General features: G+C 41.0%; 2 protein-coding genes, 1 long non-coding RNA gene and 1 pseudogene across 12 annotated transcripts in view; 2 read left to right on the plus strand and 2 right to left on the minus strand.

Moving 5' to 3' along the window:
- LOC138840888 (SLIT-ROBO Rho GTPase-activating protein 3) overlaps positions 1-17769 on the minus strand; it is a 188608-nt gene extending 170839 nt beyond the window's left edge. For 5 of the 6 annotated variants that reach the window (XM_070041282.1, XM_070041281.1, XM_070041280.1 and 2 more), the window contains exon 1: positions 16975-17769. In XM_070041282.1, the coding sequence (XP_069897383.1) occupies positions 16975-17041 (67 nt within the window). In that variant the 5' untranslated portion in view covers positions 17042-17769. The remainder of the gene's footprint in view (positions 1-16974) is intronic. The other variant, XM_070041283.1, reaches the window with a different exon arrangement.
- A 31622-nt stretch (positions 17770-49391) lies between these two features.
- LOC138840890 (uncharacterized) lies at positions 49392-98731 on the minus strand. The gene is made up of 4 exons (XR_011376259.1): positions 98589-98731; positions 82145-82241; positions 81888-82060; positions 49392-49458 (listed from the first exon to the last, which is right to left on the minus strand). It is a non-coding gene; the product is annotated as an uncharacterized lncRNA (long non-coding RNA).
- On the plus strand, positions 66324-66805 carry LOC138840882 (large ribosomal subunit protein eL21-like; annotated as a pseudogene).
- Positions 98732-98795: 64 nt separating the features above from the next.
- LOC138840889 (tRNA (guanine(6)-N2)-methyltransferase THUMP3-like) lies at positions 98796-121307 on the plus strand. Of its 5 annotated transcripts, none has more exons than XM_070041287.1 (10): positions 98796-98838; positions 100364-100650; positions 102054-102131; positions 104926-105405; positions 108633-108763; positions 111529-111598; positions 115160-115275; positions 118915-119025; positions 120094-120217; positions 120388-121307. In XM_070041287.1, the coding sequence occupies exons 2-10, from the start codon at positions 100396-100398 to the stop codon at positions 120529-120531; spliced, it is 1509 nt and encodes a 502-aa protein (XP_069897388.1). In that variant the 5' UTR covers positions 98796-98838; positions 100364-100395; the 3' UTR covers positions 120532-121307. The 5 variants fall into 5 exon arrangements, with proteins under 5 accessions (XP_069897388.1, XP_069897390.1, XP_069897387.1 ...); XM_070041289.1 differs by having other exon boundaries at positions 98833-98872; XM_070041286.1 differs by lacking the exon at positions 98796-98838 and adding an exon at positions 98879-99139.
- Positions 121308-144179: the final 22872 nt, after the last annotated feature.

The raw sequence follows: 144179 nt of genomic DNA on the forward strand, positions 1-144179 counted from the left end.
ATCTCAGCCTCCAGAGTAGCTAGGATTACAGGCGTGAGCCACCAGCCACCGGCTTCAAATCAATATTTTTATCTCATCCTTCTGAATAACTGAGATTAGAGGTGTGAGCCACCAAAACCTAGCTCATAAATGCATTTTCAACTTATGATTAACTTAAAATGAGGTTCCAAGCTTGCCCTCTCTGACTCAAAGAATGTGCTCACATCCTCATTCAAATATTCAACAAAAACATGGAACAGGACAGAACCAGGTAGGCCATGAGAGACTTTACCTAGGCTCATGATAGTTCATGCAAGAATTGGCATTTGTTTACAAACAATAATGAAGCTATATAATGGTGCTATCAGGCTGCTCTGTGCTTAGAAGCTGGTGAGGAAGAAGGAATGTGCAAGTTCCCTTGAACACACATCCTGAATATCAACACTGAGATTGGGCCCCCATTTACTAATTCCAGGTCTATCTCAGGGCTCCTTCTTCCCTTGCCCATTTAGATGATAATGATCAGGGCCTTAGAGGTTCCAGAGCAACACCCACCCACCCCCTCCCCAGTTGAACCTCTCAGATAATCCTTTCAATTTTCTCAAGCAACTGGAATTTTTATCACTTCTAGGGGAAATGAGGACTTTGTACTTACTGCCAAGGTCTGGGGTAGAGGCCAAAGAAGGCCTTTGTGTAAGAAGCCCAGAGAGGCTATTCCAGAACTCTGACCAACAAAAGTGGAACTGGTGATCCAGGGCTCTCCCATTTCTGTAAGGTATTTTTCTCCAGCTATCAGGATTTGCCTTTTCACAACCTTTTCATTCATCTCGTCCCCCGCTTGGAAACAGCTGTCACGCAGTTGACAGAAACGAAAAGGGAGAAAACTGGGCAGTTAAATTTTCTTTAATGAGGTTTTTTTTTGTTTTGTGTTGTTTTGTTTTTTTGTTGGTTTGGGGGCTTGAACTCTAGGCCCTGGGCGCTGTCTCTCAGCTCTTCAGCTCAAGGCTAGCCTCTAGCTCTTGAGCCACAGCACCTCTTCTGGTTTTCTGGTGGTTTACTGGATATAAAAGTCTCAAGGCCTTTCCTGTCCAGGCTGACTTTGAACCATGATCCTCAGATCTCAGCCTCCTGAGTAGTTAGGATTACAGGTGCCTGGCTTTAATGAGGTTCTTTATTTTCTTCTAATAGTTTCATTTCTATGGTAGATTTAAGTCAGTTGGTGTGTGTGTGTGTGTGTGTGTGTGTGTGTGTGTGTGAGTGTGTGTGTGTGTGTGTGAGTGTGTGTGTGTGTGTGTCTGTGTGTCTGTGTGTGTCTGTGTGTTTTAATTCCCTTAAATAGAAGTGAAAGGTAATGTTTTCTAGAAGACTATCTTAACTATCAAGCTAATTTTCTGTGTGTATTTTTCTGTCCTTGATAGCTATTCCAGAACAAGCTTTGAATGCCTCCTGTGTAGCACTCACTAAGCACAAGAATTTAGGAATTAGTAAAACAAGGCCTCTGCACTCAATGAGCTCACAGGGAGACAGACGCATAAACAAGCCCACTAAGAGCAACATGTCCAGAGCAGGAGCCAGACAAAAAATAGAAATAATGAGCCTTTCTACAGCATTATGAAGCTTGCTTACATACACCTCAGGTGATTCAGTTAGCAGTCGAGGACATGAAGACGGAGAATGGAGACACGACTTTTTCAAAAGAGGTAACAGACAGGGAGGAATCAGTTTTAGTGATCTGAATCTCACACTCAGCCACCACACTATGAGGTTTCATGATTTAAATCTTTTAAACTGAAATGGTGAGCTTGACTCTTCCACTCCTATATCTATTAGAATTCTATTTCAACAGTATAGAAAAACATCGTCCTTGCCACATGAGGGAATGATGCAGGAAAGTATTACAATTCACTTCAGCAGTCATTCTTACAATAAAGAATGAATGCCACAATAAGTTGAGCATGACTTAAATAACTCTTGATGGTGTCCCTTTCTTTCCCTTTACAGTGCAAGCTTGTCACAAAAATCCTGTCAATAAATCCCCTGCTTTGGTCTGAGGATAGAGCTCAGTGTTACAGTTCATGCTTAGAATTTATGAGGTTCTTAGATTTTATCCCCAGTATAAAGTAATTCATCAATTCCTTACTTATTGTCATATTTGAGGAATTTTTTCCTGTTTTTTGTTTTTTGTGGCAGTCCTGGAGCTTAAATTCAGGGCCTGGGGGCTGTCCTTGAGCTGTTTTGCTCAAGGATAGTGTTCTACCACTTGAGCCACAGTTCCACTTTGGAATTTTTGGTGGTTAACTGGAGATAAAAGTCTCAACCAGGCCAGTTTTTCAGCTGAGATTCTCAGATATTAGCCTCATAAGTAGCTAGGTGATAGGCGTGAGCCACTGGCTCCAGGTGAAATTTTCAATTTAAAAATTATACACAATTTTTATAGACTTCAATTTTGATTCACTTTTTTCAGACATCAATTAAAATTGGAAACTATAAAGATTAAAGCATCATCTTTCCACTGCTATCTATCACTAATATCTTATCCTCCCCTCCCTAGTTCCTATGTCTAGTCACCAGAGTAAATATCATTACCAATTATTTAGAAACATGGGACTTTTTTACACCCACCCAAATATATATATAGACACTCTTTAATTTACAAAATAGTTAATATTGATACGCGCGCACACACACATTTAAGGAGTTCTTTCCCCCTCACATTAATAAATGCTCTTCTATTTTCAATATATATACATACATATGTATAGATATAGATATAGATATAGATATAGATATAGATAGATATATCTATGCAGGACTGAGAGTATAGTAGATGACTTGCCTAACATATGCAAGACCCTGAGTTCCATCCCAAACACCAAAACCCCAAAAGACACAGTCAGGTTGAAGAGTTACTACAGTTGAGGGTCAATAATATATGAAACACAAGACATTTAAAAAACTCACATCTCCATGATCCACCATCAGAGACTCTGATCTGAAGTTCTGGAATACGATCCCAGAACCTCAACTTCTTACAAATTTCTCCCAGGTGATTCTGATGCAGGTGGTCTAGGAACTATTCTAAGGCAAGCAAAGCAAGCATCATGCCTGTCTACCACATACTAAAACTTTTGCCAGCAACCTATGCTGTCACTTCCATTCCTACTATTGCCTTTGAGTACTTTGCCACCTTACTTTCCTTTCCAAAGGATGTACTTACAAATGGGCTTCACCTGTAAGTTCACATTCATTGTCCAAAATGCTGAAGGCTGGTGCCTCAATTGCTGGTTTTCCTAACATCTTTGCTGTTTAATAAATGCCACTGTGTGCCAAATACTGGGCTGGAAATTCTGATATATCAGAATTTCATTAACTTACATATACACTCACTGTGAGGTGTCATTATCCCACTTTTCCAAATGAGGAAAACAGTGCTCAGAAAATCTAAATGACTTACCAACCAAGGTCATTCAGCTTATTGGCAGTGAACAATGATTCAAAGCCTGGTCAGTGAGATTCTGTCCAGAGCATGGCCTCTGAATCATTGTTGACTCCTCCCACATTCATTTCCTTGGCTCATCTATTGCTGAGCTTAATTCTATCCATCCAAGGTGGTTTTTGATCCTTTTTGGTTGATCTGTGCTTTAATTTCACCTTAAAAGCACCTATCCTGTGATTGTATTTACCATCCTGAGTAGAACTATTATAAAAATCCCTTTTCTGGGACAGTTTTAATCTTTGCTGCCTGGAGTTGTGATACCCTCTTAGAAACACTTGGATTCTTGACCCTTTAAATATTTTGATGACTTCTGACTCTCTTTTAAATGGAAAGATGGTACTGTGTGGATCCTAAAGAGCACTGGAAGCAATGGTGGAGAGATAGGCTTAGCTAAAATGATTCAGCTTTACAGATCAATATCAGAAAATCACCCAGAGCATTTTCAACCATTTAGATCCATTTACTATAGGTTCTCCACTGTATTCCACACCACCCCTTATATGAGTCAACACTTCAGTAATTACAGATTACAAGGTGTCCTCCCCACAGAATTTTAAACCTAAGAGGACAGAAAATGCAGCAGGAACTCAATAAATACTTACTAAACTAAATCTGAATGGATTCTCAGCATTTCTTTCATACTATCCCCAGTAGCAGTAGCATGACTCTGTTTCTGGCAGAGAGCAATCACTCTCTATCATTTTTTAGCAGAGTTTTGATGGTACTATTATGCCATTCATGAGCTACAACACAGGGATGGTCAGAATGGAGCCTGAACTAGTAGGACCAAGTTAGGACAAAGTTCCACATTAGCTGAGAGGTGAAGGACATATAAATTCAAAAGACTCAACAAAACAACAGCTCAGGAATCAAGATCACACCATGGCATATATTAAACAATAAAGATGTTAGCAGAACCAGCAATTAAGTCACCAACATTCAGAATTAATTATGAGTATGCAGGCCAGGGAGTAACTATTGGTTGTCTCATTTCCCCAAGGTGATATATCTTTGGGGAATCCAAAATATCCTGTCTGGAGCATCCAGTGATAAAAAATAAAGATATTGTATTGGCCAACTCTACTCAAAAGTATCCTACTGAGACAACAGAGAATATACATGCTATCCAGCCAGTTGGCATTCTTTGATACAAATTAAGTCATAGAAATAACACACACTCTTTCTCATCTCTGAAGATGGTGAAGGCACTATATCGTTACTCTCTCCCTTTCTATTTCCCTCTCCCCTGTTCCACATCCATTTATCCATCCATCCATTTTAAGGCATTATAAGTTATAGAAGACGTCCCTAGGGAGCTATTTTATCTGCTGAACCCCAATTCTGAATGAGAACTTTACCCTTTTCTACAAGAATCTAGGTCTTCCTGTTTGAAAAATGGTTGAAAAACTTACCAATGTGAACAGTAAGATATATTAAGCCTTTTTTTTTTTTTTTTTTTTTTTTTTGCTTATGTGGTGCTGAGGAATGGAACCCAGGGCCTCAGGCATGCAAGGCACACGCTCTACCACTGAGCCACCTTCCCAGCCCTTTTTTTTTTTTAACCAGTCCTGGGGCTTGAACTCAGGACCAGGGCCCTGTCCCTGAGCTTTTTTTGCTCAAGGCTAGGGCTCTACCACTTGAGCCTCAGAGCCACTTCCAGCTTTTTCTGTTTATGTGGTACTAAGGAATCAAACCCAGGGCTTCATGAATGCTAGGCAACTACTCTATCACTAAGCTACATTCCCAGCCCTGAACAATAATCATTGAAACTACCGTCACCAGTGATCAGAAGCAAGAAGATAGCAGGTTACCACCATTGAGAGCAGACAAACAATCCGACATCCAAAAGTATCAAGGAAAGAAAACGATAAAGGCAATTGCCTACTCAGAATGAATTCTTTACCTTGGATAAAATTCTCCTTTTAAAATTTCCTGCCAAAGGAATTACCGCCTGGGGACTGAGGGGGAAGTGAGACTGCAGGGGCTGAGAAGAGGGGAGGTCTAAACCGACAGTGACGGGACGGGTGTGGGAGTGGGGAAGTTCTTCATGAGTGAGCTCAGTTTTATTCTTTAAAAAAAGTTTATAACAAGGCTGCAAAGAAGTGGCCAACACAAGCCATCACCGTAACAGAACGTTTCCCAACAATCTAGTGCCCTAAAGGACACAACCCAAACGCACATGGGAGATGACACTGATTTTCTCACTTAGAAAAATGTGGTTCAGGGGCTGGGAAGGTGGCTCAGAGGTAGAACGCTTGCCTTGCATGCATGAGGCCCTGGATTCGACTCCTCAGCACCACATAAGCAAAAAAAGTGGCACTGTGGCTCAAGTGGTAGAGTGCTAGCTGACGGACAGCGCCCAGGCCCAGAGTTCAGGCCCCACAACTGGACCCAAAAAAGAAAAATGTGTAGCCGGGCGCTGGTGGCTCATGCCTGTAATCCTAGCTACTCAGGAGGCTGAGATCTGAGGATCGCGGTTCAAAGCCAGCCCGGGCAGGAGAGACTGTGAGACTCCTATCTCCAATAAACCACCAGAAAACCGGAAGTGGTGCTGTAGCTCAAGTGGTAGAGCGCTCGCCTTGAGCTGAAGAGCTGAGGGACAACGCCCAGGCCCAGAGTTCAAGCCCCACGACCGACAAAAAAAAAAAAAAAAAAAAAAAGAAAGAAAAATGTGGTCAGGTTAAGCCCATTTTAAGTCCATTTAAGCATATATGCTTATCAGGAATCATAGCAACTTTACTTTCATAACTTTGCACAAAAGATCAATAATCTAATTTTTGTCACACACAGATGAAAAACAGACTTGAAAATACATATGTAAAGTTTGGAAGAAAATACAAATGGATGCTTATAGTCATTAACTCGGGTAGTAAATTCCATATTCTTTCCCTCCCTCTTTATATGATTTTTTATAATGAGCATGTATTATATCCATAATCATAAAAGAAAGCCTAGAGTGATGGCAAATGCCTGTAATCCCAGCACTCAGGAGGTTGAAATAAAAAGATCATGAGTTTCAGGCTAGCCTGGGCTACACAGTACCACCGTGATTCTATAAAACTCTCATATTTGTTTAGTCACATTTCTAGCAGCACCATTCACAATAGCTAAAACACAGAAACATCCCCAGCATAAACAATGTCTACACCACAAAATAGTAAGTAATCAGACTTTAAAAAGAAGTAAATTTCTGACACCATCAAAGACTTCGTGATTCCTTTTATATGGGTACTTAAAAGCAGTGAAAAGTATGCAGATGGGAAGTAGAATGGGGATCACCTGGAGCTAGGAAGATAAAGAAAATGTGAAGTGATTCAACAGGTAGAGAGTTTGGGTTTTACAAGATGAAAAGACCAATTCACTCCACTGAGTAGCTCAGCATAGATATGATTGTTCCTTCTCTTGATTCTTCATCTTCCTGAGTTATCTCTCAGTCAAGAAAAGCTTGGATCTGCTTCAGGATGCAACCAAATAATATGTATGAGTTCTTGTGTATGGATTCTTGCTCATTTCAAGGATATCTACACTTAATCTTTAAATAAAAACTGTGACCACTTATTATATACCAACAAGTATTCTAGGTATAAAAAAAATGTAAGAGATAAGCCAAATTCTTGTTTTTGTTTGTTTTTGACAAGGTCTTACTATGGTATCCAATACTGGCCTGTAACTCTCAATCCTCTAGTCTCAGCCTTCTGAGTGATAAATTTCAGGTATGCCTAACCACCCCAGCCTTTCTCTTTCAGAGAAAAATATAAACACAGAAGGAAAAATATTATATTGTCATAAATATTCTGCAGAGAATTCAAGTCAGCTGCTCTAATAAAGAACTACTGCCTGACTACTTGGGTAGCTGAGGTGGCATTCAACCTGAAGGTCAAATATCAAAAAGGAGTCAGCCAAGTGACAATCCAGGAGAAAAAATTGCTTCCGAAAAAGGGAAAGCTAGCTCAGGGGACTGAGCTCTGAGGATCGCAGTTAAAAGCCAGTCCAGGCAGGAAAGTGTGTGAGACTTTTTATCTCCAATTAACCACCAGAAATAGCCAAAGTGGTGTTGTGGCTCAAGTGGTAGAGTCCTAGCCTTGAGCAAAAGGGACAGTGCCTAAACCCAGAGTTCAAGCCCCAGGACCAGCGAAAGAGAAAGAGGGGGAAAGAGAAGGGAAAGAGAAAGCTAAGTGCCAAGGGTCAAGGTGAAGGCAAGCTTGGAGAAGTTATGGAGGCAGAGATGTGTACAAGTGATGACAGAAGACAGTGGATGGGAAAGGGGAGAGATAAGCAGACCATAGCTTTGTAAATCCAGTGTAGAGTTTGGATCCTCTTCTCATACCATAAGATATCACAAAAGAGTTTTAAATAGCAGGGTGGCATGATCACATTGAAATCATAGGAATTGTTATTGGCTTCTGTGAGAAGAACAGACCAGAATATAAAAGACTCAGGAAGACCAGTTACAAGTATAACTCTCAGTCAGGGGCAATAAGGGAACCTTTGACAACAAATGCAGAAAATTTGGGCCCTCCCAACTGGAAGCTCAATTAGTAGGTGCTACACTACACAGCTAAGCTCCCACAAGAAAGAATTCCAACCCACAATATCCAAGACCACAATATTGGGTCTTCCTCAGAAACAGAGTTTGTTATTTGTTCTGATCCCAGCAAGGACACATAGTGGTCATGTCAGCATGGTAAAGATGGAGAAGAAACAAGATCCACCGCATACCGAAGTGATGAAGGTGTTCTTACATATTTTCTTCTATTCCATGGACACTTTTGAGCCCAGGACAGCATTCTGTGCTCACTGCCTTGGGGATAATATAGAGAAAGAGCTAACACTTGATTTAGGGCTTTCAAAAACCTTGTCCTTAGGGGAAAAAAATAAAGACTGTGGGCTATGGACAACAGCTTTAAAAGTCTGGTGACAAGCAGGGACCAGTGACCCATGGGTATAATCCTAGCTACAAAGGATACTAAGATATGAGGACAGCCCAGGCAGAAAAGCCTATGAGACTCTTATCTCCAATTAAACACCAAAAAGCTGGAAATGGAACTGTGGTTCAAGTGGCAGAATGCTAGCAAAAAAGTTAAGGTACAGCCCCCAGTCCCTGAGTTCAAGCCCCAGGACCAGCACAAAAAAATAAAAAATAAAAATAAATGAAAAGGGTCTGGTGATAAAAGCCAGGATAGTACCTTATTTCCCTAAGTCCTACACATGTCGACGCACATGAACACATACAAATATAAAGATGTCCTGTGCCAAAGGGGAAAATCAGTAAAGAGCCGATAAGTAGAAAAAAAAAAAAAAAAAAAAAGAAACCTACACCCGGCCCCAACCCATCCCCATAAGCCAAGGGAGGAAAGATGAGGGACCATCAAGAAGATTCCAGAATCAAAGAGCATCTGGGGAAGATGCAAAAAAAAAGCAAGAACACAGCAGAGAGAGGAGGGGAGGGGAGAAAAACTCCATCCCCTCCTCCTTTCTCTAGTAGCTACGAAGTAAAGGAATCTGTTTCAGGAATCAGACTAATCTTGCCTCCTCTTGACTTCTCTTATCTTGCTAGGCACCACAGCCTCCTCTTCCCTCTGAAGGTACTTACCACCCACCAGAGCATTACAGTCCAATAATGTCTGTTAATCACCCATAGAAGGCAGGCACCAGGCCACAGCATGATAACCAAGCTAACAAAGATCATGGAGACCTAGTCTATTGGTAAACTAAAAGCCAGAGCTCCTCTCTGAGCATCAGTTTCAGAAACAGATGGGGAAAATGGACAACAAGACATCTAAAATTTCTGGCATTATATTTCCAGGTTGGTGGAGGGGTGAGCCAGCAGGTAAGAGATCTAGCAGGCCCCTACAGAAGCTTGTGGGGTTGTTTCCAAGGACCACCTTCCCCAAACCAACTACCTGGGGGGACATGAAGAGATCTGATGGGACATAGGTAGCATGAAGCAGAGACTAGGAGAAGACAAAGTAGAGGGGAGTAGAAGTGTTGGTAAGGGCGACCTGTCAAAAAACAAAATCTTTTCCAGACCAGTCCCAGGTTATAATGCCACGTGGCTTTGGCATGCTTCTTGAATCTCCCATCAGCAGAAGTTGGGAAGACTCTGGTTTAAACCTAGCTCTAAATTGTCATGTCAAAAACGAGCTTTACAGTGTCGGTGGGGGGAGGAAGGGGGGAAGGATTGGTGGGGGGAGGGGGGAGGCTGGGAAGGGATGTGAAGGGTAAACAAAGGAGGAGGCTGCAATGCTTGGTAAGAAATGTATGCATTATCCTGCCCATGTAATTGTAACCCCTCTGTACAGTATGTTCACAAATAAAATAAAATAAAAACCTGGCTCTAGATCTGTTTGCTGGGCAATCCAATGTAATTCGTTTTATTTTTCTGAGCATTAGCTTTTTTATCTACACAATCAGAATAATAAAGACTCACAAAGTTAGATCACAAAATGAGATATTCGATATATGACTGAGACACAGAAGCTAAAGAAAAATGAATTACCTCCCATTGCTAAATAAAGCTATCTAGCCTGAAGCATGTCTTGTAATAGTCATTGGATGAATGAATAAGAGAGATTTCTGGAAAGAAAAGATCACCCTTAATATACAAATGCCTGGTAAGAACTCAAAAAGCAACAAATACAGACCCTTAGATACACAGATTTCCACAGACTGGGAGGGACATAGAGTAAAGTGCTCACCAGACCACACCCCACTGGGACATGACAGACACCACTCATCAAAGACTGTTGGCTTCAACACATTAGGCTTTACCACCTCAACCCTATAAAAACAAACCTGGGTAACAAAGACAAACAAGGAAATTCAACAAGCCATAGAGAGTATTTCTTTGCCCAGTAAAGCTACTCCTTTCAATTGAACAGGAAGTATGGATGGTATTACAGACTGAAGAGTTGTAACCTCAAGATGCATATGTGGAAGCCTTCAACCCCTAATGTGATGGGATTTAGAGGTGAATAGATTTAGGAAGAGCCAGGCATTTCAGGATGGGATCGGTACCCTGACAAGAGGGAAAGAGACATATCTCTCTAGGAGCAAACCCAGAGAGCTCCCAGCAGAAAGGCAGCTATCTCCAAGGCTGGAACTGGGCCTTTACTAGGAACAAAATTTGCTGGCACCTTGATGGTGAACTTCTTAATCTCTAGAATTAGAAGAAGTAAATACAAGCCACACAGACTGTGGTATTTTATAATAGTAGCCAACTAAGACAAAAGTTACAGGAAATAATTTAGAGGTTGGAGGCATGGCTCAGTTAGTAGAACACAAACCAATGAGCAAAAGTGTCAGGTACCTTGGACTGGGAAGGTGGTTCAGTGGTAGAGCACTTGCCTTGCATGCCTGAGGCCCTGGGTTCGATTCCTCAGCACCACATAAGCAAAAAGAAAAAAGCTGGAAGTGGCACTGTGGCTCAAGTGGTAGAGCGCTAGCCCTGAGCTGAAGAGCTGAGGCCCAGAGTTCAGGCCCCACAGCTGGACCCAAAAAAAAAAAGTGTCAGGTACCATGTTTGGTCCCTATCTTGGCCCAAAAACAGAAAAAAAAAAGGAAAATAATAGCTACAAAATATAACATTAGCACTTCTTTTTATTTTTCTTTGTGTTTTCTTTTTTCCTTTTTTTTTTTTTCTTTTTGGACAGTCCTGGGACTTATACTCAGGGCCTGGGTACTGTCTCTAAGCTTCTTTTGCTCAAGGCTAGCACTCTACCACTTGAGCCACAGTAGTTTTTTCTGTGTATGTGGTATGAGGAATTGAACCTAGGGCTTCAAGCATGAGACAAGCATTCTACCACTGAGCCATATTCCCAGCCCTAGCATTTCTTAGTAACTTGAGGCTTCTCTCTCAACCAAACACAAGAGTTCTCATATGTAACTCTGTCTTCCAGGGTTCATGTCCAAAGGCCTTCACATCAAGCTGTAGTGAGGGATAAAAAGACGCAGGAGGATGGATCTGTCCTGCCTAGCAGAATCAGAAAGGCATCACAGAGGATGGATCATCCAAAAAAGCACTGAAGGATGATCAGGAATTGGGCAGGGAGGGGCTAGAGGCACAAATAGGGGAAAACGTAGGCATGGGAAAGGGAATAGAGCATTCAGAGCAAAGAGTCAGGTCTGGTCTAGATACAAGACCATAGGTCTAGAAGCAAAAACAATACAAGGTAGAATACTAAAGTTGCCTGAAACTCCACCACCAAACTCTATGTAGAGTCCAACTTATAGGCCAGAAGTTGAGAATTAATGCCCCAACAAACTGAATCAGTCCCATCCCATGTCTAAGCAGCATAGTATTTGTAGAAGTTTGGGCCCGCATTTTAAAAAATCAGGAGACTTACACCAGATGATAGTGGCTTACTATAATCCTAGCTCCTCAGGAGGCTGAGATCTGAGGATCATGGTTTGAGCATAGCTTGGGCAGGGATGTCCATAAGATTCTTATAGCTAACTAACCAATAGAAAGTTTTAAGTAGAGGTGTGGCTTAAGTGGTACAGCACCAGCCTTGACACCAATCCCTAAGTTATTTAACACATATATATGTGTTGTGTTTATGTATACATGAATGTGTATGTATACACACATGTGTGTGTATATATATATACATCTATTATATATTGTGTGCATGTACCTGTGTGTGTTTGCATTAGGAAACTTAAATTAAAATTTTAAATTCCCTTAACACAATGAAACAACTGACCATTCTAGGCTCATATTCCTGCCTCACAAAGATAAGTCGGAACAGAGTGGAGGCTTCCCCTCCTGATAAATTACTCAGCTGACCACAGTCCCTGTCACTCCCACTATTCCTCACTCTGGCCTGTTTTCCGGCTTTAATCCTGCTGAAAGCCAGGGCCATTCCTAAGAAGGTTCTTCCGTTCCTGTGTGTATGCACAATTAAAGACAAAGCTCAAGTTGGGCATGGTAGTACTTGCCTGTAATCCCAGCCCTTAGGAGATGGAGACCAAAAAGATCTTAAGTTTGAGGCCTGCCTGGACTACATAGTTATTTCCAAGCCAGCCCGAGCTAGATAGCCAGACCCTGTCTTAAAAAAAAGGAAAGAAAAAAAAGCCAAAAACCAGAACAGGAAAGAACAAAATAGACTAAACTCATTTTGGTGCTCAGAATGAGTTTTCTATGTTTTGGCCTTTTTTATTTTCTTCTCATATTTTATTACAATATTCCAAAGACATTCTCAGAAGGCAATGGATATGTCATATACTTTGTGTCTCCCACAACACTCAGTACAAAACAAAGTACAAAGTAGATAACCAATGATTGCTAAAAGAATGCATAAACAAAGAATGCATACATATAACTCTGTAATACTTTAATACCTGCTCTTCTTACCCCCAAATCTAGATTTTTGCTATTAAAAAGATGGCCTTAAATGAATATGAACATAAAATAAATAATAAGGCCCTCCAGTCCACCATCACTGCACTTCTATTGCAATTTTCTGTGAGGTTGAAATGGAAGTAGTAACTCTGAATAAATGCAAAGCAGACCACTGTGTCTGGCAGCAAGATCAATTAGAGCCCAGGAAACTGCAAATGCCTGAAAATAAGAGCACCAAACACTATCAGTGATCTTTGAGGGAATTGTGGGGAGTGGGACAGATGCCAAAAATCTCAAGATATGCAAATATTGTTCTGATTTTTCCAAAGAGAAAAGAAGTTATAGCCTGCCAGCTCCAGACTAGAGAATGTGATGTCACTCTCAGGCAAGGCTCCTGAACAGATTTGGATAGGAACAGTACAAGCACCTAGGAGAGGAAGCAATGTTCATTTGGAGCCAGGACAGCGTCACCAAGAGCAAGTCAGATTAAATCCATTTCACTTCCTTCTTTCTGATGAGACTCTTAGACTAGCAAATTAGAGGAAATATAGCAGACAGAATATACATAGTACATGCAAAGAGAAGCAAAAGGGCTAATTCAACCCGAGGGCTATATTAACAGAAGTATTACAGACAGTATAAAGATGGCGATAGTTGTTTTCTTTCTTTGAGTGCATCTAGAAAATCACATTTAGAACTTAGTGCCTAACTTGTAGACAGGTATTGATACTGATATTGATTTACTAGGTATTGATTTACTGGATATTGATAGGAAAATGTCCTTTTGGCAAACTCTTAAAAAAAAAACAACATAAAGCTTTCACCCAGACAACTAGTATCTTTTATTGTTGTTGTTGTTTTAAACTGAATGATGTAGTTGAACCTATATTCCAGTGGATAATGACTGGCCCACTATCATCATCACCACCCTTTCTTCTATGGCTCTCAGAAAATAGCCAACTGTCAACATGGTCAACTTCACTCATTCATTCTTTCTTCCAGGCACCCAAGACGTAATGAAGGTGGTGAGTGGCAGTGAGCCATCTTATGTAAATGACATTAATGGCAGTGGCTGTACTTAAGAGGCTCCAAAAAGTCAATGAGTAGTCACAGGGAAAAGGCACCTGTCTTGTTCTAAGTCCCAAGGGGAAGGAACTATATAACCAATAGGCAGAGATCTATGCAACCTGTGAGCTAGAGCTGTCCAAAGATAGTACACATAAGCATGGGACATACTAAGTTCTTTATCACTGGAAATACATAAGTGTATGGTTTACTATGACATTACAAGTATATAATCAAAGTGATCCAAGTTTCTCATGAGTCAAGAGAAGTCTAAATATATAAACAAAATATACTGTTTAAAAACATTCTCCTTTGTTAAATCAATAATGCTTCAGAAAGAAGAGGGAATAAGTCAGCATCATTTCTGAAAATCACACATTCCCTTTGCAAAATTCACAGAGTGTAAAATCTGCCTAATACAGTAGGTTCTTATGCACCAAGCCAGTCAAATGATACCATGGAGAAAGGTAACTACATCTGGCATTCCTTTTGGTCACTGGTCAAACATTCCTCAGAGGCAAGGGACAAAGGCAATGGAATGAAAGTGAGAGGGGAACAATGGAGCCTGGAGGAGAACTGGCCAGTCTCCCCCACAAGACTGCCATCTGCTCCTGACATCAATCCATCAAGGGGCAGCTTCTGGCAAACAATGCAGCAGGGAGCACCAGGCCTGGGAGAAGCCCGGCCTTGTGACCTTGGGCAAGTCACTGAACAGTGCTGAGCCTCTATTTCCCATCTCTGACACTGAGCTTGTACCAACTCTCCTGGTCCCTGTTTGGGAATAAGCTGTAGAAACAGATTAGCCTGGACACATTAATAATGATGGTAGTGATTAACAAATATATAGAGAGATATATAATATATATTTTTAAATATATATGTATTTATTTATAATTGGTGAGGCTAGGGCTGGAACCCAGGGCCTTGCACACCAGGAAAGTGTTCTATTGATGAGTTACACCCCAGGCCAACAAATAGAATTATGAAGGGAAAGATTTCAATGGGCTTCAGTTAATGCAGCAATATTATTCAGTGTCAATTCTAAAGGAATATAATTACACTCCTTCAACCAGAGTACAGAGGAATTCAAAATGTAGCACACAAGATCATTTGGACAACTTTACAGATGAAATTCATTACCTAGCACTTGGTGATTGGTTGGTAAAATAAAGGTGAAAGGTAAAAAAGAATCAGCCAAACAAATCAATGCCTAACTGGTCCTCATTGACCGGCCTAGTAGTAGCCATTTTTTAAAAATGAGATAAGCACATTTGCTACAAGACAATGTGCTTATACCCAAACTATCCAAAATTCAACATCACCTTCTCTATCATATAATTTTTCACATGGACCTTGATCTTCAGAAAAAAAAAAAAAAAGGAACAGCTAAGTTAGTCTTACAAAACATGAACTCCCTAAAAAGTATGTACTACTTTTGGGTTAAATGTCTGTATATTCAAAAGATGGAAATGGGCTTTTGTACCAAGCAGACAGGTAAATTTGAATCTCTGACCACTTGTTCTAAATTGTCATCAAGATTCAATCTTCCTAAATCACAGTTTTTGACATTGAACTGAAAATTAAGGAGGCGGTGACCTAGGAAGAGGAGACTCTACTTCTTTTACTCTGGACTCTGCTCAGAGGTGGTTAGCATGCTAGGTTTGACCAAGAGTAAAAGAAAAAGGACTTGGAAAGGCAGTGGTAAACACAAAGCCCTCCCCTGGTGACTGCCCCCTCCCCTCCAAAGCTGCTGCAGCATCTGAGGTTAGGACAGCAGTTGAGGTTGTAGCCTCCAGAGTCTACACTCCCAAGGCGCCCTGACTTCCCAGAACATGGAATCTTCAGCCACAACAGCTCTAGAAGTAGGTGTGGCAACCACAGGTCTCACGAGACCCCCAAATCAACTTGTTCAACAGACCCTATGAAAGCTCCAAGACAGGCCTCCACATCCATGGAAGGTGTGTTTTGTCTTTGCTCTGTCTGTAAGAGACCGCAACACTGCTGTCCAGTGTCGCAGCACAGAGAACCATGACCAGAAAGAACACAGATGCCAAGCACCACATGCCCCGCTTCTCTTAGGGTGCAGCCTCCGGGAAGAAGGAACACGGTGCACAAAGATTGGAGTTTTTTTTTTTTCTTGTCAAAGCTGAGCTTAAAACTCCTGAGAATGGAAGAAGCCCAGATCTGGCCTGGGCTTAGCTATGTAGTGTGTCCCTTTCCCCATTACTTCCAGCTAGCGTGGATTTAGGGAGCGGCTTCTGAAAGAAGTGTGCATTTGATGGCACCAAAGCTGGAAGCAGCAGCCCGAGGTCATCTCACTCTCCTGGCTAGCTTTCCCTGGAAGCCACGGAAGCCAAGCAGTGCCCAACAGCCTAAATGCATGCAAAGGTGTTGGCTTTGAACCAACACTAATGACCCTAAACACTAGTGCACAGAAGGATCGGGCTTGCAAATGCACGATAATACATTTTCTGCACTGAGCTCCCTCTTTATGCCTAAATGCCTGCATTAGTCTGGATCAATATGCTTCATAACAGTTAATCCATGGCAACCCAGACCAGGCGAGAGACACCAACAAAGAAGGGCTGCCCAGGGATGCTGCCTCCCTGAACACATGCATGTGAATTCCTGCCCAGAGAAAGGGAGAGAGGCAAAACCATCACAACAACAAAGCCAAAAGGAGGACAGGAGGAGTAGATCATAGTGGGGGGAAAAAGGCATCAATATTCAGGGCCTTTTACTATGCTAGGGAAGAGGAGAGGCTGTGACTGTCAAAATGGCCTAGAGTGACATATCACTGCCAAGATGATGGAGTACCGGCGACACTCCTAAAGTCAGGCGTAGGATCCTCCTCGCACACCTGCAATGCAGAGATTGCTGCCCTCTCCAGAATCCACACTTCCAGCCCCGGCGCTATCTGCAGTGGAAACCAGCCTGGACTTGTGTGGCAGCCACTGTTCCTCCTCACAATAAGATTATTGATGCATAGCAACATTTTGTGATGGCAGGGAGGAAAAGGGAGAAAAGCCAGAGCAAGGGAAAACAGAAAGGAAAGAAAAGGAAAGGCAAAGTCCCTCAGTGGGTATCTCACCTTTTATTTGGGCTTCATATTCAGCAATGATCTCTTTGTCTTTCTTGAACTTAGTTTGAGATGACATCTTCTGATGTGGCCAAAGGAACTGACAGTTTGCTTGGTTTCTTTCTCTTTTCCTTTTGAGTCCCTTCTGGAGCCCTGGTAATCACACGGTGCTGGTCAATTTCACAGGCTTAGGGACTAATCTCTCTTACTTGACTGCAGAGCAGGAGTAAAAAATCCTTCTTCAGGGAGGAAAATGCTTTTTACTTCCAAGAAAATGGCTCTAAGTGGCTTGCACTGGTCAGCTCTTGAAAAAGACAATCGCCACAGGAGCACAGTAAACTGCCCCAGATTTCCAAGATTTTTCTTCCAAAAAGAATAATAATTGCCAGGATCACACACACACACACACACCACCCACCCTCACACACACACACTCACCCATGCACATGCACACTCATCTAGACACACACAGTCGTGATGTGTACGAGAATCACACACACACACATGCACACATATCCTCACTCACCCACATCCACACCCGCTTCTTTCACTCACACACACACATCCAGGAGAGGCGAGAGGCGCGGCGCCTCCTGGGTTGTGCAGCCAGCCCCCAGCTTGCTTTGGAAGGCTCTGCTAAGGAGATGGTCAGGTTGCCAGAGGGCCAGTCATCTCGCATCCTCCCTCTCTTCGGTGCCTCTGGTCTGATGTCCAGTGAGGATCAAAGCCAGGAGATCGAGATCAAGTTTTCCTGGGGCAGTGCTTGAGCTCCGGTGAGCCCGGTGCTGCTCTCACCCTGCAGGGCTGGCGGATCTCTCCCCCACCGAGCTCGTCACTAGACTCCGCCTCCCGGATTTTATAACAACTGACACATTGTAGCCTACAGGAGAGCAGAATTCACTGCAAGCAAAAAGGGGAAGAAAAGCTCACAAAAGGGAAGGCTGCAGGGGGAAAAAATCAGGTTGAGAAAGCCTGGGAGGCTCCCACACACCCCAGCTATTGGCAGTTGAGCTAGGGATTTTTTTTTTCTAACAAAAATTACACATTCTCCTTTTGTGCAATTTAATTCAGTCTTTCAAGTCAACAGCTACATGACAGTTTATCACTCCACCTAAGAATCTAACAGAAGGCCTGAGCCATGTAGGGAAGGGCATTAATATTTTTTAAACAAGTATTGGATAGGGAACAAAGCCAGGAGTTTGCAACACTTAGCTTTGCAAAAGCCATTGAGAGCAGGGGTGCAGTCACAAACAGCTGTGTCAGTCAGTGTCTCATGAAGCTTTGTGCAAATGTCTAACTCACTCAGCCTAGTTTCTTCACCAGTAAAATGGGATCTCTTTTGGTAGCTCTTTCATTCATTCTTTCAACAAATATTTGCTTAAAGCTTAGTATAAGTCCAGTATTGTTCTAGTCACAGAGACACAGCAATCCTCAAAATCGACCAAAAACAACAACAACCACAACCACCAAAACCCTGTCCTTCTGTAGTTCCTGCCTTGCATTCCCCAATCACACAATTCTGGAGAAGTAACCACCATTAAGACTAACATTCTTGGTGAAAGTATGCCCTGAGCAGAATGCATCCTCAGTGGGATCTACTGGAGTTGAATGGGGCCTCCTGCTGGAGGCCCTGTGGGAGAAGACAAGACAGAAACTAAATGATAAATTATATAATATGGTAGAAAATGGGAATACTGTGGAAAGAAAAAAATATTAGAGAATAGGAGATATCAAGAATGAGAGGAGGAGCCGGGCGCTGGTGGCTCACGCCTGTAATCCTAGCTATTCAGGAGGCTGAGATCTGAGGATCGCGGTTCAAAGCCAGCCCGGGCAGGAAAGACCGTGAGACTCCTATCTCCAATAAACCACCAGAAAACCGGAAGTGGCGCTGTAGCTCAAGTGGTAGAGCACTCGCCTTGAGCTGAAGAGCTGAGGGACAGCGCCCAGACCCAGAGTTCAAGCCCCACGACCGACAAAAAAAAAAAGAATGAGAGGAGGTAAAAGGCAAACGATTTTTGTGATCTGAAGAGAAACATAAAACCTCAAGTCCTGTCCCAGTTCTTAGCACAGTCTCCAAGCCCACGGGAAGGCTGTGTCCCTTGCTGATCAATCTCAATAAACAGTTTATGTCTGTGGAAAGGGGTGGGGGAGAATGAAGGGAGGAAAACAGATGCTGGTGGCTCACACCTGTAATCATAGCTACTCAGGAGACTGAGATCCAAGGATCGAGGATTGCAAGCTGGGGCAGGAAAGTCTGCAAGACTCATCTCCAGCTAACCACCAGAAAACTGGAAGTGACGTTGTGACTCAAAGTGGTAGAGCACTAGCCTTGAGCAAAAGAGCTTTAGGGACAGCAATCCCCCAAGTTCAAGCCCCATGACCAACTGACAAAAAAAAAAAAAAAAAGGAAAGAAAAAGAATGAGGGGAGGAAAAGGACATTGACCTCTTAAACTTAATTATATGTCCTAAATTAGGTTATTTGTAGTATTTTTTATATGAAGTTTTCTGAGTTCCTTACATTTATCATTTCTCTCTTTCTCCTCCAAAAATGTTCCTATAGTACATTTTGGCATGAGAGATTAAAATACATATGCAATTTTTTTTTAATGAGGGGAGTTCTTGGGGAAAGTGAGTAAGGATGTAAAACCAACTTTAGCACAGCCCTCTGTACCTGTAGCTCTTGTGACTACCTCCAAATGCTAAGGTACAAGTTAGACACAGTGTCCTTTCACAAGTGGGAGAGGAGACTTCAATATGGGAAAATGACTTACCTCAGGTCACCAACATGCCCACCCAGACTGTCTGACAGCAGACTCTTCCCATAGAAATATTCCAAATCTGGGCTGGGAAGGTGGCTCAGTGGTAGAGCGCTTGCCTTGCATGCATGAGGCCCTGGATTCGATTCCTCAGCACCACATAAGCAAAAAGAAAAAAGCCGGAAGTAGCACTGTGGCTCAAGTGGTAGAGCGCTAGCCTTGAGCTGAAGAGCTGAGGGACAGCGCCCAGGCCCAGAGTTCAGGCCCCACGACTGGACCCAAAAAAAAAAAAAAAAAAAAAGAAAAGAAATATTCCAAGTCTAATTCTATGAGAGAGAGCAAACCATTTCATGTGCAGGAAGTATTAGCTTTGAGATGGAAAAAAATAGTGCTCACCATAGAGTCTCTGATCACTGAATTTCATATGGTAACATTGTCACAGGCACAGTGAACCCCAAAAGGAATATTTACCAAATTCACAAAATAGGTTTAGTCTTCCACTTACCTTTCTCTTGGTATGTCACAGATGATTTGATTTGGGCTCAGAAGGAAATAGGTTATCAGTCCTCAGGGGCTTCCAGAGGAAACTATAGCTGTAATGGATGTCCTTAGAGTTGCCAGGTGACCAGGGTGAGGTGGGACAGGGTTTTCCCACTAAGTGATCAGCAGGAGCCAAGGCCCACAGGTGGGAAAGCACAGGATGGGCTTAGAGCAGAAGTCCCACTGGTGAATCATGAGGCTTATTATAGCTTTGAGCCCAGAAATAGAAGGTCACAAAGTCCATTAATAGACACTACAGTCCACATCCTCCTGGCCTCACCATTTTCTGTATATTCAGGCCTTCTATGCAAAAGCCACAAGTGCCAGGAGAGAAAGATAAGATCTGAGATTGGCTTAGATTCTCAAATGTACTATCTGCCTCAAGCCTAGATTCTCAAAGAGAAAAAAAAAAAAAAAAAACAGGAGTCACTGCAGTGGGCTCTGGAATGCAAAAAATTGGATTCCTTCTTAACTCTCCTATAGGAACTTCCAGCCCATAATGACTTCAGAAAGTGATTTAATCTTGTATGCCCACTTGTGGCAGGAACTCTCATTAAATGTCAGCTCTCTTTGCCATGATGTTAAATTTAAATACACACACACACACACACACACACACACACACACACACACACATATCTAGAAGACTCACACACACTGCACTGAGCCATGGAGATGTCAGGAAAAACTCTGTGAAGCTGAAGAAGTATGTGGCATAGAACTATGCACTAAATGGCAGAAACAGCTAGATTTCTGAGAAGCAGAAACAGTGATTTGCTCCGCCATATCCCAGCTATGAGTGGCCCTGGGTGGTTCCTTACATTGTCTGAGCCTCCGTTTCCTCATCCATCAAATGATAATGATCTCATCCATTGAACAGGATGTACCCAGGAGTTAAAAGAACCTGGCATACAACAAAAGTCCCACAAGTGTCATTTTTTTTCTTTTTCTTTTTTTTTTTATTTTGAGGCCCAAACACACTGAGCCAATGACCAAGGCTGGGACCCAAATAATTGTGGTATGCATCAGGGAGGACTTCTACCATGTGATTTGATCTGTGCCAACCCCCAAGGATAAAAATATCCCTGCAAAGGTGTATTTCACTTCCTTTGGCCTCATTTCCTGAATTCTTTTATATATTTCTGAATTATACCAATACTGTTTTTGTTTTGTTTTTATTGAGCTTACACTCTATGCAGATTTAATCACTGAGTTCTTGCTACAACCCAATGGGTCATGTACTATAATCATCCTTGCTTTAAAGCTGATGGAAGTGAGGTACAAAGCAATTTTCCCAAGAGTATATTCAGCCAGTAGAAGAAGCCCAGCTCTGACCAACATCAGAACCAAGCAATTAGTCAGTGCACTATTCTCTTCCAAAGGAATTGTCATAACTGCCATCAAGCAATAACATGTTTTACTTTCTATAATCACATGTTTCCAATACAGTGTTCAATCCGAAGTTTTCCATTTAAACAAATGATAATTAAGAAAAATATGTCACGAATGGCCATTGGTGAAGCTTAAATGAAAATCATTACAGTTGAGTAACACAAAACTCACTAAACTGGTTTCTTTTCCTGGTAGAAGAAGAAATATAAAAAGGCTCCATTTGACTGGAATATGACTGGGATAGGTTTTGATTTAAAGCAATTCTATTTTTCTGGCAAAACAGAAACACCTTCCCTCTACCACTCCACATTACTACTAATCCTTGGCCTGCTCAGTGAACAATTCTAACCTCCCAATCTCAGCTCTACAGAATGAAAGCAACATAAAATTTCACCTAGTTAGTGCCAGAATCTGATACAATTCATAGTGTAGAAGGCAGCACGCCATATTTAGGTAGATAGATATATACTTTATAAAAAATATTTTCATATCCTATCTTATTTGATCATCACAGTAACATACTGGGGGCAATGAGGCCTATTTTTAATTCCTGTCATACTGATAGGAAAAACACGTAGGTGAGTGGAAGCTTTGGCTGGAGAATATTTTATAACCTCAATATAATATTGGTATTTCTATGTCACAAAACCCAGAAGTAAGAAAAGACTGACAAATTCAACTCTATAACAATATTCAGATATAATCTGGCCAGAATTTATAATTCTATCTGGTTAAAAAAAAAAAAAAAAAAAAAAAAAAAAACACCACAGGCGAAGTCAAAGCACACTAGAAAGCAATGTTTATAATACCTACAATAGCCAAGCGCTATTTTCTTTAGTACGTACACACATACATACTAATTTCCCTCACATATAATTCAAACGTATATACATATATGTGTGTGTGTTCTTACTTAGGTTATTCACAATTCACAATTCAAATATTCACAATTACGTTATTCGCTGGAAACAACACCAATATCGATGAATGGATGACTGAATTAGTAAAATATGCAAATACAACTAGTAAAATATTATTCAACCATAAAAATGAGCCAAGCCAGGTACCAGTGCTCACACCTATAAACCTAGCTACCTGGGAGACTGAATGGAAGACTAAAGTTCAAAGCCAGGCCAGACTGAAAAGTTGACAGACCCCTTTTCAACTAACAGATGGGAGCAGTGAAACACATCTGTCCTCCTAAGCTACCTAGGAAGCTGAGATTGGGAGGATTTGGTTCCAGGGAGATCCAGGCAGAAAAGTCTACATACTCTATCTCCACAGATAGAAGCTGAATACATTGATATGCACTTGCCATCCCAGAAATGACAGGAGACCTAAATAGATGGAACACAATCCAGGCATATGCTCAGGCAGGAAGCAAGGAAAATCTTAAAAATTAATATCAAAAATAGGGCTGGGGGTGTGATTTAACAGTAGAGTACCTGCCTAACAAATGCAAAGGTCTGAGTTCAGACCCCAGTATTATAAAAAGCTCTTCCCATAAGATGGCAAAGATAACCCCCCAACACCTCTTGGCTTGCATTACAGCAATGCCAATGAGGAAGACTAAGGTTACAGCAAAAGTTTTGAGAATGATCAACAGTCAATCCCTAAACACTCATTAGCCACTGGAAGAGAATGTTCTGCCCGGCCAGGACTAAAGAGTCGGCTTGCTTGGAGGTAAGACCCATACATACGATCAACAAGACCCAGAGAGGCTGAGAATTCCCAAAGGAGATGGTGGGCAAAATGAACATATGTCTGCTCTGAAACCATTAGGGGAAAGGAAATGGGAGCCACAGAGTAGAATCAAAGAAAAGATTAATAATATCAGCTTGAAATTACCCAGCTTTGGTGTTTATAAAACACCTCATCTACTTCCTCGATCTTCAAAAAGTCTGTCAGGATAGGTTTAGTGTTCTCATTTTACAGTGGACGTGATGATGGCACACAGGCATCCCATGACTTAAAACAAGGGAGCTCTAGGAAAGAAACCAGAGCACCTGACCATTCATCTAATGTCCTTTCCACCACCCACACAGGCACCAGACTCAACGTTAAGACACTGTTATATGCACAGGAAACTCAGAGGCCTGAGTGCAGGCTCTGCTTTCTAGCCTTGCTTCCTGAGAAAAGGAGAGGAAACCAATCTCTCGGCTATTGGACCTGACATGAAGTAAGAGGACTACTGCGATGCTGCAGAGATCCTCTCCTGTTCCAGGAAGAGCACTTTCCATTATGAGGCCCAGCTGTCTTCTTGCCCATCCAAGAATTGGGCAGCCCCAGGGACAGCAATTCACAGATGGGCCTCAGAGTCCTAATTCTGAAGAACAGAAGGAAGGACTTCTAAACACTGAAGCTCTTGGCTCTGTGGCCAGCAATGATGGAACATGTACACTGAAGTCTCTACCAGGTTCAAGATCTTAACTATATGAGCAGTTCTAATCATTTGCCCCATCCCTCCCCAGCCCATACCCAGGAAAGGAAAAATGACTTCGCCATGGGTAAACTGGAGAGGAAAGTCTGAGCTCATCCCTCAATTCCTTCTTTCCACACCTGCCTGTTTACAAGAAGACATATTTTGCTCCTATGGCGGTGAGTGCAGCTACCTGAGAGGGACTGGATAACTTTGGATAGTTAGCTAGCCTCTGATACCTCCTAAATTATGTCCTGCAAACTAGTTTTTGTTGGAGTTTTTTTTTGGGGGGGGGAGGGTCCGGTTGTGGGGCCTGAACTCTGGGCCTGGGCCCTGTCCCTCAGCTCTTCAGCTCAAGGCTAGCGCTCTACCACTTGAGCCACAGCACCAGTTCCAGCTTTTTTCTTTTTGCCTATGTGGTACTGAGGAATCGAACCCAGCGCCTCATGCATGCGAGGCAAGCGCTCTACCAACTGAGCCATCTTCCCAGCCCCTTGTTGGGAGTTTTTGTTACTGTTGTTTCTTATCCCGGTTCTGGCTTGAACTCAGGATCTGAATGCTGACCCTGAGATTTTTTTGCTCAAGGATAGTGCTCTACCACTTGAACCACAGCTCCAGTTACAGCATGATGATAATGATGATGATGATGATGATGATGATGATGTTGATGTAGTTGTACAATTCCATACATCTGGTTATAAGCACAATGTTTCTTGGTCAATACTTTCAGCTTTTGGGGGGAAGACAGGAGTAGTTCATTGGAGATAAGAATCTCACAGATTTTCTTTCCCAGGCCCACGAGCAGCCAGCAAGTTTTTAACACTAATAAAGTTTATGTTCATTCTAAGAAGCAAAATAATAAGAATTGATGCCAGAGCTAAGTTTAAAGCCTAGTCTGCCAGCACCTATCAATGTGATCTTGGCACCTAGTAAGTGCCATGTTGAGTATCTGTTGAATACAAAATCTCCACCTTTCTTTCTCCTTTATCTTCTTCTCATCTGCTCTGGAACTTGACACAGGATGGGAGTTTATGCTCCAAGAATCCACAGAAGAACATATCTCTTTTTTTGAGACAAGGTCTTTCTCTGTGACCCAGGTTGGCCTAGAACTCTTCATTGCTCTTCCTCAGCCTCCAAAGATTAGATTAGAGTGGCTAGGATTCAAGGCATGTACCACCACACTTGGCAATTTGTTTTATTTAGTGCTAAGTTACAAGGTTTGCAGCTGGTTAGATGTTTGTAGCCTCCCAAAATTCGTAAGTTGAATTTCTAACCAGCAGTGTCATAGTATTTGATGGTAGGGAATGTGGGAAGAAAGTGAAGTTAGATGAGGTCAAGAGGGGATGAAGATGATGAGATTAGAGCCTTTGGAAGAAGAAGGGATGCCAGAGTGTTAGTACACTTGCTGGCCTGCTTCCTTTCTGACATGTGAGGATACAGTGCAAATTCCTGAAAGACAGAAAGAGGTTCACAGTGACACCCTTATCTCAGACATCAAGCCTTCATAATGGTGAGAAAATACATTTCTGTTGTTTGAGCCATACAGTCTGCAGTGTTTTATGTGGCACTCAGGTTAGAAAGCTTGAAGCACCATTTGTGTCACAAAATAATAGTGAGGGAAATGAAAGTATAGAAAAAATAAGAGTAGCTGTACCAAAGTATATGAATATGGATTAATTGATTCATTCAATAGATATCTTTTTTTTGTAGGTCATGGGGCCTGAACTCTGGGCCTGGGTGCTGTCCCTCAGCTCTTCAGCTCAAGGTTAACGCTTTACCACTTGAGCCACAGCACCACTTCCAGCTTTTTCTGCTTACGTGGTGCTGAGGAATCAAACCCAGGACCTCATGCATGCAAGGCAAGCACTCTACCACTGAGCCACCTTCCCAGCCCAATAAATAGATCTTAAATAGTTTAAGTAGCACTTAGGAAAAGCTAGGCACTGAATTAGAAACATTCATGAACCAGAAAAACCATCCCTACTATCATGGAGATCTTAGTTTAATGGGGAAAAAAAGTAAACAAGAAATTAACATTCAATAGAGCTTCACAGTAATAGATATGACCTAGACTTCAGAGAGTCACAGACAGCTTCATGGAGGCAGAAATTTCTAAGCCAAGCCTAGAAAGACAAGGAGCTAGAGATAGCAAGTGCAAAAGCAAGGGGATATGTTCTGAGACAAGGAAAAGGTATGATGATGAGAGGTGATGGGCTGTGTAGTTGGAGCCCACAGCTCAAGGGGGAAGCTGAGAGAGGAGATGCTGGATGGAGAGGTCACCACAGCACGAAGAGCCCACAGGTTATGCTCACAAGGTCCCAAGTTCATCCAGGAACCTCTGAGAGGAACTCACCTCTGCCCTCTGAGGAAAGGCAAGGCAAAGAGCTGGAAAATGGTTGGAGGCTGGGGTGATGCTGCTTGGTAGAGTGGGTGCTTATCATTTTTGAGAGCCTGGGCTCCATTTCTAGAAACATTTACATACATACGTACATATGTACATACATACATACATACATACTTTTGTACATACATACATACCAGAAGATTTTTTAGAGTTGGAAGCATGGCTTAAGTGGTAAAGCACATCTTAAGCAACTGTAAGGCCCTGAGTTCAAACCCCAATATCACCCCCAAAAAAAATTTTTAAGAAAGAAAAACAGTTTCAGAGACAAGGTTGAGTTAGATAAGATGATGCTACTCTTGTATGGAAAAAGCTGTGAAGTTCCTAAGTACTATTTCACTATATTCCTGTAGCACTGGGTACTACTATTACCTTGATGATGAGGAAATATATCCCACAGAGCTACCATCATGAATACTGTCTCTCTCAGGGTAATTGCTGCCCCTTTGTCTTGTGATACCAAGGCCTCCACCTCTCATCTTTACAGCTCCTTTTAAGTTCCTCTGCCTCCCCTTTCCTCCCTACCCACCAGGCTCTGTCCAGAATCCAGAATAAGTAAGGGAGTCAGACTATAAGACTTCTGTCCAACTTGAATTGAATGCACACTCTTCCCCGTAATACCACATGACTGGGCCTCTGCCCAGCTACTCACTCAATCTCATACTTCTATCCCTCTTGTTCCCTACTCTGAACACTCTCATATTTCTGGAATGCTTCAAGCACTAGCTCTTCAAGCAGATCCTCTCAGGATCTTGGTTTATATGCCATCTTCTAGGAGAGGTGCACCCAAATTGCCTATCCAAAGATACCTCTAGTCTAATTTTCTTCATGGCACAACCATATCTGAAACTGATTATTTATGTATTTGTTTATTCAGTTAGTGACTGTCTCTAGATCCTCTACACCAAATCCCCACTACACCACCCTACCTAAGAGAATTGGCTGCCATCATAAAAATGTTCTATCTATGTATTGTCCAATACAATTGCTTCTAGCCACACATGTCCACTGAGCACTCAAAATATGGTGAGCATAACTGCAGAACTGAATTTCTCATTTGATGTCATTTTAAGGAGTTGAAATTTAAATTGCCACCTATGGCTAAGAATTATTGTGCTGGACAGGGCCACATTCAGGTATACATACTCTAAGAAGTCTTTTCTAATGCCTACCACAGCGCTTGACACATACTGGTACTTAATAAATATTTCTGTAGTGAACAGACAAAAATATGAACGAATAAATCCCTTCTGACTTCTACTTGGCTCTGCTCCCTACTCTCACTAGAAGCCCCCAGGCCTCTCTCTACCAGCCCCTGGGGTTTGTGAATCTGACCTTAGGCATTTGGCAGAAACACCAGGTGCCAGGGCAACAGAGTCAATTACTCCCTCCACTGCACTCCATTTGGAGCCCGACGCCCCCTGTGAGGAGGTGGCGCAGTAATGGGGCTTTACCAGGCCCCGACAAACACTGCAGCTGGTTCCTATACAGTCATTTGGGCTTTATGGAATGTGGAAGTGGCTTGGCCTATAAACTCATGTGAATCACTTTTTTTTTTTTTTTTTTTTTGTCTATTCCACCCCCTCCTCCTTCTTTGTGTAATGTTGGGAAGCACAAAGAGGGAGAACAGTCAGTGTCAGGTCAAGAGGCTGAATTCAATTAAAGTGTTATTTGGACCCAATTGCTTTTAGGAAATGAAATCAGCATCAGGCTGAATAATATATTTTTTGCAAGTTAGGGTCCCTCCTGGGCTCTATTTGAGCAGAAAAATAATTCATAACAGACATTCAGTTTGGTCTTATTGTTTCCCTGCAAGGATTAGGCTATCTACATTATCTCATGATGCTAAGACCAAATAATATTTCCCCCTATGACATTCCCAAATCACTAAGAGAGAGAAAGTTCCCAAGGCCTCTGGAAAGCATGTTCATTGCATCCAGGACTGCAGGCCAAGAAAAAACACACAGATGCTTTGCAATATCAGCAAGTACAGGACAAAGAACAGAGACAGTGGTTGAGGAGATCGGACAAACTCAGATCAATCACATAAGAGTGGCTCAAGTTGTACTTCCCAGAGAACTCATGGCATGCCATAGGCAATGGATACTGTAGAGACATTATTTGGTATATGACAGGCAAACAGACAGTGCCACTTGTCAGCTGCCTGGGGCTAATCTGCCTGTATTGATAATTTTGTATGGCCCATAATTATGTTATAAACATCCATATGATGGGCTGGGAAGGTGGTTCAGTGGTAGAGCGCTTGCTTTGCATGCATGAGGCCCTGGATTTGATTCCTCAGCACCACATAAGCAAAAAGAAAAAAGCCGGAAGTGGCCCTGTGGCTCAAGTGGTAGAACACTAGCCTTGAGCTGAAGAGCTGAGGGACAGCTCCCAGGCCCAGAGTTCAGACCCCACGACCGAACCCCCTTCCCCCCCCCAAAATATCCAAATGGCCCTTGGCAGAAAGAAAAGTTCCCCAACTCTTCAAGGGATCCATTTCTCAGGGATGGATAAGAAACTCTTGGTCTTAGTCCATGGGGCTGAGCTGTGTTTTTATTAGGAGGGACAAAAATATGACTACTGTATTTTCATGGTCCATCTCTGAGAACTGCCAGGCTCATGGTCTTAAGCACCTCAGTAAAAGACTTGTCTTTTCTCTAGAGTTTAGAAATTGTTCTTTGTGTTAGAGCAGGGGACCAGGCATAGCTCTGTATGATATCTACCCAACAGCCAGGCTCATAAGTATCAAGTTCTGTAGAAATTATAATAGGAATAACATTGCCACCCACGAAGCCCCAACAATGTACAGGCTCCTACTCAAAGCTCTTTCTTCAGGGACGCCCTACAACACCTCTAACAGCTATGAGTAACCCCATTCTACAGGTTAGACAAAGGCTAGAAAGCCTCTTTGAGGTAAAGTTGTCTGCCACTCTGGACAGACTCAAGTGGAAATAACTGAAGTGGCCTCTGGCCAACAGGAAGTGAGGAACTGAGACCATCATTCCCACTGTGAGGAGCTGAATCCTGCCACAACCACAGACGTTGGCATGGCAGCAGATCTGTTGTACTTGGAACTGTGCCCCCTCAAATTCACATGCTATATCCCTAAACCTCACTGTGATGGAATTTGGAGATGGACCCTTTGAAACATAATCAAGGTCATATGAAGTCATTAAGAAAGGTGGTCTCACAGTGAAACAGGTGTCTTTATAAGAAGAAGCCAGAATGAAGGAAACAATTCCCAATACTACTGTATTAGATACCACCCTCAGAGTTTCTGATTCAGTATAATGAGGCTGAGAATTCAACAGTTTGAGGATGTGCTACGTATAGGAAGTGGGCCTAAGGATTATGATTTGCAATGCTGCATAGTATTATTCTATGTTGTTTAATGCTAACAATAAAAGACTTTTTGCTTTTTTGGCAGTGCTTAGGTTTAAACTCAGAGCCTCTTGCTTACTAAACAGTACTCACCACTTCAAGCCACACTCCCATCCCTCCTGTTTTGTTTTTCTGGTAGGATCCATTGCTTTTCCTGGGGCCTCCAACCTCAATTCTCTAACCAATGACTTCTTGAGTAGCTGGCATCCAAGACATGCACCAGTACACCCAGATGATAGATTGAGATGGGGTGGCCTCAGCTTAGATCCTCCCAATCTCCATAGCTGGGATTACGATCATGAACCACAGGGGCTGCCTTGCTTGCTTGCTTGCTTGCTTGCTTCCTTCCTTCCTTCCTTCCTTCCTCTCTCCTTCCCTCCCTCTGTCCATCCATTCCTCTCTCTCTCTCTCTCTCTCTCTCTCTCTCTCTCTCTCTCTCTCTCTCTCTCTCTCTCTCTCTCTCTCTCTCTCTCCTCTTTTTCTTTGAAACAGGTTCTCATTGTATACCTCAGGCTGTCCTAGAACTCACAATCCTTCCTCAGCCTCCCAATGACTGGGATTACAGGTATGCACCACCATGCCTGGTTTAAAAGTATGTATATTTTTAATGACAAAAGTACATGAGCCAGGCACTAGTGGCTCATGCCTGTAATCCTAGCTACTCAGGAGGCTGAGATCTGAGGATCACAGTTAAAAGCCAGTCCAGGAAGGAAAGTCCGTGTGACTCTTTTTTTGGGGGGGAGAGGGGCCCAGTCCTGGGCGCTGTTCCTCAGCTCTTCAGCTCAAGGCTAGCGCTCTACTACTTGAGCCACAGCGCCACTTCCAGCTTTTTTCTTTTTGCTTATGTGGTACTGAGGAATCGAACCCAGGGTCTCATGCATGCAAAGCAAGCGCTCTACCACTGAGCCACCTTCCCAGCCACCTATATGACTCTTATCTCAATTAATCATCAGAAAACTGGAAGTAGCACCATGACCTGAATAGTTCAGAGACAGTGCCCAGTCCCAGAGTTCAAGCCCTACAACCAACAACAACAAAAAGTGTATGAAACTGGGCACCGATGGCTCACACCTGTAATCCTAGCTACTCAGGAGGCTAAGATCAGAGGATCCTGGTTCAAAGCCAGCCCTGGCAAGAAAGTCCATGAGGTTCTTATCTCAAATTAATCACCAAAAAAGCCAGAAGTGACGATGTGGCTCAAGTGATAATTTACTAGCCTTGAGCAAAAGGAGCTCAGGGACAATGTCCAAGCCCAGAGTTCAAGCCCCAAGACTGACAAAATAAAAGTACATTAGTATTACAAAAAGAAAAATAAAGTCAATTCTTAAACATAAATGCATTTTAAAAAGTCAAAGCTCTTTCATATAAAATTAAAATTTAGACAAAACAAATCCATCATTATAGAAATCAAGCAGGGTTACCTGTGGGTCAGTGGCCAGTGGCCTGCCCAGAGATCCTAACTGGAACATTAATTACTTGGTACATACACTAATCCAAACCCACTTTTGTTTATTGTACATTTAATACCCATACACTTCTCTCTATTAAACTTAAATCATTTTTAAAAGACCACAGTAAGGTCAGACACTGATGGTTCATGCCCGTAATTCTAGCTACTTAGGAGGCTAAAGTCTAAAGATGAGGGTGGGAAGTCAACTCAGGTAACAAAGACTCTTATCTCTAATTAACCACCAAAAACTGGAAGTAAGGCTGTGGCTCAAATGGTAGAACTCTAGTCTTTAGCAAAAAAAGCTCAGACACAGCACTCAGGCCCTGGTTTCAAGCCCCACAGCGTACTTGCACACGCGCGCACATACACACACACACACACACACACACACACACATGCGCGCGTGCATGCGCACACACACACACACATACACAACCAACAACAAAAACACAGTGACCAGAAAAAAATGTCATCCATCCATATATACATACAATACAATATTATCTATACACATCTACATAATAGCTATAATCATAACTATGTAAAATTGGTGTGTACATGAGGATACTTACCAGATAATAACACAGTAGGTGAAAACAAGTAAAACAGAAGGGAAGTAGGAGTCTGATAAAATTTTATTTCTTTTTTTTTTTTTGCTAGAATATTATTTGAGCAAGAGCTTAAAAAAGAATTCAACTCCTCTGAGTTCCTGTTGCTCGTATTTTGTCTACCTTACCAAGAAATGCCCTCCTTCAATAACTACAAAGGCCGAAGCAGAGGGTTGGTCCTTGAAGGAATGGGAGTGTGCTATGCCACCCAGACACCCTGCAGGGGATCCTTTGTTGTGTTTTTGTTATGTTGTCTGGACTTTTGGACTAAGTACAAGTGGCTGAAGTGTTTGCTATTGAGAGCTCACAGCTACAACTCACCTCAAGTACTGCCCTGAGGGCCCCTCCACACCCCCAGCAGCCTACTTCCAAGTGACAGCCAGGTAGAAGACTTCATCACCTTATATGGCCACACCTCCAGCCTTTCTTGCTTGGTTACTTTTTTTTGAGATCGGTAATCACTTTTTGCCTTGGCTGGTCTGGATCTCACTCTTCGAGCTACAAGCCACCACATCTGGCTTTTTCTGTGATTCTTCATGTCTCAGCCTTCCTCTGTGCCCAGTTATGGTTGAGATTAAGTCTTGAGAATTTTTTTACCTATGCTGTCCTTGAACCATGATCGTTCTTATCTCCATCTAGAATTTTTGGCCATAAGGTATTTTTTTATAGGGTTGAATTTCTGTTCCATCACCAGCCTTGTTTACAAACCAAAGGAACCCTGTATCAAAGCCTGTAGGCTAGGAGGAAATAAGCACAGAGGCAGCAGAGTAAAAATGTTAAAAGCAGCCCAGGCAAGAAAAGTCCTTGAGACTTCTAGCTCCAATCAACTACCAGAAAGCTGGCAGTGGAACTGTAGCTCAAAGTGGTAGAGTGCTAACCTTAAGCAAAAGAGCTCAGGGATAGCAACTAAGCCCTGAGTTCCAGTCCCACAATCGACCAAAAAAAGAAAGAATGAACGAATAGGTACCCTGCACCTAGCTATGTTCATCACAATAGATCATTTCAATAGAAAATCTGAGTCCTGATCCACTAAAACACTGTGTTTTAGTGTTTGTATATAAAACTATTATGATCTATCAGGACAGATATCTAAAAATTTCTGTTACCACTAATCCACTGAAATTCCATGGCCACTGTCCACTACAATCACAGACAACCAAGACCTTATCACCATCCCTCACCCCTCCATCCCCCCCCCACCTCAGCCACTTCCTGCTCATTATACTGCACAAACCCTTCAACCCTTCATAATGCAAAATGAAGGTAGAAGTGGCACTGTGGCCTCAAGTGATACAGTGCTAGCCTTGAGCACAGAGACTCAGGGACAGCACCCAGGCCCTGAGTTCAAGTCCCAGGTGTGGCTTTTAGTAAGTAATCTTTAATTTCTTTTTCTTTTCTTTTTGGTGTTAGAGATTGAACTTTGGACATCATATAAAATAAGCAAACAACCACCAAGCTACATTCCTCCCCCCAAGTGATTACTTTCTTAAGATGGATGGATGGATAGATAGATAGATAGATAGATAGATAGATAGATAGATAGATAGATAGATAGATAGATAGATAGATAGATAGATAGATTTTTTTTTGTTCGGTAGTGGGCCTAAACTCTGGGCCTGGGCGCTGTCCCTCAGCTCTTCAGCTCAAGGCTAGTGCTCTACCACTTGAGCCACAGCGTCATTGCTGCCTTTTTCTGCTTATGTGGTGCTGAGGATTAGAACCCAGGGCCTCCTGCATGCAAGGCAAACACTCTACCACTGAGCCACCTTCCCAACCCATGATATTTTTAAATTGTGGTAGAATACCCATAAGTTTTATCACCTTAATCATATATAACTATATTTTGTGGAATTAGTTTTATGTTCATTATGTGTGCGACCACCATTACAATTCATTCTGGGAAACTTTCATCTCAAACTGTAGCTTTGTACCCATCAGACTGCAAAATTCTCCCTCCCCTCAGCTCCTGGCCACCTCTGTATTACTTTCTGTCTCTATAAATGTGACTGCTCCAGGAACCTCACAGAAATGGAATCATCCAATGTTTGCCCTTCTGTGCCTAATAGCATTCATCTATGGAATGGCATGGGTCATAATTTCCTTCCATATTAAGGTTGAATGATAGCCTTGCACCAGTGGCTCATACCTGTAATCCTCGCTACTCAGGAGGCTGAGATCTAAGGATCAGGGTTCAAAGCCAGCCCAGACAGAAAAGTCTGTGAGACTCTTATCTCCAATAAACTACTCAGAAAAAGGTAGAAGTGGCACTGTGGCCTCAAGTGATACAGTGCTAGCCTTGAGCACAGAGACTCAGGGACAGCACCCAGGCCCTGAGTTCAAGTCCCAGGACTGGTAAAAAAAAAAAAAAGTTGAGGCTTGGAATGCGGCTCAGTGGTAGAGTGCTTGCCTAGCATGCATGAAGCCCTGGGTTTGATTCCTCAGTACCACATAAACAGAAAAAGCTGGAAGTGGTGCTGTGGGTCAAAGGGTAGAGTGCTAGCTTTGAGCCAAAGCTCAGGAAGAGTGCCCAGGCCCTGAGTTCAAGCCCAGGACTGGCAAAAAAAAAAAAAAAAAAAGTTGAATGATATTCTGGATATATGTATGCCACATCTTGGCTAATATGAACATTGGTATATAAATATTTGTTTATATCTCTGCTTTTGATCCTTTTGTGTATATGCCCAGAAGCAGAATGACTGGCTCATATGGTAACTTGGGTTCATTTTTTGAGGAACTATCATATTGGTGTCCATACCAGTTGATTTTACATTTTACTTACAGTACACAAGAGTTCTAGTTTTTCCTCACATCTTTGCCCATACTTGCCAATTTCTTTTTGTTTTTTATAGCAGTCACTCTAATGAGCATGGAATGGTATCTCACTCTAGTATAGTTGATATTTCCCTAGTCTTATGATGTTGAACATTTTTTTCATGAGCTTATTAGTTATTTATGTATCTTCTGAAATATCTACCCAGATCCTTTGCCCTTTTTTTAATCAGATTGTGTGTCAGTCAGCTTTTCATGACTATAAGAAGTAATCAATTTATGAATAGAAAAGGGTTCCTTTGGCTCATAGCTGTAGTGCGTGATTAATTGGCTCCATTTTGGAACACAGAGCAGTACATCATGGTAGGAGTTTGTAACAGAACAAAACCTCTGGCCAGCGTGGCTGAGGAAGAGAAACAGAAAGAGGCCAGGGCCAGGTTGCACATGTTCCTCCAAGGGTACATTCCCACTGACCCAAACACCTCTCACCAGGCCCCAGCACTTAAAGTTTCTACTACCTTCCAATAGTGCTAAACTAGGGGCAAGTATTTAATGCATGGGCCTTTGAGCGATATTCAAGATCTAAACCATAGCCTTGTTTGGTTTCTGTTGTTGCTGAATTGTAGTTCATTATTCTATTGAATATATGAGTCACAAATATTTTCTTTCAAACTATGATTCAAAAATATTTTCTGCCATTACAAATATTTTTCTCATTATTATTTGCATATTTTTTTGGGGGGAGGGGTACGGTCGTGGGGCCTGAACTCTGGGCCTGAGCACTGTCCCTCAGCTCTTCAGCTCAAGGCCAGTGCTCTACCACTTGAGCCACAGCACCACTTCCAGCTTTTTTCTTTTCTCTTATATGGTGCTGAGGAATCGAACCCAGGGCCGCATGCATGCAAGGCAAGCGCTCTACTACTGAGCCACCTTCCCAGCCCCTATTTGCATATTTTTTGATATAAGAGATTTCAATTTTTTTATTGTTTATTTATATACTTTGGGGTCAGTCTTCAGGTTTTGAGCTTTTTTTTGTCTTTAAGCTTTTTTTGCTCAGGGCTAATGCTCTACTGCTTGAACCACAAATCTGCTTCCAGCTTTTTTGTGTTTAATTGTAGATAAAAGTCACACAAACTTTCCTGCTCAGACTGGCTTTGAACCACAATCCTCAGATCTAAGCCTCTTAAGTAGCTAGGATTAAGGTCTGAGCTACTGGCATCCAACTAGAAATTTCAAATTTTTGTGTAGTCTAATCTATTATTTTTGTTACTGCTGTCCACGCTTTTGTCCCACTTCCCAGAAATTGTCAAGTCAAATATCATAACGCTTTCTGTCTATATTTTCTCTAAGAGGCTGTAGTTTTAGCTCTTATAGATAGATCTTTGATCTATTTAGAAGTTTGTTTTTTTTTGTTTTTTGTTTTTTGTTTTGTACCAGTACTAGAGCTTGAACTCAGGGCTTCATGCTGTCACTCTGCTTTTTGTTTTTTTGTTTTTTATGGGTCCGGTCATGGGGCCTGAACTCTGGGCCTGGGAGCTGTCCCTCAGCTCTTCAGCTCAAGGCTAGCGCTCTACCACTTGAGCCACAGGGCCACTTCTGGCTTTTTTCTTTTTGCTTATGTGGTGCTGAGGAATCGAACCCAGGGCCTCATGCATGCAAGGCAAGCGCTCTACCACTGAGCCACCTTCCCAGCCCCTGTCACTCTGCTTTTAAGCTCACAGTCATTGCTTAACCACTTGAGCCAGACTTCCAGTTCCAGCATTTTGCTGGTTAACTGGAGAAAAGAGTCTCAGGGATTTGCCTGCCTAGTCTGGCTTTGACCTTTCATCCTCAAATCTCAGCCTCCTGAGTAATCCTAGGATTACAGGTGTGAGCCATCATTGCCCAACTTAAGCTAATTTATGTGTATGGTGAAAAATGAGGGCCTAAATCATTCCTTTACATCTAGATATCCATTTTTTCCAAAAACCATTCATTCAAGACTGTCTATTCCTCACTGAATGATCTTGGCATCCTTGTTGAAATTATTTGATCATATATGTGACAGCTTATTTCTAGGCTTTCTATTTTATCCCATTTGTCTATCTGTCTGCAATTATGTGAGTCATTACTTTTCATTTCCTTTTAGAATAATTCTAATGTTCAGTCTCCAGATTAAAGGTAATCAAATCACTCTCCTTTGCTTCCACACCTGCTCTACAGGGACCATGTCCTTGCTATCCTTGTAAATATAATGCCACATAACACTTGCCACACAGGAGACACCCAAAAACAAAGGATGCAAGCACAGCAAGATCCTGGTGGGAGTCTGGTGCTGGTGGCTCACACCTGTAATCCTAACTACTTAGGAGGCTGAGATCTGAGGATCGAGGTTCAAAACCAGCCAGGGCAAAAAAAAAAAAAAAAAAAAAAAAAAAGCCTGTGAGACTCATCTCCAATTAACCACCAGAAAAACTGGAAGTGGTGCTGTGGCTCAAGTGGTAGAGCGCTACCCTTGAGCTGAAGAGCTGAGGGACAGCGCCTGTTAGTGTTATGCTCACCTTTGGTCCTCAGCTTCACCCAGACCTAGGTCCCCCTCCCATTCCTGAAGTTTCTAGCTTACATCTGGCCCCTCCCTCTCTCCTTCCAGACCCACCTAAACTCCCATCTACCTCACTTCCTATCCCTCAGGTCCTCCTGCTACCTGGTTGGGGATGGAGGCCATGTGCTCCCTCTTGGGGAAAATATGGCTCCTTTAATAAACCTTATAATAATCCTTCTCCTGTGCCTGCCTGCCTCTGCGTGGTCCCCTGGGATGGATGTGTGGCATCCTCCTTCAGCACCCAAGCCCAGAGTTCAAGACCCACGACCCACACACACACACAAAAAGATCCTGGTGGGAAACTTTGTGTTCATCCTATTCCCACCTAGAAATGGGACTCAGCATTTCAGTACATCCTCAGGAGAGATCATAGTTCACCACACACTACCCAGGATACTCCATTTTACTAAAGCATGTCTGAGGAGGCAGGAAAAAAGATTATATTGTGCATAACACAACAAAACCTCATGAAAGTCCCTTTTCATATTTTTTTCTTCTCCCCCAAAGTCCTCTGCCCTGCCATCTGCTTTACTTTTCCTCCTTCCTTTCCTCTTCCTCTATTTTTAGCCTCTAAAAAAATAAGCTCCGTTGCCCCCCAATTATTCAGTGTTCAGTCTTAAAGCTCCAGCCTACTCAGTCAAATATGAACCCAGTAGTTTGTCAATGAAGCAGAACCATCTATTGTTCTTCAAACTGAATGCTTAGGAGCCCTTTCTCACTCTCACCTAAAGCAGCAGATCCAAGTACTGGCCTCCTACATGTGTCTCCTGAAATGTGAAGAGTGCTGAGACAGGGAAGGAGAGGAAACATAAAATGAATGGTTGAACCAAACAATTTGTCAATCAATCAGGAATATGGGATTCAGAGTAACTTAAATCTGTGATCTGGGCTACAGTTACTCATCTTGGGCTCAGAATAACTTATTTTTCTAATTTCCTTAAAAAAAAAAGATTATCACTATCAAATCTTAGTCAATGTCAAAACACGTATGCCTGCCACCCACTGGAGGCACCCCTAATCCTAACCTCTTCTTCTCCTACCAGGTCAGTTGCTGTTTAATAGGTGCCTGGCTTAATAGAACTACAGCAGAGCTGTGGGCCTGAGATTTAAAAGCTTTCTGCATCAGTGGTGTCCCTTCATTTGCTTTCCCCTATTCTTATGGGTCAGATTCCTGAGCCCACCAGTCTTGCTAGGATCTTGACTGGCACCCAGGCCCAGTCTCTCTTCCTGGTTCAATTCTGTTCTAAACACTGGATAATAATATTTCCAGAAAAATTGGAGTGGGATAGAAAAAGGGTCCAATATTAGGTGAGTCCTTGCTCTGTGGACAAGTGCTTTAAGTTTCACAATGCTATGATTAAAAAGCACTTAACACTCTAGACACATGACTTTGGGCAAGTCATGACTTACCCATGTCTTAATTTTCTCCTGTGGAAATAATAGTACTAACCACATACAATTGGTTTGAGGATTGAGTTAATGCATACAGTAAATGTGCAATTCATGTTAGTTGTCAGAATGATTCATGCATTGTCCTCATTTAATCCTCACAAAAACCTTGCAAGGTAAGCAAGGTAAGTATTATTCTTTCTGATTCATAGGCTTGACCAAGAGGAAACTCAAATCATGTGAGTAATTTGAATATGGCTACTGTTATGGTCCCACCCAAAAAAAATGTGAATGCTGAATTAGGTGATTCACCCTTCATGAGTGCTTTTATTAAGGAGACCACGGAGAGCTGCTACTAGAAGAGCATCCCTTCTATCATATGAGGATGCAACAATGAAAAGTATCATCTTATAAACCATGACATACCTAAACTGCTGTTGCCTTGATCTTAAGACTTCTAGCCTCTAAAATTGTGAGAAAATAAATTTCTGTTGTTTATAATCCACCCCTGCTATGGCATTTTGGTCATTGTGGGTATATAGCAGCCTAAATGGACAAGAGAATTACAATGGGAGGAAGTTGTGAAGGCAAGCTCTAAACCTCCTTCTGTTTGTCCTGCAGGCCTCAAGCCCTTTCCATTGTGTTATTGCCCAGCCAAAGGCATTTGCCTCCAAGGTATGCAGTAGACAAGACTCCCTAAGGGAAAAGCAAAGGAGGTTCAAGAGGCCACCAGGTATCATGTAGGGAAATGGAAACAAATATTATACCAGACTTAAAGGAAGTATTCCCACTCTGCTACTCAAAAGCTAAATGCAAATGTAGCTAATTCTTACTGACTTCATTAAAAAAAAAACTGAAATGATACTGTGTTAATGATCTTAATAATAACAACCCTGTGTGCCAGAACATGATAACAGCAGTAGAACTGGTGGTGTGAGCTATATGAAAGTACTTTGTGTATTGTGAAAGGTGTCAAGTGTGAGGTTGCTATTTAAAGTCTGCATAGTATAGTGGCAGAGACTCAGTTATTGAAGCTGAGAGAAATGGGGTCAAATCCCAGCAGCCTAGTATCCTGGGTAGGTGATCTCACTTCACTCAGCCTGGTGTCCTTGTAATTGGGGTGCTTCAGACTCTTTCAGGTACAAGTAACAGAAAACCTAACCATCATTTGCATAAAAAAGAGCATTTTATTGTGACTCAGATAACTAGACTATAGTTAGAGCGTACAGAATGTCAGTCCCAGACTTGCTCTTTGATCTCTGAGCTCTGTTCTCAGTGTTATTTCACTTTCTTTACACAGTGGCCCTTCCTCCTCCCATCAGGATTCCGTTTAACACCCTAAAGAACCACACAGCAAAAAGTTCCTAGTGAAAGTTGGAGAAGTAATTCTTTTTTGACCAATTCTTTGACTTGAATCATGTGTCCATCTCTAGACCAATCGTTGAAGCTAGAAAATAATATACTAATTGACTGTGCCTGGAATAAGAGAGGTTGGATGAATCCCACTAGAAACCTATAATCTTAGAATAGGCTGACAATGGATTCCCAAAACATAAAGTGCTATTATCTGAAAAGGTGGCAGCGGATGTTAGGCAAGTAGCAACAGATGTCCATGACAGAGACATGGGAGATATGATGGCCACCTCCAGGTAATATGAACCTTGTACATTAGTAAGTTATTACAATAATATATGAGGCCAGAATTTACAGTAAAATCTAAGCTACTAATAAATCAGTCCAGTAGGAAGCAAGATGAGCAGAGGGTGCTAAGACTGGTAGTAAATGGTAGAGTCCACACTAGACTCACCTTGGGGCCAAGGTCAAGAGCAGCTTCTCTAGGGGAAAGTTGGGGGTTCAGAATAGATGATATATGTGAGGCCCTGGCCAAAATACTGATGCTGATGAAGCTGGGGCCTGTGGCTTTTGGTTGAGTGGACAGCTTGTCCCTCTTCAAGGGCCAGGCCCAGCAGGCTAAGGAAACCATAGCAACCACAAGTTAAGGAAGACAGATGAAAAGCCTGTAAACACAGCTTTCAGCCATGTGGCATAGCTTCGGGCTCCTAGGAGACAGCCACATAAAGACCAGTCTGGCTCATGGCGACCAGGCGAAGGGGACTATTTCTGGGCACCACCATGAACCAACTCAGAGTCTGTGAGCCAGACAGGCAAACAGGCAGTATAAAGACACATGATGGCAATGAAGCAGGGCCTTGGGTTGCACATGCAGTTGCTCACTCCCCATCCCTCACCCCCCCTCACACACATGCCCAGTTGGGCCTACCTCCTTTTCCCACCTCCTTGACAATTTCTTCCCCAGCTTTCTGTGCTTCAGGGAACGTTACCATTTATACAGAGTGGCAGCAACTGAGAAACCTGCTGACCAGCTCTGAGTTGCTCCATCATAAATAATCCACTGCCTCATGCAATTTCCTGAGCTGCACAACTGGCAATGACAACCTGCATTTCCATCCATCATGAGGCCTTGATGGTGGGTCCTCAGCAGGAAGCTGATAACTCCATTTTTCAAGGCCATGGCCAAGCTTGCTTTTCACTGCTGGAGAGTTCACTGTTACTCTGTAGAGGCTGGGTACAAGTCTCCACTCAAAATTGACATTTAATATAATAGGACATAAAGTCTACCTTCTTTCTACTCTGATTTTCCAAAGGGGGAGGAGAAGAAAAGAAAAAAAAATCAGTGTAATTCCTGTGAGTGTGATAAATGCTTGAAATTTTAGGTGTACAAAACCCAAACAGTAACTATGGCAACACAAGCCACTCCAATAAGACTAACACAGATTATTTCCAGCACAATAGCCTGGCTTGTGCTCAGAAAGCAAAGGTAATGTTGGCTGAAAGCAATTCATGAATTGGGATTTTTTTTAATCATCCAGCAATAGAAGCTTTCTGCTTAGGTCTCTAGTTCCATGCTCTAAGATTCAGTGACAATATGATAAATTAACTACTGAGCTACTATCTTGCCTCTTCACTGATGGACTGGCCACTTCCTCATCTTCTGCCTAGGCAGGCTTCTTCACCCTCCTACCATACAGCCACCCAAACCCAGGACCATAGGGTTTGCACAAGCACACAGCTGTAAAAGTTACTGATCTGGCAGCTTGACCAGACTTTAAGCATCAGTCAAATGGGAACCTCCTGAAGGCAAAGACAAGAATGTGCTTTATGTTATTCACAGAGCTGAGAACCTCACCCAAGGAAGCTGTCTAACCCCATTTGTATTATAGACTAGGAAACTAAGACCCAAGAATATTAGGATGTGGGGTCTTGATCATTCAGGTCCTAGACTCAGAGTCAAGGCTGATGAGTAAGACAAAACAGCCTTTGACTCAGCAAGCATAGTGGTACACACCTGTAATCCCAGCACTGAAGGCTGAGGCAGAAGGCTTGCCATTTCCAGGCCAGGCCAGCCTGGGATACAAAACAAGATTCAAAAAAATAAAAACTAACAAAAATGTAAACAATGACTAAAACTAAACTTCCGTATTATCAACAGTCTCATGATGTCAGATTTTTAAGGACTGGGAAATAATATTCTAATTTCAACTGGAAAGCTTGCACTGTGATCTTAGGTAACAAATTATTATCGGTTGTTTTCCTTTATAGGCTGATTTCAATTATTTCTGAGATTTTTTTTTTTTGTCAGTAGTGGGACTTGAACTCTGGGCTTGGACGCTGTCCCTGTGCTCTTCAGCTCAAGGCGAGAGCTCTACCGCTTGAGCCATAGCACCACTTCTGGTTTTCTAGTGGTTTATTGGAGATAGGAGTCTTACGGAGTTTTCTGCCCTGGCTGGCTTTGAACCGTGATCCTCAGATCTCAGCCTCCTGAGTAGCTAGGATTACAAACATGAGCCACCAGCGACCAGCGAAATTTTTTTCCAAATATTCACACTAGAGTAACTATAGTGTTTCACAAAAGATATATGTGTGTATTTTTTTTTAATGATAAAACTCCTGCATGTTACAGGTTTTTAAATGGGGGAATCAGGAAGACGTTCTAGCTAGCTCAAAGGAAAAGTTAAAGATGTACAACTTCACAAGGAATAAAAAAGATTGAAACAAAATTACAAATGGATTTTTTTTTTTTAAAATGCTTTACCCACTGGGTGGGGAAAGGATGTCAGTCAACCAGGAAGAATTCATTTGCATATCTATAGATGAGACTGTTTTGCCTTGCTGTTGGTTATCTGCAATTTAACACAACTGTGTAACAGCCACTAGGCATCAGAATCAATTAAGAGTGTGCAGTAAACAATGTACAGTTTTCCTGAAGCACAACCCTTCTACAATTTTATGTCCCTCATTCTTTCAAGTAAAAATGACAGTTAAAGAGAAAAAAGGCTAGGTCAGCTCATAACCCCACAGTGGACAGCTAGCCTCTCTCAGTGTGCCACACAAGTGCTTTATGTGTATTTCCCATTTAATTACACAAACCCTGAGAAGACATGTGCACTTGAAGTTGACATTAAATGAGTAAGTCATTTGTACTGCTTCATCAAGCACACATGTAAAACTGAATTTTAGTTTAGTTTTGCTTTATCATGCATGTGGCAAGAAAGAATAATAGAGTGGCCTCAGCCAGCCCTCCATATTCAGAAATACCAGATCCACAGACTCAACCAACTGGAAAGGGAAAAAACTGGGGAAGGAGAGCATCTGTACTAAATATATGCAAATTTGTTTTCTTGTCTCCCAAACAATATAATAGAAGGACTATTTCCATAACAGTTTTATTGTATTCTGTTTTTGAAGTAATCTAGACTTAAAGTATGTGAGAAGAATAGGTTATGTACAAATACCACACCATTTTATACCTGACATTTGAGCATGGATTTTTGCAGATAACAAGAGTCAATTGTACTACTAAAGTTTAGCACCCATTGCCTTGATTGCTTTTGTAACATTTGTGCAAACACAGTAAAATTGCCAATGATGATCTTATGTTAATGCAAAACTATTTTTAACCTAGAGGACTGGTTGATAGAGTGTTGGGGAACCCAACAGTCTGTGGACCATACTTCTCAAACCAAGTAATATGGTTGAGCAAGCAAATGACCTGAATAAGATGGAGTGAAAAGAAGCCAGACATCTGCAGACTGAATGATCAGTGAAATCTAGGAACAGTGGCAAGAGTTACTTGGCATGAAGAATGAAAGCACAATAATAACACTGGATAAAAGTTGATATGCTTTTGTTGTTATAACTTACTGGCAATCCCAAATAATGCCAGTGACAAAATACTCCTCCTCACAGCCGTAGACCATCTCTGTTGTCCTGAAGGAAAGATGTAAGACTAGCATTATAATAATAGATTGCATAGGAAAGAGACAGCTACCATTCTCATTCAAATCCTGTCATCTTGGCATCTGAGAACAGCCGAAGCAGAATCTCTAACTTTCTTCTGAACTCCTCTGAAACAGGTCATTAAAAAAATTCTCTGACCCAGGGATGTCATTTTCACCACTCTGTTCAACACTAAAGTCCTAGCTATGATAATTAGGAGAGAGAAATAAAGGACATCCAGATTGGAAAGGAAGAAGTCAAATGGGTACCTATTTGTAAAAAACATGACTTTACATCTATAGAAATATAATGACAACAAAACCTGCTAGAATGGACAAATAAATTGAGTAAAGTTTCAGAATATAAAATCAACATGTAAAACTTGATAGCATTCCTATACATTACTGAGCTGTCTGAAAAAGAAATCAAGACAGCATTTTCATTTACAATTGCTAACAAGATAATAGCCCTAGGAATAAATTTAACCAAGGAATTTAACCAAGGTCTCTTTAATGAATACTCTGACAGTGAAGAACGAAACCGAAGAGGACAGTCTTGTTCATGGATTAGAAGAGTTAATTTTTTTAATATATTTTCTTTCTTTCTTTTTTCTTGTTTTTCAGAGCTGAGGACTGAATGCAGGGCCTTGCATTTGCCAGGCAAGTGCTCTTCCACAGAGCTAAATCCCCAACCCAACAATTAATTTTTTTTTTTTTTGGGTCCGGTCGTGGGGCCTGAACTCTGGGCCTGGGCGCTGTCCCTCAGCTCTTCAGCTCAAGGCTAGCGCTCTACCACTTGAGCCACTGCGCCACTTCCGGCTTTTTTTTTTTTTTGCGTATGTGGTGCTGAGGAATCGAACCCAGGGCCTCATGCATGCAAGACAAGTGCTCTACCACTGAGCCACCTTCCCAGCCGCACAACAATTAATATTTTTAATGTGTACATTACCCAAAGCTATCTACATATTCAATATAATTCCTAAAGACTATCAGTGACATTCTTTACAGAAATAGAAAAAATGCTTAAATTTGGAAACAGAAAAGACTTCAAATAGTCAAAGCAATTCTGGGCAAAAAAAGAACAAAGCAAGACGTATCACAAAACCTGAACTCAAAACATAGTACAAAGCTATAAAAACCAAAACAGTATAATACTGGGATAAGACAAAACAGACCAATGAAACAGAAAAAAAAAAGGCAGAATTAAATTCATATACTGCCAACAGATTCTCAACAAAGGCTCAAGAACACACAATGCAGAAAAAACTGTCTTCAACAGATGGCACTAGGAAAATTGACTATTCATATGCAGAAGAATAAAATTAAACCCTATCTCTCACCAAATACAAAAATAAAAAGCCGGTGCTGGTGACTCACACCTGTAATCCTAGCTACTCAGGAAGCTGAGACCTGAGGATCACGGTTCAAAGCCAGCCTGCAGGAAAGTCTGTGAGACTCTTATCTCCAATTAACCACCAGAAAACCAGAAATAGTGCTGTGGCTCAAGTGGTAGAGCTCTAGCCTTGAACTAAAGAGCTCAAAGACAGCCCCCAAGCCCAGAGTTCAAGCCCCATGACCAACAAAAAAAATTTTTTTTAATAAACTCAAAATCATTCAGTCTTCAATTTAAGGCCCCAAACAATGAAATTACTAGAAGAAAACACTGGGGAAACACTTCAGGATGGTATATGGATGAACAATAATTTTCTCCTAAATAAAATTTCTATTCTTAGAATTAAAAAAGAAATCAAAGCTCTAAAATTACCACATTCAGCAAGTATCTATGAGGAAAAAGATTTAGAGTTCTGTTTACCTTTCATAGTTTTAGATACATGAGAATTCCTGAATAAACTTTTGGCTCATAAACATAATTTTAAAGTGATTTTCAGATGTTAAGTCAATGTTTCAGCTGTTAACAGTACAAGAATCAGCCAAGGTATCTATCCTACATAATGTGAGAATGAACTGATATGGTTTGTCTGGATGGAACAGGAATCAGGGGAGGGTAGAGACTAAAGCCATATCTCTAGGATGAAAATGCACTTGAAAAGCTCAACAGGAATTAGACAGTAAAGGGCCTGAATGTCATTCTAGATTTAAACTATATCCTGTAAATAATGAAGGTACTTCCAACTTTGGACCACAAGATTCATAAATTTTTCTCATACATTAATATTTTTTGATTATATTATTGTTTCCCTTTTAAGTAGTCTTTCTTGAAATATGATCCAAGTTCCAGTCAAATAAGAACTCTCTAGGATGCTATGATAACTTGCAAATCCAACTGGATGAGGTGGCTTATACCTGTAATCCCAGCTACTTGGGAGGTGGGGATAGGAGAATCACAGTCCAAGCCAGCTTCAGGCAAAGAGTACAAGATCCTATATGAAAAATAACGAAAGCAAAAAGAGCTGGAGGAACATGATTCAGGTAGCATAGCACCTGTCTAGCAAGTGCAAAGTTCTGAGTTCAATCCTCAGTACTGAAATAAACAAACATGTAGATCCAAACCATAGCCCAAAATCACCAAATCAGTATGCCCAGAGAAGGGAAAGTGGGAAGGAGGAATGTCCAGAACAGGGGAATTTGAATTTTTTTCAGTTGTGGGGCTTGAACTCTGGGCCTGGGCACTGTCCCTCAGCTCTTCAGCTCAAGGTTAGCACTCTACCACTAGAGCCACAGCGCCACTTCTGATTTTCTGGTCGCTTATTGGAGATAAGAGTTTCATGGACTTTCCTGCCCAGGCTGGCTTTGAATCACAATCCTCAAATCTGTCTCCAGAGTAGCTAGGATTACAGGCATGAGCCATCAGTCCTGCTGGGAATTTGAATTTTAACAAACTTGCAGGTAAACCTCTGAACAAACAAGACCATTAGTGAATTAAGATTTTTTTATGAACTAGAATAGAATAAAAATTCTGAGTGTGACTCTTGCTATAAAATGAGAACTACTTTATGAAATCTTTGTTAAGAGTTTTGTGTGTGGGGGCTGGGAAGGTGGCTCAGTGGTAGAGCGCTTGCCTTGCATGCCAGAGGCCCTGGGTTCGATTCCTCAGCACCACATAAGCAAAAACGAAAAAAAAAGCCGGAAGTGGCGCTGTGGCTCAAGTGGTAGAGTGCTAGCCTTGAGCTGAAGAGCTGAGGGACAGCGCCCAGGCCCAGAGTTCAGGCTCCACAACCGGACCCAAAAAAAAAAAAAAAAAAAAAAAAGAGTTTTGTGTGTGTGTGTGTGTGTGTGTATGTGTGTGTGTGTGTGTGTGTGTGTGTGTGTGTGTGTGTGTGTGTGTGTGTGTGTGTGTTGTGTATTCATGCATGCACTATGCTAAGCTTATGAGTTGATTTCAAAAGTTGATTTGCCTTATAGGCAAATATAGTCCATCCTATTGCTTTTAATCACATCTTACTTGTAATTAAAATATTGGGAGGAAAAAAGATGTAGTAAAATTGCCCCCTGAATCAACCTGCAGGACACACCTATGCATGTATATAAACCAACTAATTATGGCATTTCCTGAAAGTGATGAAAAAGCATTTCTATGAGCCTGGTGTACATGAAAACATGCTGGTAACAGTCACCTATTCAATAACTGGTTTCTTATTTTTGTCAAGAGATCACAAAGGCTGTGTTCCAGCTCTCATTACATCTCAGCAGCCCTGTATTTAAGGAAATGAAATAGCACAAAATCATCACATAACTAACTCCAAAGTACCATGAGTTCCTTTTGCTATGAAAGATTTTGTTTATACAGTTTCTAGCATAAATGGGCCATAGGTGATAGTTGGGAACATTTTGGCTATGTTGATACTTTTTTCCTTGTACTTAAGCTTTCTGTGATGTGAATATTTCAAAAAAAAAAAGGCAAAAACCTGAGAAGTGCTAGGTATTATAACCCCAACTTCTCAAGAGACTGAGATCTGAGGATCATGGTTCAAAGCCAGCCCAGGTAGGAAAGGTCATGAAACTCTTATCTCTAATTAACCACCAAAAAGGCCAAAAGTGGAGTTGTGGCTCAAGGGGTAGAGTACTAGCCTTAACTTTAAAAAAGCTTGTGGACAGCACCCAGGATATGAGTTCAAGCCCCAGGATTGGCATAAACATGCACACACACACACACACACACACACACACACACACACACACACACACACACACACACACACACACACACACACACACACTCCAACAACTGAAAATTAACATAAATCTATCCATTCAAAATCACACATACCTACACACAACCACAACTGAGAATAAATATAAATCTATTCATTCAAAATCACACACACATGCATGCACGCATGAGCAAATGCATGCACACAGGCCATACACATATCCGCATAACCTTAAATATATTTTACAAAATGCAATCATATATATCATATAATGCCTCTATGTTTTCCATTTTACATACGTCTAGTGTTGTTATTTGCTTTTTTCTTTGTATTGAATCAAATTTTTATATAAATAAAGTTTCCATAAGGAATACATCTCCCTTGTAAATTGAAAACTAATATCACTTATCAAAAAAAGATGATAACTGTAAAAATAAGTGTAAGAGAAAGGGAACCAAATTATCTCAAGTTCAATTCTATTGCTTGCCAAATCTCTGAAAATGAATGAAGCCTGTCTTCTTAATCAGAGAAAAGAAAGAGGGAGAGAGAAAGAGAGTGACGGAGGATGGAAGGAAGAAAGAGATAAAGAGAGAGGAGGTGGGAGGGAGGGAGAAAGGGAGGGAGGGCGTAAAGGTGGCGGGGAGAGAGAAAGAGAGAGAGAGAGAGAGAGAGAGAGAGAGAGAGATTTCTTATTCAAAACCTGCTAGAATCAAACTGGGTCTTTTGCCAGATGTTATCAGAAGTCATGAGGGACTAAAAAAGGAAATAACTTTCTCCACAGTATTTCTCCATAATTTCATCTTGTTTCCAGTCTGATTTTAGACTGCACATGTCACAGTTACCTCTTAGAATCATCCACTGATTTGTTAGTGTCTCACATTTGGGGAGAGAACTGTAGAGATCTGTGGTTCTCAAACCGCAATGCATTAAAATACGCTGGTGGCTGTTTACAACCCAGATGGCAGGGCTCTGTCCCCTGAGCCCAGGAGTTTGTATTTCTAACAAGATTCCAGATGGGGTTGTTGCTGTTGGCCTCGACCACACTTTGAGAACCACTGCAGAAATAAGCTATGTGTGTCTTCTAAAACCATGCTTGGTTAAGTAAGCCCCTTCCTTGCTCTCCATGAGACTTGCCCTCTTTTCTCTACTCTCCTTAAAGTTCAAACTTTATCAATAGTCCATCTCACTGATTCCCAATCTTTTCACCAAAATAGAATACTTTATAATTTTCCATTCACAAATGGAACACTTTCTGCCAATCAAAACACATTTATCAAGTAATAATGAATTCACTTTCTCATGTTTTATTCATCAAAGACAAAGGTAAACTGCCACTCAGAGTTTCCAGTCAGCAGGGGGTAACTGGTGTTTCTCCACTGTGTTGCCATCATTCTAGCCTGGAGCAAAAAAAAAACAAAAAAAAACCTGATGTTTTGGTTTAATTACCCTGTGTATCTAATCTCCAGTAAATATGAGCTTGGGGGTTAGGGCTTTTGAAGTACAGGAAAGGGCACTTGGGCGGCCTTCTACGTTCTCCCCATTACTGTTCTCTAAGACTCTTGAGAATATGTGGAGCTCAGGTTGGGACCACCTGCTATATATCACTCACTCAGTAATTAATCTCTGAGTGTCTTCTGTCATTCATTCCATGTTGTCCCTCAAGAGTACAAAAGGGCTGCATATGACCCCTCCTTGACAACTATACAGTACCTTACTCAGGCTTTACAATTAGCAGCTGCCAAAAAATAAACTACAAAAGATAAAGAGAACCCATTGATTTAAATTATATATTTGATTATACTACAATTGTATCCAGGATACAACCCAATGAAAGTGGGCTTGCAGAAAGACAGACTTGCATTGTAAATACAGGAGCTAAACTCCAAAGTTATCTTTTAGGGAAAAATAAAATGAACCAACAAAACAATGGCCTTTCCAGAGTTGATACGAACGTGGAAATAACCATTTGCCTGAATGAGCTGACCAGAATGTAATCCTATTTGATGGCTTTGCCTGATCCTCCTAGAGGCTACTACAGAAGAAATGATGAGTCTGCCTTAAACACAAATGGACAAACTGAGATTGGAATAATGGTAAGATCTTCATGAACCAGCCTTCCTCAAGAGGCTCTTTCTTTTTTCCAAAACTCTGCTTACAATTCTTGAAGCCATCCTTTTTGTTGCTTAGTACCACCTGACCATGCTTGATTCTAACCACATTCTAAATTATAAACTTCCTTGCAATATGGTCTCAGTGCATGATACGTTGAAATTACTATTGATGATTTTTTCAGAGGGGTATGCACATGTCTACATGCAAGCACATGTGTGAAAACACCTTTTCTCCAAGAAACAACTCCCCACATCCCTATGATAAAGACCTAAAACTCGACTACCACAAAGTGATTTCTTTATGTGATCATCTTGCATATGCCAGGCATTTTCTTTCAAATGCAAATGCCAATTACAGTAAGTTATTATCTATTATTAAGTATCTGTTAGTGCTCCTTGATGCCCTGCTTCAGTCACATTGCTAACACAGCTTTGTACATTCCTACCAAAGAAATTCCAATGAGATCTTTTCACGTTGGATGACTCTGGAAAGGACGTAAAAAGCAAGATTTTCCAAAGACTTACTAGATTTGACTAATTATGTAGATTATCAAAGCAGCAGATCTTCTGGGTGCCATATGATTGTCTACTCGTCATTCATACTTGATTGGATAACATGGTTAAAATCCAAGAAGCTCTTCCTCTTAATGAAGTTCCCGTTTTGTTCTGTTGCTACGGCAACTTAGGGCTCCAGTCCAAGACAACAGCAAGTATATTAAAGATTGTTGTGAATCTATTTTCTTTACTCTTTAATGACCTCAGAGTCAAAACTGTTTTATACCAGTGTAGAAGGCTACCATGTTTTTTATTTCCCTTTCTTCCTTAAACATGAGAGGCCCGTCCTTGTGTTTTCGAGCATAGTACTATCCATATAGTGAGCATTCAGATAAAAATCCTAGGGGAGTTAGTTGCAATGGGTGGATTGACCACACATATTTATTTGTTCTTCCTGAGGCTCAAGGAATATGCTCAGCGACAAAGGTAATGGAGAACATCACAATACTCAAGAGATTTACAGTCTTCTTCAACCCTTTCATAATTATATAAAGTATACATACCATTAAATTTGCCATTTCAAACATTTTTAGATGTTCAAGTTACTGGTATTATGTACCTACACATGGTTGTGCAATTATCACCACCATTCATCTCCACAACTTTCTCACCTTCCCAAACTGAGCTTCTATACCCATTAGGCACTAACTTCCAATCTCTTTCTTCCCTGGTACATCATAATCTAAATTTAACTATCTCTAAGTACTTTACCACAGTAAAGACTTCATATAAACAAAATCATACCATATTTCACTTTTTGTATATGGCTTATTTCACTTAAACAATGTGTCTATGGCGCATCTATGTAGTAGTCCACACACACACACACACACACACACACACACACACACACACACACACCACCTCCTATCACATGTGGTTTCTCTGTTCCTCTACTGATAGCCAGTTGGGTTGCTTCCACTTTGGGACTATTATGATAATGATGCTATAAATATTAGTAATAAATATATGTTCAAGTCTCTGCTTTCAATTCTTTCACACATATACCCAGAAATGAAAAATGGTAATTCTATATTTACGAACCACCATACTGTTTTTCATTGTGACTATAATATTTCCCATTCCCATTCCCACCAATAATAAATAAGGACTGCAATTTCTCTACATCCATACCATATCAACAACTTTTGGGTTTTATGTTCGTGTGTATGTGTGTGTGTGTGTGTGTGTGTGTGTGTGCTGGCACAAGAGCTTGAAAGCAGGGCATGGGCACTGTCCCTTAGCTTTTTTTTGGTTGAAGACTGGTGCTGTCCCATTTGAGCCACAGCTCCACTTCCAGCTTTTTTTGGGGGGGGAGAGTAGTGGTTAACCAGAGATAAGAATCTTATATTAAATCTTATATTAAATTCATAAATTGCTTTGTTAAACGGCAACTTCTTTATACAGTTGAAGATAATAATAAAAAGAAAAAAATTTAAAAAGGATCTCACAGACTTTCCTGCCCAGGCTGGCTTTTTTTTGGGGGGGGGGGCTCCGGTCATGGGGCCTGAACTCTGGGCCTGGGCGCTGTCCCTCAGCTCTTCAGCTCAAGGCTAGCGCTCTACCACTTGAGCCACCTTCCCAGCCCCCAGGCTGGCTTTGAACCATGATCCTCACATGGCAGAATCCTAAGTAGTTAGCATTACAGGCATGAGCCATCAGCACCCAGCTTTTTCTGGTTTTTTGTTTTTGTTTTTAATCATGGCCACCATGATGGATGTGAGGTGTTATTTTTATGGGTTCAATTTACATTTCTCTAGTAATTATTGACTTTGAGAACTTTTAATGTGACCATTAGCAATTTATTCCATTCATTTTTAATTGTGCACATTCTCTCTCTCTCCCACCCTTCATTCTTTTTTACTTTTTGTCCATACTGTAGTTTGAACCCAAGCCCTCACACTTGCTAGCCAGGCACTCTACCACTTGAACCATTCCTCATATGCACTTTGAGGTACAGATATTCTAAAATATATTTCCCCTATGTCACACTTCCAACTCTTTGCTTATTCCTTCTACCTAGTATGTCTTTCACCCACCTTGTCTGCCATTTGTCTTTCTTGTACCTCCCCAGTCATGAAGGAGTTTGCCCCTGTACTCCTTTGAGCAATTAATTATTTTTTTTCTTTTTCTTTTTGTCAGTCATGGGGCTTGAACTCTGGGCCTGAATGCTGTCCCTCAGCAATTCAGCTCAAGGCTAACACTCTACCACTTTAGCCACTGCACCACTTCCAGTTTTCTGAGTAGCTTATTGGAGATAAGAGTCTCACAGACTTTCCTGCCTGGGCTGGCTTTGAACGACAATCCTCAGATCTCAGCCTCCTGAGTAGCTAGGATTACAGGTGTGAGCCACCAGCGCCAGGGCTGAGCACTTAATTCTTATCTCCATTGAAACACTTCCATGATGTCCTTCTCTCTCTAGCTAGACTATTTAAGGACAGAGTATATGTTTGGTTAACAAGCCAGCACAGAATGGCAATGTAGAAAGTTCTTTAAACATGTTCCAGAAAGGGAAGGAGGAAAGAATCTGCTCTTAGGACAGTGGTCCTCAACAGGAGTGGGAGAGCATAATTGTGTCACACAGAAGACACTCGGATGTAATATCTGAAATCATTCTTTATTGTCACACAAAAAGTGACTGTTATTTTTTAGCACGTATGAGAAAAACATGGTACTCACCATTAGATGATAGCCATCACCAAGAAAGTCCCTTAAGACAAGGAATTATCTTACACCAAATGTTGATAATGGTGAGGTGGAGAAGAAACACTGTTTATAAAATTGTTATATATGAGACAGATGGACAGAGATGGAGAGTCACAGAAAGAGACAGCGAGAGTGTCTACTGGCTGAATGTCATAAATTCCCAGTCTGGCTGCCCACCCCACTCACAGCTCAGCCCCTCTAGGAACTGAGAGTTCTGGAAAGGTACTGGAGACAAGCAAGGGCTTAAATCTAGTTACCTTCCTTGCTTTTAATAGGATCCTAATCAAGACTTTTCCCTGGTCAGGGTGCCATTTTGTACTTCCTAAGTATGGTTCCTTCTGGTCCTGCCTGGCATTCTTATTCTGGAAATGCACCATGGGCCTGCTGTTACTTTCTTAGCTAAAAGCTGCCAATATTTGCTGTACAAACTCTCATGTGCCAAGAGAGGAAAAATCCCAGACAAGCTGGCCTGAGTCACTGAGTGTTTTTGTTACATCCCAGGTGACTGAGTTTGAGGCTACTGGCCTCCTAGATAGCTACTAGCCTTGAGGCTGCAGAACAAAAAAAAAAAAAAATATGGAAGGAAGGTGACCCTTTCATGCTCTATGCTAACTCTGATATGAAAAGGGCTTTTTGTTTGTTGGTCAAAGCACTTTTCAAGGGAGCATGATTCTTGTGCCTCAGAATAAGAGGGATAAGATATCTAACTCTACAGTTGCGGGGAGGGGGGCGGCGGGGAGAGGTCCTGATTCTGGTAAGGCTGGGCCCTTCAGGGATCAATGAGCATAGGTGATGCCTGTGGCTGCTCAGTGACTTGTGTTTGTTTTCCTCGATTTCGGAGGAGGTAGAATGGAGTAGCCTAATTATTGTCTGTAGGTCCTCTTCTGTCACTAACCATATCATTCTAGGTAAATGACAATCTTACCCAAGCCTCCTCAGTGAAATGGGAACAATAATAGTGCCCACTTCATTGACCTGTGCTATGTATTCATTGAGATCATGAAACCCTAGGTTTGGCATCCTGTGTAGTGCACCTGCAATGGATGTCAGTGCTTGCTTTGAATGGATGTTGTGAAATCAGGTGAGGAGTTAAGATGAGTCATCCTGAAATTCTCATAGAAGCTCCTGTATCCAGGCAGAATGATGGTGAATCACCAAGGCCACAGCTTTCATGGCTCTCGCCATGGACCTGCCACTGCTGTGAGTGCTTCACCTGTATTAACTCTGTTCTCACTATGATCATATAAGGTAAGTCTTTTACTGCTCCCATTTTCTAAATGGGATAATGAGACCCACAGTTACACTCACTGCCAAGGTATGCTGCCTGTGAGAAGAGGATGAGGCAGGTTGGCTCCAGGGCCACCCCCCCCACATTCCCCCCGCTCAACCCTGCAACTACACGAGCCTCTTAAGTCCTTCTAAAGAAAGAGAAGAAATGGAAGGAGTGGGGGTGGGGGTGGGCTCACTTAGCACCTAAAGACTTTCCTTGCCTAGATAGCATAATTGGGAATTAACAAGGTAGCAGAGAAGCACACTGCTCTGCACACTGGGGTCCAGCATAAGCTTGTGTCTGCAAGAAAAGATCTAGAGGGGCTGGGAAGGTGGCTCAGTGGTAGTGCGCTTGCCTTGCATGTCTGAGGCCCTGGGTTCGATTCCTCAGCACCACATAAGCAAAAAGAAAAAAGCCGGAAGTGGCGCTGTGGCTCAAGTGGTAGAGCGCTAGCCTTGAGCTGAAGAGCTGAGGGACAGCGCCCAGGCCCAGAGTTCAGGCCCCACGACCGGACCCAAAAAAGAAAAGAAAAGAAAAGAAAAGAAAAGAAAAGAAAAGGAAAGAAAGAAAGAAAGAAAGAAAGAAAGAAAGAAAGAAAGAAAGAAAGAAAGAAAGAAAGAAAGAAGGAAAGAAAGAAAGGAAAAGATCTGGAAATGTCTGTGAAGAGGTAGGTAAATGATGCCACTCAGAAGTAGGAAGGAAATGGGGCCCAGAATGAGATAAACTGGGACTCCACCCCAGCACCACCTGGTGACCATAGATGCTTCTGAGCCCAGATAATAAAGCTTTATTTCTTTCCCTCTAAAATGAGGGTTTAGACATGCTTAAAATCCCTACTAGTTGTATAGAATGCTAGACTCCCCTAGAGAGAAAAGTCCAGGACCTGCCATGAGAGGGGGAAAAGGGGGCACAGTGGCCATGGTCAGATCCTATCCCAGGAAGTGAGCGCCACCTGGCGAACCATCCCATGAATGCTCCAGAGAATCCAACTTGAGATGTTCTAGTCACTGCTCTGCCAACACTTAGCTGTGCAATCCCAAGGAAGATGCTTCCACTCTCTGAACCTCAGAACTTTGGTCAGTAAAATAATCCCCCAAACTGGAAATAATGATAATACTCACAAAAGCTAACAAAAGCTAACAATCTTTTACCCTACATTCCCTAACTACTTTCTTTTCTTCCCTCCCCCCCCTCCCCCCGCCCTCTCTCTCTTTCTGTTGTAAGGCTTGAACTGAGGGCCTGGGCACTGTCCCTGAGCTCTTTTGCTTAAGGCTAGTGCTCTACCACTTGAGCTACAGAGCCACTCTCGTTTTGTGTAGTTAACTGGAAATAAGAATCTCACAGACTTTTCTGCCCAGGCTGGCTTCCAACCATGATCCTCAGATCTCAACCTCCTGAGTAGCTAGGATTACAAGAATGAGCCACTGGTGCCCAGCATACTTTATTTTCTTTAAGTGGTATGAGATTTGAACTCAGGGCCTCTTGTTTGGTAGGCAGGAGATCTACCACATGAACCACTTCACCCCCCCACCATTTTATTTTGAAATAAGAATGGGTTATAAACCAATGCAATTGATGAAAAATTTAAAGTTTCATAGCATTTGTTCTAGACATGCTGATAAATTGTAACAGTGCTTGTAATTTTTCCCTTTACTTCATTTGCTTGATAGTTTTCAGTTGTGGTTAGAATACAACATGAGACCTGTCCTCTTCATGGTTGCTAAGGATACAATATGGCAGTATTAACTACAGGCATGATGTTATACATCAGCTCTTTAGAATTTATTCATTTTGTATAACTTTAATTTTATATTTACACTTTTTTAGTGTTTACTAAATGAAAAGATTCACTATAAACACTTTATTCCTATTAAGTCATGTAATGTCCCCAGACAATCATAAAAGTGAAGAAGGCATGAAAAGATCATGTATTTATCCTAAAGATTATACCAGCCATGCATAGTAACTCACACCTGCAATCAATTTTAGCTATTCAGGAGGTAGAGATTACGACTGTGGCTCAAGGCCAGCCAAGGCAAAAGTTCATGAGATTCCCCACCAATTAAAAAAAATAAAACAAAACTAGACATCCCCACTTTGGACAGCAATCCAAGCCTGCATGGGAATAAATGTGAGACCTTATTCAAAATATAAAGCAAAAAGAGCTGAGGGCATGGCTCAAACTACAAAGTCATGAGTTTAAAGCCCAGCATTGTAAACAAAATATAGAACTACCAATTTGAAAAGTCTATACAACTTTCATAAGCTGAGCATAGGGACTCAAACCTGTCATCCTAGATGCTTGGCAGACAGACACTGGGAGATCAGAGATTCAAGGCCAGGCTGGGCAGAAGGACTGGAGGTATTGCTAAGCAGTAGAGGACCTGCCTAGGAAGTGTGAGGTCCTGAGTTCAAATCTTAGTGCCACACACACCCACCCACACACACACACACACACACACACACACACACACACACACACACACACACACACACATACAGAGCAATGGGACCGACTAACCATGGGCTAAAACTGTAAGCCAAAATAATCTTTCCTCTTCATAAGTCAATGGTCTCAGATATTGTACAGTACTGGAAACTGAATCCCAGAAACTGTCCACTATGTGCCAAGCACTATGCTGGGATCTGAGGGTGCATCTAAATGATATATATGGGGGTACTTGTATTCCCAAAGTTTTCCATATGGCATCACAGAGAGACATGAGTAAGAGCTCACAAGGAAAGTGTACACTATGGAAAAATCTAAGAGCTCAAAGAGCTAACTTAGTCTGGAAAGGGAAGAAATGTCAACAATAAAGCCCAGGGTAACATTGTTTGCCTCTGTCATGGGATCTAAGTGATGTACTATCTCAGACCTGTTTGTTCATACTTCTCTTCCCCTTTAACAACATCTATGCCCTAATCACTTTTATACTCAGCACCCCACAGAGCCTGGAACATGGCAATTGTTCAATAAACAGTAATTCAATGGGAGCCTCTTTTCTTCTTCCATGCTCAATTGCCCTCTCTCCTCTTTTCTTTCCTTGGGACCTTTCTCTTACTCCCAATAATCAATAGCGATTATGCCCTTGCTCCTAAAGAAACACCTAAGGACACAGCATCCTAGGTGCAGTCCCTTGGGCTAAACCAGCTGATGAAACTGAAACCAGCAAATACCTGGAGGAGGAGATCACTAGGGAAAGCAATCGTAACAATATACATCCTGCACTGAGCAACTAGCCCATGTGGGCATTCTGCTTTTTTTGTTGTTGTTATTGGTGGTCATGAGGCTTTGAACTCTGGGCCTGGATGCCATCCCTGAGCTCTTCAGCTCAAGGCTAGCGCTCTACCACTTGAGCCACAGCACCACTTCCGGTTTTCTGGTGGCTAATTGGAGATAAGAGTCTCATGGACTTTCCTGCCCGGGCTGGCTATGAACTGCAGTCCTCAGATCTCAGCCTCCTGAGTAGCTAGGATTACAGGTGTGAGCCACTGATTCCCAGCATAACTTCTTAACATTATCTCATTATCCTCAGAACAGCCTTCAGAGGTAGGTGCTCTTCCACTTCCACTATGTCAGGTTCTTGGGAACAGAGTCATCAGGTTGAGCCCTCTAGGATGCTGGTATTAAGACATAATTAATTACACAAGGGATGTATTGGGAGAACCACCTATGGGGTTGAGGAGACAGCAAAGAAAGCCTTAGACTTTATGGCCTGACACTGAAAGAGAGACAGACAGACAGGCAGGCAGAGACAGAGACAGAGAGACAAAGAGAGACAGGGACAGAGAGACAGAGAGAAAGGGAAGAAAGTGATTGGTGGAATAAGCCTCAGCTCTGGTGTTCTAGGGTCTTTGCATGCTCAATCCCAAGAAGAATGTTGCATCAACATGAATTCTATGGTGCAGTCTCAGGAGGCTGAAGCTAATTACACTTCTTGCAGAAGGTTCTCTTAAGTTGATCTGAGAATTTCAGCCCCACAGTTGCCACAAAAGTCTAATTTCCAAGCACCTAGAATAGTGCCTAGTCTGAAGCAGGCACTCAATAAATACATTTTAAGTCATCTGTTGCTCGAAGTAATTCCCTTTTGTGTACGATTAGAGTCATATGCAGTAGAACTGAGTGACTTTACTCAAAGTCACAATTGGTAGGCAGCTTTGTTCAGATCTGAGCCATTGTTTTCTCATAATTTCTATCTTCTACTGCATGTTGATTTTCCCCGAGTTTCTCCTCTTTTGCTCACTGAGCACCCAAACATTGGCTATTATATTTGGTAGTACTGGGGTTTGTTCTCAGGGCCTCATCTTGCTAAGCAATCACACTACTGCTGAACCATGCCTCCATCCATAAATTAGCATTCTTTCTTGCATTTTTTCACTCTCTGGTAATTTTTTTATTTATCCATTCAACATATATTTCCTATGAATTATTATGTCCCAGATGCTATTATATCTGATACTTGGGGGACATAGATGAATTAGGAAAGATTCCTCATTTTGAAAAGCTTACAATGTGGGGCAGAGAGGTACTCACTAGACAAAAGTATGAGCAGGCAATGTGACAAGTATTACAATGGCATAGAACTACACTGGTCACAATTAAGTTCCTGGAGAGAGGAAGGCCAAGAAGTGGGGAAGAAGCCTTCCAAGTACCAGTTAGGTTCTGTCACTGCCCACCTAGCCCCCACCCCAGCCAAAGCATCAGCTTCTGGTAGCAATTTAACCACTGAACACACAGGCCAGCCACAGGGGTCACAGAGGCTGGAAATGCTGATGATATGACAACCCTGTAAGAAGGAAATGATAGTAAGCCTGGTAACCATGGTTACTCACAATGCCATCCAACAATGGCCATGGAGACAACCAGCCCAGAAACCCATCACACAGTGATTGAATTCTTTTAGGTCAACCACATGAAGGCTCTATTTAAGGAAAAGGTTAAAAGAGGCCTTTAAAAGCCTTTCATATATTACCTGAAAACCACTTGGAAAACTTCTATTAGAGGTCCTAAATTTATGCCTAAAATCAAAACAGGCAACATCAAAAAAAGAAGAAGAAGACAAAGCCAAAAGAACAAATCTCTACACAGATGTTATCTTCCACCAAAATCAGAATAAGTGCTAAAGACAGAGACTAAAAAAAAAACACCACAAAGGTCTATGTGAAATTAGAGTGTCAAAAACTTACTCATAGTAGGAAAAAATGAACACAGCCCTAAAACTCATCAATAAGGGATGGCATAAATTTTCACATGCACAAAAATGAGGTTTGAAAATTAGGCCACAGCACACTCTTGTTCCTGCATGCTGGCATGTGTGGATGGTGGGGTGAGAACAGTGCTCATTAACACTTGTGGGGGCCTCTGGACTTTTATATCATTCTTTATATATGTTTGGGTGCTTTAAAACAAGCACATATTGTTTATAAAAATCAAGGGGAAAGCACTTTGAAAAACAAAATGATTAGAAGAACCCTGAAATGGCTCAAAAGCTGAAGACCACAGGAGGTAGAAGAAAGACTGCTCAGGAAAATTCTTAGGGAAAAAGTCCATTGTTTTTTCTGCAAAAGGCCAACTACTAAGTATTTGAACTTTAAAATCTGTCAAAACTACTCTACTCTGCTTTTACAGTATAAAAGCAGCTACTGACATGTGTAAACAAATAGATGTGGCTGGGTACCTAAAGAACTTTTCTACAGACACCAGGATAGGAATTCTGTTTAACATTTACATGTTACAAACTGTGATTATTCCCTTTGACTGTTTTTCTTGTCGTGTGTGTGTGTGTGTGTGTGTGTGTGTGTGTGTGTGTGTGTGTGTGTGTGTGTGTGTGTGTGTGTGTGTGTGTGTATGTTTTGTGTGTGTTACTAGGGTTTGAACTTAAAGCCTCAGATTTACTAGGCAGGGGCTCTACCACTTGAGGCACGTCCCCATCCTTTTCTGCTTTAGTTATTCTTGTACTTCTGGTCAAGGCCAACCAAACTTCAGACTGAAATCCTCCTACCTCTGCCTCCTGCAAAGCTGGGATCATAGGCACGAGCCACCATCACTGATCCTTTGACTACTTTTCTTTCTTTTTTTTGGGGGGGGGTCCGGTTGTGGGGCCTGAACTCTGGGCCTGGGCACTGCCCCTCAGCTCTTCAGCTCAAGGCTAGCACTCTTACCACTTGAGCCACAGTGCCACTTCCGGCTTTTTTTTTCTGCTTATGTGGTGCTAAGGAATCGAACCAGGACCTCATGCATGCAAGGTAAGCACTCTACCACTGAGCCACCTTCCCAGCCCATTTGACTACTTTTCAACTATTGAAAAATGTAAGAACTTCCAGCCTGCACAAAAACAGTTCATAAGGGTCTGAGGTTATAGCTCAGTAGTAGAACTGTGTGAGATGCTGGGTTCAATTCCTAGTACCAAAAAAGAAAAGAAAAAGAAAATGAAACAGGCTACAAACTTGATTCAGCCTGCTGGCCATAGTTTATCTACCCATGCTATGAAGTATTTCCTAAAGTTAATGTGAGAGGGAGAAAATATAAGAAAGAGAAAGCACTCATGTAATGCTATAACCTACCCAGCAATATTTTGTATATGTCAACTCTGTATCAGGTTTGAACAAAGAATTCTAACACTTTTTCTAGAATAATGGACTTGCCTTCACATACCAACGCCTAGGGCTCAGCTGGCTAATCACAAACAAATGTTCTAGTTTTGTATCTAACATATGTAGAATGGGAGCACTCTGAAAACTCAACTAGCTGGGTCGAATTTCTGATACCTGCTATATAATGACAATAAATATCGACATGTTTAGCCAAGGACTCAGGCCTTCATTCAATTAACAAACCTTCACTGAGCCAGATGCTGGGCATGTCATTGAAAGCAGTTGTGAACAACACAATTCTGGTCTCTGCTGTCATGAAATTAACTGACTGGCATCCTCCACCCACTAACAGCAAAGGGATCTTCTAAAACAGAAAACAGAAACTGTGTCCCTCTGGGGTTTGCATTCACCTTCTAAAACTCCAGTTGAAATGTAACTGCCATTGGGCATTAAAAGGTGAAAGCTGTCTTTGGGAGGGGTAAGTGGAGGTACAGAAATGGAGGGACAAAGGATGAATAAATGCAGCCATGGTACTCACTAGACATTATGTTGAAAATGCACTACAACTTGTGAGTGGGGATGGGACAGAAAAACTGGTAGCGAGAGAGGAAAGGGGTGACATGGTCCAAAAACAAATGTACTCTTTATCTGACTTATGTAACTGTAACCTCTCTGTACATCTTTATAATAACAATAAAAAAAATTTAAAGGTAAAACCTTGCAATGTGCTTAAGCAGTCAATCTGCCCTCATAAATGGATCAAAGCAATTATCAATCTCATTACTGAAGAAGTGGGTTCCTGGTAACAGAGTTAAGTTCAGCCCCTCCTTGTTCTCTCTGTCTTTCCTCCCTCCTTTCTCTCCTTCCCCTGTTCTATTGTCATGTGATGCTTCTACCATGTTCTAATACAGCATGAAGGTCTTATGAGATACAGCCTCTTATCTTGGACTTCCCAGTCTCCAGAACCATAAGCAAATAAACCTCTATTGTTAATATGTTACCCAGTCTGTGGCAATTTGTTACAGCAGCAGAAAACAGTCTAAGATAAGTTCCTCATCTGCTGACAATCCTCAACCGCCCATCATTTACAAAGCTCAAAGTGATCTTTAATCCTTCCCATATTCCCAAACCATTACTCCACCCTCAGATGCTTTCCCTACTCCTCCCATATACTACCTTCCTTGATGTTCCTTAAACATAACAGGCTACCAAGCCAGGACCTTTTACAGTTGGCCCTACATTCACCTGAACAGGTTTTCCCCATACACCAACAGAACTTCAGTTTTTTCCTTCATTGGTTTGCTTACATGCCACTTTCTCTGTGAAGGCTTCCCTCACCAGCTCATCAAAATTATAAACACATTCCCTGTTGGTTCCTATCCTCTTTCCATATTTTTCACTATTGTATTTAATCCACTTGGAGTACAGACAATTTGCTATTTTGTTTTTCGTATATTTCTGACCATTCAAATAAAACTCCCTGAAGGAAAAGGGTTTTGTTGTTGTTGTTTGTTGTTGTTGTTTTGCAGTCTTGGGGCTTGAACTCATGGCCTGGGCACTGTCTTTGATCTTTTTCATTCAAGGCTAGTGCTCTACCCACTTTGAGACACAATTCTACTTCCAGTTTTCTGGTGGTTAATTGGAGCTAAGAGTGTCACAGACTTTCTTGCCCAGGCTGGCTTGACCTATGGTCTGAAGATCTCAACCTCTTAAGTAGCTAGAATTACAGGCATGAGCCACTGGTGCCCAGAGGAAAGGGGTTTGTGTCTGTTTTGTTCATTGCTGTAACTGTGCTATTCTGTACTGTGTCAAGAACAAAATTTGGCACATAATAAGCACTTGATAAATGACAGATAACCAGGGGATACTAAGGAGAAATGTTTGATTCTACCATGGAAGTTAAGCAGATCATAAAGAAACAGGAAGATGTTCAAAGCAGACTCTGAGTAGACCCTGCTCTTACAGGCCCTCTGAGCAGAAGGAAAAACAATGTCTGTGCAATGAAAGAAATGTAGCCAGGGCCTCGTGCATGCTAGGCAAAATTTCAAAATAAATAGTGAAGCTGGAAATTGGTGACTCATGCTTGTAATCCTACCTACTCAGGAGGTTTAGCTCTGAGGATCGTGACTCAAAACCAGCCCAGGCAGGAAAGTCCATGAGACTCTAATCTCTAACTACCAAAAAGCCAGAAGTAGAGCTGTGGTAGAGCACCAGCCTTTAACACAAAAGCTCAGGGACATTGCCCAGGCCCTGAATTCAAGTCCCAGGACCAGCACAAAGGAAAAAAACATACAGACAGACAGGCAGGCAGGCAGACAGGCAGACAGGCAGACAGGCAGACAGACAGACTATAATGCTATTATAACGCACCTTTAAAAGAAGTGGAAGGAAAAAATTAGGAAAGGAAATATAAAGATGAATGACTTAAATGTCTATTTTTAAAATTCCAACCTTCTCCACAGATTCCAAAGACTGACTTCTCGGTAATACAATTTTGCTCTGTCAAATATTTCATAAGCAGATCACTGGTTATAGCAAAAATCTTTTGAGTTTGGGGTTTGTCTTTTAAACATATAGCAATTTGTTCCGTATGATTTTTTTAAACTGGTTCTTCTAAAGGAATGTATCAAGTGTGTTTGTTTTAAAGTCAACTTTCCGAGTAATTTCTAAAATAATAAAGAAATGTTTTATTTAATCATTGTTCTGCCTCTCAACTACTCCCTGCCAAGCAACTTAAGGCAGGAGAGGAGACTGCAGAAAGGTTGCTTTGTTTTGTTTTTCTAAGCCTGAGAAACTGGGACTTCCCTGCATTTCAAAGCACAAAGGCTTATTATTTGAGGCAAGGAGCCAGAGAGGCAGAATAATTCAATTTTGTAGGCCACAGTGTACTACTTCCTTTCTCCTGCCAAATCAAGGCTCGCACCAATCCCAAGTGGACCGAAACGGGCAGTCCTCTGTGAAAAAGTGAAAGCAGTCGAGGAAAAAGAAAAAGGGGGCCAGCCAGGTCTTCCAAGAGCCTGGGGAGCACTCATTATATTTGAATCGAGCCTGTGAAAGGGCTTTTGCTAAGCAGCATTGGTGGGGCTTAACAAAGTGGACTCCATTCATGCTCCCATTGTAAATTCCATCTGTGTGCTATCACTTCCTGACCCAGAAACAGGGAACTGCTTTAACCATAAATTTCCTTAGGAGCTTGCCTGGCCACAAATTTATTCCTTCTGAAGTTCACCAGATCCTTGGAGATTTGGTATAGGTTTAAAATCATGACTGCCTGCAAGTCATTCTCCCCACTCATTTACTAAAGGGTCTTTTCATCATCTATTTTCCTTCCAGAGATAGGAGCCTCAATTAAGCAAAATGAAGTTGAGATATTTACAAGGAAATTCTGGAGGAAATCAGAAGCTCCCATCTCCATATAAGATCACAATGTTTGGATGACCTCAAGCTAAAGTCAGTCAAATATCCAACGGGAACTTGATGGTTCGTGTTTAATCTGAGTGAGAATAAGCGTGAGAAACTGAGGATGTGGATAAAACAACAGAAATGATGTAGAATGTGGTTCTCAAACTCTAGCATGCTCAGAAAGATGGAGAAGACTTTGTGATTCAGTAGTTCTGTTGTGGGGCCTGAGAATGTGCATCTCTAACAAGTGCCCAGGGAGGCTGATGCTTATGCTCAGAAAACACACACTGAGAACCACTGATGCAAGAAATGGCTATTCGAGGCTTTGGATAGGAAAATCCAATGTGAGACAGACTCAAACAACATCTAATTCAGACTCAGTAAACATATTGCATTATCTACCTACAGATACTAGTTAATTGCTCTCTATGGGCACTAGTTAGGATTATTCTAAATCTATCACAAAAGATACAAAAAAAAAAAAAAAAAAGCAGCTCTCGAGCTCAACTTCACTTTTAGCCCAATCAGTTTGGCAGAATGTGACCATGATTAATTTGAACTTTCCCTCTCATTTTCAAAGAATGTGTCTGGGTTCTGAGAACTTATGGGAAAGTATAGAGGAAAGGAAGTGTGCATTCTGGTCCTTGTTTCCTTGTTTCGTCTGTCCATCACCTTGCCTGAGCCATAGGCATTATTCTCACTGATTAACAGTGATATATCCACACTCCCAAGTTGTATAACTTCTTTCTGGCCAATATTTTTCTGGCTATACTTGGAAAACCCAGAATCTGCTGACTTACTACCTAGTAATGTCCTAGAGGGTCTCCAAGACTGCCCAGAAAGCAGGGCACAGGACCCCAAACTCTGCAATTGGCTACATTTCTACTTACTTCACAACTTCTCAGTATCTGTTAGTCTGAGGGAAAATGTTCTCTCTTTTTTGTACTCATCATTTTGCCAGGTCTTGTTGTTCCATGAGGGCCTCAAGCTCTTGAAAAGTAAAGCTAGAAAGATTCCTATTATTTTTTTTTATCCTGCTGACATTTCCTTCCCTTAGAGACTGGCCTGCCTGCTGGAATGAGGAAAACAGCATAAAGAGGAGTTTGGACAAGGACCAAATCAATTCATTTTAAACATTCCCATATGCATTAGCTTCTTAGAGTTACTATCTTGCAATGCCTGCATTCTCCCTTCACCCTACCTACAGTACTGGGGCTCTGGACTTGAAACTTGCAGGACAAGTGCTCTACCATTTAAGCCATGCCCCCAGTCATACAACACACCCAGCTTATTTGTTGAGATGGAGTTGCACTAACTTTTATGGCCCAGGCTGGCCTCCAACCTCAATTCTCCTGTCTCTACCTCCTGAGTAGCTGGGATTGCAGAAATGCACAATCATTCCAATGCCTATATTCTCTTGTTTAATCTTCAAGGCAATCCTGTGGAGTAGACACTATTCTTGTAATTTTACCAATGAAAAAAAACTGAAGCTCTTAGAGACTTAAAACTCTAGTGAGTGCCTTAAAAGTCCAATGAGTGCCCTAGCATGGTATCTGACCTTATTATCTAAAAGAGAAAGGAAGACCTTTTGGCTGGAACCGCCATCTTCCAGTAATTTGACAAAATGATGAACACAAAGAAAAAGAGGAGAGGAACTTGATACATGTTCTTTAGGCCCTTCAGGAAACATGGAATTGTTCCTTTGTCTACATACATGAGAACCTACAAGAAGGGTGATACTGTAGACATCAAGGGAATGGGTACTATTCAAAAAGGAATACCCCACAAATGCTACCATGGCAAAACTGGAAAGGTCTATAATGTTACCCAGCATGCTGTTGGCATTATTGTGAACAATCAAGTTAAGGGCAAGATCCTTGCTAAGAGCATTAATGTGCATATTGAGCATATTAAACACGCTAAGAACTGAGAAAGCTTCCTGAAATGAGTGAAGGAAAATGACCAGAAAAAGAAGGAAGCCAAAGAGAAAGGAACCTAGGTTCAACTGAAGCACCAGCCTGCTCCACCTGGAGAAGCACACTTTGTGAGAATCAACCGATAGAGCCTGATCTATTGGAACCTATTCCCTATGAATTCATGGCCTGAGAGATGTAAAAATAAGACTGGGCTGGGAAGGTAGCTCAGTGGTAGAGTGCTTGTCTTGCATGCATGAAGCCCTTGGTTCGATTCCTCAGCACCACATAAGCAGAAAAGGCTGGAAGTGGCGCTGTGGCTCAAGTGGTAGAGCACTAGCCTTGAGCTGAAGAGCTGAGGGACAGTGCCCAGTCCCAGAGTTCAAGCCCCATGACCGACCAAAACAAAAAAAAAAGAAACAAAACAAAACAAAAAAAAAAAAAAAAGACTGCTGGATTATCAAAGAGGGAGGGGGGAAGACACATGCTAATGCAAAAGGCGTGGCCTAGCAGTGTATCAGTGGCTCACACCAGTGATCCTAGTTACTCAGGTGGCTACGATCTGAGGATCACAGTTCAAAGCCAGCCCACGCAAAAATTCCACATGAGACTCTTTTTTTTTTTTTTGTTGGTCGTGGGGCTTGAACTCTGGGCTGGGCGCTGTCCCTCAGCTCTTCAGCTCAAGGCGAGCACTCTACCACTTGAGCTACAGTGCTACTTCTGGTTTTCTGGTGGTTTATTGGAGATAGGAGTCTCACGGTCTCTCCTGCCCGGGCTGGCTTTGAACCGCAATCCTCAGATCTCAGCCTCCTGAGTAGCTAGGATTACAGGCGTGAGCCACCAGCGCCGGACTCCCCAAGAGACTCTTATCTCCAATTAACCACTCAAAAACCAGAAGTGGCACTGTGCCTCAAAGTGGTAGAGCACTAGCCTTGAGCACAAAGAGGCTCAGGGACAGCACCCAGGCCCTGAGTCTAAGCCTCACAACCACCAACAACAACAAAAGGCATGGCCCAGAATACTGACCAGGGACTGTGTCGGGAAATAACTTGGGCCAACAGATACTATTAAGCTAAACTGTGGATGGTAAACAGGTTCAGCAGTAAGAACACAAAAGATAAAAGCTAAGGAAAAGTTTGTTATCAGCAGAGATTAAGGTATCAATAGCCCAAAGTCAAGACTAGCAGAGATTAAGGTATCAATAGCCCAAAGTCAAGACCAGGGGCCAGGGAACAATCATTTCCTAAAAGATAGGTAAAGAATGTAGAAAATTAGAATCAAACCCAGAGCAATCTGTGTCTCAGAAGTACTGATGAGGCTGTCGTAATCTAGGGAGACATGGAAGTAAATCAAGTTAGTAGTCAAGAGCTAGACCTTACACTAAGAAGTACACTTCCTCTTTATGCTGTCCTCTGCAGAGAAAATTAGAGCATTCCAGCTTGAGTTAAAACACCATTGTGAGATTAAGGAGCGAAAGCAAGTCCTCAGAGTCAAAAAGCATGTCAGTGTATGCACAGGGAGTTGTTCTTTTTGTGTAGCATGCCTTCTAATAGCAAAGCTATCTCATCCTTCTTATAAACAAATTCCCTAATCCAAGTTCATGGGTTCAAGAGGGATTTCCAAATGTTCAGGCTGATTCCCTGACACAGTGACTGGCACTGGATAAGCATGTGACCCAAGGCAGGCCAATCAGTATTCATTTCAGCATTTACCTACTAGTATAGGAAAAGAGGCAGCATAATCCACTGTGCATTTTAGCCCCACAGGATATTAGCTTGGAGCAGGTGGTGTACATTTGGAACATCTCCCGGGAAGAGCTTGCCTGAGAATAAAGCCAACCAGAAGAAAGTAGAGCTAAAATAAAGGAGATCAGGAGAGAAAGAAACTATATCCTAAGAACATTCCTTGAGGACAGGAGCTATTGCTCAGAGATAGTTTCTGCACAGTATGTGCTGGGTTCAACCCCCAGCACCAAAAACAAAACAAAACAGAAATAAGACCTCAAAACCCTGGATGCAATCCTGACAAACTCGTTTACCCACTCGTTTCTCAGTTAAGAAAAAAATGTTATCTTTTTCTTTTGGTTGAGTATAGATCACTTTCTCAAAGTCCTTGCTAATTTCCCTGTGCATAAAAATTTGCAGAACTGAACACCGGTGGCTCTCAAGAGACTGAGATCTGAGGATTGTACTTTAAAACCAGCCCAAGCAGGAAAGTCCATGAGACATTTATCTCCAATGAGTTGTGGCTCAAGTGGTAGAGTGCTAGTCTTGAGCAAAAGGGCTCAGGACAGCACCCAGACCTGGAGTTTAAGTCCCAGGACCAGGAAAAAAAAATTGCACTAAATAATGAAAACATGGACACGGAAGGCACCTCAGAGTTTTATGAAATTACTTAAGGAGCAATCCCTAAATGACCCTGTTTTGTCAGAAATTTACTTCTAGGTCTACCGAAACTGATCACTGGTTAAGGAAGTTAAGTTGTCTTTAAGACACAACAAAGGGTAGAGAAGACAGGATTCTAAGAGAATTCTTTCCGACCAGCAAATATTCATATAGGTATATGAATAATATACCTGAATAATAACATCTTCCAGCACTACCAGTAAAATATATAATATGTATAATTACTACATTTAATAGTTCACAATTCTACATTTTTCTAAATTATCTGACAAGAAACCTTTTTTACAGAACACTTCAAGAGCCTGGTATTTTCTAGATTCACTCTGGAAACTTAGGATCTTGTAGGATGAGGAATGAGCTGGTGTTTTGATATAAGGAAAAGTAAAATGACAAGTTTTGAACAGGGTACTACTTAACATTATGGTCTTTTTGCCCTAACCTCTAAGTATGAGGAGATACAGAAAAGAGGAAGTAATGAATACTTATGATTTTCTTTAATTTCATACATATCTCACCTTTCCTTTTCCCATCCTCCTCCTCTCACTATCCTTTCCCCCTATATGAGAGGCATTGTTACAGATCCCAATTTAAAGATTTTTTTTAATGAGGCTTCTTTCATTTCATATGAGGTGATAACTTCAAAACATTAGTTCTTGCCTACCCTCTACTCTAAAGAAATACACTCCACTCTAAGATACCTGGCAGAGATGACAATCTAAATATTCAAAATTCAGATATGACCACCTCGCTGGCCCCAAGTACCCTAATAGCTCTTTCTCAGGTAACTACCAATGTGGTTTGTTGAAAAAAACTTGGTCACAATGTATGTACCTATTTCAAGAAGTATATTTCCCATTCTTTAAATATGAGCTGACTTACTGTTCACAATAGCTAGGATATGGAAACAACCCAGATGCCCTACCACAGATGAATGGATCCAAAAATTGTGGTATCTATACACAATGGAATATTATGCAGCCATTAGAAATGAAAAACTAATGACATTTGCAGGGAAATGGATGAAGCTAGAAGAAATCATGTTGAGCGAGGTAAGCCAAGAGCAAAGAGACAAATGGTACATGGTCTCCCTGATAAGTGGATGTTAAATCCAAAATGTTAGGTAATACGACAAAATTAACAGGAATTAAGAAACAAAGAACTTCCACTCATCTGGTCGAACCACTACTAAATATCCCCATGCTGCTGATCACATGTATGGTGTATATGTGTACACTGTTATATGTTATAGACCGTGATAGACAATTTGCTCCAGGAAAGTTAGAATGAGCTTGTGACTTTAAATGAGCATCATTATTCCACAATACTGTGAAATTTGGGAAATTATGTAATCAATCACAATTAAAAAATAAAAAAGCACCAGAAAACTAGAAGTGATGCGATAGCTCAAGTGGTAGAGCATGAGCCTTGAGCTAAATTGTTCAGGGACAGCTCCCAGGCCTAGAGCTCAAGCCCCATGACTGACAAAAAAAAAGAGAGAGAGAGAGAGAGAGAGAGATCTTTCATGTGATTGTTTCTAACATGTTTATAAGATTATGTCTTTGTTGCCTTGTATGTCCCTCCCCCATGGTACAACCCCTGTTTTCACTATATATGATGTTGGTATATGTGGAGGGGAAGAGAAAAAACAAATTTTAAAAACAGGGATACAGGAGGACCCATTGCAACAATGAGATGTACAAGTCGTTATGTCAAAAAACGAACTTTACAACTTTGGTGGGGGAGGACTGAGGGGGGAGGGGGGTTACGAAGGGACCAGAAGGGTAAACAAAAGCAGGAAGCTACAATGCTTGATAAGAAATGTACTCATTATCTTACCCACGTAATTGTAGCCCCTCGGTACAGTATTTTCACAATAAAAATATATTAAAAATAAAAAAATTAAAAAAATATGAACTGACTTTAAGACTTGCTTTGACTGACAGAATATGGCAGAAGATGCCATGAGTTCCAGAGAACTTGCAGATTCTGTCTTCATAGTTGCAGAACCCCAAGATCACCAGGCAGAATGGTGATCCAAAATGTAATACCACATGGCGAGTGAAACAGCCATTTTTGTTATCCCACTTGGGTCGAGCCCACAAACAACTTTCCAAACAAATATAGTCATATGAGTGAACTCAGGCAAAACAAATGAAATATCTACCCAGAAAAAACATAAAATAGTAAAAAGTAATGCAGTCATGCTTGTGGTTTGTCAACAACAGATTACAAATACAATGGTGGTTCCTAAAAAACAATATAACCCAATGACAGTAGTTTGAACAACTATACTATTCTATGATGTTTGCTCATACAAACAGCTAAACAATACATTTCCTGAAATGTATCTGCATCATTAAGCAACAAGTGACTGTTGATTTAAGCCAATAAATTGTAGGGTGATTTGTTATGTGGCAATAGCTAACTGATCCAACTTTAATATGCCAGTGAGAAAGATGTCAAGTCCTGAGATGCCTGTATTGACTGAGACTATTAAGTAAGACAAAGCCAAGCACCAGTAACTTGTGGCTGTAATCATAACTACTCAGGAGGCTGAGATCTGATTATTGTGGTTTGAAGCCGGCCCAGTCAGGCAAGACCATGAGACTTATCTCCAAATAACCACCAGAAAACCAGAAATGGTGCTGTGGCTCAAAGTGGTAGAGCACTAGCCTTGAGTAAAAAGCGCTCAGGGACAGCACTAAAGCCTTGAGTTCAAGCCCCACAACTGACTAAATAAATAGAGACAATATGGTACAAGCCCTTTCAGTAAGGTTCTCTTTATTCCTCCTTTTTTATTTTTATTTTTTTATTTTTAGTTTGGTTTTTTTTTAATTTTTTTTATTTTTTATTGTAAAGATACTATACAGAGGGTTACAGTTACATGAGTAAGGTAATGAGTACACTTCCTATCGAGCATGTTACCCCCTCCATGTATTCTTCCTTTTTCAGTACACAGATGAATACCAAATACCATGCTCAGAGATCAATTATAAATCTCACATGTCCTTCTAAATAGACTCAAGGTTTCTTTTTCTCCAACCAGAACTATCGATAAGGGAAGATCATCCCCCCCCCCAAAAAAAAAAGTTCAGAGAGGGCTTATTCATGACAGCAAAGAATCATTTGCATAGGAAATCATGAAATCATTTTTTCCTTTGCTTTTACTGCACATTAGGGATTTTTTCCTCCTAAGATTTACTGACTCATGAAACAATTGTGGCAGGCTGAGTTTCAATTAAGACAAAAAGCAGGGGTCATTTACCTACAACTAAATGATTCTTCAATAATAAGACTCATGAACAAAAGGAACTTGCTACAAGGAGAATGAATATGACAAATTGTTACTAGAACTGCCATTTTTGTTCAGATATAAATGGCTCTAGACCAGGAAATCATATTAGCTCAAAATATGATATGGAAGCAAGATGCTGATGGCTCACGCCTGTAACCCTACCAACTCTGGAAGCTGAGCTCTGAGGATTGCAGTTCAAAGCCAGACCAGGCAGGAAAGTCCGTGAGACTCTTATCTCCAATAAGCTATTCAGAAAAAGACAGAAGTGGTGCTGTGGCTCGAGTGGTAGAGCACTAGCCTTGAACACAAACAAACAATAACAACAAAAAATATTTGGAACTCAGGAGATACAAATACCAGGAGATGCTTCTTGTATACAGTAATTTTCCTTCTTTCCTTTCTTCCTTTCTTCCTTCCTTCCTTCCTTCCTTCCTTTCTTCCTTCCTTCCTTCCTTGTCCTTTCTCTCTCTCTCTGTCTTTCTTTTCTTTTTCTTTCTTTCTTTCTTTTTTTTTTGTCTGTTGTGGCATTTGCTTAAACTCAAGGTCTGGGGGCTGTCCCCAAACTCTCTTACTCAAGGCTAGCCTCTACCACTTTCAGCCATAGCACCACTTCTGGTTTCTGGTGGTTAACTGGAGAAGAATCTCATGTACTATCCCCCTGGCTGACTTTGAACCTTAATCCTCAGATCTCAGCCTTTTGAGTGGCTAGGATTATAGGTGTGAACCACCAGCACCTGCTTCATATGGGTAATTTTCTATCAAAAGCAGAAAACATGACAGTAAAGGGAAATATCCTTGCTTCTTGACAGGCTTTCTGAGCAAAATACAAGAACATTCACTCATCTTTATCATGTCATTATTAAAATAAATCACCATTAACTATTTTTAAAGCTTTTCTTGTCAGGCACCAACATGGCTCACACCTGTAATGCTAACTACTCAGGAGGCTATCTGAGAACTGCAGTTCAAAGCCAGCTTGGGCAGGCAAGTCCATGAACCTCATATCTCCAATTAACCACTAAACAAACTGAAAGTAGAGCTGTGGCTCAAGTGGTAGAGCTCTAGCATTGAGATAAAAGCTCAGGGACAGATCCTAGGCCCAGAGTTCAAGCCCCAGGACCAGCATATGTGTGTGTGTGTGTGTATACACACACACACACACACACACACAAAAGCTTTTCTTTACTATTAGAACAAAAATAATAAGACCACCAGACTTGCTGGTATAAAGCTATGTAACTCATAAAAAGCAACACCAGTAAATTACTGAAGTGGTAAGTGGAGTTGGAAGGTGACAATCCTTTTGAGGAGAAAGTGTTTCACAGGGAGAAGAATCCAGATGGTATCTTGGAGCTCCTTCACAGCAGGTTGCTTTGCAGTCTCTACTCTTCTAAAAGCTATCCACCTAACAGCCTCTCAGCCTTTCCTTCCTCTCCAGTTCTCATATTTCCAGGCCCAACTTCCTTTGTTGATTTCTATCACTTGGCCCCTTCTAACTCCTCCTTTCCTTGAACCTTGTTCCTCTCCTTTCTACCTTACCTGATATACAAAGAGTACCATGCCTCCTCACATGACAGTTTTGCATTCCTCTGGTGTAGTACAAAGAAAGAATTCTCTCTCAGTCAGGTTCAGATTACTCACCAATTTCCCATGCTCTTTTCATAGAGCACAAGCTCTTTCTCTCCTCCCCGCACCTCCTCTCTATCTTTCTCTGTCTCTGTCATATCAAATATGCATTGTGTAGTGATAAAAGAATGAGGGTACTTTTGGTTACTAGTAAGAACATACTAGTGAACAGTGAACATACAATTTACTTACAGACAGCATTTGTTGTTTTGGCAGTGCTGGAAGGAAACCCAGGCCCCCCTAGTGCTAGCAAGCACTCTGCCACTGAAATAAACTCCCTAGAGCCAATCGTTGGCATGGCACTTTCAAACATGTCTCAAAAGTGTACTAGACACTCTGTGGCAGAATACTCAGCTAGCACACACGAGGTTCTGGTTCAATCCTCAGCATTGTTAAATAGTAGCCACAATCAGCTGCTGGATAGAAACCTGGTAGGTAGGACCAAATGGTGAAGTAGATTCTCAGAATTCTGGGCCTCTGTTTCCTCATTTTAATCACTAGCATGATGAGATCAACAATAATACCTATTTCACAGGATAACTGCTATAAGAAGTCAAATTAGAATGTGTGTATGTTTTGAATATGTAACTTCCTCTGAGTGTATTATTTTGGCAAAGTTAGAAGTTAAAAGAAAAAGAGGCTGGGAAGGTGGCTCAGTGGTAGAGCGCTTGCCTTGCATGCATGAGGCCCTGGGTTCCATTCCCCACCACCACATAAGCAAAAAGAAAAAAGCCAGAAGTGGCACTATGGCTCAAGTGTTAGAGCGCTAGCCTTGAGCTGAAGAGCTGAGGGACAGCGCCCAAGCCCAGAGTTCAGGCCCCATGACCGGACCCAAAAAAAAAAACAAAAATTTAGGTAACTGATTTCTTGCAACTATGTAATTCAATTTCAGTTTCATTCACTACCCAGCTATTCCATCAGATCCCGTGCTAGAGAGACTGAAAATAAAAAGGAAATCTTTGATCCCTAAATATAAAGCATGCAAGGTATGAGAGACAAGATACTTAAGCAATGTGATACAGTGCTAACTGAGTGATGGCTCATGCCTGAAATCCTAGCTACCCAGGAAGCTCATATCTGAGGATTATGGTTTGAAATCAGCCCCCAGAAACAAATCCGTGAGACTCTTTATCTCCAATTAACCAGCAAAAAGATGGAACTGCAAGGGGCTGGGAAGGTGGCTCAGTGGTAGAGAGCTTGCCTTGCATGCCTGAGGCCCTGAGTTCGATTCCTCAGCACCACATAAGCAGAAAGAAAAAAGCCGGAAGTGGCGCTATGGCTCAAGTGGTAGAGCGCTAGCCTTGAGCTGAAGAGCTGAGGGACAGCGCCCAGGCCCAGAGTTCAGGCCCCATGACCGGACCCCCCCCAAAAAAAAGATGGAACTGCAAAAATGACTCAAGTGGAAGAGCTTCAGCCTTGAGCAAAATAGCCAAATGAGAGCACAAGACCCCGAGATCTTGGGGGGGCGGGGGGAGGATGGGAAAGGATAGGAAGGGGAAATAAAGGACGAGGCTACAATGCTTGATAAGAAATGTACTCATTATCTTGCCCATGTAATTGTAACCCCTCTGTATAGTATCTTCACAATAAAAATAAAAAATAAAATAACAACAACAAAAAAGACCCGAGATTCCAGTACTAGCATCTATATGTGTGTATGTATGTATATACACATATATACATACATATATGTATATATGTGTGGTATATGGTGTGACAGATCTATGGAAAATGGATTAGATATTAACTAGGAGATTCAATAATCCAACCAGAGGTATGTGGGTCAGGGGTAGAGACATCAAAAAAAGCTATAAAAACAAGAGTGAGGAGCTGGGAAGGTGGCTCAGTGGTAGAGTGCTTGCCTTGCACGCATGAGGCCCTGGATTCGATTCCTCAGCAACACATAGCAGAAAAAGCCAGAAGTGGCTCTGTGGCTCAAGTGGTAGGATGCCAGGCTTGAGCTGAAGAGCTGAGGGACAGCATCCAGGCCCAGAGTTCAGGTCCCACAACTGGGAGCGGGGTGGAGGGGGAGGAAACAAAAACAAAAACAAGAGTATACAAAATAGAGTAACTATCTCCTCATTGAGGCCCTGCTACATACAAGGCACTGTATTACACAACCTACAGACAATATCCTCAAAAACAAAGACTAGATAGTGTTCTACTTCTTAAAAAATCCTACCCATTAATTTAAAGTTTGGCTTTAGGGCCCGGCAGGTCTTAAGGCCTAGAAAGACTAAAAGCTGACTACCCAAATGGAAAAGAGGGGAAACTGCAGACTGGAAGTGAAAACTGATGGATTTTCATCCTGTTCTGTTATTATGTGGCTTGAGGGTACCTCTTAGTCCCGTGGCCCTCAGATTCTTCATCCTCAAAATGGAACTTTTTCAAGGTTGTTGGAATAATGGTGAGGAAAAGGCTTTGACATATGTTCAGTGTTTCAGAGAAGTAGCATAACTGAACAAGGTAGGCCTGTGGGGACTGGTCTACTTTAAGCAGCTAGCTATTGACACATACAAACCAACCCACTCTTTATTGGCTTAAATCAGCAACAGTATATTGCTTTTCACTATTTTATGGGTTTCCAGGCAGTTTTTCTAAAGTTTGGTCTGACTTACTTATATGACTACCTCTATTTAGAATATTGACCCAGGCCTGGGCTCATCTGGGGTAGTAAAACAGCTACCCCTTGCTGATTTATATTGTAGGTTGCTATGTAATATCTTGGATCTCTTGCTGTCAACCTATTTTTTCTGAAAAACAAAGATTTCTATTTGTGAGTGTATAAAAATCTCTCTCTTTTTTTGTGCCAGACCTAGGACTTGAACTCAAGGCCTGGACACTGCCCCTGAGCTTTTATGCTCCAGGCTGCTCTACCACTTGATCCATAGCTCTACTTCCAGCTTTGGTGGTTAATTAGAGATAAAAGTCTCACAGATTGGGCTGGGAAGGTGGCTCAATGATAGAGTGCTTGCCTTGCATGCCTGAGGTCCTGGGTTCGATTCCTCAGCACCACATAAGCAAAAAGAAAAAAAAAGCCGGAAGTGGCGCTGTGGCTCAAGTGGTAGAGCACTAGCCTTGAGCTGAAGAGCTGAGGGACAGCACACAGGCCCAGAGTTCAGGCCCCACGACCGGACCCCCAAAAAATATATATATAAAAAAAGTCTCACAGATTTTCTAGCCTGATGTTGCTTCGAACCATGATCCTCAGATCTCAGTCCCCTGAGTAGCTAAGATTATAAGCATGTGTCACTAGTACCCAACTTTTTTTTAATTAATGGAAAACACTGTGTAACCCTACAAATTTTACCTATAGACTGGATTTAGATTAGTAACTTTCATGTAAGAGAATATGACAGTGGTCCTTATTTCTGTGTGTAGTTTATTAGGCCCTTCACAGTCCCCAGGAGATAACCTGAGCTTCCTTCCTCAGTCCTAGGCCCATTAGATAGTAGCATCCCCAGACAAGTAGCATCAGCATCACCTAAGTATTTGTTCTAATAAATCCTTGGGCCCCATTGCAAATTCTTCATTTTACTTTTTTTTTTTTCATTTGTGGGGCTTGAACTCAGCCTGAGTGCTGTCCCTGAGCTCTTTGCTCAAGGATAGCATTCTACCACTTTGAGCAACAATGCCACTTCCCCCACTTTGCAAATTCTTGAGCCTTACCTCTAACCTATTGATTCAAACCTTCTGAGTATGCAGCCTAAGGAACAGGTAGATTTTACACTGGCCCTAAATCACAGCTATGCAATGAAATCACCAGGTGAACACTACAAAATACCAATGACAGGATCCTATTCTCAAGATTCTAATTTATATGGACTGACATCAGCTCTTCAGCTCAAGGGGAGCACTCTACCACTTGAGCTACAATGCCACTTCCAGTTTTCTGGTGGTTTTGGGGAGATAAGAGTTTCACGGACTTTCCTGCCCATGCTGGCTTTGAACCTCAAAACCTCAAGATCTCAGCCTCCTGAGTAGCTAGGATTACAGGCATGAGCCACTGGTGCCCAGCTCTTTTTTTTTTTTTTTTTTTTCCATTCTGGGGATCAAATTCAAATCCTTACACATGCTAGGCAAGTGCTCTACCTTTAAATTACATCTCCAATCCTAGACTATTTTATTTATTGATGTGTGCTTGTGTGTGTGTGTGTGTGTGTGTGTGTGTGTGTGTGTGTGTGTGTGTGTGTGTGTGCGAGAGAGAGAGAGAGAGAGAGAGAGAGAGAGAGAGAGAGAGAGTGCATGCACACATGCATGCGCATGCAAGTCACATGCATACTGGGGCTTAATCTCAGGGCTCTGTGATCTCACTCAGCTTTTCTCCACTCATAGCTGGCACTCCTCTTGAGCTTTACCTCCATTTATGGCTTTTTGCTGGTTAATTGGAGATAAAAAGCCCCACAGATTTGTCTGCCTGCAATTGTTCTGAACCACAAGTCTCAGATCTCAGCCTCCTGAGTAGTAAGAATTCTGTAGGTGTGAGCCACCAGTGCCTGGACCTTCACTCATTTTCCACCTACCTACGTTTTTGTCATGGGAACTTCCTCCAGTAACTCCTTCTTGACCTTGCCACAGACTAACTCCAACTGTTATGTTCGGAAATGGTGGCAATCAACTTTTCAAAATTAAGTTTCAGAGGCTGGGAAGGTTGCTAAAGTGGCTAGGTGGTAGAGTGCTTGCCTTGCATGCATGAAGCCCTAGGTTCATTCCCTGGAACCACATAAGCAGAAAAAGCTGGAAGTGGTGTTGTGGCTCAAGTGGTAGAGCACTAGCTGTGAGCTGAAGAGCTGAGGGCCAGCGCCCAGGCCCAGAGTTCAGGCCCCACAACGGACAAAAAGAAAAAAAAATTAGGTTTCAGAATATGTTAAGGAATTTTTTTAATGTTGTTAGAAGAAAAATAAAGGGGAAAGAAAGAGTGGGCTAAATGTGACTATATAGGGAAAAGAAAGGGTCATGTTCCAAGCTACTGTGGTTTGGTTGATGAATATTTCCTATAGGTTTGGTCTCCATACTCTGGCGTCTTTGGAAGGTGGTAAAACCTTGAAGAGGTGGATAGAATAGGAATAGGAAAAGGTTAGGTCATTGAGGGCGTGTCTTTGAAGGGGATATGCGAACCAGGCTCCTTCCTGTTTCACTGTTCACTTCCTACAAACTCAAAAGCAACAGGGCCAACTGATCATAGATTGAAACCTCCCAAACTCTGAGATCAAAAAACAAAAAATAAGCCGGGCGCTGGTGGCTCACACCTGTAATCCTAGCTACTTAGTAGGCTGAGATCTGAGGATCGCGGTTCAAAGCCAGCCCGGGCAGGAGAGACCGTGAGACTCCTATCTCCAATAAACCACCAGAAAACCGGAAGTGGCGCTGTAGCTCAAGTGGTAGAGCGCTAGCCTTGAGCTGAAGAGCTGAGGGACAGCGCCCAGGCCCGGAGTTCAAGCCCCATGACCGACAAAAAAAAAAAAAAAAAAAAAAAAAGCTCTCTAGATAGATTGATTATTTCAACATCATTAAGAGCAATGGAAAGCTAAATGACATACAAGCCAAAGAAACAACTTGGTCAAAGGCTAGAGGTGGATTTTAAAAGGAATGCTTACAGATAACAAGAGGGACATGTTATCAGGCTCACAAAGTGTGTGCTGAGAAATGGAGGGAGATAAACTCTGATAGAAGAAGTGGCTTAAACAGTTCTGAAGAAGATAGACAGTACATTACCCAAGGTTCCTCAGAGAAGCAGAACCTAAAGGACGTACATAAATGCTCCGGGGCTTACAATGGAAGTTATACCCCGCTAACCCATCAAAAAGTAAAAAAATCATAAGCAAATCCAGGGACAGTGACTTATTCCTGTAATCTTAGCTACTCTGATGATCGTAGTATGAGGCCAGCCAGGACAAAAAGTTAGCAAGATCTCATCTCAATAAACTAGATGTTGTGGTATGGGTCTGTGATCCCAACTACATGGGAGTCTCCAGGTAGGACTGAGATTGAGATCCAAGGCTGGCCCTGGGTAAAAAGAAAAGACTTTGAAAAAATAAAGAAATATAGCACTAGGGATATGGCTTAAGTGATATAGGGCCTGCCTACCAAGCCTGAGACCCTGAGTTTAAACCTCAGTACTACAAAAATAAAATAATTCTCCCCAACCATATATATACATATATGTGTGTATGTACACACACATATATGTATATATGAACTTCATATATATTCGTATAGCTATCAATTGGTTCAAATAATTATGGAGGCTCAAGAACTGTAAATTAAGTCAGTAAGATGAAGACCCAGAAGAGCTAATGCAAAAAGGCAGAAAATTTTTGGTAGCCAATTCAAAGGTAGTCAGTCAGGTGAAATGAAGTGCCTAGTTATTCTTTTTACTCTATTTAGGCCCTCAACTGATTGGATAATACGGCTCCACCCCCCATTAGGCAGAGAAATATGCTTTATTCTGCCTACTGATTTAAATGTTAATACTAGATATATACTCACAGAAATACACCAAATAATATTTGGTGAAATGTCTGGGCACTCCATGACCTATCCAAATAGACTCATAAAATTAATCATCACAGAGAGTATAGACTTTAATCTGTGGATCAGTATTACCAAAATCTACTTTGTGAAAATGTGGCTGTGAAATACTCCACCAAATAGGTTCTGTGTACATGCCAAGTCTTGAGAAACACTGTGGAATAAAGCATATTACCGTATCAAAGCTATGAGTCATCCTGCAGGAGAAAAATGGCTCATTCCTTTGTCAACCTTGGCATCTGATCACAAACCTGCTTCTTACTTAACACCTATTAATTTCCCATGGAACTTAGTTTTACATAACATACATTGGGAAATGCTACTCTGAGCCATGAGAAGATAATATACATTGGGAACATGGGAAGGCACATGAAAACAAGATTTCACTAAGATAAAATCAGCACTAGTGTACAATGATATTAAAGGAAAAGGAGCCTAGAAACAGAAAGGTTAGCTGGGAAGACATTTAGCCATTGAAATCTGAAGTGACAGAGGCTTGTCCTCAAGTAGCAGTGGGGGATAAAAGGAAGATAATGACATTAGTTCTGGAACAGTATTTACATGTATGGATTGTAAACAGAAAAGGGTGGTAGAAAACTCTAAAGTTTTACAGTGGCAAGTTAAAAAAAAGGAAAAAATAAGAAAAAGAAAGGCTGGTTCCAGGACAAACATATGAGATGTAACAATAATTGTCACAAGTGGTAGAGCATGTGCTCAGCATGTGTGAGGCTATGAGTTCAGTCTGCAGAAACACACACACACACACACACACACACACACACACACACACACACACATACACAGATGTTCAAGTTTTCAATTTGCTGAGTTTGGGATCTTTAGAAGAAAAAGGTCTGTAAGAAATGTGTATCTGGTTTTGGAATTCTGAGATTGTGTAATATCAAAATTATACATCAATGGGAACTGTCAGCATAGAATTGGAAACTATGTCACTTTCATTTTCTCCTTTACCCTCAATCAGCCAATCCCTTCTCTTTGAAAGAGGTCATTCTTAGCAGCATGCTTCTAAGCCAGCCTCTGGTTCTTTTAGCAAGTCTCACAAAGCACAGAATGGCGTACATCCCTGCATACTTGGTGGTAGACGCACTATTAGCAGGAAACTTAAGGAAATGAGCTTTGGAAGGTGTTCCTTAGATGGGTAAGAATTAGCCTTGGAGTTGTACTACATTTATGGAGCACAAGTCAGCAGGAGACAGAAGCATTATGTACTTCTCGTTGCATGCCAACCATAGCCTCTACAGCATTACCTTCGTATCGTATAATTCCAAAGCTCAAGGTATCCAACACCAGACGCTTTTAGACAAATTTCGTAAGATGAAAAACATATAGTCTTCTGGACGCCTATCCTCATGATAACACATTGAGTACTACTGTCATTTAATTTAGGAAGTACTTACCAAGTACCTTCTGTGCACTTGGCCCATGTGGTCCTGAAGTGGTCTGTTTCCTTCTCCTCCATACTAGATCTCTGAAGTCACACAGTGTCCTACTTGAATTCTAACAGCAGTCCATATCAAGTGTACAAATTCTGAACAAGTTGCTTAACTCTTTGGGAGCTTGGTTTTCTTATCTACAAAAATAGGATTAGATTCAATATCCACTTATGTATGTATTCACATATGCATTGATTCAACAAATATATAAGAGCTCCTACCATGTATCTGTGAGGATGCCAAGAGTTGTGTTCTCTCACACTGGCAAAAGATGCAGCCATGATCCCTGTAGTCAATGAGCTTAAATCTCACTGGTTTCTTAAGAGAGAAAAAAAAAATCAGGGATAATATGCAAATTACGAGGCTCAATGGTGCATGCATAGAAGACACTCAATAAATGCTAGGTTTTTTTCTTTCCTACAGAGCAGAGGACAGAAAATCAAGTGTCTATGATGGCCAACATAACAGATGCAGTAGTAAGAACTGGGCAATCTGATCTGTACAGCTCATGTCTTCACTAAGGACAGTGGCCTGCTTGGCATCAGCTGGTTGTTCTAAGGAGGGATGAAGGCCCAAGATTCTTTCAGTTTTTAAAAAGAAGCAGGAATAATCCCTATCTTTAAATGGTAGCAACTAAATAAACCAAACAAAATACATCTGATCCAGTAAATGCCAGTGAGAAGACAGCCAGTTTTTCTACTCTCCTAGACATTATGCAGGAAGGCTAATGGACCCTCAAATAAAACCTTTATTTAACTCCAGCTCAGTCTCAATCAATCAGTCTAACTCTCTTCATGCTCTACTAAAACAGGAACCTGGAGTGACAGAATCATTATCACCAGAGGAAAGAAAAATCTCCACATGGGTCATCAGCTGGCATTACATAAATGACTATAAGGGCTAGACATGAGGCAACAATGGGAAGGTACCACAGAGAGTGAAGCAAACTGTGCTGATTGGATTTAAAGATTTCCACTGGTGGGACAATCACAAATACAGAGAACATTTAGTTGGCACTTTCAGGTGGTATTTGCCCACTGTGATACTGATTCCTTCATTTCTGATGCATTCTTTCCAGTTCCATCTAAATTTTGTTTATGGGTTTTATATCTGGCATCATTTCTCTAAAGAGTTCATGATTTTCCTCTGTGTTCTCTGCCTCCCCACCCCAACTCCTGCTGTAGAGCAGGGAAAATGGAAAAGCAATGATAATAAACAATGACAGATATAAAAAGATATGGATCTTCGTATTGTTTCCTTATAGAGCTTAGGTGAAGCTGGATTAACAGACCAGAATAGAGCTGCCTTAGCCCATCCATTGCTTATCCTATGCATTGCTAATTCCATCTTCATTTTAAAACCCAGAAATTATAATTCTAGGCTAATTCATGCCCTTTTTAATATATCATTTGTGTTAGCTAGACAGAAATGATTCTATACACTTGAGTCATTCCAGAAGTTCATCATGTGCTCCAGGAAAACACACATCCAAGAGTCTTCTCACCTACAGAGAAGCTTTGAGAACAATGAAATGAGTATCTAGCATTATTCTTTGGGCAAAGGACACAAGAGTCTAGGTTGTATATCCCAGTTGTAGGTTACAATCTAGGTTATACATCCCACTTTGGAATATATAACCTTGTGTGGTATAATCCTAGCTACTCCAGAGACTGAGACCTGCCTGAGAATTGAAGTTCAAAGCCAACTGGGCAAAAAAAAGTCCATGACATTCTTTCTTCAATTAAACACCAAAAAAATCTGGAAGTGGAGTTGTGGCTCAAGTAGTAGAGAACTAGCCTTGACCAAAACAACAACAACAACAACAACAAAAAGAGTCTATGAGGCTGAGGCTACTAAGAGAAAATCATCAATGAAGAAGTCTAGAAGAATATCTTAATCTGATTGCCATAACAAAATATTATAGACTTAATAACTTAAAAATAGAAATTTATCTTCTGACAATTCTGGAAGCTGGAAGTCTGTTATTAGAATGCCAGCATGGTTAGATTATGGTAAGGACTCATTTTCTAATTGCAGGTAGCAGGTATCTTCAGATAGCAGACAGACAGACAGATTAAAAAAAGAGAGAGAGAATTTTTTTTCTTATAAAGCCTGTCCTCCTGGTACTGGGGCTCTGCCTATGATCCAAGCTACTCGGGAGGCTGAGATTCAGAGGATCTTGATTTGGTGCCAGCCTGGACAGAAAAGTCCAAGAGTCTCCTTCTCCAAAATAACCAGTAAAAAAAAAGTTGGGCTGGAGGTATGGCTCAGGTGGAAGAGTGCCACCAGCCAAGCAAATGAACCAAGCAAGCACAAGGCCCTGAGTCCAAACCCTGTACCAGCAAAATACAATAAAACATTCATATAGCCTATCCAGTAGGATTAGGGCCCCACCCATATGCCTCAAAGTCATACTTACAGATAGACATATTAAGTTACACAGGGGGTTAGAGTTTCATCATTTGAATTGGGGGATGGTGCCAGTGAGTCAGAAGAATGGGTTAAGCAGAGCAGCATGAAGTGAATACTGAAGGAACTGTCATTTGATTATTTCCCCAATCCAATATGACTCTTTTCTCACCATCCACACTCAAGCACTCTTTTGCTCTGGGAAAGAAAACCATAGGGCTGGGAAGGTGGCTCAGTGGTAGAGCGCTTACCTTGCATGCATGAGGCATTGGGTTCCATTCCTCAGCACCACATAAGCAGAAAGAAAAAAGCCGGAAGTGGCGCTGGGGCTCAAGTGGTAGAGCGCTAGCCTTGAGCTGAAGAGCTGCGGGGTAGCGCCCAGCCCCAGAGTTCAGGCCCATGACCAAGACCCCCCCCCAAAAAAAGAAAACCATAAAGCAGAGAACTGTGTCATCTCCCTGCTGCCTAAGGACATGAAAGAAGATGGAAAGCTAGTCTTCTGATGGTAGAGCTGTTGGGGAGAAATGCTGCAGTCCATGTGAACCATGTGTGTGTAGATTGGCACCCAGAAGAGGTAGCAGACAATGGGATCAATGAGTAATGGACAGTTTGGATATCATGACTGAAAGAAAGCTGGTGAAGACAACAGTAAAAGCCAGGAGGGTACCATGCTTGTGTCCAAGGAGGCAGAAACAGAGCAAAAGCAGTGGCTGTGCCAGGTGCTGGTGACTCACACCTGTAATCTTCACTATTCAGGAGGCTGAGATCTGAGGACTGAGGTTCCAAGCCAGCCCAGGTAGCAAAGTCTGTGAGACTCTATCTCCAATAAACTACCAAAAAAGCCAGAAGTGGAGCTGTGGCTCAAGTGATAGAGCTCTCTAGCCTTGTGCAAAAGAAGCTCAGGGACACAGTGTCCCCAAAAACTAAAATAACAACAACAACAACAACAATAATAATAATAACAAGCAGTGGATATAAGCCAAAGGGATACAGGTCTGAAGACTCAGAGCCCTTTCCAGCACTGCTTTTCCCAATCCTAATCCTTTGGGCAAAGTTTCTCAGAGAAAAAACACAGGCTTTCTTCTAATCATGGACTGAAGGATGGCATATATACTTAGTAGTAGGTAAGGCCAGAGAGCACATGCAATAACCAAGTTTTTCTACCATGACACAGAGCACGTACTTGTGGATTCTATTATCTGAAACTGTTTAAAAATCTAAAAACAGACTTGGTTAACACTTTGCCTACAAGAGTAGCAAAATGTGCTACAGTCTAATTTAAAGCCAAGCAGAGATACTAAAATAAGTATCTGTATTCTATTTTATGAGAATGAAAATAACTGTGGGAACATTAAGCTCAGGGCCCTACATATATGGTTGCCAATCAACTGAGAATTTTTCAGTCTTGACCTCTACTGCTGACAATTCCTTCCCTAATATTTTTCTTCTCTGTTAGTCTCATTTTTCTACTGAACTCATAACTTATGGTATGCCACAGATGAGCATAATACAGGTAGAGGGCTAGTAAGAAAATAAATACTTAAATGTGTGCCTGTGGAATGGCAAGGAACTGCCATAAGCAGAACTTCTGACACTTTGGGGATCTGGAGCCTGAAAAGCAGTAAGCTGAGGATCAGACTTGAGAGGGGCTGTGCTGACCCCCAAACTTTGGTCACGATTCCAACAAACTCAAGAATCTATCCATTTGCCTTTTTCTCATTTCCCTATCTCTATCATATTGCTTACTAGCAGGTTACCCAATAAGATAGAATGAAAGCAACTTCAAACTTGCCCAACTAGTCATTCTTGCCAGGTTTAAACTCAGACTAGCAGATTATGAGCTGGCCTACCTCACCACTCCCATTCAGTCTTTTTAGTGGTTTCTCTGCCTTGTCTGCCATGAACTCTCACAGTCCCACAGCAGTTCCTGCCCACCTATTTCTGTTTCTATTTCTGTTTCTCACTAGCTACTTCTAGGGAGCCTTTTAACAGTGATAACTTATAACATTATAACTATGTTATAATTTATAACAGTGATAACTTATACTGATGATTCTCTATTCTCTATGTACAGACCAGACTCCTGAGCTCCTGACTCAAGTACCACAGTGTAGTACAGGCTCTACATGGCCCTCACACTCAACATGTCCAAAACTAAGTTCATTATCTTCTTCCATAATCCTGTCTTCCTGTTACGCTCTTTGTTAACTGTACCTTCAGTAACTTAACAAGCCAGAAATCTGAAAACCCTGTCATCAGAGACGGCTCTTGAGTTTCTTTATAAATGATAATAACAAAGAGAATTAACATAGAAAAACAAATTTCAGTGAACATGTGAAGGTATAATAAGGATAAGAGTGAATCACAGCTCTTTCTAAAGACTAATTTTATTATTGACTTGAAGGCATGGTATGTGTTTATTGTTCTCACCAGACTACTAAATAAGTCTAAATTAGCTTTTCTCTCTTCATCCAACCACCAAAGCCTTAGTTCTTACTTGCATTGATTTTTTTTAATTTTTGGGAGTGGCTATATGTACAAATTTTATCACAAAAATACATACAATGAAAACTTCAAATCTAGACATGTTTTCCTATCATAACACATATATGAAAATCTCTTGAACAACTCTTGAACATATAATTGATATATGTATTTATAATATATATATATATACTATATTAGTACTATATATATGTATATATATATATATATGTATATATATATATATAAATTTCACAATACTATGGCTTGCATTGCTTTTGGCCTGAATCACTGTAACTATTTTCCACCCAATATCCTTTTTTCACATTCTTCTGTTTGCCAAAGTCATCTCTTTGTTTCAACCATACGCAAATATTCTTCCTTTTCACATAAATAATACATATTTAGTGTAGAAATTTCCAAAACAATCCTTAATACACATAAACACTACTACTACCGTACTATACATACTAGCCATAACCTACAAATTGGCAAGTATCTTTAAATGATAGGTCTATATTATGCACACTCTCATATGCCCCATTTTTTGTAGTTTTTTTTTAAAATTATGTGCTTTTTATTATCTTTAAGTAGTTGTATAAAGGTGTAGGGTTTTGTTTTTGGTGTGTGTGTGTGTGTGTGTGTGTGTGTGTGTGTGTGTGTGTGTGTGTGTGTGTGTGTGTGTGTGTGTGTGTGTGTGTGTGTGTGTGTGTGTGTGTGTGTGTGTGTGTGTGTGTGTGTGTGTGTGTGTGTGTGTGTTGTCAGTCGTAGTGCTTGAACTCTGGGCCGGGCACCGTCCCTCAGCTCTTCAGTTCAAGGCTAGTGCTCTACCACTTGAGCCACAGCTCCACTTCCAAGGTATAGTTTTTTAATGTCATACAAAGGCAGGTTATGTTATTTTATTTCAGATTAGTAAAAGTCTTGCAAAAGAATATTTATTAGTTAAAAAAAGGGGTGGGGGCATTTGAATCGCAAGTGGTCGAAACTCACTATTTCACTACATCTACATCACGTGCTGAGTGTTTCCCTTCTATATAATCAGTCACTTATTAGGCATTTTATATATGTCATCTTACTTTATTCTCATAATAACCCACGTTTACAGTGGAAAAACATAAAGCTTAGAAAGGTTCGGTAACTTGCCCAAGCTAATAAGAGAAGTATAATACAAAAATTGGAATCCACTAGATCAGTTCTCATTTTGGAAAGTATGTTGATAAGGTTTTTATAACTGTGACAAAATACCTGACATAAACAACTTAAGGAAAGGAATTTTTTTTTTTTTTTTTTTGCTTTTTGTGTGCTGGTCCTGGGGCTTGAACCAGAGCCAGGTGCTGTCTCTAAGTTTATTTTGGTCAAGGCTAGCAATCTATCACTAGTGCTACGGCTTCACCTCTGGCTTGTGCTTGGTACGGCAGGCAACTCTACTACTTGAGCCATACCTCCAGCCCTTTTTGCTCACTGTTTTTGAGATAGGGTCTTGATTTTTGTCCAGGCTGCCCTAGGCCACAATATTCCTATTTATGGTCCCATCTTTCCTGGGATGACAGGCATTCATACCACCCCCAACTACTGATAGAGATGAGAAAGATCCTCAAAAACTTTTTGTCCAGGCTGGCTTTGAACTTTAATCCTCCCAAATTATGTTCCTGGATGGCTAGGATTACAGGCATGAGCTACCACTACTTGGCTCCTTTTTTTTAAAAAATTCATTTTAGAGTAGAAGCATCCATGATCCTGTTATTCTTGCATTCTACATGCTTGCAAAATGAGCATCACACAGATGATAACAAAGTCTGCTGCCAACTTGAGCAGCAGATTACTATCAGACCCACTTGGACCACAGCTACAGTAGCCTCTGAGTGGTTGGGAATGGTAAGTAAATCTTAAGGAAAATATTTCCTAGAAAGCTGTGTGAGGGCTGGGAAGGTGGCTCAGTGGTAGAGTGCTTGCCTTGTATGCCTGAGGCCCTGGGTTCGATTCCTCAGTACCACATAAGCAAAAAGAAAAAAAGCCAGAAGTGGCGCTGTGGCTCAAGTGGTAGAGCGCTAGCCTTGAGCTGAAGAGCTGAGGGACAGCGTCCAGGCCCAGAGTTCAGGCCTCACGACTGGACTCAAAAAAAAAAAAAAGAAAGAAAGAAAGAAAGAAAGCTCTGTGTGAGCTAAGTGCATGAGTGGGATCTCTCCTCTCTGAGTTCACACTTCTATCCCCTTGGCCTGCAATGGTTAGAGTCTTGCTGACTTCTCAAGGGAGTCCTCAATGCATTCTTCCTATCATCCAAGTGCAAAGAACTTACCTTCTTTGTAACATCAAATGTCTTCAGCAGTCACACGTTTTTTTTCTTTCTCTTTTTGCCTGTACTGGGGCTTCAACTCAGAGCCTGCCACTATTCCTTAGCCTTTTCACTCAAGATTGGCACTCTACCATTTGAGCCACACCTCCACTTCTGGTTTTGCTGATTAAATGGAGATAAGTGTCTCATGGACTTTCCTGCCCCAGCTGGCTTGAAATTTACAGTCATCAGACTCTACCTTCTGTGAAGCTAGCATTATAAGCATGTCTTACAGGCACATACCACATTTCTTTGATCCCAATTTCACACTTTTTTTTTCTGAGCAAACTGCAAGTTTCTCAAACTTGTCTTCTCTACTTTTTGCTCACAGTTCTCATTTATAAACTTGGTTAACACAGCCAGCAAAGGCCATGTCACACCCTGAATTATGGACTGCCTTAAATTTTCCTCTGTCAAATGAATTCATTAGTTTCCTTTAAACTCAGTTTTCCTCAATGTCTTAGGCATGGACAAAGTATAAAGTTCTTTGCCATGATATAACACAAAGGACCTCTAGTCCAGTTCCTAACAGAGTCTTCATTCCCATATGAAACCTCATAAAAGACTGGCCTTCACTGTCCACATTCTATCAACTTTCTGATCTTCTAAGGTACAGCCAGAATCAACTATTAAACCCACTTGTGGCATTCTAAGAGGTTTCCAGCCCATTTCTCCAAGTTCTTCCCAAAAACCAAGTTGTAGGGCTTCTGGAATACATGTCCAGGAAAGAATTTTCATTTTTTTCATTTTTATTTTTTATTGTGAAAATACTGTACAGAGGGGTTACAATTACATGGGCAAGATAATGAGTACATTTCTTATCAAGCATTGTGGCCTTCTCCTTTGTTTCCCCTTCCCATCCCTTCCCATCCTCTTCCCCCCCCCCCCCCGCCCTCCAAGAATTTTCATTTTTTTTTAAAACGTTTTTTATTGTTACCGTAACAGTAGAGGGTTTACAGCTACATAAGTTAGGTAATAAGTACATTTCCTTTTGGACAATGTCACCCCTCAGGACATACACTTGTTTTTGGGGGGGGGGGGTCCGGTCGTGGGGCCTGAACTCTGGGCCTGGGCGCTGTCCCTCAGCTCTTCAGCTCAAGGCTAGCGCTCTACCACTTGAGCCACAGTGCCACTTCCGGCTTTTTTCTTTTTGCTTATGTGGTGCTGAGGAATTGAACCCAGGGCCTCAGGCATGCAAGGCAAGCGCTCTACCACTGAGCCACCTTCCCAGCCCCCAAGAATTTTCATTTTTATATGACTAAATATTTAATAGCTTGCTGTTAATTAAGGGTAATTTACTTTTATGTTCACAAAAAGTACAGTACTGCCAATTACTGAGAACTCTGGCTGATGAAAATCCCAGTTCACATATAAGAACATATATTACTAGAGTTTCTACAATTTTCAAAAAGATCCTTCTTAGTATGTAATAATGCTTTGAGTTTCAATTACAGTCTTCTTATATGAGTTATTTCACACGTCAAATAATTTTGTTTTGCTACTTTTTATCATTTTGTTCAAGCTATGATTTTTTTTTTTTTTTTTTTTTGGTCAGTCCTGGGGCTTGAATTCTGGTCCTGGACACTGTCCCTGAGCTCTTCAACTCAAGGCTAGTGTTCTACCACTTGGGCCACAGTGCTACTTCTGGTTTTCTGGTGGTTAATTGGAGGTAAGAGTCTCATGGACTTTCCTGCCCAGGCTGGCTTTGAACTACGATTCTCAGATTTCAGCCTCCTGAGTAGCTAGAATTACAGGCATGAGTCACTGGCACCCAGCTGATGTTGATATTTGAGGTAATTATTTTGTTCCTCAGTAAATTTTTATTTTTGTGCTGGTACTGGGCATGAATGAACTCAGGACCTTGCATTCTCATTCTGCTCTTTTGCTCAAAGCTGGTACTCTTATCACTTGAGCCAAATCTCCACTTCTAGCTTTTTGCTGGTTAACCATAGATAAGACTCTCAGACTTTTCTGCCTAGGCTGGTTTCAAACCATAGTCCTCAAATCTCAGACTCTTGAGTAGCTAGGAGTGAGACAGCAGCATCCAGGTCCTCACTCATTATTTTCCCATCAGAAGCAGAATGATAGGAAATGATAGGGCAGGTGTATCATGAGGTCTTTTGACACAGGGAAGTAAGACTTGATAAGACTAAATGATTCAAAATCTCCCTTTTCCAAGTCTAAGTTGGTTTACTAGATTGACAGTGGTGGCTAGCTAGTAACAAGGGCTGAAAAATAATTGTCTACAAAATGATCAGATGTTTGGAGGGAGGAATGAGCTGAAAGCCATCTTGAGGAAAGGAGACAGGGAGGATTAAGGATGTATCCCTTTTCCTCTCAACTCTCAGTTTTTAAAACACTGGTTTTGTGTGACAGAAGAGCATATGTGGGGTTCTGTGTAACATTAATAGGGCTAAGAAATTTGAGCTGAATCCAACTAAATATGAAAAGAGCTGTGTTTAAAACTGGATTAACACTTTTCTGTATGGGACCTGAGCTACCCAGCCAATGCTGGCAGATTCAAAATACTCCTGATTTGAATATGAAAGACCAGCAGGAAGGAGGAGTGAGATCTTCTCACATGAGTAACTGTCCAAGAAAATAGAGACATCTATACAACTGCTTTTAGCAATTGGCTCAAAGGTTCTTTTTTCCCCCCATCAAGCCCCCAGGAAGTCGTGCTTTTAAAATTTATGGGATTTACCACTGCTTAAGAGAGGATATGGGAGTCTGATTTCTGCCAGCCATCCTTGCATTTCAACAGGGATTCTGTAATGTTACCAGCCTGAGAAAGAACTGGATTACCATGTGTCAGTACATTTCCATTCCCTTATGTAGCAAAAGAAGATGAGAAAATTGGCTAATCAGTCCTACAGATTCTGCTCACATTTCTACTGCCAAGAGTAGCATGGTTACTCACCAATAGACACTAGAAACACCCACACACTGATACATGTACAGTCAGGCATTTGTTAGGCTTAATAAGCTTGCCATTTTCATTCATCTAGGCCACTGGTTAAAGTATTTAGCAGCACCAGAATCAGGCTCACTTCAACAACAATCCTAAATCAGCTTTAAGTTACAGATAATTACACTCCATCCAGGACAACGTTCCAGTGCCTTTTCTCCACACATCCTCCACACATTCTCCACACATTAGAGTAACTAATATCTATGAAGGTCTCTGGTAAAGGTAGAAAGAATATGCCAAGATAGAGAAGGAAAGGATAGGGATAAAGAGAAAACAAAGGGAAACAGTGAAAAGAGAGAAAGTCTTACAATTTAACAAGGTATTAAAGTAGGGCTGGGAGCATGACTCAAGTGGTACAGTGCCTGCCTAGCAAGCCCTAAGCCCTGAATTCAAACCTCAGTACCACCAAAAGAACAAACAATACAATACTTATACAATATCAGAAGAGTTCCTTTCCAAATAAAATCAGATGCAACTATTAGTACATCATCTTATATCAAGTATTCAAAGACTTAAGTATCTTTGAAGTTTGATGTCCATGGTGTGTCCTTAAATGAATCTTCTGTAGTAGCTGAGTGACTATCTGATTACTGTTGTTCTGAGCATCCAGGTTAGTTTTCCCTGTGTGAAGCAGTTCTGGACTTCCAAGACCACGCCCCCCAAAGATATTGATGCCCAATAAAATGGGCCCTCTTGAGTGACTTCATCATGCCCCTCACTGCTGACTCTATTTCTGATTGCTTTTGCCTCTGATGACATGGTACCACTTCAGTGACTATTACTAAAGGATGCTGCCCCATTGTTGACCCTGACTTTTTGTTCCTTTTTGCAGCTGCCACTCACACTAGAACTGGACCTGGTGACTCAATATTCTTTCTTGCCAGTGTCCTTTCTGTTCTTCTGGCAACAAAAGGAGGAGGGAAAATAAGCTTCCTAGGTTTAGGATATTTGTAGGTTTGTTTCCTGTACTTGCAGTTCTTTTTTATGTGTTCTGTGCTTGGGTAAGAGCTAAGCTGCGTTTTAGCATAAATAACCACTAGGTGGCAGGGGTGTTTCGCTACTCAACTCATTGCCTTTATTCCTATGGTGATCTCAATATCAAGGAAGATAGAGTTCCTTTCCAAGTAAATGAATTGCTTTTAAATCAACTTATCAATATGAAATTAAAGGAGAACTAATAAAGTTCACATTCATTCTCCTGAAAATTCACTGTGTTGTCACTAATTCCATCCCAAGCTCTCACAGGGGTTATATTACCAAGTTTTACAGCCTTGGGCTTGAAAGAACATGGGAAAAGTAAATAAACCAGCATTTGTTTAGTGTATAGCCAAAGCTGATTGTTTTTCTCTCTAGTTGTTAACACCCAACAGGACAAAGGTCCTTTGGGTTTAGGATTCATGGACTCTCAGGCTATTATTTCATTAATAGGACTGTAGACACAGCTCTCATTTCCCAATGAAGTCCCAAAAGGTTTTCTTGAAGGAGATGGAATTTCAGCAGTTTATTAAGAGAGAAACAGGTGTAGGTGCATCCCTTCTTTCAATTACATCCCCACAGGAATCCAACCTGCCAAGTGGGATCCTCTCTTAACAGGATTAGGAGGTATGCAGAAGGAAGGAGGCATAGAAGACAGGCCAGACATGTAATAAAACCCTCACTTTACAATGTGAAGGCTCAAGAAATGCTATCATCAATGGAACAAAAAGATGCTTAACATTAAAGTTTAAGCTTAACATTAAACTTTACAAAAGCAAATTTAATGCCCAGAAAGAAACTACATTGGGTTGTAATTACAGTGGCAGGAAAAGGAACAAGAAATAGTTGGTAATGTTAACAACCTAAACCTCAAGTACAAACAGAAAATCCACAGAAAATTTTTAGTTAAAAATTGAAAAAGGAAGAATACTCTAAAGACATTTATTTGAAGACGTGGACTAGAATCAAGTGAATTAAAAGCACAAATGGATAAAGAGGACACAAAGGGCAGTGGATTTTCTAACCATGATCCTGATTTTCGTTAAGAGTAGACTGGGCTGGGGTGCAATTTTTAACAAGAGCTCAGCATTCAAGAAGCCATGAATTCAATCCCAGCACCATCTATAAGGAAAGAGATTACACCTGTAATCCTAGCTACTCAAAAGGCTGAGCTCTGAGAATCACAGTTCAAAGCCAGCCAGGACAGGAAAGTCTATGAGACTCTTATCTCAATTACCCACAAAAAGCTAGAAGTAGAGCTGTGGCTCAAGTGGCAGAGCGCCATCTTTAAATGAAAAAGCTGAGGGACAGTGGCCAGACCCAGAGAGAGAAGAGAGAGAAGAGAGGAAAGATGAGGGCCTCAGAGGGTAGGAGGAAGAGAGAGAGGACAAACAGGATATTTGTTCAAAAGAGATAGCTAAATTCATTAAAAGAGATACCACTGAGTTTTTAATTTGTGTCACTATATCTTATGTGATTTATGAAATTGAAGTATTTGCTTGCTTATGTAGGGGCACTTAAAAACTACTGCTATAAGTTAGAAAGATATCAAACATTTCAGTGTTAACCAACATGTTCTAGAAAGGATCCATTTTAGAAAACATTTTCAAAGCAGATCATCAGGCCCTTCCTCTTCCTCCTCCTCCTCCTCTTCTTTTTTCTTTGTGCCAGTCCTGGGTATGAATTAGGGGCCTAGGCACTATCCCTGAGCCCTTCTATGCAAAGCTTGAACTCTACCACTTGAGCCACAGCTTCACTCCTGGCTTTTTGTGTGGGGGGGTAATTGGAGGTAAGGGTCTCTTGGACTTTTCCTGCCCCAGCTGGCTTCAAACCATGATCCTCAGATCTCAACCTCCTGGAATATCTAGAATTATAGGCATGAGCCCAGCCAGCCTCTTTCTGATAGAATAAACTACTATTTCCCTACATAACCAAGAACCCTAAAAATGAAATGTGTCCAATTTTACTTCCTTGTGTCATTTTGACCCAAGGAAGACATGCACCTACTACCAGAATGTGGCTACTCTAGAGCAACAAATCTGTATGGTCTGATTTTTTTTTTGGGGGGGGGAGGGTTGGTTGTGGGGCTTGACCTCTGGTTCTGGGTGCTGTACCTCAGCTATTCAGCCCAAGGCGAGCACTCTACCACTTAAGCCACAGTATCACTTCGGTTTTCTGCGTGGTTTATTGGAGATGAGTCTCAGGGATTTTCCTGCTGGGGCTGGCTTTGAACCGTGATCCTCAGATCTCAGCTGAGCAGTTAGGATTACAGGTGTGAGCCACTGGTGCCCAGCTTGGTCTGATTCTTTTTTTTTTGTCAGTCATGGGACTTGAACTCTGGGCTTGGGCGCTGTCCTTGTGCTCTTCAGCTCAAGGCAAGCACTCTACCGCTTGAGCCACAGTGCCACTTCCGGTTTTCCAGTGGTCTATTGGAGGTCAGAGTCTCACGGACTTTGTCCTGCCCGGGCTGGCTTTGAACCTTGATCCTCAGTTCTCATCTTCCTGAGTAGCTAGGATTACAGGCATAAGCCACCGGTGGCCGGCTTGGTCTGATTCTTATGTGGTGCTGAGGAATCAAACCCAGGGCCTTGTGCATGCAAGGCAAGTGCTCTACCACTGAGCCACCTTCCCAGCCCTGGTCTGATTCTTAAATTTACCATTCTTTATCTTTTCAAACCCACATCTAATCCATCAGCAATAATAATCTTTCAAAACACACCGTAACCAGACAACTCATGCCATCCCTAACACTAATACCCTAGAGCTTGTACTTCCTCATCTCTCATGTGAGCCACTGAAATAGCCCAGTACTGTAATTGTTTTCAACCCTCCTCTAAGCCATTCTTTAGGCAGCTTCCAGAGTTGTCATTTTTAATTATAAAGTACGATATCATTTGCAAAACATTGGCCTATCTGAAGTACTTACTGATTCTCATGTCTTCTGCCTCTGTCTCATTCATTCCTCCCCAGCCTCACTGTCCTGATGGCTCTCCCTAAATTCTACTGAGCATGATGCTACTCCAACCTGTAGTACCTTCTTCCAGGTACTTCAAAAAGGCCTTCAAGGTATTGTCCCCTATGTCTCCAGAAATTGCTACAGTCTTCCACACTGACCTTGCTTAGTTTTTCCTCAGAAGGCTTAACACAGGAATGCTATGTATAAAGTGTACTAACTATATATTTTTTTATTAGAATATAGGCCCAAATAGAAGGTCAGACACTTCAGGAATTCTAGTTTCACTGCTGTATACCCAGAACCTAAAATAATACCTGACAGATAATGCCTGACACATTATGGTCAATAAGTTTGTTGCTTAAATGACAAACCCAACATGATATTACTGGTGGGTAATAACTGTTAGAATCATACTTCCCCTAAGAATGAGACATATTTATGGTACATGATTTTATAAAATATGAAGTATACATCAGGTATGCATTATATTAACACTAAGTCCAATGGACAGAATATTTTCTTTTCGATGTTTTAGTCCTTCTCATTATGTCAAAGTTTTATTTAGTGCTAGTTTTCCTCTAATACTTGATAATTTATCTGTAATAGACTATTTATAGGGAAAATAAATATTTATATTTTTATAAGTAATATCTTTCAGAATTTTGTTTTGTTTTCACACTATTTTTTGGTAGTGATCAAACTGATGTAAGTACTCTACAACTAAGCTGTATGTTTGTGCCTGGCAATGTATTAATATCACTTAAATCTCCCAATGACTATAAGAGGGAAGTATGATTCTGCAGATGAAGAAAATGTAGATTAATTTCTCATGAGATCAAATTTTCCTCTTACCTTTATCAAGATAAAATTCACGTAGATGTGTTACTTTAAGTATTTTAATGTGTTTTCAGATTTCTTAGTATATTTGCTTTTATGTATTCATCCTAATTCCAGAACGTTCTCCTTATCTCCCCCAAAACTCATATCCTTTGCTAGAACTTCCCAATTCCTTCCAACCAAGCAACCACTGATCTGGTGTCTCTGTATGTTGGCCTGTTTGGGGTATTAAATGCAAATGATCATGTATGCGATGTTTTATATTTGACTGTTTTCACTTAATATGTTTGCAAGATTCATCTATATTATAGCATTGATCTGGAATTCAATACTTTCTTTGACTGAACATTATGGGATGGGTAAGCCATATTTGTTTATTATTCATCAGATTGTGGAAGACATTAGGTTGCTTTGATTTTAGGGCAATATGAATAATGCTGCTGGGCACCTATGAGAACAAGTTTTTTTTTTAACAGCTTTCCACTTCTCTTGCATATAGGCAGGCCTCTTAGAATTGCAAGGTGTATAGGAAAATTTGAGGAATACTAAGTACCATTACCACTAATAATGTATGTGTTCTGTTACTGCATATACTCACTTAATACTCACTTAAAACTTGGAAATACCTAATTTCTGCTTTTTAAATTTAGCCATTCAAATATGTACCATGTTGTGTTAATTTACATTTATTTGCTGACTACTATTATTGAACAACTTTTCATGTGCTTACTAGCTATTTGAGTGTCTTAGAGAAATGTCTTTGCCTTTTGAACGAACCTTGTGCTCACCAGGCAGGCAATCTACAACTTGAACCACACCTGGATTTTATTTGTTTTTGTATTTGCCTGTTTGTATGTGTGGCTTGAACTCAGATCCAGAGCACTCTCCCATGGCTTTTTCTGCTCCAGGTTGGTGCTCTTCCAGTTGAGCCACAGCCCCACTTTGGCTTTTTGGAAGTCAGCTGGATTTTCCTGCCAGAACCAGGATCCTCCGATCTCAGCCTCCTGAGTAAACTGTCTAAAAAATAGGCTTGTCTTTGCCTATTATTTAAGTAAGATGCCTTTTTGTTGTTCTTAGGTTATACAATTTCTTTAAAAAAAAAAAAAAAAAGCTAGCTAGGTGCCAGGAAAGTTCATGAGACTCTTATCTCCAATTAATCGCAAAAAAAAAGTCGGAAGTAGCGCTGTGGCTCGGTGGTAGAACGTGCTAGCCTTGAACAAAAAGAGCTCAGGGACAGTGCCCAGTCCCAGAGTTCAAGCCCCACGACGGGGGGGGGGGGGGGGAGGAAGGAGGGAAGGGAAGCTACCTTTGAAGCTACAGGAAAAAAAAAAAAAAGTAAAGACAGGAACTGGGGATTGTGTGTGCACGCGCGCTCGCGCGGGCCAGTTCTGAAGCCTGGGGGCTGACCCTGAGGTTCCGTGCTCAAGGCTAGCGCTCTACCACTGGAGCCACAGCGCCACTTCCGGCTTTCGGAGATAAAGTCTCACGGGCTTTCCCGCCACGGCTGGCTTCACTGTGATCATCACAGGGAGTAGAGTCACATCCTCCGGGTTCAAGCCCCAACTCCACGTCTAAACTGCAAAACGCCGCATCCGAGGCGAGGGGAGAAATACTTTCATCTCTTTGGGATTCCAAATGTTTCTGGCTCGCGGCGCCTCACAACTGCCGAGGCAAACGAGAGGCTCGCTGTGAAACTCTTACCCCACCCTGGGCATCACTACGCTCTCCACAGGCGCCACCAGAGCCACCGCGCTACGCGAGGCGACAAGGCCCGGGCTCTTCCGGCCCAGCTCGCGGCCATCCGGTGCCCCGCCTCACCACAGCTCCGCGCAGACTCCTCTCTTCACGACCTTGTCCCCGGAGCCCGCCTCTGGCACCGGACTTCCGCTTCCGTGATCCGCTCCCTCACTTCCGCTTCCGGGCCAGGCGAGCCGGCTTCCGGTGGCGTGACGTGAGTGCGCTGGGCCGGCGGGTGCTGGCGGCCGGTAACCGGGCGGCGGTCAGGAGTGGCGGGAGGGAGGAGCTGCCTTCGTCCAGGGCCGGAGTCGGAGCGGGGGCGTCCCTCGGGGTGGTCCTACGGCGGAGCCCGCCACGTGGCCTGTCCCTGGCCTGCACTGCCCAGCGGGCCTCGTGTGCCCGCGGGTCCCGCCTGGCGGCGGGGGAGATGCGGTTTTGTAGCTCCGCTCCCCTGCGCCGCGCTCGGATCCGAGGCCGCACACCCCCTCGCTTGCGGTAGACGGCGTCTCGGGCAGGTGGGCTCGTTCGGGACAGGAAATGGCTAACTAGCGTTAAACCCTGCTGCCACCTCGGCCCAGCCGACCCCCCACGCTGGGTCCTCGACGTACGGAGGTGGATTTGGGTTTCAGACCCTTTGATAATCGGTTGAGAGCTTCATCTTCTTAACCCCTCCCCTTAACACGCGAGAACGTTCAGATAACAGGACGTTCGTTTACAATTACAGAGGTCTCTTCTGATGCCCCACAGTATGTATAGTTATTAGTAGTAGGTCGAGGTAATCTTCCTTAAATTAATGAACCACTGTCCACACGAGGAAGATAGATAGGCTGCAAACAGTTTTTAAATTATTTTGAGCACCTCATACTTGGAACGTTGCCTGAGACAACTATGGAATTCAGTCCTGTTGTGACGGGCTGGTGTCCAAACTGCGATCCACCTACTTTGGGCCTCCTGCCATTGCTGGGATCAGCGGTTGGGCAGTCCACAACTTCCCTTCGGTAGAGATGTGGGAAGGCTCTACTTTCCTGGACTGCACCTAATGCTCCCACTTTTCAGCCACAAACCTTGGGGTGACAAGCATGCATAGTAGCAAACCATGGGTTAAGAAGGAATCTGGGAGAACTTTTCTGCTCAGGCCAGTCTCTAACCTTCCTATTAAGTTTTAATCACTGGCCCAGCACTATGCTATTCTCAAATCCCTCAACGACTTTAGGGAAAGAGCTAATTTCCTATTTTCAGGTTTGGGAGAATTAACTTGCTTTAGGTTATTCAATCTATGAAACTAGAAGCAAGAATTCAAACACATGTCTATCTGGCTTTGCTGCACTTCTTTTGGGAAGTTTCTAAAGTGCTAGATAAAAGGAAAATATTCAGAAATGTCAATATTCTAGCAGCTTCTTTATTGTTAAGTAGTGTAATTAGGAAATATCTTCTTATCAACATAGATGAGTTCAAACCAAATACTGCATGCTGTGGAAATACTCTATGTGTCTGCTCCTATTTATTCATAGTACATATGGTGCTTGTTTAGTAACATGTGTTTTACAAGCTGCACTCTGCCTTTGTTTATTCAATGTTGTGATTTTGATGTATACTTAATTAGGTGTCTTGAATGTGTGTGCATATATATATATGTGTATATATGTTGTATTTCTTGCTTTTGTTCTCCAAAGCAGGTGTTTTCATTATAAATGAAGTAGGTTTGGGCTTTACTTCTTTCTCTTTTCTGTATTTTATAGAGATTGTGTTAGGATCGTGAAAATACTGCAACATGGCTGACGTTAAAGAAGCTATTAACCGACTCATGAATGTGAATCTTCATGTGAACCAGAGATCTGTAAGGGTGACAGAAACTGATGTCAGAAGTGAGTCTGAGCATTTCCGTGTCACTATTGGAGCCACTGTACCTACTGGCTTTGAGCAAACAGCTGCAGATGAAGTAAAAGAGAAATTGGGGTCATCATGCAAAATCAGCAAAGACCGGGGCAAGATTTATTTTGACATTGCAGTGGAAAGCCTTGCTCAGGTTTGAAGCAATATTTAAAATTAGTAATTCTACACTTACATTAAAATTTTATTTTTAAATGCAGTACTGGGGCTTGAACTCGTAGCCTCAAGCTGTTAGCTTTTCCAGTCAAAGCTGGCACTCTGCTACTTGAGCCACAACTCTGCTCTGTCTTTTTGCTGGCTAATTAGAGATAAAAATCCCTTGATTTGTCTGCTTCTCCAGGGCTGCCTTCAGATCTCAGCCTGCTGAATAACTGGGATTGCAGGTGTGAGCCACCAGCACTGGATTTGACTTACATTTTTCTAGTTTACAGGTCCCTCTGAGGTTCTCTTTGCTTTGCTCCAAATCAGGTGATAAAATTACTGCTTCTTGTTGTTAGGTGGTGATTTGTAATTTTGACTACTTATTATCTTTTTAAGTAGTTGTACAAAGGAGTTTCGATTCCACAAGAACAGTATCTTGATCAATGTCACCCCTTCCATAGATCTCTCCCCCATCACTTCCAACCCTACCTAACACCACAAGTTAACTGGTTCCATTTTCATATATGTACGCTGTATATTACGACTATATTCTTCCACCTTTCCTTTCTAGTCTCTCTCCTTTTGACCTTACCTCCCCGATAAAACAAATTTAGTATAAGTTTGACCACATTTTTAGTTTTGTATGCATTTGTAACATACATGTATTTAAAAAGCAAGTCTTTTAAATATACTTTGTAAATATGCTTCCATTTGCTATGCTTTGAGTGTGTGCATGAGTGCATGCATGTATGTGTGCATGTTGTGTTTACTGGGGTTAGAATTCAGAACCTGAACTTTGTCCCTGAGCTTTTTTGTTCAAGGCTGGTACTGTACCACTGGAACCATACTTCCACTTCTGGATTTTTGCTGGTTTATTGTAGACCAGAGTCTCATGGACTTTCTGGCTTTGCTGCACTTCTTTTGGGAAGTTTTAAAATACAGGTATTAGGTACTGTAAAACTATTGTGCCTAGCCAGGCTCCAATGACTCTTGTCTGAAATCCTTGCTACTCAGGAGGCTGAGATCCAGAAAATTGAGATTTAAAGCCAGCATATGCAGAAAAGTTCCTGAGACTCCATAGTAACAAGCAAAAAACCTACCTGGAGGCATGGCTTGAGTGATAGAGCACTACTTGGTCTAGTAAACCTTGCATGTGAGGGAGGCCCTGAATGCAGACCCCAGTGCTGGGTAGGTGATGGCAGAACATTGCAATGGTAGCACTTGGAAAGTTCAAGACAGGATTGCGAGTTCAGAGCTACATAGCGACTTCCAGGCCAGCTGGAGCTACACAATGGGAACCCTTCTTAAACCAACAACGTAAAACTATTGCACCTAATTTATATAAATTTGGATAGCTTTTTCCAGAAATTTGTTTTTAACTTTTTTTTTCCTTCCCAGGTTCATTGTCTAAGATCAGTTGATAACTTGTTTGTGGTGGTTCAAGAATTTAAAGATTATCAGTTCAAAAATACAAAGGTGAGCTCTTCCAAATATAATAGATATCTTCTCAAAAAAAAAGCTTATTTCTGTTTTTCACAGTCTGCCTATCATTTAGTATTATTAATTTTTTTTGACATGCTGGGAATCAAACTCAGGGTCTTTTTTTTTTTTTTAATATTTTTTGGGGTCCAGTCATGGGGCCTGAACTTTGGGCCTGGGTGCTGTCCCTCAGCTCTTCAGCTCAAGGCTAGCGCTCTACCACTTGAGCCACAGCACCACTCCAGAAAATATGTGACCTATGTTTGAGAATCCTTATTTATCTTTCATTTCTCTAATGCTGTAGAGGAGACTCAGGGAAGTTCCCTTCATTAATCTATGTACATTCCTCCTATTGTAGACAAAGTGTGCTGCCCGCTTTGTAAACAGTCTTTATACTTGAGAGCTGTAGGCCTTCTCCCTCTCCATGTCTTCCTGTACTTCTGATTTTCTGATTGACTTTTTTTTTTTTTTGTCATGGGGCTTGTATTCAGAGCCTGGACTCTGTCCCTGAGCCAGACCCATGCTTCCAGTTTTCTGGTAGTTAATTGGAGATAAGAATTTTTACAGACTTTCCTGCCTGGGTTGGCATTAAAACCATGATCCTCAGATTCCAACCACCTGAGTAGGTAGGATTTCAGGCATGAGCCACTGGTGCCCAGCTTGACTTTCATTATAGTTGAGAAACCTTATGTTATAATTCAGGGTTACAAAAACCATATAGTTCAATTAAGATACGATTGGTATTCCTGTTATTATTTTCTTTAAAACAGTTTCTGAAGAAAGGGTTGATGCCCGTGTTATCCCACTGGTTTAAATACCAGTCTTCAGGTGACTTTTATGGGAACGTTATTTGTAAATAGAACTTAATTAGCTAACTCTAAAGTTTATTATTATTTCAGCAGGTTTTAAGTAGTAGCAAAGCCTTCACTTCCATTACCAAGTCTCATTTCTATCAGTTAGTTGACTCCAACTGGATACAGAGAACATCGTGCTGTGCTTTGTGAATAACTCTGAAGTTGCTGATCCCTTGAGGCTAGTGAGAAGTAAAGATTGAAGTAAAACTTTCTATCTCATGGCACTGGTTTTGTCAGTACACATGAATAAGGATTGAAGCACTGGTGATAATATAGGAAAAGAGAGACTTAGGCTTTTAAGTAGAGCAGGCCTTTCAGAGGTTATACCTTTTAACTTGCTATTTTAAGTAATATGCAAGGGGCTTGCACTGCAAAGAGGCCATGTGAACAGCAAATATAGAGATCAGAAATGAGACAGAATGATCTTGAAAGAATGTAAGAGAAATAGGCCAGAATTATATTCCATTGAACTTTTAAGGAATATAGATTTTCTGTGTGTAGAGGGAAGCTCTCAATGGACTTAAGCATGAGGGTACATCACTACATTTAATTTTCAAAAAGGTGGCTATATAAAAATTAGATATATTTTTAACTGTTTAAAGTTCTTTTCTTTTAAGTTGTCTTTGCGTTCTCTAGGTTTATGACTTTTCATACATGGGCATTCACTGCAGTATTTGGGGAGGGATGCCAGCTGGAAACCCTACCCTATTGGTTACTAGAACTACATGCCCTGACAGCTTCTATATAGTTGGCCAGTACCCAACTGCCTGCCTCAAGCTGTACTTTGACTTCACTAATAAATCATTCCTTGGTTTTTGTTCGTTTTTAAGTCTTTTTTTTTTTTTTTTAGCATAGTTAATACATATATACCCAAAATTCTAAAGGTCCAAAAAGAAGTCTGTCAGTGAGGCATATGTTGCCCTCTTTTCCTCTCTTTCATTCACCTATTTCTTCTTAATGATTTTCACACATTGTTTCTTTACCACTTTTTGGCTTTTTGCTGCTTAAATTTTTATCTTAGTTGTATTTCTGATCGTTCTATCAGATTGCTTTTAACTTAATGTGTCTGTACCCTAATTTGTCATTGAAACTCGGATTTTCTTAATTGCAGGCATTTTCATTACTGTAGTAAATAAATAGACTAATGCAGTTTGTAACTAAAACAAAAGCAAGTCTTTATTGGTTCAAATACAGTTATATATTATATTAACTTATTAATTAATTAAATTTTTGTTGGTCTTGGGGCTTGAACTCTAGGTCTGGGAGCTGTCCCTCAGCTCTTCAGCTCAAGGCAAGCAATCTACCACTTGAACTACAGTGCCACTTCTGGTTTTCTGGTGGTTTATTGGAGATAAGAGTCTCTCAGACTTTCTTGCCCAGGCTGTCTTTGAACTGAGATTCTCAGATCTCAGCCTCCTGAGTAGCTAGGATTACAGGCAAAAGCCACTGGCAACCAGCATATTTATTTATTTTTTGTTCTTAATATATATTTTTATTGTAAAAATACAGTACAGAAGGGTTAACAGTTACATGAGCAAGGTAATGAGTCTATTTCCTATTGAGCATTGTTACCCTCTCCTTTATTTTCCCCCTACCATCCCTTTCGTCCCCTCCTCTTTACCTTCTCCCCCCGCCCCCTGCAAAGTTGTAAAGTTTGTTTTCAACATACTGTCTTGACATCTTATTGGTACAATAGGTCATCCTGTATCCTTATTTCAGCATTTTGTTATTTCCCTTTCCCTCCCCAAATTAGAAAAATGTATATACAAGATGCAGGACACTGGAATCAAATACAGTGACAACAGGGGTTGTACCATGGGGGAAGAACATGCAAAGAAACAAACAAAAAAAACACGGAGTACATTATAAGTGCATTAAAAAGAACAACAAATCAAATAACAGTTATGAAAATAGGTTTTATTCTCTGTCCTTTATAGGAAGAAGTTCTAAAGGATTTTGAAGATTTGGCTGGCAAACTTCCATGGTCTGACCCTTTAAAAGTATGGGAACTTAACACCAATTTCAAGAAAAAAAAAACAAAGCGTAAAAAGATAAATCAGAATTCAAGTAAAAGGAAGATGATTGATAATGGACAAGGAGACAAGTTAGATGAGAATAATGTTAAAAAAGAGTTTGCTGACGATCTTATAGGTTCACACATCTTAGACTATTATGAAAATCCAGCCATTAAAGAAGAGATATTAACATTAGTAGGTGAGGACTTGGCATCTTGCAAAGATGAGGCTGATGAAAGCTCAAAAGAAGATACTGAGCTTCGAGTGCTGAAATTTAGAGTCACATGCAGCAGGGCAGGAGAGAAGCATTGCTTTACCTCAAATGAGGCTGCAAGAGATTTTGGAGGTGCTGTTCAAGATTATTTTAAGTGGAAGGCTGACATGACCAACTTTGATGTGGAGGTAGGTACACTCTCTGTGATTATGCAAGAAAGTTGTCACAGATTTGTAAAATTTTCCAAATTAACTGGGGCAAGTAAGATGGGGTTAAAAATAGCATGGGCCAACAGATAGACATGCAAATTTTAATTCCACAACTATGTAACATTGGACAGATAATCTTTCTGAGCTGTTTAAAATAGTCATTTAAAACTATACTGAAGGTAAATGAGATAAGACATTTGGAGTTTTTGTGTATGCTAAGTGCTCAACACATAGGAGCTATTAAAAGTCCAGTTTTATAATTTCATTCTATCTTTTCTTTTTCTTGAGACAGGGTCTGACGTAGTAACTCAGCCTGAAACTCTCAACCCTCCTTGCTTTAATGCCATGATTACATTGAAGGCTTGTATCACCATGCTTAGTAAAAGATAAATACTTCTTATGGTGGGGCTACTTATCAAACTCAGAGCAAGCACATTACAACTGAACTACATACATAGTCCTCTAAATCCTCATCTAAAACTTTTCTATATTATATAGACTTTCAGATTATAAAATTGATTTAGAATTAAAATATTTAAAATTTGGTTTTGGGTGCTTGCCTGCAACTAAAATGTGAAGTACATTTTAAAAATAAACTTCAACCTGAAGTTAGATATCAGTGCTATATTATCAACTCTAGATACCTCTTACTAGCTTGTTGCTTTTTCTTGTGACTACTCATGTGATTGATGTGGGTAAGAGATACTGAAATCTTTAAACCTCTTACATTGTTAAGAAGTTCCTAGTAGCTAACATTTTTACCAAGAAGTTAATTTCTGTAGCTTTGAGGACACTTGAATCTGAGAAAAGTTATTCACTCTCTGTAACCATTTTTCCCCTTTGTCAGCTCAGAATATTTCCTGTACAGCTCCATTTCTCATACAGCTGCCATGAGAATGAATATGCCAATTAGGACAGTGATGTCTAAAAGTTAGCAAGGTGGCTCAGAGGGCAGATTGTAGAGTCCTGCTATTTGTATTTAAATCTCAACTTGTATGACTGGGCAAGTGAGCTGATATACTTGTGTCTCAAGCTTCTTATCTATGAAGGAGTTAATAATTAGCTCCAAAGGAATTAGTATGAAATGGGGTCATTAGTATAAATTAGAACAGTGCCTTGCATGTAGGAGTGTCAAGAGAAAGCTTTAGGTAGAAGACTGGGGAATGTATATTTTTGGGGGATGGGGGCCAGGCCTGGGGCTTGAACTCAGGGCCTGGCCACTATGCCTGAGTTTCTTTTGCTCAAGGCTAGTGCTTTACCAGTTGAGCCACTTTTTGGCTTTTTATGTGGTACTGAGGAATTGAACCCAGGGTTTCATGCATGCTAGCTAGGCAAGCACTCTGCCACTAAGCCACATTCCCAGCCCAGTGTTGTACTTTTCATTTGAATAGTTTCTGTGTTAGGACCAAAAAAAGGCTACTCAGACATTACTTAAATGAGTCAAATTTTTGAAAATCTTATGAAATATGACTTGTTGAACAGAAACCCCTCATACAAGTGCTTAAAAAAATTTTTAAGTAAATTTCCTATATATGGTTAAAAAAAAAAAAAGTGAAAAAACAGCCATTAATGTCTCACTACCTAAATGAAAAGGTAGCAAATAGGAAGATCACGGTTCCAGGCTAACTCTGGCTAGAGTATGCCAGACCCTTTTTCCATATAAAATATAGGATGGCTTGAGCATCTGTCCCAGGGTGTGGAGAGAATAAATAGCATGCCACTCTAGGCTAGCGCACCCTGTCTAAAAAATAGCAAGAGCTGCCAGGCATCAGTAGCTCACACTTGTAATCATAGTAATATGGGGCATGGAGATCCAGAGGATCATGGTTGGAAGCCAGCCCAGGCAGAAAAGTTCCTGAGACTCTGTCTCCAAAACAACTAGCAAAAATCCTAGAGGTGTGTGATAGAGCATCAAGTGATAGAGCATCAGTTGAGCAAACATGAGGCTCTGAGTTCAAAGTCTAGTACCAACAAAAATAAACCAGAGCAAAAAGAGCTAGAGGAGGGGCTCAAACAGTTCCTATACAAAACAAAAGAACCCTACAAAAACAATAAAGCATCCGTAGCATGGTGGTAACAATGGATTAATTAGGGTAAAGGGTGTATTTAGAAGTACTGGTGGGAAGGAAGGGCTGATAGGGGAAAAACAAAGTAGGGGGGGTAACAAGGCTTGATAGGAAATGTACTCATTACCTTACTCATGTAACTATAATCCCTTTGTACAGTGCCTTTACAATAAAAAAAAATTTTTTTTTTTAAAAAAAGTACATGGTGAGCTCACACCTGTAATCCCAGTATTGGAGAGACTGAGATCTGAGGATTGCGGTTTGAAGCTAGCCCAGGCAGGAAAGTCTGTGAGACTTATCTCCAATTAACCACCAAGAAGCCAAAAGTGGAACTGTGGCTCAAGTGGCAGTGCTAGCCTTCAGAGACAGTGCCTAGGCCCTAAATTCAAGCCAAGCCTGGCATACACAAGAATAAAATAGATTTTTAAGGGTGTGAACTGTAGCTCAAGTGATGGAGCAGCTGTTAAGAATAAGGTTCTGAGTTCAAATTCTAGTACCCACAAAAAGAATTGATTTAGAATTAAAATATTTAAAATTTGGTTTTGGGTGCTTGCCTGCAACTAAAATGTGAAGTACATTTTAAAAATAAACTTCAACCTGAAGTTAGGATATCAGTGCTATATTATCAACTCTAGATACCTCTTACTAGCTTGTTGCTTTTTCTTGTGACTACTCATGTGATTGATGTGGGTAAGAGATACTGAAATCTTTAAACCTCTTACATGTTAAGAAGTTCCTAGTAGCTAACATTTTTACCAAGAAGTCAATTTCTGTAGCTTTGAGGATACTTGAATCTGAGAAAAGTCATTCACTCTCTAACCATTTTTCCCCTTTGTCAGCTCAGAATATTTCCTGTACAGCTCCATTTCTCATACAGCTGCCATGGGAATGAATATGCCAATTAGGACAGTGATGGGTACCTAATTAGATGCCAGTGTACCTCAAGAAAGGGCACAGTGGCACACACCTCTAATCTCAGCACTTAGATTAGAAAGATGACCATGAGGATTGCAAGTTCAAGATTTTTAATGAGTTCAAGACCAGCCTGGGCTACAAAGTGAGACCATGTCTCAAGTCTTAGCAATAAGTGCAGTTTGAACAATCCTAATCGCTTCCTTTTCTTGTTTAACTTGATTATAGGTTCTCTTGAATATTCATGATAATGAAGTCATTGTGGGTATTGCATTGACTGAGGAGAGTCTCCACCGTAGAAATATTACACATTTTGGACCTACTACACTTCGATCAACTCTTGCCTATGGGATGCTCAGGTGAGAGAATGGATTGATGCTGTCTTATTTAAAGTGAGTTCACCTTTTTTTTGGTCCGTCATGGGGCTTGAACTCAGGGCCTGGGCACTGTCCCTGAGCTTTGCAGCTCAAAGCTAGCATGCTGCCACTTTGAGCCACAGCGCCACTCCGGTTTTCTGATTGTTAATTTGAGATCAGAGTCTCACAGACTTTTCTGCCTGGGCTGGCTTCAAACTGTGATCCTCAGATCTCAGCCTCCTGAGTAGGATTACAGGGTGAGTCACAGGTGTCCAGCTTGAATTTACCATTTTAAAATATTGTGTTAAAATTTAGTGGATGACAAAATTAAAAAGCTACTAATTATTTGTCATATTCCAGTATTGATTCCTTGTGATATTAAAAATACCACTAAAGGGCACTAATAGCTCATACCTATAATCCTAGCTACTCAGGAGGCTGAGATCTGAGGATTGCAGATTGAAGCCAGCCCAGGCAGGAAAGGCTATGAGACTTCTATCTCCAATAAACTACCAAAAGGAAAAAAAATACTAAAGTTTCTCATTTTTTTTATTTTAAAATGGGAATTCTAGTTTTTATTTATTTTGGCAGCTTAGGGCTTTGAACTGAGGAGACTCAAATTTGCTGGGCAGGCAGGCACTTTACTTCTGAACCAAGCCCCTGCTCCTTCAGCCCCCTGGCTCCTTCAGCTTCATTTTTTTTTTTGGTTTGGCTTGGTTTGGTTTTTGTTTTTTTTGGTCGGTCGAGGGGCTTAAACTCTGGGCTTGCGTGCTGACCCTCAGCTCTTCACCTCAAGGCGAGCGCTCTACCACTTGAGCCACAGCACCACTTCTAGTTTTCTGGTGGTTAATTGGAGATAAGAGCCTCATGGACTTCCTGCCCAGGCTGGCTTTGAACCGCAGTCCTCAGATCTCAGCCTCCTGAGTAGCTAGGATGACAGGTGTGAACCACCAGCATCCAGACTGTCTTTTTTATTGAGATGGTGTCTATCTAACTATTTTGCATGCAGTGGTCTCTAATCACCATTTTTTCAGTCTCTGCTTCACTAATAGCTATAAGTATGGACAAAATCCCTCATTCCTGGCCTGAAGCAGAGTTTTGTTTTTTGGGTTTTTTGTGTTGTCGGTCGTGAGGCTTGAACACTGGGCTTGGGCGCTGTCCCTGCACTCTTCAGCTCAAGGCAAGCTTGAGCCACAGTGCCACTTTGGTTTTCTAGTGGTTTATTGGAGATAAGAGTCTCACAGACTTTCCTGCCTGGGCTGGCTTTGAACCGCGATCCTCAGATCTCAGACTCCTCCTGACTAGCTAAGATTACAGGCTTGAGCCACCAGCACCTGGCTGCAGAGATTTTTTTTTAATGGTATATAATATATAAATGAACACATAGAGCTTTTATTTTTTTCTTCTGGGACAAGATCTTTCTATGTAGGCCAGATTAGCTAAAACTCACTATCTCTCCTGAGCCTTCTAAGTTAACAGTTGGGTATCACCAAACCTGGCTTGCTCATATTTTCAATTATTATACTCACTGCAACCCAGGAATTATAGCAGAATTTTCCACTTTTCAAAGTGCAGCACCAAGCTTTCATTTTCCTTTGCCATTCTTCCTATTATCTTCTCCAGGCTGCTAGTTTTGATACTACAAAATGAGTTTTGATGTGGGACTTCAAAGACTTTGTGAGGATTGAGTGCAGAAACATGCAAAATACCTGTTCTTAAACATGTCTAGCAAGTCCTTGTGGTTAAATGATTTTCTTGCTTTTCTCTTTTTCTGCTGAGAACACATTGGAACATATTAAATCAATGCCAGTAATGGAAAGCTAGACTCCATTGCTTAAGGAAAAGCTCCTGACCTTCATTAATTTAACCAATGTATTATCTAATACTAGACAATATTGTTGGAGGCGGAGATAGAGTTATTTGGGGTCCAAATATTAGAAATAAAAATAGAATAGAATTTTGATGTTGGTATAATTTGTGGAGGGGAAGGGAAAAAAACAAATTATTTAAATAAGGATACAGGTGGACCCATTGCAACAATGAGATGTGCAAGATGTTATATCGATAAACAACAAACTTTGGCTTTGGGGCGAGGGTTGGGAGGAGCAGAGAGCAGATGGGAAGGGGAAACAAAGGAGGAGGCAACAATGCTTGATAAAAAATGTACTCATTCCTTTGCTCATGTAATTGTAGAATGAGGGCTGGGAAAGTAGCTCAGTGGTAGAGTGCTTGCCTTGTATGCATGAGGCCCAGGGTTCAATTCCTTAGCACCACATAAGCAGAAAAAGCCAGAAGTGGCGCTGTGGCTCAAGTGGTAGAGTGCTTGCCTTAAGCTGAAGAGCTGAGGGACAGTGCCCAGGCCCAGAGTTCAGGCCCCACAACTGGCCAAAAGAAACACAGAGTAGAATGAAAAAGTAATAATAGTGCTGTGGGGCTGAGAAAAAAATCTTAGAGAATCATAGAAAAACTTAAAGCTGTGTCTCAAATTTGGGATTGAACTCAAGGCCTTATTGCATGCTAGGCAAGCCCTGTACCCCTAAGCTACATCTCCAACCACAAATAACTGTCTACTTATGTACCTACCTATCAATCTGTCTGTTTTAGAGGCAGGGTCTCACTATGGGTAGGCTGGTCTTGAATTTAAAATCCTCCAGGCTCAGCTTCTTGAGTGTTGAGGTTAGACATGCATCAAGACATGTATCACCTTATCATAGCACAAATTATTTGAGTCTTTTCATGTAGGCTATTTTTTTTCCTTATTCCTCTAGGCTCTGTGCACCGCAACCCACTGATATAATAGTTGACCCGATGTGTGGAACAGGGGCAATACCAATAGAGGTAATAACATTTCCTTAGTTTTTGTTTTTTTTTTTTAAGATAAGCAGATGATATACCTATAATGTTCTAGACCTAATGTGCAAATTAGACAATCTACCAAAGTTTAATTAGTGAACCTGAGTTTTAAAAGAATTAGAATAGTAAAGTTAGAACTTTTGTGCAAAGAACATAAACATTTATTTCACATAACAGTGTCATAGGACTAGATAATAATATCTGTGTCTGGATTACAGAGGAGGCAGAGAAGGAGACTAGGGAGTTTCCTTTCTGCAGCAAGTAAACTATTTCATCCACGCCAATTAACAGCAGGTAAGCTTTTAATTGAACAGTAAAAGATAATTGAAGCTATAAGTATAAGCTGGAGGGTAGTTTCATCTCTTTATAGTGAAAGAAATTATGCTTTTTGGTCAAGGTAGCTTTCTGGGAGACAAGTGTAATTGTAAGAGGGGAGAACTTCTGAGGGGTAGCTCAGTGGTCAAATGCTTTCGCTAGTATGCAAGAGGCCCTAGGTTTGATCCATGTAGCACTGAAAAGAAAAAAAAAGTTAGGAATATTTTTATAAAGTTTAACAAGCCTGTACACAAATGTAGTTTTTAAAATTACTATGGCATCAAGGAAACTCGAAATGAAAAGATTTTTTTTGTGTGTGTGTGTGTGTGTGTGTCGGTCATGGGGCCTGAACTCTGGGTCTGGGTGCTGTCCCTCAGCTCTTCAGCTCAAGGCAAGCACTCTACCACTTGAACCTCAGCCCCACTTCCAGCTTTTTCTGCTTATGTGGTGCTGAGGAATTGAACCGAGGGCCTCATACATGCAAGGCAGGCACTCTACCACTGAGCCACCTTCCCAGCTCCGAAAAGATATTTTCTAATGAAAAAATGTTTGAAAGAGTTTAAGTGAATCAGTGTCATCTGTAAATGATTTAGAGAGGGAGCTATCAGTAAAATCCCTTAAATTTGGATGAAACAGTAAATTCTTCCACAAAGTATACCAAAAGGTAATGAGAAGAAACTATAGGGAGATCCCACAAATTCTTTTGAGTAGGCAAAAACTGGACAGATGAGCAAGTCCAAAGCAACCCACAAAAGGACAAATAATCCAGACTAATTAGAAAATGACATCTGTGACCTGGAAGTAAAAATCCAAGTGGGAAGTCTACATGATTATTTTCTGCTAGTAACAGCTATCGAGAAATGATTGTGTTTAAAGAGACCTGCACAAAGAATACCCAGTTGTGATCAAGAAGAATGCTAGGGACAGAGCAGAATACCATCTTGCATTCAGCCATGGGGTGTGTATGAAATGTTAAGTAAGGCCACTGCATGCCAAGCCAGAGACACATAATGAGAATCAAAAAAGGCTAAGAAAAAAGTGAGCCATTTCAGGGTAAAAGTGAAGATGAAGTTGCCCACGTAGGAAAGCTTAAGCTGGTATATGATCAAAATGAGTAACATACGAATGAAATAGATCCACCTTTCCCTGGGTACTAAGACCAAAGTTAAGTACTCCAGCTGCCTTTAGCAAAGACCTGATAACAAAGCAGTTGGACTGCCCTCATGCCGACACTCAGAACACCACTGCAGCTCTAGAAGGCACTGCCCCAGTAAACACTTTGTACCAGAGTTTTGCTACCATAGTAGCATTTCCACCCAGACCAGAGCAGAGCCAATTGGGCCCTACAGAAGACTTGTGACTGGTATAAAAAGTCACAGGTCTTTCATTTTCATAACAGACACCCTGTCCTTTTTCCTTTTTGACAATAGTCTTGTCAACTTCGTAAATTGGTGAATTACCCTCCTGTGTTCCCTCTCCTGCTATTACAAAATCAGATCCCAACAAGACTTTTTCTCAGGTGGCAACTATCTTTATTGAACACTAGAGGAGCTTTTCTTGTCTATCCATTATTTCTACATGATGGAGTAGAAAGGATTCCATTCACCTGGCTAGAGGTGAGGATCCAGAAGTAGAGTACTGCCTTACCAAGCATAAGGCCCTGAGTCAAACCTCAGTATTTCCACACACACACTAAAGAATTAAACTTAGAAGTACTATAAAAAAATACATGTTGGGGAGTCAGAATTGCTGAGACTTGCATTGAATTCTGAATTCCTTTTCCATCCCTCCCATTCAAATGTAGCATACTTTTAGTATTCCTTGTTGGTTGTGGGGCTTGAACTCGGCCTGGGCGTTGTCTCTCAGCTCTTCAGTTCAAGGCAAGTACTCTACCACTTGAGCCACAGTGCCACTTCTGGTTTTCTGGTAATTTATTGGAGATAAGTCTCATGGACTTTCCTGCTTGGGCTAGCTTTGAACCTCTGGCTTTGAAACCACAATCCTCAAATCTCAGCTTTCTGAGTAGCTAGGTTTGCAGGTATGACCCACTGGCAAAATAAAAAGCATTGTATTCATGGTTGGGATATTCATTCCTCTTACAAAAGTGGTATTCTTACCACCAATCAGGGTAGAATCTTTCTCAGTTTTCCTATTATAAACTTCCTTTTAATCAGCACAAACGACTGTTCAGGTTTAGGATAGTATGTCATGACCTTCCATAAATATGTCACAGCTTGGTATATATGCTCTGACTTAAAATCCTTTCAGGGAGCCAGATGCTGGTGTTTCTCCTGTAATCCTAACTACTCAGGAGGTGGAGATCTCGGGATCAAGGTTTAAAGTCAGACTAGTCTATGAGACTCCAATTAATCACTAAAAAGTCTGAGATGGAGCTATCACTGTAGTGGTAGAACACCAGCCTTGAGCAAAAAAGCTAAGAGATAAGCTCCCAGACCCTGAGTTCAAGCCCTAGTACCAGTATATACATACTTGCACACACAAACACACAGTCCTTTCGTTGGTATGCTCATTATTCGAAAGTATTTTATTATAAAGTGCTCAAATATACCAATTTATATAAACTTGCACAAACCACAAGGATGTGGGTTTGTTTAGCTTTTTAAAACCGTTTATTTAGGTATTATAGTAAGTGCTTTCAATATAATAGACATTACTGGGTGATGGACTGAATAAAATACTGAATCTATCTTTTGAGTTGCTAGATCAGTTTGAAGGCAAACAGGCATAGACACAGTTAAAACTGGAAATGTACAGTGGAAAAGGCATGTACAGAATACTTTCAGAGGGACAGATCTGAGGTAGTTTGAGAAGATGGGATTGGTATCAATAGACTGAGATTTTGAGATGCGTACCAACTGAGCAAACAGAGAAAGAACAGGAAGGCAGTTCCAGCAAGGGAATTTGCAAAGTTGCCAACATGCATAGTTTTAATAATTTCTTTTGTTGGTCATGGGGCTTGAACTCAGGGCTTGGCCACTGTCCCTGAGTTCTTTTTGCTCAGAGCTCCACTTCTGGTTTTCTGGTGGATGATTGGAGATAAGAGTTCTCATGGACTTTTCTGTCCAGGCTGGCTTTGAACCACTCCCCTCAGATCTCAGCCTCCTGAATAGCTACAATTACAGGCATGAACCACCAATGCCCAGTTCCCTTTAATAATTTAGCTTGTTTCTAGTTTGTTAATTTTTTAAATTAATACTCTTTGTGTTTCAGGGAGCTACTGAGTGGTATAACTGTTACCATATTGCTGGTGATAACAATCCACTGGCTGTGAAAAGAGCAGCAAATAACATCTCATCTTTATTGACCAAGAACCAAATTAAAGAAGGGTAAAAATTTTTAAAGATTTTGTAGCATTTGTTAAATAATAACTTTTTGTATTGACTTAATATCCCCATTGCAGTATGACACCATAAATGAATAGGTGGCTCAGGGGTAGAGCGCTTGCCTTGCATGCATGAGGCCCTGGGTCCGATTCCTCAGCACCACATAAGCAAAAAAAAAAAAAAAAAAAGCCGGAAGTGGCTATGTGGTTCAAGTGGTAGAGCACTAGCCTTGAGCTGAAGAGCTGAGGGACAGCGCCCAGGCCCAGAGTTCAGGCCCCACGATCGGACCCCAAAAAAAATTTAAAAAAAATAAATGAATAGTAAGATTCCATTTAAATTTATTGAAAATAAGATTTTTAAAACATGATTTTCCCAGTTATACTTTTTTGTTTCTATTTTTTCTTCCCTTCATATATCTTTTTCAAAAAGCAGTTAACTTATAGCTTATAAGTTTATTTAACCATTGTTAAACTAGATTCATTTTAATTTCTCAAAAACGTTAGTTATGGGGCTGGGAAGGTGGCTCAGTGGTAGAGCACTTGTCTTGCATGCTCGAGGCCCTGGGTTCAATTCCTCAGCACCACATAAGAAAAAAGCCGGAAGTGGCGCTGTAGTACTAGCCTTGAGCTGAAGAGCTGAGGGACAGCGCCCAGGCCCAGAGTTCAGGCCCCACGACCAGACCGAAAAAAAAAATTTTTAGTTACGTTTAATGACTATATACATAATATTCCATCATGTAGAAATACCACTTAATGTAGCCATTCTCTTGTTATTTGACCCTTAAAGGAACTTTTGTTGAAAGGACCTGAAATCCATCCCATACTTTATTTTCTCATTTTGTTAGTACTGGAGCTTGAATTAAGGCCCTCATGTGGTTGCATGGCTTGTGCTCTAACTGTTGAGCCATGCTTCCAGTCTGGTATTTTGCTGATTAATTGGAGATGTTGTCTTGCAGACTTTCCTGGAAGGCTGGCTTCAAATCAAGATTTTCTAGGTCTCCTCTTCTCAATTTCTGAATATCCAAAGAGATGCTGACACACTATCCAGTTTAAGTTCTCCAGTCACTCTTGTAAAAGTTCGTGTGTCTTTTACATCTGAGTGTTCTAGCCATTTCTTTTTTGTTTTGTTTTCTTTTTAATTTTTTGAAATGGTCTTCTGGCATTTGCTTTGTTGCCTCAGGCTGGCTTTGAACTGCCTTGGGCTTCCAAGTTCTTAGATTATAGGTATGTATTTCCCAAAGACTTTAGATACTTAAGACATAAAACTGCCACCCATACATCCCAAATATTTTTTTGGGGGGGGGGGTCCAATCGTGGGGCGTGCACTCTGGGCCTGGGCACTGTCCCTCAGCTCTTCAGAGCCACAGCGCCACTTCTGGCTTTTATCTTTTTGATTATGTGGTGATGAGGAATCGAACCCAGGGCCTCAGGCTTGCAAGGCAAGTGCTCTACCACTGAGCCACCTTCCCAGCCCCCAAATATTCTTTTCTAAACAAAATATTCCAAGGCTCTTTAACCATAAGCCCACTTTTTTCTTTTTTCTTTTTGTCAATCGTCGGGCTTGAACTCTGGGCCTGGTGCTGCCCCTCAACTCTTCAGCTCAAGACATGCGCTCTACAATTCCACTTCTGATTTTCTGGTGGTTGGTTGGAAATAAAGAGTTTTACAGACTTTCCTGCCCAGGCTGGTTTTGAATCATGATCTTCATGAGCCTTCTAAGTAGCTAGGAGTAGTGGTAGTATGAGCCACCAGTGCCAGCTGTTTGTGTTTTTGAAGGGCAGGGATGGAACCAAAGTCTACACAAGTGCTATATGACTGAACTGCATAGCAGCCCTCAGGCTTAAGTTGTAAGTTCTATAGTTGACCATAGCATACCATTGTGTCTTCGTTAACTTTTGAAGTCACTGGTTACATGCATGTTTTTCTAGTAAGGTGAATTTCTTTTCATCATTACCATACATGTGAATCACGGGTATCCTTGTTTATGTGTGTTCTGATTTAGTAGTATGTATGGATTAAGACCTGAGAATGTGTATTCTAGCAAGTTCCTAAGTGAAGCTTGATGCTGTTGGCCTACAGATTAAATTTATGGTTTTAGAACATTTTATTTACCTAATATTTGGGTTTTCATTTTTTTAAAGTATTTTAACAATTGTCTGATACACTGTTTCACATTTATTGAAGTTTTGAGGCTTAATATAACTACATAATGTTTGTCTAGCTTCTAAATATTCTAATTATTCAAATTCTCTGCAGTCAAGTTTTGTTGACTTACCTTATAGTAGTATATTCATCAATTTAAGGGTAGCTTTTTAGTGTTTAATTTATATATTTTGTTATATTTTTAGCACCTATGTTTACAAGGTGCTACGAATTTTCAGCATACGAATCACCTTTATTGTTTTGGGTGCCAGGACGAGGGTTTGGAACTGAGCACCAGGCCAATTGATCTATCATTTTAGTAGTTATGCCTTCAGTACTTTCTGCTTATTTTTTGGATAAGGCCTTAAACTTTCTTCCCAGGCAGGTATGGACCAAAATCTTGTATTTCCTGCCCTTCTGTATAGGTAGGATTATGAGCATTAATCACCAAGCCTGGCTTGTTCTATGAGATAGGGTCTCAGTAACTTTTTTGCGTCCTGGCCTCAAACTTGCTCCTGCAATCTAGTAGCTGGGATTAGCAGTATAAATCATTACACCTAGCCTGAATTTTATTTTTAAACAGCTCATTATTAAATACTCTGTCAAATTTATGCTCACAGTCTTTGACTAGCATATAATTCTTAGATTATACAGTATTGCTATGTCTTGTTTATTAGAAGTTACTTCTGAAATGTTTATTAAATCTTTCATATTATTATGTCCAGTCTGTCTACTGTCAAGCTCTCAATAGTTTTTTCTTCCTTGGGTTCTTTAAATATAGTGTGGCACATATTTTTTTTTTTGTAATTTCAAAACAACTAGCTGTTCGTGTACCAGTTTTGTTTTTTGTTTCGTTTTGTCAGGGGGCTTGAACTTAGGGCCTGGGCACTGTCCCTGAGCATTTGCATTCAAGGCTATAGTGTTCTATAACTGAGTCACAGCTCCACTTCCAGTTTTCTGGTAGTTGGAGTTCAAAGTCTTGACTTTGCTAGCAAGGGTTGCTTTGAACCGTAATCTTAAAATCTCAGCCTGAGTAAGTAGGATTACAACCTTGAGCTACAATTGCCTGACCAATTATTTCTTTAGGTTCTCTGTTTATACTAGATAAGTCACCACACTTTTTTCTTCAAATGTGTCACTTCCTAACCTTGTAATTCATCAATAAACCTCCTTGTGTTTTAAATTTGTGCTTCAGTGCTGTAAAGTTCTCTTAACAATTTTTTCTTAAAATAGTTTTCCCTTAATCTGAATCCTTAATTTGTAGATTACGCGTACATCTTTTGAAAACCATTTGTAACCACTTTTAAATTTTACGTCACTTTCCATCTCAGTCATTTTTAAGTTTTTCCTTATGACCATGTTTTCTTCCTACATCTAGTTTTAAGATTCTGATTAAGAAGTTGATGTTCTCACTTATTCTTATAGCATCTTATACTTTTCTACAGCAGTCTACATTTCCTACTTCAGAGTGTGTTGAAATACCTCTCCTTTGTCCCCACAGCAAACAGTCCTGGGGCCTGCCTATTGATGCTGTTCAGTGGGATATCTGTAATCTCCCATTGAGAACTGGCTCTGTGGATATCATTGTAACAGACATGCCATTTGGAAAAAGGTAGAAGATGGGATAAATGTTTTATTTCACCCTTTGGTTGTTTTTTTTCTCCCAGACAGAAAAAACCTTAGGTTCTTTTTTTTTTTTTTTTTTTTTTGTCGGTCGTGGGGCTTGAACTCTGGGTCTGGGCGCTGTCCCTCAGCTCTTCAGCTCAAGCCGAGCGCTCTACCACTTGAGCTACAGCGCCACTTCCGGTTTTCTGGTGGTTTATTGGAGATAGGAGTCTCATGGTCTTTCCTGCCCGGGCTGGCTTTGAACCACGATCCTCAGATCTCAGCCTCCTGAGTAGCTAGGATTACAGGCGTGAGCCACCAGCGCCCGGCTCCTTAGATTCTTTTTAAAACTTAAGAGTACTGAATAATTTTAACAATTTGAACTCATCCAGTTGTTTCTTATAAGAATTCTGGAATATAGTAACACATTCTCATCTATCACAGGAGTTTCATTTTGAAACTATACATGATTTTCTAGCCCATTGCTGAATTATTTAATATATATCACATAACAAGACAGGAAACTTGGTTGTTTCTTAAATGATTTCTACTCACTAGTTTGGTTTATATGGTTTGAGTGCCTAAATTTTTATTGAGAACAAAATTATCATTATTAAAAATTGCTTTTTTCCCCCCTGTCCGTCATGGGGCTTTAACTCAGGGCCCTGGAGCTGTTCCTGAGGTTTCTCACTCAAGATTAGCACTCTGTCACTTCAAGCCACAGTGCCACTTTCAGATTTCTGGTGGCTAGTTGGAAATAAAAGTCTCACGGACTTTCCTGCCCAGGCTGGCTTCAAACGGCCATCCTCATATCTATGTCCTGAATAGCTAGGATTACAGGCAAGAGTTGTCAGTGCCTGGCTTAAAAAAAAAAAATCCTTTTCCTTTCCATCAAAATCATAAGCAGTTTACTAATTCTAAATTTATTTCACTGAGATAAACTGGCAAAGCTTTGGCTTCTCAAAGTACCTTTTTAATACCTCATCATGCATCAGATTTTATTTTCATTTATGGTAGGCATGAATATTTACTATTTGGAACATTAAGTAGTTAATTTGTTGGTCTTATTTTGTAGGATGGGCTCCAAGAAGAGAAACTGGAATCTGTATCCAGCTTGCCTGCAGGAGATGAGCCGTGTCTGTAGACCCGGAACAGGCCGAGCAGTACTACTTACTCAGGACAAGAAATGCTTTACCAAGGTGCTGTATATTTGCTTATTAACTCTTAACCTGTGACAACTTCAGTATTTTTAAAGCAGACCTATAAAGTATTTGTTCTTCCCTTGTCTCTTAAAACATTAAACATCATAGGTTGTAGTGTAGAAGCAGATTTTCAAGCTTGCTTACTTCTGCTTTTTGTTTCTACGCAGGCATTATCTGGAATGGGACAAGTATGGCGAAAAGCTCATACAGTGTGGGTCAACATAGGAGGTCTTCATGCTGCAGTTTATCTTCTAAAACGTACACCTCAAGCTTTTGTACATCCTTTAGAAAATGAAAGAGCAACTTCTTAGTTATACAAAGAGTGAAGGTGATTAATACATTTGGACGTCAGAACATTGAAAATGTCAACATGAAGAGCTTCTTAGAAAAGTAACAGAAGCGCTATTTAAATTATTCCAAAGTTCCACTTCGGTTAACAAGAGATGTGAATGTAACATGACACAATTTTTGAGAATGCAGAGCTTTTTCTTGTAATTCCTTTGAAGGGGTAGCTAAGCTGTGTTTTCCTTAAAATGCTTGGGAATCTAGGCTTTAGAACATTTTTCTTAAGGCTCCCTGGTTGTGGGAAAGACAGGAGAGCATATGGTCCCAGTATCTCAGGCTATGTTTATTGCCTGTGCAGCTTTGCTATTCAGTAGCTCAGGTTCCTTACCTCAACATCAAAATGAAGCATTATTTCATCTTTTGAAGTTTACGAGATGAAATCTCTATCATTTGCCTTAAAGATTAAAACATGCCTCTCTTGATACACAAAACTAAAACATAGTATAGGATTTACTAAAGAAACTACAAATATTTCATAGGATAGTTCTATTTATAAATAGCAGAAATACTGGTAGACAAGCTATAGAACCAAGTCAGAAGTTTTCTTTCAATGAACTATATTGCGTTTGAAAAGAAAATGGATAGGTGAAAAAAAAACATGTCTTTGAATGAAAAATTGGGAACATGACATAAAAAATAATGCTCAGGGCACGGTTGAACTGAGAGCTCTTCTGTAGGAAGGAAGCCTTGTACTTAAAACTTCAGCACTGTAAAAATAAACATCTTAGTTTGGGAACTGTAATTTTTGGTATTTATGTGTCTTCCTGTATCACCATTCACATGCAGCTTAATGAGAACTAACAATAAAGGTTTATTTTGTAAAAGTTTATTTTGGCATATCCAGCTATAGCTGTTAAGCTCCTGGCACTCAATAAAAGTCTCCCCAAAATTCTTGTCAGGAACAGGCTTCATCCCCTTTTTGATAATTGTCTGCCCCCAGTTGCCAACTCTGAATCAAGTGTTCCAAGGAAAGCTAACTCAGCTAGGACTCTATTGCCTAAATGGTTTTTGAAACATCCACTGAATTTGGAACTCTATGTATATACTCAGATTCAAATTCAAAATTCATGCCTCTTTTGTTTTACACTACAAAAGCATAGTGAAGAATGACCAGTAGTTTGCTGCCACTGCCTTGAATTAAGGTATTATGCAGTTTACAGCTGTCTTTTCACCATTAATGCAAATGTCAGTGTAACAATTTTTCAGGATAAACTACAAAGTTAAAACACATTTCACATTTTTTTGATGCATTTATTGACAAACTCATAAACGGCATTTATTTGCATAGTATAATGCCCAACAACAAAAAAAAACATAGCCATGTTTGTACATTCATTCATTTGTAAAGAAGGCTTAAGTACACCCTGACATATGAGTTCCAGGTGTGCACACAAATATTTCTTTGCTTTTCATCAGGCCAAAACTTGACAATATGAACAAAATGGCTTCTTAAGTTTATTACATGTTTCTCCAGCCAATATAATGTAGTACTTTACCCTTTAAATTACTTAAGTAGCATTCTAGTTTGAAACCTCTATTGGCTTCATGTCCTTTCAAGGAAATTTTAAGTACTAAAATGACTCCAGAACATATCCTGCACCAACACTATTTAGAACTATATTCTATTGCTTAAGTAATGCTAAGTTAAACTATTTCTAAAGCCAGAAAGACAGTCTTCATACTTTTATTCCATATAGTCTCTTGGGTCAATTTTGTATAGCATTTTTAAACATAGGTGGGATAAAAAAAAAAACTGAGCCAGCCAGGTGCCAGTAGCTCATGCCTGTAATCCCAGTTTCTCAGGAGGCTGAGATCAGAGGATCACGGTTCAAAGCAAAGCCAGCCCAGGCAGGAAAGTCCGTGAGACTCCAATAAACCACCAGAAAATTGGAAGTGACGCTGTGGCTCAAGTGGTTAGAGTGCTAGCTGAAGAGCTGAGGGACAGCACCCAGGCCCAGAGTTCAAGCCCCATGACCAACCAAAAAAGTGGATTGAGCCATATCATCAACTGGCTGGCTACCCATTGAAGATGATAATAGATGTAGTTAATCCAATCCACTTTGATATAGTGTACCACCAGAAAAAAGGACAGGGTGAAATCCAGTTGCTACCTGGTTTCAGTCTTTGAATTCATTGGAAATTTCTTGAAACTCCTACAATTCAATGTATACAACACATTGGAGTCAAAGGACCCACTAAATCCTGTGTCTGGTCGTTACCTGTATTCTCTTGGGGTACAGTGACCACTGTTTATATCTTAAAGTGACCCCACCTCCCTAAATTGGCCTTGCTTTGCAGCTCTTTAAACATTTTGGTAATGTCCAGCCAGACCTTGGGTGCAAATGTGACCTTCAAAAGGCTGTGTCCTATTGGTCTTCCAGATCTAGGCCAGAATATTTTCTCACCTGATGTAGTTTTGATTTTGTTGTTGTTTTTAAAGCTGAAAAGGTTTCCTTCTCTTGTTGGACTTCAAATGCCTTAGATACACTTATGATCTAGGAGTAGACTATCCTCACAGATAGGTCCTGGGGGTGGTAGTAGGGAACTTCAATGGGCATGACCCCTAGGCCCTAGGGAAATGTTGTCTTTTCCTGTAGCCATGGCTGCATTCTTCTAATCTTTTTTTCCTACCCTGTAAAGACGATATTCATAATGAATATTTCAGCCCAAGGATAAATATAACCTGGGTCCTAGTTCTTTTAAAAATGTCTAACCTCTGTAAGATGAACATGAGAAATCTAACTTTTCCTGTCCCCACTGAAACTGATGGGCAAATACCTGCTGTTCAGAGGGCAAAAGAAAGTTTTCTAAGTCCTTTTTACATTGCTGAGTTCTTTTATTAGATTTGGGTAGAGTTGTTGGCTAGGATCCCTCTAGATCCTGTCTCTAGTTTTTGGGCTGTAACCTGGCTATCTTGTTCCTCAGACTGTAATATAAGAAGGAAATAGGCAGGATAAGGGATCCCAGTGCTTCTCTTTGGGGCCTTCCTCTTTTTAAAGGACAATAATATGATCTTGTCACTGGCAAAGGGCATTAATCTTTCTCTTCCTGTTTGGACAAAGTCTTTTCATTAACAGGGTTTGGCACACACCGTCCTCATCTGAGCCAAATTTAGGTCAAAAACAAAAATTCAGCAAACTGGGTCTTTAGGCCATATAAAACAAGCAGTATTAGTTGGATGCTGGTGAGATCTGAGAATTGAAGTTTAAAACCAGCCTGGGCAGGAAAGTCCATGAGGTTCTTACCTCCAGTTAACCTGCCAGAAAACTGGGAGTGGAGCTGTGGCTCAAAGTGGTAGATTGCTAGCCTTAAACAAAAGCAGAGACAGCTCCTAAGCCCTGAGTTCAAGCCCCACAACTCACCCCCCCCCCAAAAAAAAATCTGATCATCTTATTTTTTGTTCAGGGACTGACTCTGCTCCCCACACCTCAACATTCTCCCCCAGTGGACTATCAGAAAATATCTATGGGATCCTTTTGGCTCCATTGCCCTTGGTTTTCTTAGGCTACAATAATTGTTGTTTCCCATTCTCAGTAGGTTCCTTCCTCTGTGACTATTCTGTGCATTGAACAGCCCTAAATGGAGGTTTCTTGCACACCCTGAAACTCATTTGGTCCACATCTGGCAATTTCCCTTGCAGGAGAGTGAAACTTTTGATCAGGACTAACCTCTGGTTGTGTCCAGGACACATCTCAGTCACACTCAACCTCCAAAATACCCATTCTTCAAGGCAGTACTACCTAGCTCATACAAGAAGTTGCCTGGTGTGGAGATGCCTGCTTTTTCCTCCCTGTTGTTCCCGGTGCCTTCAGGAACTGTTTCATGCAGGAAGTTGCCTGGTTGCCGACGTGCCTGCTTTTATCCCTGTGTCACTCCTGCTGACTTCAGGAACTCTGTCAAGAATGGAAGGTCATGAATAAAAAGACTTTTGGAGAAGTATGTCCTCTAAAATAGCATACCACTAGGTAAACAGACAAAACCAAGAACTCTTCACCTGTAAAGCCAAATACCAGCTCCTAGATTTGTGATCTAACAGTCTTCTATAATTAGGATCAGCTTGAAACAGTCAAAACTAGTCTTATCTTAAACCTTATCATAGTCTGTCAACAGTTGTAAGCCATAATTATAGCTATACCAAACCTTTCACTAAAAAGGAATAAAGCTTACCTAGTTCAAATCTTGCTAATCAAATCTTTAAAAAACCTCAAGCTCTCACAGCTTTCATCAATTTTCTCATGCAAGTATAAAAATGATTTGTCCTAGAAGTATAGGCAAAAGTATGCATGGCACTACTTCAGAAATGGGAAAATGGTTAAGAAAGCGTAAGAGTACTGAAATGGTGAGTACAGGAAACACAGAAGAGCAATTGGTGGGACTCATGTATTCAAGAGTCCAATAGCAGTTTCCTCCATGAACAGAAAATTAGGAAACCTAGGTTACTACTATAACCTGCAAGTTTCAAAAGGTATATCTTCTCAAGATGTTATCCATTCATTCAGGGTTTCTCTTGTTTGGAGAAAAAACAATCGAGAAGTTTATGGACAAAGTAAAAGGGATGTGTTGTATCATGCACTTGCCTTGCATGCATGAGGCCCTAGGACAAAGTAAAAGGGATGTGTTGTATCATGCACTTGCCTTGCATGCATGAGGCCCTAGGTTCAATTCCTCAGCACCAAATAAGCAGAAAAGGCCAGAAGTGGTGCTGTGGCTCAAGTGGTAGAGCACTATCTTTGAGCTGAAGAGCTGAGGGACAGTGCCCAGGCCCAAAGTTCAGGCCCACGACGGACAAAAAAAAAAAAAAAAAAGGAATCTCTCTGGGGCTGGGAATGCGGCTTAGTGGTAGAGTGCTTGCCTTGAGCAAGCCTGAAGCAAGGGGTTTGATCCCTCACTACCACATACTGAAAAAGCAGGAAATGGCATTGTGGCTCAAGTGGTAGAGTGCTAGCATTGAGCAAAAGAAGCTGAAAGACAGTATCCTGTCCCTGAATTCAAGCCCAAGACTGGCAAAAAAGGCCAGAGAAATCCTGGTGGCTCAGGCCTGTCATCCTAGCTATACAAGAAGCTGAAATCCAAGGATTGTGGTTCCAAGCTAGCTGGTGCAGAAAAACTGTGAGACTATCTTCAGTTAACCACCAAAAAGCCAGAAGTACAGCTGTGGCTTCAAGTGGTAGAGTACTAGCCTTGAGCACAAAAGCTCACACAGAACTCTGAGAATCTCAAAGACTTTTTTTGGTTTTTTTTTTGGGTCTGGTCGCGGGGCCTGAACTCTGGGCCTGGGTGCTGTCCCTCAGCTCTTGAGCTCAAGGCTAGCGCTCTACCACTTGAGCCACAGCGCCACTTCCGGCTTTTTTCTTTTTGCTTATGTGGTGCTGAGGAAATCGAACCCAGGGCCTCAGGCATGCAAGGCAAGCACTCTACCACGGAGCCACCTTCCCAGCCCCAAGAGAATCTCAAAGATTTTTTTTTTTTTGGTCCAGTCGTGGGGCCTGAACTCTGGGCCTGGGCGCTGTCCCTCAGCTCTTCAGCTCAAGTCTAGCGCTCTACCACTTGAGCCATAGAGCCACTTCCAGCTTTTTTCTTTTTGCTTATGTGGTGCTGAGGAATCGAACCCAGGGCCTCAGGCATGCAAGGCAAGCACTCTACCACTGAGCCACCTTCCCAGCCCCGAATCTCAAAGATTTGTAAGACTATTTCCACTGAATAGCAAATAGATTTTCATATTCAATGGGTATAGACAACTGTTCTGAGGATCTAACAAGAAATTTTAAATTAAAAAACACTTCTAATGGCTTTATAAAGGTATAACTAAGTTGTTGACATAAAAAATACTTCAGTGCTAAAATAGGCTGATATAAAGCTGGGTACCAGTTGCTCGTGCCAGTAATCCTAGCTACTCAATAGGCTGAGATCTGAGGATCAAGGTTTGAAGTCAGTCCCCATAGAAAAGCTTGTGCCTCTTGAAGTACCAAAAAAGCCAAAACAGGGATGTGCCTCTACTGGTAGAACACTAGTTTTGAGCACAAAAGAGGGACAGCACCCAGGCCCTAAATTCAAGCCCCAGGACCAGCACAAAAAGTTTCTTAAATGAGACAAGTCCAATTTTTATTTTGCCAATGCTCAGTATAAGGGAAGATTATCAATGTTCACATTAGGTATTCTATAATCTATAATGAAAATCTGCAGTTATCTGCCACATTTCCATGCTGGAACAGCACAACCTAGAAAACAAGGAATACAAAGTGTGTGCAAGACACTTTATAAAGACATTTACATTTCACTCAAGTGTGGCTACATGTCACACAGTAATAGGAATACAGCAGTACAAGACTCAATAAGAGATTATGCCCTCAAGTTCAGCATAATTAAGGCAGCATGAAATATACTGAATCAAGGGCTGGGAAGGTGGCTCAGTGGTAGAGAGCTTGCCTTGCATGCTCAAGGCCCTGGGTTCGATTCCTCAGCACCACATAAGCAAAAAAAGAAAAAAGCCGGAAGTGGCGCTCTGGCTCAAGTGGTAGAGCGCTAGCCTTGAGCTGAAGAGCTGAGGGACAGCGCCCAGGCCCAGAGTTCAGGCCCCACGACTGGACCAAAAAAAAAAAAAAAAAAAAAAAGAAATATACTGAATCAAATACAACTGTTAAAGGGGCCAGGAGAAGCACTGGTAACTTTTAAATATTAAGATCTAGCTAATGGGATAATAGATCATGGAAGGCAAAGTTGGAGGGAAATGAAATTTCAACCTTAAGGAGTGAAGGGTAAGGAGTAGCAAAGGTGTATCATTCCAGAAGGAACCACCTACAAGTTTATATGACATTGTCACTATAGGTTGATTCAGCAATCAATCCCATGTGAATTAAGAGGTATATTTGAGTATGGAAAATAATGAAGTAAAACATGGTTTTTAAAATCTCAAGGTTGTCAGTGTTGTGGCAGGAGCCTATAATCCTAGCTACACAGCAGGTAGAGACTGGGAGGCCAGCCCAAGCAAAAACAAAAGTCCCAGTACCTCAATTCAACCTCAATTTAAAGGGCAGGCACCAATCATCCCAGCTAGGCAGGAAACATAAGATCATGATTTAGGCCTTCACAGATAAAATGTCAGGCTCCCATTTGAAAAATGAAAGCATGAACAGGTGGGATTATGGCCCAAGTGGTAAAACGCAAGTAGTATAAAGCCGAGTTCAAGCCCAGCACCATCCAATAATGAGAAGGGGGGGAGGATTAAAAGCTGAGGTTCACCAGGGATCCTGTGGATGTCTAGAATTAGTTGTAGTCCCAACACTGGGAGGTTATCAGGAGAATCATCAAATTCTAGGCCAGCTTGCACAACAGAGTAAGATCCTGCCTCAAAAAAAAAAAAAAAAAAAAAGCCCAGATTACCCATAGAGGGTCCTTTTGCATCATAAGAATGGCATTTAATCTAAGCAAATAGGGATCTTCCACCTGTCATTTCATGTTTTTTTGTTTTTTACTTTAGGGCTCAGGATGGCAACATGTACAATCCTAGAGAAAATGATAGTTTGGAGGCCATTATAGAAGAAACTGAGCTTAGTTATTGATTGATAAGAACAGAAATAAAGGGCTTGAATAGAAGAGAAAGGGAAATGTTCCTGAACTCTGCGTTCATTTGCCAATAAAGTGGTTATCAAGATTGTTTGGAATTCAAAAGGGACTAGAACCTCCGCTGTGAAACGAGAAGATGAAAACCAAGGTAAAAGCTTAAGAAAGTACACTGAGGAGGAATAAAAGCACTGCTGGGCCAACAATGAAGCCCCAGCTCAAGCCTCAATTTGTGGTGGAACTAATCTGTCTGGTTTCATGACTCACCAGGCTACTGAAGATCAGGGGAGAGAGAATGCCAGAGTAATGTCTAGGGATTGGAGGAACCAGTAAAACAAATGAGTAATGGAGCCAAAGTACGAGTGAGAGTGTTGAAGTGGCTGTAGGAATGCAGAGGGAGGAGGAGGAAAGTGGAGGGCGGGAAGCACTGGCTTCTCAAACAAAGGCTAAAATCTTGTGATTCAACTTTAATCGGAGTGGTGTGGTGTGCTTTTGTAGTGTAGCAAAGGTCTCAAGGTCTGTATCTGTAGGAAAATAAAGGATCCTAAGTGATAAATAACCAGTATTCTCCCCGCATAAAATTAGCCCCAGGTGAACGCCCTAGGCTCCACTTCCTAAGGATAATTCCTGCTGGACACAAACTCAAACCTACAAAGTCGCTCCCCTCCAGTGTAACACCTGCTCACTTATGCAGGACAACGCCCAGGAACCAGATTACAACCCTTGAATCTGACCAAAAGAATTCCACCAATAATCGAGGAGGGGAGCGGAGGATGAGATCACGGAGGCGGGGAGGCCTTCCAGACCGAGGGCGGTCCTTCCAGGAGAGGAGGCTGCGGAGAACTCCCTGGAAGGTCCTGAGGCACTCCCCTCCCCCTGTGGAGAAGGGTGCGGCCTCGCCCGCCTCCGACTCGGCAGCTCCCACCGGGCCGCAGCGACCTCGCGCCGATTTTTTGGAGAACCACAAGCAGCACCACCTGCTCACTAACCAGCCCGACCCATCCCCGTTCCTTCGCCCGCCCCCATGGATGGCAGGAGCCGGTCGGGCTGGTCTTGCCCCTTAAACGCCGGGGGCCCGGGGCGGAGCCATGGCAGCCACTACCCAGAAGCCCAAGCCGGCAACCTCCTCCGCCTCCAGCGCGCGCTTCCTGCCACGTTGCGCAGGGGCGCGAGGCCAGACACTGCGGCGCTGGGCCTCGGGGAGGGCCGTAGCAACGACCGCCTCCCCGCCGCCCGCCGGCCCGCGCAGTGGATTCGCTCGTTTGGGATTCGAGCCAATAGCAAAGATCCGCTCTCCGGGCCTCAGGAGCCAATCAGACGCCGAAGCCGAGCAGGCGGCGGGTAAACCGACGTCCCCGAAGGGAAGGGAAGGGCGGGAGGGCGTCCGCGCGAGAGCCACTTTCACTGACCCTCCCCTCCCTCCCCCTCCCCGCGGGCGGCTGGCCGCGCCCGCTTGTCCAGTTCCCCCTCACCCCACCTACCTACCCGCCCCACCCAAGGGGCCATGCAAGTAGAGCCCGGCGGCTGCGCACTCCCGGGGCTGTAACTGACAGGAACTCTACGCCAACCAAAGCGCGCCATTTGTGTTTTCACACACGGCGGGAGGAAAAGCAACCAATCAGCGATGAGAGATGAGCCGGAAGCGCCCCTCCCACTGCGGGAGCAATGGCTCCGTCCGGTTTGAAGCCCTTTCCGCTCCCTTCTCCCTCCCCCTCCGGTTGCCGCAGGGCGGGCCGCACTCTCGCCGGTTCCCAACATACCCTTCCAGCATTGCAAGCGGTATGCCCCGATATTCCGCAGACGACCGAAAGCGAATCCGCCACCCACGGCCCGTCCACCTCAGCCACCCAAACCCACCCTCCAGCCCATCGGACCTCCCTCCCACCAGAGTCCCGCTCCCCTACCTAGCCGAAGCTCTCTGAGGAGCTGGAGCCCCAGAGCACAGCCTCTTCTCTAGGCGGCCCCGGCGGCTTCCGCTGATTGGCGGCGAGCTGGCCAATGGGTGCGGGGCAGTGGGCGGAGGGGCCAATGGTGCAGCAGGAGGAGGCGTGTCCCGGGTGCCCCTGGCGCCGGCGTTGGGAATCCCCGTGCGGTCAGTGGCGTTTCCGCTCGGGCAGCGGGCTGAGTGAGCTGCCGCCGCCGCTGCCGCCGCCGCCGCCGGGGGAGGGGCGGCCGCCGCCCGCCTGCGCTCAGAGACTCACGCAGCCCCAGTCCCGCCAGTCCGCCAACACAGTAGTGCCGGCCCCCCTCCTTCCCTAGCCCTTCCCCCTCCCCGCCTTTGGCTCGCTCCGCCTTTCTGCCCCCCACCCCCACCTCACGGGTACAGGCCATTCCCGGCCAGGAAACGCCGTGGCGCCGCGTTGGGCCTAACTCGAGTCTTGCTGCCTCCCGGGAGTGCCGTGCGCCGCAGCCCGGGCCCAGGCCCCGGCAGCGCCTGGGACAAGGTAAGGGTCCGACAGAAGAGAGACCCCGACCCTCGCGCCCGGGCCTCGAGGGAGGAAGGGTCACCTCCTCTGGTCTCCCTGCGCCTGCTCTCCGAGGGACGCGGGCCTGGCCCTCCCCAGGCTCAGAGCTGGGGGATGCTGCCCCTTTCCAGCCCCTCCACACCGTCGCACCCCTCTGTGCCAGGGAGAAAGGCTCCTTGTGTAATCCAATCGACCCCACTACCCTTTTCACGTCTTTCCTGGGTCAGGACGCTCCCCCTCCCCCCACGCCTCTTCACCCCTTTCCTGGGAACTGCCTACTCCACGTTTACCTTTTACTCGAGGTTAGGCCTCTGGGTGCCCTGCTCTCAAAATACACGGGCATACTTTATTTTTTCTTCTGTTCTCAGTCCCCACCCCCGTTCTTGCTGCCTTGTGACAACTCTGATCGCTCTGAGGGTCTCCAGATCTCCCTTCTTAATCTTGTGAACGACTTCCCTCTCGTTCTTGGGTTCCCATCTCATGTGGCTGCTGCTTTTCCCACACTAAAGATATTACCTTCACCACCCCCAGTCTCACATTCTTGAGCTCCCCGTGGCGTTTGCCCAAGTATCTTGAGATATCCCTGTTGAATTTGTTGGGTTCCAGCCTGGAATTGAGCCAGATTTGATCGTTTTCCCTGCCTTGGGCGTGGAGAGCGATATTTTGAGAACGTCTTTAAAGGAAAAAAAATATCTTTTATGAATTCCCTTTCCTTCTGCCTGCAAGCCCTGATATGAAGTAGACAGTGGTGAGAAAAAGCCCTGGTTTAAGGAGGTGAATCGCAAGAGAGGGAAAGTTTTAACTGCTGGGAAAGCCCCTTTTATGCTAATTTATTCTATAGAGTTCCTTAGCCTGCCTTACTCTTTGGGAATAAGCGGTCTTTTCTCCTGCATGGATACTGATGCTGCAGCCAGCTCTGCTGGTCTGGGTCAGGGGTGCGTGTATGACCTGCATTTTCTGCTTTCTCATGTTACTTGTGCAATGTGTTCACCAGTAACTCCTTTCTTGCCCAGAGCTCTGGATTACACTGGGCTTTGTCTGTACCTGAGTTTATTTCTCCAATTTTCCCTATGTTCATAGTACTGAAAGAAACCCCAGGTTCCCTTGGTGTTTTCCTTCATCCTTCGTTTAAGTTGTTTTTGGGTGGCATATTTGTGACCAAGGTCATATTTACATTTCTTCCTAGGGCATATCTTACAAAGCCGTACTTTTGATTTGAAAGGAAGATACAGATGAGTTGAGTGTTATGAGTTGCAGGAGAATGTGTGCCACAAATTTAGGGAAAAAAGTATCTTTGGTTGCTAATTTTATATTAGTATATTAATAAACTGGCTGAGAACAAAGTTGTAAGGCAATTTTAAATGTGTGGAATCTGAGCTAAAACTAAAGCAGAGAATACTCACATAATCAGAGGTTTCTGGGCCTTTTGGAGGACACAGGGGAAAAATTTATTGGGTTTCTTCCAATTTTCTCAGGAGGATCATTAGTTCTCTTCTGTAGCCAAAAATGCTGGCCTGTTATGAGATTGGAGTCTTTACGCTTTATTTGGTCTGTCATTATGTGTAGAAAAATGAATTATGTCCTTTAGTAGGACATGACACAAAGCTCTTGTCCCTGGCTACAAATTTAAATTTGACCAGTTAGTACCTTCTAAACACTATAGCTTAATCTTTACTCTGAAATTGCTGGTTTCATTAAAATGAGTATCTGAAACCTGGTAAACGTCTTTTTCTAGTAAAAAGATCCAAATTTAAAAGGGTGACCTTAGGATTGTTTCTTTCTAAAAGCATTATTCCAACTCTGCTAGCATGGAGCACTGGTATTTAAAAAAAAAAATAGTGTAAGGAGTGGGGGTTGGGTAAAGAGAAGGTTGTTCCTGTGTTGGATCATAGGGGTGAGTATAACGAGGCAGCAGCAGCTGCTGGCTCTGGAGCTCTGGTTGCTACGTGAGAAGCTTGAGTAGTGCTGGCTGCCGTCTCCAGGGAAGGACAGCAGTGCAGCGTCCATTAATGTTGTTGGCTGCAGGGAGCTGCACTTAGAGGCAATGGCTGCTTCAGGACTAAGAAACCTGAGAATTTTCACTGCTGAACTAGTTTGCCTTTTATTGGTGGAGAGAGAATTACCAATTCATAGCCTTCTATCAAGTTATGGATATCAGTATTAGAAATTGAATCAAAGACGTGAGGGGGGTGGTGGTAGAGTTTTGTTTTTTATATCTGGTTTTTGTGATTTTTTTTGATAGAACTAAAAGTTATTTTTGATTCGATTTAAAACTAAAGAAAGAATAAAAATTTTCTGAGAACAAATGAAGAGGATTCCACTCCCCCCTCCTCCTTTACACAAACTAGCTCTAAAAAATCGTTGAGTTCATTTTTATTTTTTGATACTGTGTATCCTTCTATATTAGGTCATATTTACTTTAATAGAAGTTTGGTTTTTTATATATGTATTCTATGTAGTCTCCTGGTCACAAAGATGTATCTTTGGCTATAATTCATCTGAAATAACAGGGCAACCCAGACAGAATTTTCAGAAATTGATTGAGTCTAGTTCACAATGTTGAAGGCAACCTGAGTCTCATTGGATTGTGGTCTCCCCTGCCCTACAATCGCTAAATGGTAGCATGATTTCTTAAGCTGCATAGTCCATCAAACATGGAAGTACTTGAAAGAGAACCACCACCCATGTACCACCACCATTAGAGGCAGTACAAGCCACACATATGCCCATGGTCTAATTTTCCCCCTAGGACTTTGTGGATGAAACATCTACCCTTTTTCCTTCTGAACTTTTTTTTTCAACTTTGCATACATTTTTCTTAAATCCTACAAGCATCTATAATTTGTAGGATGACTAGTAATTTGTGGCAAGAAACCAAAAAAAGAATGGAAAGCATTTTGTCTTTCACAAATGTAAGCATACTGTTTTTCCAGTGATAAAAGCAGACCTATAAGATACAACCCTTAATGGATAATATTTTAAGTTGGTTCTAATTTTTATTATTACATATATGAGTCAATGTAAGATAATATACTTTCATTCTGATGGGTATACTGATAGTTTACAATACACTTTTTTAACAGTTGTATTCTCAAGATAGTCATTTTCTAAAGAATCATTGAGGCCCTTTTTATAAATTGAACTAGTTATTTGAATTTGTTACATATTTTGATCTTATTTTGTGTCCAGGGACTTTCAATACTTTTTGAAATTATCCTGGCTATTTTGAGAAGAATGGCTATTTAATTTTTGCCTTTGGATGGGAAAGTCATACAGTAAAAATGAAAATGAGCAGATAACCCACTTTTTTGATAGTCTTGAGATCCAACCCCGTCCCTTGCAAACTAGATGAATGCTCTCTCTCATTGAGCCACAACCCCAGCCTTACAGATAACCACTACTTTATCCTCTATATTGAAATAACTTCATAATGAAATACTAGTTCATAGTTTAAACTGGATGGTGAGTAGAATAAAATATAACTCGGTAGAACACTAGTAATTTATCACTTTAATTTGAAATTAAAAAGCTTAGCAGTGGGTTTTGTATATCAAAGTTTTTCAGACAGAAATTATTTAAAATAGAAGTAAAACTTAAATTCTTGAAAGATGTTTAGTATGATATATATCTAATAATACAACTAGTAGACATTATTTAAATCAAGTATCACTTCAGAGGCACTCCTAAGAAAAGCAATGTAATGTACCTATGAATGAGGTTGATACTATGTTGCACTGTTCCTTGCTACCAGAAATTCCAAAATACTTGGTAAAATGGCATTTTAACCTTTCACTTTATGATTGATTTTTCAAGTGGTTAAAATTCATTCATGGTAAAGACTTTCACTCATCTATACATATGTTGTTAAACTACTGAGCCTTTTGAAATGTTTCCTATTGTATGTTACAAATTGGTTAAAGAGTTTCCAGTAACTTTGAGGAGTGGTCCTGTTAGAAAGTATCACTAGAAAATTCTTATTCTGATAAAATGTGTTCAAAATCTTAACACTTACTGAAGGGATCTGTGAAACAAAATAAAGGAACAATGAAGGCTAAGTCTCAGCCTACTTTATTGTGCTCTTATTGAGCAAGAAATTTTCTAATCCCATCCTGCCTCACTCACTTTTTCCATCATATTGATTTTCTTTGCTGAGCACCTAGGGAATACCTTACTTTAAGTATCTTTGATAGGAAGACAGAAAAAAATGAATTTTTTGCTTTTTGGAATTTTAGAATTTTGCTGGCCAGTTTTGTTTGATGTGTGTCTGTAGTTCATTTCTCTCTGTGCCCTTGTCTTCCTTGTAGTGTGAGAATTGCTAGAGTTTTAGTGGCAAATTGAAGTAATAATCAATCATTTTCTTCATCATGCTATATATACACACTCCCAGAGCTAGGAATACCTTTTGGTCTATATTGTGAATCACAAAGAAGGAACAGTTAAAGGAATTTATACATAATTGTTTTATATCTAAGGAATCAAGTTTTTTTTTAATTTGTACTACCTAAAAAGAGAAACTGATTAATTCCTTGCTGCTCTGAGAAATAGCTGGAAGCATGGGAGGAGCCAGAGACCTCTGCAGCAGGATTTGGTGTGAGGAGAAAAGGAAGATTTTTGTTTCAAATTGCCAGCTGCTTATGTCAGACTGACTCCCTTATTATGCCTCCAGTAGGCCTGTCAATATGGCCAAACAGCTAGATAAGTGCCGGGCAGGACAAAGGGCTCTTTGCACAGCAGGGAGGCAGTGTTGGTGGGGGAGGGGCAGGGAGGTAGGAAAGGCTGGGGAGGAAGGAGGTTCTTGGGAGACTATTCACTTGGCATACAATTTTAAAAATCATTTTTCATTCCCATTTCAGTAGAATTTAGGCCAAGTACATACTGCAAACTCCAGATTTCATATACTCCACAATACCTGGTAGGAGCCCGTCCTCTTCTAAAGAACAATTTTTAAATAAAGCCTGTTTTGGTTAAAATATGTCCCATACCCCTACACACACCCTCCTAAATGCAAGTCACCTGAGTAGACTAGGTCAAGAGTATTTGACAAATCTAATAAGAAATGAAGATTCATATTCTATCTGAATAAAAATCCTATTTCAATAAATAATATGTACTTGGGTTGAGATTCAGCCAAAATAATATATAATAATGTTTTCTTTTGTAAAATAGTCTCATTATCTCAGATTTTAGTAAGAGAACACCATCCTACATTTATATATGAGGCCACTGTCAGGTAGCCTACTGAAGAAAGGCTACTTGACTGTTTCAAGCTCAGCCCTACTTCCTAGGAAACCTGATAGTCCCTAGAGAGTGCTCTCTCCCGCCACTTTTTAGTTTAAGCTCAACTCTGGTGTGCTTGTGTGGTGCTCCCAGAAAGTTAATGGAGTTGAGGCTGCTCTGTCAGTTATCTAATCCTCTAAAGCAAAATCATGAGATATTTCTGAATCCCAGGTTGCTGTGGAAGTTTTCATTAAAATGTTAACAATAAATCATATTTCAGCAACTTTTAAAATGTCAAACATTACCCCTATGCTACTTTTTAAGTAAACAATTAAATTCACAAATTAGATAGAAATTAGGCTGCAAAAGGGTTTTTCTTTCATAAGAAGCATATCTTTTATAAGAAAAGCATATCTGCTTCTATGCTTTCTATATTTTAAGGATTTTGAGTTTTAGACTTAATTAGCTTGAACTCAGTTTCCAAGAGCACATCTGTTGATTGAATGAGATCCATTACAATGGTATTAAACCAGCCTTGAATTTCCCTCTGATACGAAAAAACATGAAACTGGCATACCAATTTCTGTTTATGACTTAACAAAGAGGACATTGTTTTAAGTTAAACAAATAGCCAAAACACTACCTTTAATATGTACATTGTACCATTAAGCCTTAACCAGGTTATGTGTCATTACCTTTTATAAAGGATAAGGGTTACCAACTTAACATCAAGTGTTAACACTTAATGTTATGTATAATATATAATATAGGCCGGGTGCCTGTGGCTCACGCCTGTAATCCTAGCTACTCAGAACGCTGAAACCTGAGGATCTTGGTTCAAAGCCAGCCCTGGCAAAAAAAAAAGTCCATGTGACTCTTATCTCCAATAAACCTCCAGAAAACTGGAAGCTGCTCAAGTGATAGAGCACATGCCTTGAGCTGAAGAGCTGAGGGACAGCGCCCAGGCCCAAGCCCAAGCCCCACCGAAAAAATATATATAGATAGATAGATAGATATAGATAGAGAAAGAGAGTATAAAAGTTTCGTCAATAAAATAGCTACAGCATTAATAAGAAATTTAGTAAGCTAAATTATATATTGCTAAAGAAATTGAGGATTATCAGTTCAAATGTATCATTTCCATAGATTTGTAGGACTAAGAAGAAATCTGGTTCAAGTGTCAGTCTCTGTTCCTATAATTATTGCCAGCATTAGGGTAACATTCTTGTTATCCTTCCCAAATAGCTAGACATCTCTAAACCATAGATGGCTTCTGTTGCTCTGATAGCCAAATCCTGATAGAGGCCCTAAAAATTCTTGGCATGGAGAAGAAGGCCACATCTTGATCCCAAAGGTTTTCATAACTTATGACTCCCCAAACAACTAAATTTATTTTCAATACTACCTGCCCAGCAGTAGGATAGAATAGAGGTAAAACATAAATACTGTACTTCATCTTGCCTGTGCAACTTTTCTACCTTATTTCCTGCTATTATCTTTCCATGCCTCTTGGGGGGAGGGGGGGGACCTAGGACAAAGGTGGAAAAATAAATGGTCTACTGTGATTTTTATTACAGTGAAGTTATAGATTTGTGTATACGTGTTTAAATATAAAGCTCATTTGGCCTGTTCTTAAAAGTCTATAGCAGTAGAGAAAGATTTTATAACTTTGGTGGCCTTTACTTTCTTGATAAACTATTTCATATTCTAAGTCTTAAAGAAAGCATTTGAAGCATATTTAATTTTCATTACCTGTTCACACATGTCATTATTCTACCAGATCCCACTGTTATTAGTTTGAAGAAAGATGAAATACCTTCTATTTGGTATTTGCAGTTTGTATTGTAAATTATTAGCTTGGGTTTATGACTAAAATAAGACTCAAAAAATTTAAAAATTTTGTATATGTTGGCCCCTTTACCTTAATGAAAATGAAATTAATTAGCTGTTTGGTATAAATACTGTGTGCCCCTGAGTTCTTCAAGCTGTGTAATTTATGTTCTTTAAACTTAATCCAACACTACCCTCAAAACAAGAATTGTAATTTTTATCTTTTTGTTGTTATTGTTGACTTCTGGCATTGATTTTCCCCCTCCCCACTGATGCGAAAACTCAAAACCCAGTAATCTAATGAGGTATGTGCACTGCTGAATACAGTAAGATGATTATTTCATAATTCTTAGATACTGTGATCTGATTAAGAGCTGGTATCTTGTTAGTATATTCAATAATGTTGGTATGTTAAGGTCAGTACAGATCAGAGAGGTTCATTATTTTTATGAGGGGGATTGTTGTTGAGTTCCTCTTCATGTCCATTTTTCTCCCTATCCTGTTAATGATCTTTGGCCCATATTGAAATTTTCTGTTTCCTGCTACTAACCTCTGAGCATGCCTCAACACATACAGTTTGTACTTTTATAGACTTTTATAGCTTCTGTGAAGGTGATTGATCTTCAGTTAATAATCAACTGTTGGACATTCTTAAAATTGAAATAAAGTTTTACTTTGGAAGGACCTGTTGGCAATTAGACCACCTCTGAATATAGTTATATTTTGCCTCATGTGAGTTGTCAAGAGTTGGTTTGTTTTGAGAAACTAGAAAGGGAATAGCCACAGTTATGGTTATTTAAAAACTAAATGTGGAGTGTCCGTTGGTGCCTCATGCCTACAATCCTAGTTATTCAGGAGGCTGAGGTCTTTGAGTAGAGGTCCAAAGCCATCCCAGTCAAACAAACCTGAAAGACTCTTATCTCCAGCTAATCAGCAAAAAGCCAGAAGTGGAGGTGTGGATCAAGTGGTAGCAAAAAAAAAAAAATGTGGAATGAGAGAGCACAGGCCTAGAAGGGAGTTCAGGCCCCAGAACATACCTACACACATGTATTTCTGATAACATTTGGGATTTAATAAAGATGCTACTATGGTAGGTAGCAGTTCTGAGTGTCGAACCTTATTGCTTTACTCGTGTTAGGCAAGCACTCTACCACTGAGCTACACCTACAGCCCTGACCCTCCTAAAACAGAACAGTCAAAAGAGCATTGAGCCAGTGAGATCAGTTTCATGCTGAATATAGCACTAGATTGCTGTATGAATACATAACATTTTCTTTTCTCAATTTTTGTGGTACAGCTTACTATAGCCATCAAAGTAAAATATACTCTTGTGGCCACAGCCTGAAAAATGTTAGAATGGAAAAAAAAAGGAGAGCTCTAAAGGAAATATAGGAGCAATTCTAAAATTTGAAGTTCCTTTTAATATATATTTCTAGAAGAGTATTTATAGCAAGTAAACCTCAAATGCATAACTTAGTAATAGAATAATAGGGCAAGTTGATGAAGTCAATGTGCATTTTCAGAGGAGACTAAAATTTAGAGATCTTATATACTAAAGTTATATATAAAAATATGCTGTTTTTATAGAAAAACTTTATCCATTGCTTTAAAACTTTAATAAAACAAAGCTGCTCAAAATATTTGCAGATCATGTGGCAGGGCACATAAGATGTAATACACCTAGCCAGTAACTTAAAAGCTTAATAAATGAAAATTATTGCTAACATCATCTGTGTATCTCAAAGTTACTGTAACCAAAACATTTAAGACAGAAAATATAAAGCTAACTCTCAAGGTCTTAATTTGGGATCTTAGGCTTGATTGATCTGTCTCAAATGTTTTTACCTCACTCTGACATATTTAATCCCTAGGAAATTAGAATTTAAAGTATTGCTAGGAATAATGTATTAGTTCACAAACTGATTAGAAGTCTGGCTAGGCCATGTGTGGAAGTCCATGGGAAGATTTTTTTTTTGGAAAAGCAAGACCCAGTTGGTGTAACCTTCTCATCGTTTTTTTAGGAATAGTTGCTATCAAAAGAAATGGATAGAAGTTTGCATAGTACATACAGCTGCAAGAAGAGAAGTGTTCACATCGTACTTTATAAAATAACTGTGTGCCGGCCAAGAGAGATGAAAAGTAATTTTTTGTATCATATACCTTAGTTGTTCTTTATAATACTAAAAATATGTTTCTTTGGAAAATAGTTGCCCCAAGAATTGATCTTTATGACAATGATTTTCTAAGTCAATCTTGTATGGTTAGCAGTTGTATGTGTCTTAAGTTTTCCTGGGTCAGCCCTATTTTATAATTAGCAATTGTACTCCTTTCACTCTCAAAAACTGTCCCTGATTGGCCCATAAATTATAGAGGGAACTTTTAGTCTCTACCTAACAAGCAAATTTTTCTTCATAGAGTTCTGATTCTGAAGTCAATGTATATTAGGATTTTTCTTTGTTCACCTCTATCCCTTATTTCCAAACAAGCAGTTTTTAGAATACCTTTTCTTTTTTGTTAGTAGTATGAAAATAGAAATGGATTAGATTAATCTTATTTAGTACATTTGCATATTTGGAGGCTTGAACTCAGAGCCTGAGCTCTTCTTTAGCTTTTTTGGTCAAGGCTAGCACTCTGACACTTAAGCCTCTCCTACATTTATCAAATGGTTTGAATTGAAAATTCAAAAAAAAAAAGAAATAGAAAATAATGGACTTGCTTTGTGTTTTATTATAAATTTCTGCTAGTTTAAGCTATTCTATTTGAGTCAGACTCAAATCTTAATCCTATCTACTAGGGAGTTGGCAATAGAGATCTGGACATCATGGTTTGAGTCCAGCTGGGCATAAGCTTTTAGAGACTCCATCTTAAACAATAGTTGAGTGAGGTGGTAGGTATGAGCCTCCTATATCCACTCTAGGGAAGCAAATTGATGGGTACTATTAAGTTCCTATCATCCGCAGTAATCTGGGGAAGCACAAGTCGAATCACAGCCCCCATAGTCCCTGGCATAAGGCCATACCCCCACACTCACACTTAAAGAACGGCCAGCACAAAGGGGGCTAGAGGAATGGTGGAGGACCTGCCTAGCAAGCACAGGGCCCTGAGTTCAAACTCTCCTACCACCAAAAAAAAAAAAGTATTTGAAGAGTGGTGATAGAGCTTGTGCTTTAAGCAGGCCAAGACCTTGGATTCAATTAAGTCTCGTTTTCTATTTGTGTAAATCAGTACCTAGCTTAAGAGATGACACAGCTGAGTTTTCAAACTTCCTTCTGCTTTAGTTTCTTGTGGTATGTTATTTTAGTTGAAAACTAAAGAAAATCTGGGCTTGGGTAGATAATGTAATTGGAAAAGAGAAGACCACATACCCTTCTGAAAGACTCTGGAGGAATTAGGAGTTCTCGAGCCACACTTGGAAAATTACTGGCTGGATGACATTGTCCAAAAAGAAATGTATTTATTACCTGTCTTATGTCACTGTAACCCCTCTACATCACACTGTTTATATAATAACATTAGAAAAAGAAAAATTACTGGCCTAAATCCATTCTTTTCCATTGTACTTGTGAATTGTTGGTATTTTATCACTTCGTTTATTGTCTGGATTATTGCCTCTTGTTCACTATTTGTCTACTCTAACTTGTTTAAATATAGGGTTAATTGTTTACGTGTAAGGCAAGATAAGTGTTTGTTTTACTTCTTATTTACCAGTTTGAAAATAGTAGATTGGTAAGTTAGCAACCTCCAGAGGTAATTAATGTAGTGTTACATATGTTCATGGTTTTAAACATACTTCATGTGTTACAGACTTTTGCTGCTTTTGTTTGGTATTTCAGTTGTGCGTGTATTAGGGTTTTTTTGTATTTTTTTGTATTTTTTTATTTTTTTTTTGTCAGTCATGGGGCTTAAACTCTGGGCTTGGGCGCTGTCCTTGCGCTCTTCAGCTCAAGACGAGCATGCTACCACTTGAGCCACAGCGCCACTTCCATGTATTATTTTGACTAGAATAACCCTCTCTATTGCTTTCCTTGACAGTCAAGATCATCTTGGCTAAGTCCTTTTGATTCATTCTTAATATTCTTCTTAGTTGTTTGTTTCCTTGCTTTCTAGTACAATAAGATGTTCCAGGATCATTTTGTACCCCAAACCTGGAATCAACCATCTCAGAAATTTCTTGTTACTCTTTGCTTGGTTTTAGATTTGAAACTGATTATCCTTTTCTTAATAGTCTTTACAGACCAGAGTGGAGATGCTAGAAATGGTTTTTGGTCTTCTGTTGGTCCTTGTTTCCAGACCTTTCCAGTGGTTAAAGCCTAAAGATGCTGTTTTGTTTGTTTTTGTGGTTTTTTTTTAAAACAAAAATTATTGCCTAATGCCAGTGGCTCTTGATTTAGTATGTTCAGTGTGAAATAAGAAACATCCAGGGCTGGGAAGGTAGCTCAGTGGTAGAGTGCTTGCCTTGCATGCATGAGGCCCTGGGTTCGATTCCTCAGCACCACATAAGCAGAAAAAGCCGGAAGTGGTGCTGTGGCTCAAGTGGTAGAGCACTAGCCTTAAGCTGAAGAGCTGAGGGACAGCGCCTAAGCCCAGAGTTCAGGCCCCACAACCGGCAAAAAAAAAAAAAAGAAAAGAAAAGAAACATCCTTTCTCATCTATCTGGAAATGCTACATCATGTCTCTCTTGTTTCGTGCATATTTGGAACATTGATGCTACTTGTAAGAGCATTGGTCAATTAACATTCCCTGAATGGTTTACCTGAAACTTAGACGTTATTTAGAAAAGATGGCATCTTTTGTAAGTTTTAAAGTTAAATCACTTAAAATCTTAAAACTTAAATCAGTTGTATTCTTGCTAATTGTGGCAGCTTAAAATTATAATAAATTTCAACAATATGTCACATTCTAATAATGTATGTGGGCTTAAAATAGTAAGTTAGAATGTGTCAAGTGGTAAGAAATTGCAATTCTTTGGAATTTCAAATTTAAGTCTTTGGCCTACTACAATAATGCTTTTAAAAAAATAAAATTGTTATGTGTGTTACAGAAGCTAATGCATTTAAAGTGATTAAAAAATAGTGGTTGATTTAAAAAAAAAAAAAAAAGCATCCCCTAAACGTTAGCTTCCAAAATTGGACGTTAGTGTTGTTAGGGGTATTTGATCAGTACTTTAAACTCCATGTAAATCTTAGGACAGGTGCTATAAATGGCACCTGAATTTCATTACTTCATTGGTTATATGAAAAGAACTAATTATTAACAAAGGAGTACCTAGCTGAAATTTGAGATGTGGAAATGTGTATATGTGTGGGAGTATGGGGGTTGAACTCTTAAAGCATGGAACATTTTAGATCCTAGCTTTTTTTGGTTGAAGGCAAGTGCTCTATCACTGTGTTCTATAGCCTTAGGCCCTAGTTTGAGCTCAAGCTGTTACCCAGTTCTTCATCCTTCTGCCAACCCTTCCCCCCCCCCCAAGTGCTATGATTACAGGCATGCCCCACCATATGCTAAGAGGCCTCTTAATAATATACTAATACTTAATATATAAGTGTAATAATATTTTAAAAATTAATAAAAGCTCTAAAGAAACAAAACTTTCAGTTTTCAAACATTAGAAATTTAGAATAGTTTTGAGCACCATGTCTGTTATGTGAATAACATCTACCTGTTAAGGTGCCTTCAGATGAAGATGAGAGACAAGTTGCTCATGATTCATGGGGGGGTTGTTTTTTATGGACTTTTGCAGGGGGCATTGGGGATTAAATTCAAGGCTTTGTACTTGTTAGACAAGTACTCTGCCGCCTGCCATCTCCTCAACCCAGTATTTTATTATTTTTAATAGTTTCAGATTATTGAGATTGAAGAATGCTAAGAATATATTTTGATTGAATGATACTATTTTAAATATGGGAATCGGAGTTGTAGGAAAGGACAAATAGTGGACTAAATTTGCTCTCCCTCTCCTCTGCCAAAAAAAAAAAAAAGGCTAAGATTAGAAATGATTGCTTCAGAAGTGACAATGTAGGCAGGTGCCAGTGGCTCACGCCTATAATCCTAGCTACTCAGGAGACTGAAATCTGAGGATTATGGTTCAAAGCCAGCCTGTACAGGAAAGCCCATGAAATTCTTATCTCCAGTTAACCACCAGAAAACTGGAAAGTGGCACTGTGACTCAAAGTGGTAGAGTGTTAGCCTTGAACAAAAAAAGCCCAGGTCCTGAGTTCAAGCCCTGTGACCAACCAAAAAAGAAGAGAGAGAAATGGTAATTTATCTGGGATTTAGAATGACATGATGATAATAATTGAAATAAGATTGGACTTTGATATTTGTTGAAATTAGGTGAATAAATGAAATTCTCTATACAATTTTAGATTTGTTCTATTTGAAATTTTCATAAACAGTTTTAAATTATTTTAAAAATGTAAATGTTCAAAGACTTTGCTATGGATTCTCATGGAATACTACAGTAGTAATGAACATAATCAGATGTTTCATCCCTCTCTGTTAGTACTACTTGCCCTCTGAGTTCCTTTCCCTTTTTTTCTCAT

This window comes from Dipodomys merriami, unplaced genomic scaffold, assembly GCF_024711535.1.
Source record: "Dipodomys merriami isolate MVZ:Mamm:240054 unplaced genomic scaffold, mDipMer1.0.p SCAF_305, whole genome shotgun sequence".
NCBI lineage: Eukaryota > Metazoa > Chordata > Mammalia > Rodentia > Heteromyidae > Dipodomys > Dipodomys merriami.

Excerpts from the sequence above, each read along its gene's own strand:
- LOC138840889 (XM_070041287.1), top strand. The coding sequence starts at position 100,396 with ATGGCTGACGTTAAAGAAGCTATTAACCGACTCATGAATGTGAATCTT. Across the intron at positions 105,406-108,632 it reads TGACCAACTTTGATGTGGAG|GTTCTCTTGAATATTCATGA; the intron begins GTAGGTACACTC and ends ACTTGATTATAG. Across the intron at positions 108,764-111,528 it reads CTTGCCTATGGGATGCTCAG|GCTCTGTGCACCGCAACCCA; the intron begins GTGAGAGAATGG and ends TTATTCCTCTAG.